We start from the raw sequence: 144,179 nt of genomic DNA on the forward strand, positions 1-144,179 counted from the left end.
ATAGCCATCTTCAGCAGTTGTACATACTCAAAATAGGATAATGATCTCTAGCATTTCAGAAGCCTTTAGAAGAGAGTGGAGGATCAATACTGCTGTTGTTTAGCCAAAGAATAGGATGATATGAGATATGCCATCATAAATATAGATGAAAGACAATATCTAAGGAGAGAGCATAATTTAATGACAGTCATTTCATGCACCTTTTAATGTTAATCTTCTAATAGTCTTGTACCCACACGCTTTACAAACTAATTTATGTAATGCTATTATTAAAACTATGTTCTGTCTCAAATCTTTTAAATGATATTTGTCCTTTTTTTCTTGCTGTGCACATACTGGCTATCTGTCAACTAATTCTCAATACACTCTTATTGAATCTGCAGACATCTACCTAGAGCAGGGGTGGGCAAACTACAGCCCGTGGGCCACATCCGGCCCGTTGGTCTTTTTAATCTTATTTTTATAGGATCACGGCTGACTCTATAGGCAAAAGGGGGAATTGCACATCCTAGGTGTTTGTCTAAGCTAATCTTGTCGTGCCTAATTGCTAATCTGGAGTTTCTGTCTGGCCCAATCTTTCTGAATGGATTACCAAATCTGCATCGCTAAAAGCTGGCCTCCCCGGTTTCTGCTTGGGGCTGGGAGACTGGTGCTGGTTTCTGCCTCCCTTAAGATTTTCCCCCATTTCTCCTTTAGGGGGAATATTCTATCCTGTCATTTTTAATATTCCCCAATATATTTCATTCTCTAGGAGGATGGCTGGGGGCTGACTTTCTACAGCATCAGGCAGGGCCTCTCTTTATACCCTGCTGGTATGCAAAAGGTGGTCTCCACTAGCACCAGTCTGAAAAAAAAAAATTAGTCTAGAAGGGTCCTTATTTCATGCTGGTGCACCTGGGACCTTCTTTCATGTGCTAGGATTTATTTATTTTTTATGAAAGAAAGCCCTGGGCAGGACATGAATGGAGACCCTGACTGACATGGTGAATGGAATAATTGGCTAGTGCATGAACAGAGGCCCTGGGAGGAGGATCAAAGCAAATGGGATGAAAGAATGAATTGCAGGATCCACTGGTTGGCAGAGTAGAGGTAGGCAGGACTGGAAAACAGGAACAGCAGGTGGTAGTGGGCAAGCAGGTGGACAAAAGGGCAAAGATAGAGGGGAGAAATAAGTGGTGAAGAGAGTTCAAGAGAAGGCAGAAGAGGCAGTCCCTGATCTTATCAAATGCATGTTTGAGAACCTCATTTGTGTGGATGGGAGGACGGATGTGCCATCAAGTGAATATTGACTCTTGACAACCACCTGGATTATTCCCTGCAGTTTTCTTGGCAAGATTTCAGAAATGGTTTGTCATTGAGTACTGTACAGTATTAAAAAAGCAAAGAAATCCCACTCTCAAGGGGAGGAAGAGAAAGAAATTTATCAGCTTTACTTCACAACAATTAACATGACAGAAAAATACAGCAGGAAGAGGTAAAAAGGCTTACTCGTTAAAAATAAACCATTAAATCTTCATGAAGATGTGTGGAGGAAGAGTCATATATCTTGAGATTTGACATATAAAATAATCAGATGTGATGCACAAATTTGCTCAGTTGGTAATTTTTTTCCCTGGATGTAGTACTTTAGAATAGTCAATAAATGGCACTGAGATATTAATCTTCTAACTCAAATATGTAAAAGATGGGGGAAGTTGGCAAGGTTTCTCATTCAGATTCAATGAATCCACACTTTACATTTCATTTAGGTCCTGAATAATCCTTTTTTTTAAAAAAAAGATTAAAAATCCCCACATATTTTATGCAAGTGCTCTCATGTTTACACCTTTAAGGGAATTCTTAATTGTAAATAAATCTTTTCCTTTGCTGTTTTCTTCCCAATCATCATGATCTACAGTAAAATCTGTGTAGATGCAATGACATATCATTACCATCTTACACATCATGCAGATATTCAACACATTCTGAAGACATCTCCATTTAGACAGAAAAAAAAATGGAGTATGATGAAGTTATTATGGGTCAGTTTTTGGTTGTGGAGCAAACTAGAAGTGTAATAATGCCAGAATTGGCATGCTGAATCAGATTAAAGGACTCCTGACAGTCTTTCCTCTAGCAGCAATCAACTAGATTCCTAGGCAATGATTGCCATTGATAGCAAGAATGATGCAATCATGAATACAATAAATGGCAATAGGAGATGCCCTGCATTTGATCATAGCTTTGCTGTTTCTTACCAGTGGTTGTCCATCAAAAAGATTTCTTAAATTTATTTAAAAAAACTAGGCCACTTGAACTGTGTGTCTGTGTATAAAAGAAAAAAAAATGAAAACACTTACTTTCTTTAAAAAAGAAAATAGCAATGTAGAACTTTCTAAACATATATAAAGAAAGTTCTTTTTTCAACACATTTTTGTTCCTGCTCTGTGAATATAAGGAAATATTTGAGTGATGAAAAACCAGTTTCTAACTTCATATAAAAGACTTTGGAAAAAATGCTTTAATTTAACATGGATAATCACTGCCTTAAGAGTTGGAACTGTTCTTTAATCTTGTGCTCTATTTATATGGTTGTTTTTATATATAGTATTATAATTTTTGAGATGATATCATTGTTGTTGTTAGTTGCGAAGTTATGTCTGACCCATCGCAATCCCATGGACAACATTTCTCCAGGCCTTCCTGTCCTCTACCATATCCTGGAGTCCATTTAAGCACATGCCTATTGTTTCAGTGATTCCATTCAGCCACCTCATTCTCTGTCGTCCCCTTCTTCTTTTGCCCTCAATCTTTCCCAGCATTAGGCTCTTCTCCAGTGAATCCTTCCGTCTTATTAGGTGGCCAAAGTATTTGAGTTTCATCTTCAGGATCTGGTCTTCTAAAGAGCAGTCAGGGTTGATCTTCTCTAGGACTGACTGGTTTGATCATCTTGCAGTCCAAGGGACTCGCAGGAGTCTTTTCCAGCACTATAGTTCAAAGGCCTCAATTCTTTGGTGCTCAGCTTTTCTTTTGGTCCAAATTTCACAGCCATACATTGCAACTGGGAAAACCATAGCCTTGACTATATGCACTTTTGTTGGCAGGGTGATGTCTCTGCTTTTTAGTATACTGTCTAGGTTTGCCATAGCTTTCTTCTCCAGGTTTTTAATGATGTCATTACTCATTTGTATATTTGAAGCTGTCATAAGGCTAGAGATTTTTCTGATGTTCTTCAATTTAGGTAATGACATTAGTTACAATTGTTATTGAGCCAACCTTCCTTCCTTCCTTTCTTTTTTATTTTACTTGTTAAATTTGTCTGCTCCTCATTTGCAGCAACACAACTCACTTCCTTCCTTCTTTTTAAGTGACTTATATTGCAGATAGAAAAATTATCATACAGCAATTATTCCAATTCTTCTTCCACTGGAAGAAAAAATACTGTTTTCTCCCAATGGAAAAGGAATCATACTCTTCACATTCTCTATTGATCATTCCTTAGCAAATATATTACTTGTGGCCAGCCCCAGTTCCAGTTAATATCATATAGGTTGTTGTTAAAGGGAAAAGTAGGAGGAGGGAGTGTAGCTAAATTTCTATACAAATGGCATGAGAAATTTAATAAATCAGTATTGTGTGTATAATCACTAAGGTATATATTCTTGTTTGAAGCTGCCAATAAATACCCAATAAAAACTTCATTCTGAACATCCAAAGGGCAGGAACCCAAACAATTGTTTATTCTGAGAATAACACAGAATTCATGCACCGAATTAAAAACAAAAAAAAAATCACCATTATAGGAAATATGTAATTGGCAATGATATGAAGTGACAAGGTAAATTTCACTATAGAAAAGTTAATGATTATAGCTTGTTATACAAAGGTTTGAATTCAAAGATAATTGTGAGAGAATGTAGCTCTGTTAAATGATAGGATGTTATAGCAACTGATGGGCACAGAGCTTATGATCATTAAAACAAAATCTAATTAAAGAGGTAATTATGGCATACACTACCTTCTGAACTGTTCCTACTCATGGGAAGAAAGGAGAGAACAACATTTGTTAGACTGTCATTATTTAGCTTTGAAAGGAGCCAAGATTCTTTCTTTATCATGATTGCTTTCACCTTTCTACAATTCAGCCGTACTTTTGGCAATTGGATTCTGGCAGGATCCTTTCAGGAGCATTACATTGATCCAACTTTGCATAAGGAAGGGACTTAAGCTTGTTCTCTGAGCAGTACTGATTCTGCTGAATGTCTGCCTGTGGGGGGAAAGGTACTGAGGGGCTCTGAATTATATCATAAATACAGGCCCCACTAGTTCTGTGCCATTTGTTTGAATCAACCAGGCAAATTTCTGGCATTTGGATCAGCTTATGAACATAATGAGTCAGATCAGAAGCATGATATGCCTGGTTTCACATCACCTTCAGCATCCAAAATGGCAGCTGGATCATTGCCAATTAAGAAGGACAAAGAAACAAGTAGGAGATCAGTTTTTTGTACATTTTTGGCGTATTATTGCAAAAATGTTAAAATGATAGCTACAAAGGTTCTATCAAAGTACCATTAATTGTTTCTTTTTTTTCGCATGGGTACATTTGTGCCTGTATTTTTCATATTCTTGCTAATAAACAAATTGTCATGCCCCTGTTAGAAACTGACTCTGATGCAGAGGAGGAACAGCTGACAGGGAGTGGGAGTGTGGCTCCAGAGGTTGTGTAGGAAACTGGGGAAGGGCACAGGCTGGCTGGGCATTCAGAGGAAGACCCAGGCCCATCCCCTCTTCATTCTAGGGCATGCAGGGAGGAGCAGATAAGGGAGAAATGTGAATGGCATGGTCTATGGGGGAGGAAAGGGCCTTGATCCCCTTCATGGGCTGCAATTGTAAGGACTGTTTAAAAAGATAAACTGCACATGGGCCAGTGCTGGAAGCAAAGTGTGAAAATATTTCTAGTTTGTCAGTTCTTATCTGAGTTCTGGCATCCTTCCAGTGTGTGTATTTCAATATCTGTGGGTGTCTTCAAGCTTTTATTCTGCCTTGTCTCATTAATTGCTTCAGTGTAGTTTGTGTGGGGGAGTTTTTTCTCCAACCAATGATAATTGGACCTTTGAAGCCAAGCTGAAGGAATTAAAGAGACTTCGCCTGTTTTTGTGACTTTGTTGCTTTTGTATCCCACCCTGGGTCATCACATAAATATAGAGAATCTTCTAAAGCTAGTTTTGTACCTATGCAAGATGAGGTATCTGACAACAGCTCTGTTTATGTAACTCCACATTCTTCTACAATCTGTTTTATGTCAAAATCACCTCTTAAATTAACCTCAAATGGCTAGTAAAATATAGCCTGTATTTAAAAGTGACTCTGTCTCCAACTGCTACTCTCTCTCTCTCTCTCTCTCTCTCTCTCTCTCTCTCCTTTGTGAAATAGGTGGGATTTGCTAATTTTATTTTTTTACAAGAAAGTTTATGACACATTCTTTGTAAAGTATGGACACAGTGCAAAAATTTGGGGGCTGGAGTGAGGTAGTGGTTTGAAGGGAATTTTCCTGTACAACAAATAGGACACATATGATATGATTTGCCATTAGAAACACTATATAGGTAGTCCTCAGCTTTCAACTGTTCATTTAGTGACTGTTTACAGTTACAATGGCACTGAAAAAGATGACTTAGGACTGTTCTTCACAGTTTTGACTGTTGTATCTGCACCATCATGAGATCAAAATTTGGATGCTTGGCAACTGGTTCTTAGTTATGATGGTTGCAGTGCCCCAGGGTCATATGATCACCTTTTGCGCAACCAAAGTCAATGAAGAAACAGATTCTTTTTTAAAAAATTTAGTAAATTTTATTTAGTTTTCAAAATTTAAAAACATAAAATAAAACTTTATACATCATTATATCAATGTCAAGACATCTTTTACATTTCCTTATCATCTTTCTATATATACATTTCTTTCATTATACAATTTCAACTTAATATATAAATAAATATAGGAATATAGGAATATAGATATAAGTATTTACATAGTTTCTGATTCTATACCTAATTGCCATTTTTATTTCTTTTTATTCTTAAACCATTCATACCAGGCATCCCAGACATTATAATATATTGGCTCTTCTTTGTCTCTTAATTTCATTGTTAGTAATTTGTTACTAATTTAACAGCTGCAGTGATTCACTTAACAACTGTGGCAAGAAAAGTCGTAAAGTGAGACAAAATTCACTAAGCAACAGAAATTTTGGGCTCAACTGTGGCCATACATTGAGGGATACCTGTACTATTGTTATTAATAGACTAATAGTGTGGAACATTTGCTATCTGGTTTATTCATAGTGGCTATTTTATTTCACTACCCTTTGTATCATAATCAATAGGTAATTTTTGGAATGTTTTGAAGCACAAATAGCTTCTTTCTCACCCCCCCTCTTCTTTCCCTGTTGCAATGAAGAAGGTTTTTTTGTAAGAGAAATATGGTAGCTGAGTTTTCTCTTACTTAAATTAGACTGCATTGTACCTATTATTTATAAATATATTTTATTTCCTATAATTAAGTTCATGAAATAGCTCATTACCAACACAGACATTTTAAAATGTTCACAGCTAATCAGTCTTAATTATCTGTATATTGTAATAATGTGTGTGTATTTTAAAAGGGTTCTTTCATTCTACAGGAAAATAATGCCACTGTAGATACTGGATCACAAAATTATGTTCACCTGAATAATTGCACTGGGGGAAAAAAATCAGCTTTATTGTTCACTTCAGTCATATTGATAAAATAATCTCAATAATTTATTCTGCCATTTTCATAATCTTTCATGCTAAACTCCACATCATTTTGGTATTTCATATTTTCCACTTAACCCTCATTAAAGGTGATAACATTACAGGGAAGGCTGTTACTCCTCCGTGCATTTTTTAAACTAATGAAATTACAATGAAACCAAAGTAGTTCCTCTCTTATTTAATTCAGGTTGCAATATTTATCTTTCCTTTCATTGTGCAGAGTGATAAAATCATAATCATTTCTTCTCATATAGGCTTCAAAATTGAACTAGAATCTACCTTATTGTTTTCCCTCATTCCTGACTATTGTTCAAAACTTTGGTGCCATTTTGTGCAACTCCTAGCTATTCTTATTGTTAAATTTAACACTTTAATTATGATACACAGCTTTAATTTAATTGAAACTCTAATCCACAGTTTCATGGAATTATGTTCCACTGTTTTCACTGGGAGTATACAAGAAATAAATGTAAGAATAGCAACATTTTTTAAATATATATTGAGTGACTTTACTTTCTAAGTAAATTCTAAGTTTTCTTCAACTAATATATTCTTCCTATCCCTTAATATTAGTGAATGTATCATTATTCATTATGCCTTTCTTTCATAATATCAGCCTTCATAAAGGAAGAAAAGCTTTTGTCACAGAGAAAACAGAATGCATTCATTTGTTAGTTTGAACTAAACTTCTTTTTGTAAGCTTCGAGATAGAGCGTGGAATTGAATAACATGGAACTATCTTTATATTATTTCTTGTGTCTGTTTGTAACTTCAGTTGGGTGAAATGATCCACCATTGAACAATAATTTCTGAATGAAAGTACCTCAAATTGGTAATTTACATAATGCCAGGACCTATTATCATTATGGAAATGAAATTTAGGGAAGATGTGACCACTTCAGATATTGTTGCTGCATTAGCACTGCCATGCTGCTACAATCACGTGATCTTAATTTCTAATGTTTCCTGCCAGCTTCCCACAAGCAAAGTGACACCTCTTATGCACTCTTCCTGACCAGTGTGTGCCCATTCCAACCCTCATCACTTCTCTCCTTAACCCCCATTGACCTTTACTAACTGATGCTGCACCTATATGCACCATCTCTGACCTACATGGCACCTCTCATGCAACCCTATGCACACCTCCCAACCTGTGAAACAAGTTCTCCCTCCCCAGTCTGTACCATACCATGCCTCCCATGTAATTCCATGCTACCGTGCATCCTTCCCAACCCATGCTATATCCCCCATTGGGGAAGATATACAGAGGTGCATGGATGGGTGCAAAAGATATCAGGTTGGGAAGGAATGCATAAGATGTGTTATGCAGGTTGGGACGGTGCACAAAAATGAACAACATATGTAGTGTGACTCATGTATGTTGCATGGGGGTACAGATTAGGGAGGCTGTCTGGGGGTGCAAGGGATCTCAAAGATGTGAAGAAAACATAGCAAGTATTGGTGTGGATGCCTAGGAGTGTGAGTGTTAAATAAGGAAATATCTCTGAAACAGAGATATTGTGATCTGACCAACAGATCACAGTTACCTAGTTATTTCCTATCATTAGAAAAGTTGACTTCTTTTAACACAGCCTAAAACTTTCTTGTGTCACCTTGTACTGTCAACCTATATTTGGTTTGTAATGTACAACGATTTTTTTTTCAAGAGAGAGAGACAAGAGATGGAGGGAGGGAGAGGAAGGGAAAGGGAGAGAGAGAGAAAGAATGAGAATGAAAATGAGAATAAAGACACCCAATGATTGCTTTGGGAAAGGAATAAATGGGAGACCAAGGCAGACTGGAATGTCTTAGCTCAGAGAAGACAGAATACTAAAGTGAAACATTTTTTTCCTTTAAGAATTCTCCTCAAATAATAGACAAGTTGGTATGGTCTTTGTAGACAAAACTGCTTCAAGGAATCTGATTTCCCTCTGTGCTTTGTACCTAGTTACAACAATCATCTTCCAAACCTTAGGCTGATTAAATTATAATGATAGTCTTTCTTACTTTACCATTTTAAAGCTTTCCTTTGCTTAAAAAAAAAAGGTTCCCCCGCACCCTGGATCCTTTTGCTCAATTGTCAATTGTCTAGAGAATGTCCAGCTAGGCTCACAACGGATGCTCTTTTCCATCTGGTAGTAGAGAGCTGTCTCCAGAGAAACTGGACCTTACCATTTATCTTGCCAGCCCTTGAACTAACCAGGATGTTTTGCACCTAGGATGATTCTTGTTTCCTTTGTTTGCTTGATAAGCTAGTTTGCTAATTTGGCTGCCTGCTAATGTAACCCTTTGTAGCTTTTCCAACTGGTTTACTTTTAGAAGTATTGGCTGCTGCTGATGGTTCATTACAGTTCTATCCTTCTCACTCCTGATACCATATATCTTCCATCAACTATGCATCTCCATACTCCTTTCCTAACTTCTGATATAGCTTTCTGTGTTTCGCACCAGTACTTTTCAGTGTTATTTTAATCTTTACTGCCATTCTTTCCTGATTCACTCAGTTTGTATTCCTTTATTTCCATTTAAGACCTACTGACTGTTCAGAGCAAGTGCATTTATATTATAAGGTGCTTAGGAAACCTTTCCAACGGCAGGCAATTATTATTATTACTGCTGTTGCTACATCTATATTAATTGTACCAATATATTTCATATCGTGTATGCTGACCTACGTGTTTTTAGTCCCCCTCTTTTAAAACACCTAGGGCAAATACAAGATAATCATAATCTTACGCATCTAAAGACCAAGAGGTGAAGAAGACTGTTCAGTTAAAATTTATCAATGAAACAGAAGCATTTATAATAGTGAGGACAGTAAAAGATAAAATAATTTCACAATAAAAAAATATTACACATTGAAAACTATTAAAATCAAGGTGTGGGGAACAGAAAAGAGATAACAAGGAGTTATCCTTAAGTTAAAAGCACCATCTGGCACAAGTTGAGCTATTTTTTTCCTGGTAATCTTATCTGCTGGACTGAGAATTACTGCCATTGATTTTCAAAGCTTCACCAGGAAGTCTTTTCATTAGTTATTAGTTATTAAGTACAAATGAGAGGAATGTCTTTGGTTCAGAACTACAGGGCTTGAAAAGAGATGAATAAAGTAAAGCTTGTACTGCACACAGTTACATAGCAAGAACTGAACACAGGCTCAAGATGCTGGAATGGAGGGATTCTGCAAATGACCATCAATTTAGTGGCAGATTTAATTATTGGCTCAATAGTCCAAACAGGCTTGTTAAGATCTTCCAAGTTTGATGCTGCTTACCACAATATTTTTCTCCTTATTTTGTATGCATCCTAGGGCAGAGTTTTCAATCTTTTTTATGGCAAACATTTCATAGGCAAACATTTCAGGTTCCAAAACCAGAAGTCCTGTGACATCACAAGTTGCTGGGATCAGGGACGAGAAATGGAGGCTGTTCAAACCAGATGAAATCATGGTAGCATACCTTCAAAACATTTGTGGGACATCCCAAGAGATTGGTGGAGGGAGATTTGTGCTGCTCCAGATAGTATGTACATCTGAACAAATATTACGTTAGCTGAGATATAGAGGAGATAACATTATTTTGTGACACATTATTTTCTAGGAAAGCAATAAAAACTAGGAAATTTAAGGATGAAAAAAGTTTTCACCTTAGGTGAGACATGAATGAATCACAGTATTTAGATTCAATTCATTATAAGTGATATAAGGTAATTTCACAAAACATTTACACGTTGTCTTTTAAAAAAACTCAGTTTGTAAGTAATTACATTATGCTGTGATACATTTAATAGTTCCTCTCTCTAAATGTATTGGAAAACTCTTCAACTCATCCCCAAAGAAGTGAAGTGTTACAGCTTTACTGACTGATAGACAACACTAATCAAAGTCTATCAAGTATGATATACCTGCTGTGTCCAATTTTCTATATGTGGTAGAACAGATTCTCTAATACAATGAAAACTGCTATATTTCCAAGAAATAAGATGTGGTCCACGTAAAAGGTTGCTGAATTTTGCTGACTTTTTTTTTAGTTATACTTTTATGTATTTTATATCTTTTTCTTCTTATTTATCAATGTTTTATTTTACAGGAAGATAGTCATTGTGAGCCTTCTTGGTTTTGGAATAGAATAGAATAAAATAATAAAAACCCCAAAGAAATCCATCTACTTGAAATGTTACCATAGATATTTCTCAGTGTTTGAATCTTTTATCACCAATCCAGTTTTCCTGTGAACTTCACTTCATGCTGGTTAAAAGTAAAACAGTTGTGGATACTTAAAAGAAAATCAAATTTTAAAGAGGTATATATCAATACCTCTCTTCTCTAATTTTGTTTATTCTACATACTGTGTTTGAGCTTCTAGCTTTTCTACTTCTAGCTACAGAATATTTGGGAGCTAAGGGTTAAATTAAATCCGGGGGCTGAGATTTTTACAGTAAAATAATGAATAATATAAAAATAATGAATTGATGCACTGCTGGAGTTATGTAAAAAAAAAAACCACAGGGAAAAGGACACAGGGGAAAGAAAAAAGAAGAGTAATTAAAATATTTCTGTTGGATTTTGAATTACCAACCATCTATTTAAAACGTCAGAGTTATAGCCATTATGCTATTACAGCATTCATGGAAAAGAAGTTCACAGGAAAACTGGATTGGTGATAAAAGATTCAAACACTGAGAAATATCTATGGTAACATTTCAAGTAGATGGATTTCTTTGGGGTTTTTATTATTTTATTCTATTCTACTCCAAAACCAAGAAGGCTCACAATGACTATCTTCCTGTAAGACAGGTTCATTATTTTTTCCTTCCTCCCTTCCTTCCTTCCTTCCTTCCTTCCTTCCTTCCTTCCTTCCTTCTTTCTTTCTTTCTTTCTTTCTTTCTTTCTTTCTTTCTTTCTTTCTTTCTTTCCTTCCTTCCTTCCTTCCTTCCTTCCTTCCTTCCTTCCTTCCTTCCAATAGTGACCCATTTCAAATAAATGTTCATGGGTGATGAACAATCATAAGATAAATTAAACCATTTAAAACAGAATTTTAAAAATACATATAGAAGCCATGATACATTATAACCTATAGATATTAACATTGCCAGGAAATGGGAACCTTTGCATTCTTAGGACCCCAAATCTAGGCTCATAATTAGATCGTTAAAGCCTACCCAAAACAGAACATGATAATTTGTCTCAGCCATCTTGCCATGCCATCTTAAGGCCAACCCCTGCAGCCATCTTACTGTGGCCATTTTGCCATGGCTAACTTGCCATGAGATATCTGGCCAGAGCCAATTTGCCACGGGACAACTCACCATGGGGCAATTCCATGCAGGATCTCAGCTCAATAAATGTTATCTGCCACAGTTTCTTCGACATTATTTCCATTGACAAAAATGGAAATAATATCAAAGAAATAGTGGAGGATAACATTGTGTTGATAGCTAAATGAATGAACCTTATGTTCAAGTAGTTAGATTTAGCTTGAGAATGTGCTGGTCTTTGGCTGTAATAAAGGTTTGATTTGATTTGATTAATGTAAGAAAAGTCATTCCTGTATTTCATTTCATTGATACTTGATAATTTGTTTCTGTCACTAATCTATAAATGATGTCTGTGTCCCATTCATATATAAACACATATGAAAAATATATTACATTATTACTACTTGTGTACTTGAAATTCAGTTTTTTCGCATTAAGAGAAAGAAAGAAAGAAAGAAAGAAAGAAAGAAAGAAAGAAAGAAAGAAAGAAAGAAAGAAAGAAAGAAAGAAAGAAAGAAAGAAAAGAATTTTTTTTCTTGTGCTTTGTTCACAAACACTATCTAGCTGTATTTTAACTATAGATTCAACCTCAACATCAGAGAAGAATTATGATGCTTTACACAAAAGAGCCAGTGTTTTATGAGGAACACCCAAAATAGAAAGCAGTAACCAGTGACATACTATGAGTTTTCAAACCCAAAAACATAAGTGCCTTTTACTGGCAGGAAATTGTTGCTTCTCAAAGCTCTCAAAAGCTCCAAACTCGAAAGGACTACTATTTCCTTTCATCAGATATTTATTAACAATTTTTGTATTCATTTTTTCTAAAGCAAAAGGGTTTGATGCCACAGGTAAGTTTTATTTATTTACTTTTTCCACAGGGTAAAAATAATGTTCATGCCTTTAATTTAAAAGGTTTAAATGAAATTTCTAGAAAGACCAACTCCTTGTTTCTAAAAACATGCTTGCTTACAAGTAATATGTAATTATTTAGAATGTGACTTTAAAATCCAAGAAATGTATTTTTGGCTTAGCATATAAATGTATTGTGTTTTCCAATGCCACTTTCAATGTATAAAACATTGTATTTTACCTTCCTTGTAAGGAACTCAGAAATAAGTCCGTTTTCCACAAATACCATGTTTTGTAGATGTTACCAGTTATCTATTTGTGTATAAAACTCCATGGTTGATAATGGGATGGTAAATACATAATTCTTCTAGAAAGAGGTTACAATGTACAGATATAATTTGGTTATGTAAATTCTGAATATCAATTTCACAGTTCTGATTGCAGACCTCTACATCTTAATTGTGGAATTACAATGCTAATTTACTAAAGATAAGGAATTCCACCTTTATTTCTATTATAGACTTGTTTTTTTTAAGTATAACAGAACAAACATTAATTAAGAGTATCAGAATTAAAGTAGCAATAGTTTTGAATTTATTCATAAAATCATATATTGGCTTGAAGGAAGTTGAACAACAACAATAATTCTCAATATGTATGCAGTATGGCTGAAAAATGTATAATAGATATAAATATAAACTAGACCAGTTGCCTTTGTTTCCATTGCATATACAATTTTGAATAAAAATCTAGTTTCGATTACAATCAAAACACAATTCTGTAAGTTACCTAGCCTGTAATATTATGCACTAAACTATTTTGAGTGGAAATATCTTCAAAGTAGATGTCCATAGAATTTTGCTTTACAAACTGTAATATATTCTCAGTGCAACTGCCTCTGAAACTTGTAAACCGTTCATTGACAACAAAGCTATAACTGGAAAAAATGGTTACACAGAATCATTGTTTTCATGTCAGGTATGAAAATTCTGATCACTGTGTGCAATAAACAAACAAATAGAAGTATGTTTCACTGAATATCTGACAAACAGAACAAGAAATCTACAGAAGAGTCAAATCTGTTTTCTTTAAATATTTTATTCTAGTGTATATTTCATTTCAAGTACATACTTTAATGATAAAACAGTATGATAACACATGTGGAACAACCTCATTGTTCTTTTGTTTAGTGGTTTTGGGTTTAATTGCAATGGCAACACTTCAGTGGAAGTTATGCCGGAAAATATTTTATTGTTTTAAGAGAAAACGTCTGGAGTCAATCATTTTTGTCTTTATCCAGTTTATATGAGTATAAATTTAAACCTGGGCAGGAGCAACAGTGTGTTTTGTTATTTTCTTCTTACAGAATATTTGTCTGTTTTGTTTTTGTTTTTTTAGGGGGAGGGAATAGATGGAAAATAGAAATTTGTTTCTGAAGTAATATAAAGCATTAGAATCAGATCTTAAGCAGTTAAAAATAAACTGTTTTTTTTCCTATCACACAACATATACGCACATACATATACAAACTCACACAGAGAGACTGTTATTATTTATTATCATTTATTATGCCTTATTGTAAAAAAAGTATTATATGTATTTAGTTGAAGTAGCATGTATAATACTTGATAAATGGCTTTATAAATTCCAAGATCGAGCAAGGGCAGATCTACCCTCATAATGAGTCTGTTGTGCTCTTTGTTGAAAGATATTTCACACATGAATGAACAGTTTGCTTTCTCTTCATTTGATGACACATATCCAACTTCCCAAATGCTTATTTACCACTTGGTTATTACACATTAAGTGATGATTTACCCAATTACCCATATAAGGAATAAAATGATCACCAATTTAGACAGTAAATATATTCATGAAGGATGATGTTGTTTGATTGTAAATCTTCCTGGTTTAAATAATAGCAGAATCAATGACAGCATCCTATAAGTTCTGCTTGTTGCTATGATCTTTTGCTTTGCTACAAATTTCTAGGATGCATCTGCTTTGATATTTCATGAAACAAAACCCTGGATTAGATAGATGTTAATTTGATCCAGCAGGAATCTTTCTTTCTTATGTAGATCCCAGAAAAGAAAATTGAGGGCAATAATTTGGGTTACAATAGAAAGAAGTGCTAGGGAAATGTGTAGTGTAGGTTTGTATGTGTCAATCTTCAAGGTAGTTGAGATCATGAAACCAAAATTATGAATCCAAATATTGCTTTTTCTGTAAGGTTACAATAACACAATTTTGCAAGCTGGAAAGTACTTTACTCTTCCTCTGTCTTTGATTTCCAGAAAAAGAGGGAGGTTCTTCTGAAATGTTCTCTGCTCTTCCTTCTCCTTTGGACTCAGATTTCATGTATGAAACTGTTGTCTGGGATGTGGCTCTTCTTCCTGACTCCAAAGGTTATTCTCATGGTTTATTACAGTATGATCTTGTGTCACAATAAGCAAGAATCACTTGAACTTTGTGGTATTTTTGTTACATTACCTGAAATATATCCAATGCATGCTTACAAGGAAGGAAATTGCACTTTATGTAGCCAGTTTATTTTATTTATTACTTTTTATGCCACCCATCTCCTCTATAAGATGACACTGGGTGGCTTACACATATTGTTGAATTATAATTTATTCATGATTCCTAATAAATATGTTAGGATTACAGTTTTGGCTGACTTTCATCTTTACATGGGATGTGTTGTTTATCTGCACTATCACTTTCCTCACTCCTAAGGTATCTATTTTCTTTACAAATAGGAAATGGAACAATCAGCACAGTTTATTTCTGCATGACATTTTACAGAATGATCAGGTATGCCAGCTGTTAATGATAATCTGGCATTTGAATACAAATCTATTGTTATATTAAATAAAATGGGAGGAGGTGGAATAGCTTGTTATACTATTATCTGGATCTAAATTTGACTGGATGCTTCTTTCTTTCTTTCTTTCTTTCTTTCTTTCTTTCTTTCTTTCTTTCTTTCTTTCTTTCTTTCTTTCTTTCTTTCTTTCTTTCTTTCTTTCTTTTTCTTTCTTTCTTTCTCTATAGCACATCAGTCATTTAATACTTTTTTTTCCATATCCCAGTTTGATAAAGCAACAGAAATTTCCAAAAATATGGAGGAGGGAATGAAACCTCCCTCCCCCTCCCCATTATTGGACATCATGGAAAGAGATGCTATGTTAGTCCTGCCATTGTGAGGAACTCCTAGAGATGCAAATACTTTGACAGTTGTTTGAAGGCAGATGGTTATATTTGACAGAGGAAGTAGAGAGGGACAAACAGAAAGGGACAGGAATTTTATCTGAGATGGGTCTCAAAATCAAGATAGCTGAATATTGAGTTGTATTTACTTAAAAGTATCCTCGTGAAGTTTTGGTTCTTTTGGTGATTTCTTTGAAGTCTTATTCAATAAGGAATGCATAATTGTCCATCAGCCCTAGAGCTTTATTTTCCTCTCTTTTTGCTTTCAATTCTAGATTCATTTTCCAAATAAGTTATTGGGCATCATTTTAAAATATTTAAAATATTATCTGCATAGTGTTCATATTATTTGCCAACACTAGCTACTTGATTAATGATTTAGTTCTGTTGATAGATAATGTAGTTATAGATTCTATAGGTAGATAGATAGATAGATAGATAGATAGATAGATAGATAGATAGATAGATAGATAGATAGATAGATGGATGGATGGATGGATGGATGGATGGATGGATGGATGGATGGATGGATGGATGGATGGATGGATGGATGGATGGATGGATGGATGGATGGATGGATGGATAGATAGATAGATAGATAGATAGATAGATAGATAGATAGATAGATAGATAGATAGATAGATGAGGTATCTCCTTTCATAAGTTCAGAGAATGTATATTGTACCAAAACTACATCAACATTCAACTCAATTTAAGCTTATTCTCTCTAAATCTAATACTATTTCAATTGGAGTCCTTTGATGATACTTTATTTTTGTTTAGTCAAGTTTTGCAACCTCCTGCAAAACAGTTGAAATGTTATTTAAGCTTCAACCTTGATTGAAATACAAAAAAAAAAAAAAAAAACCAAGCAAAGTTGTGTATGTCATAATAACATGCTTGCTTATTTATAATGTAGAGGAAGAGATCCATCATACTGTAGTGTTTTGGCCAGAACCCCAAGGGCAACATGTCCTAGAAACAGTAACATGGTTCACTGACCTATCCAGAATGTCAGAGTGAAATGCTTTATTTAATTCACAATAATCAAAAGAACACAGATTTTATTTACAAAGATTAGAAAGGTTAACCAGCATGAATTCTACACTCTACATAATGGTGATGTGGTGTGAACAGCAGAGAAAAGGGTTCTCTTTAAAATGTTTTTAGATAAAACAAGGTTTATAGACCACATGTAGAAAGACCATGAATATAAACTCTTCTATAAATTTAGTGAGTAGACATCTAACATTATTATTTAAGTTGAAGGTGCATTTTAATTAAAAAAAACCACTGCTCATCACTACCCTGCCTTCCCATTAATATGGAGCAATCACTAAAAAAGCATTTTCCCTATGCCTGTCAATTTGACAATTGTATTTAATAAAACTCTGATCAGAGCTTAATCATAATGCTTGAGGATGCTGAAATGAACTTAAGTGGTCCTTGATCCCAAATTATGAAAGGCTGTAAATATATTAAGACCAACAGCTTCAAATGAAAGCAGGCAGCCACTGTAGCTGATATGAAATAGTGAGTTTATGATCCAGAAGCCTGGTCCAATTTGGTCTGGCTCCATGCACTCTGCACCCACTATAGCTTCACCAATGGAGTTTACCAGTGATTTGAAAAGAGTAAATAAAAGTAGGTCAGTTCTACTACCATTTCCATGTACTCAATTCTTTGAGGCTGTTTTATTCAGATCTGTTAATGTTCACCGAAGAGGAACATCCTTCTTCCTTTTAATCTCTTTGCTAATGACAATTCATTATTTTTCTTTGTTTGCTTATTCTGAAGAGGAATAAACCTCCCTTTCTTAGTCAACAGCCTGAACTATACTTTAGAAATCTTTCCTTTTCTTCCTTCTCTTTCCATACAATAATGCCTATTTCTATTTATTTGTCATCAAAGAAGTTGTTCTTCCAAATCTGTTTCGACTTTTCACATCCCCACAAGTTATGCCCAAGAATAGTCACTAGTAAAATAGAGAGAAAAATCCATCATTTCTATTTGTTTTGATCCTTTCCTTTCAACCAGACTACGCTGCATCATGCTCATTTCAACATAGGAGCATAAAATGCTTTTTAAAATGGTGGATTTCATGGTGCACTGATGTGGTTTTCAACAGATTTTCCACTCTGTCATACACTTACTTGTTTATTTGGTTTCCCAAACTGATATTTGCAAACTGAAGCTGAGTTAAGTGACACATCTCTTTAGTATTAAAAGTGAATGGAAGCTATCCCATTGTATCCTTGTTTTATCCTTGCTTTCCAGCTCTTTCTCACAATTCCCGAAATTGAGAATATATTCTGGCTGGATATTCTTGGGAGAAGAATTGGTTAATTACTAAGCACAAAGTAATAACAAATGAAAAAGTACACTAGCATTTTCCAACCTGTCAGAAGAAAATAATAATAGCCATAAACAATCTTATAATTGTCCATTTTGACATTTTTCTTGATAATTTGTCCAATATGAACTAAGTATGTGAGCCAAACAAAAACAAAAACAAATCAAAATGTTAACCTTTTTGAAGTCTGAAATGTTTTTCTGATATAATAATTCTAGAATCTTATATTCTGTATACATGGATCTATTAGGATCCAATCCTTTTAAAAATGACTACATTTGAGAAGGGAAATTAAGAATAATGTTGGAAATAAAACTATACAATAAACTGTAATCCTTTTGACTACTAAGATAAGTAACTGATTAATGTTTGGCTGGAAATTAATGAATGAGCTGACTAGAGTAAAATTTGTTGAAGTTGTTTTTAAAAGGAAGATATGTAAAATAAATAAATATATCATATCCATATTCATAATCACATGGATAAAATTAATCTTCCTCTAGCTGTAGTTTAATTGCCATTTAGACAAAATATCTCAAAACACTAATCCTATATAAATTCCCCTATCTGGAAGTAAATCCACTGAATTCAATTGAACTGATATGTCAATAGGCATGTGTATAGTTGATTCATAAACAGGGCTTTTATTCATTCAATGTATTGTTTCTGACTCAGCTTTATTAAGATAATATTAGCTTCTACTCCAGTATAAATACAAGAAACAAGGTATTTTAAAAAAAATTAAGTTACCGTATTTGCCGGCGTATAAGACGACTTTTTTGCCCCGAAAAACATGCCTCCAAGTGGGGGGGTCGTCTTATACGCCGGTATATCCACTGCCGGCTTTCGGATGCTTGTTGGACGCAGCGAAGGCGCCTCTGGCTTCCCGGATCCCCTGCGTCGCTTCCGCTTCATCCCGCTCGCCTCGCTCCGCCCGAGGCTGCAGCCTTCCTGCTCTTCCCATGGCCCCTGGCACTCTGCCCTGCCGCTGCAGCCCCGGGGATTTCTGGAGGGCGTTTCCGGTGGTGGTGGGGGGGTCGTCTTATACGCCGGGTCGTCTTATACGCCGGCAAATACGGTAAAACCTTTTAGCTCTCTGTTTCAAAACCACTTTCTTTTCTGAAAATAGATTGGGTCCCAGAATAGGGACTGGTCATAAGTGATCTCCTCTTAATTCATAACTTGTTCACTGCATTTTTGAACTAGTGCCATAACATCTGGCAAAAGGTCTTTATTGTCAAACAATTGGGTGCATCTGGTATGACTGATATGATGATTCTCTCCATGTCATGTATCTCAATTGATCCCTCCATCAATCTTGGTTTGTATTATGAAATACTGAATTAGTTGAATCACATTAAAATAACTTCAACTGTATAAAGATTTATACAAACTCCAATTTCTGACAAAATGAAAATATATAAAGTATTTTTGAAGTAATTAGTAGAAGTGGCTTGGCCTGGCACTAACAGCTTCAGATGGCTTTTTCTCCAGATGCAAACCATATCCAAATTCACTAAGCTTTCAACAAGGGTCCATTTTCAGTCTTCCTCTTACAATATTTTATGAATAACCATAATGACATCATACTACAAGAACCTTCCAGAGGTGGTGTTCAGCAGGTTCTGACCAGTTCTGGAGAAATTTTGAGTAGTTTGGAGAATTGGCAAATATCACCTCTGACTGGAGATTTTGCAATATCCTTCCCCTGCCACGCCCACCTAGCCACGCCCACAGAACCAGTAGTAAAAATATTTGAATCCCACCATTGCTGCCTACCTCCCTCTCCTTACATTTGTTTCTTGCCAATAAACTGAATTCAGGAAATAAACTGAATTCAGGAAAAGATTAAAACTTTTTTTTTTTTCTTGAACGCAAAGATAGTTTCATTAAATCTGGTCTGATCCCAATTTCTTTCAATCTTCCCATATTTTTTTTGCCTTAAATAGAGTAAATATAAATGGGTAATTCCTTATTCATAATGTGAAATGATAGAAAAACATTTAGACAGGAAGACTGTGCACTTCTGAATAACCTTAGTTGAAAAATTTCATGGTAGGAAACAATTTTAATAGCAAGCATATAATGCATGTATAAGTAAATCTGAATAAGGATGTAAACCATATTCAGTATCCTGATTAAATCATGAATAATGATAAAGTAGTACCAAGATACAATTGAATTTTGGCTTTCTGCCAGCTTTTAATAACTGTATTAGTACTCAGAAGATGTCTGTGTTGCTAAAACTTCCTGAAGTCAAAATGCCTTGATTTGGAACCAAGGCAATTATAATTGACATTAAAAAATTCCTAATTACCAGCTTAGTATAAAAATTTGTCCAGCTTAAAAACTTCAGCTGTATTGCAGGAATTATTTGGTTAGGAAATGTACTGAGGATACTACTATATGAACATATTATTGCCTAGATCAGGGGTGTCCAACCTTGGCAACTTTAAGACTTGTGGACTTCAACTCCCAGAATTCCTCAGCCAGCGAAGCTGCCTGAGGAATTCTGGGAGTTGAAGTCCACAAGTCTTAAAGTTGCCAAGGTTGGACACCCCTGGCCTAGATAATATAATACTAAATTACTTATCATCTATCCTTTTACTAAGCTTATGTTATTTTTAATCCCTTAAAGTCAAGCTGATAGGCTTCCATTAGGGATTAAATCCTAAAATCAAGCACCCTATACACAAGGTATATTGGCCCAACACCACAGGATCAGAATCAGCAGTATACTTTCACCTAGAAGAAGAAAGACACTCTTCTGTGGATCATAAAGTTCATGTTTTGGACAGGGAAGATAGATAGAGAGGAATTTATTTATCTTGAAGAGGAAAATCCTTAGATTGATGTTCCATCCTAGAGGTGGAGTTCTTGTCTCACAATCAGGAGGTTGTGAATTTGATCCTAGGTAGAGGCAGAGTTTTCTCTCTCTGGGCACAATGAGATTATATCTGCTGAATATAACTCCGCATTGGTGACAGGAAGGGCATCTGGCCAGTAAATACTCAGATTCATTCAGTTGCTCAGATTCCACTCCGCAAGGGATTATGGGGTCATTAAAATATTATAATGATGATGTTGATGATGAAAGAGGAAAATCTTTCCCTCAATAGAGGTGGAGGCCTCAGACACATCTTGAATCTCATTTTTTTAAGGCTGCCCTTGCATCAATCCCCAGAAAGATTAAGACCATTTCAAAAGTCCACCAGGGAGGTTACACTTAATAACCCTAGCCTAACAAGTCTATATAGGTGAAAAAATTAAATTACCCTAGAGGACATATATGAGATCCCCTAAGTTGATTAGTCAAACTGAAGAAGCTATTTGGATAAGCAGCAAAACATTTCAAACCCAAAAGAAAAGCAACTCTAGTTACCATGACTCAACATCCGGACCGACTTGAATTGTTCATTAGAAGCAAATGATGAGTGCAGGTGATTTCCTGTGCTTCGAGACTTTTCTAGTGACCTGGAAGGCAGTGCTAGCACATAGCTGCCATCCTATGAAGTTCAGAGGCAGTCAGAGAATTGAATAAAATTTCTCCCGAGTTATTTTTTTCAGTTGGTTATCCTAAAATAAAGGTAGTCCTTGACTTACAACAGTTCATTTAGAGACTTTCAGTTCATTCAACTTTACAACAACACTGAAAAAAGTGACTTATGACCATTTTTTACACTCACAACCATTGTAGCATCCCCATGGTCAGGTGATCAAAGTTCAGACACTTGGCAACTGACTCATATTTATGAGTTGCAGAGTCCTAGAGTCATGTGATCCAGAGATGGTATTCAGCAGGTTGTGACCAGTTCTGGAGAACCGGTAGTGGAAATTTTGAGTAGTTTGGAGAACTGGCAAATACCACCCCTGACTGGAGATTTCACAGTATCCTTCCCCTGCCATGCCCACCAAGCCACGCCCACAGAACCGATAGTTAAAAAAAAATTTGAATCCCACCACTGATGTGATCACTGTTTGCCTCGTTCTGACAAGCAAAGTCAATGGGGAAGCCAGATTCACTTAACAATGGTGATATAGCTTTTTTAAGAATAACTCATTTCCTTTTCAGTAGCAGTACCATGGATAATGTTCAGATGAGCTGTTGTGACATATTTGTGAAATTGTTTGCACATAGAAAGTCTCCTGTTCATTTAGATACCAGTTGGACAAATTTAATGTGATAATGGAGTTGCCACTGGTCATGTTAGCTGACCTTGATGAAGATTCCTAAAGGAAGTTCCATAAACTCAATCACTTATGGGCCCTGTTATTCCTTCAGGCAACTAGAAAGAGCGTGAATGGATGGATCTGAGAGCTTTTTTGAGGGAGATTGAGGTCAACTCTTTTTTTAAAAAGACATCTCTCATTCCAGCCATCTTCTGCCCTATCTCTAATTGTCACTTTCTGGGAAAAGTTGTTCCCAGTGGAAAAGTGGTGATGATGGCTTTGATCACAAAAATTCCTAAAGGAAGTAAATTATCTGGATCCCTTCCCATCACCCAATCCATCCAGCCATTCTGTCATGTATCAATCATAAGCAATCAAAAATAAAATGACATTTAAAAAGAAAACAAAAAAGTAAAGAAACCCATATGTACATATCCTTCAGTAGAATTCAAGGTCATTTGTTTATGGGTAATGCCAGCTGCTATGCAAAATTTTATCAAATTATGTCTAATAAAACATTTTTTGTTGATAAAAGAATATTACCATAAAATTCATCAGGATGAGCTGGGTCACATGATAATGAAATAAGGATGAAATTCTTCCTGTCATTATAAATCATGTGAAGTGTCATAAAGGATGGGCTCAACAGGATCAGAATCACAGGGACAAGCTTGTCAAATCATGGGCTTTACTAAATCCCCCACCCAAAACAAAATTATTGAGAATAAGAAGTTAAACCTAGTTGTAAAGAGCAAAAGTTAGAATGGTAAAGCAAATGAAGTAAAAATACATAGGTAGCCAGTTGCTGTCTGGGTTGTTCTGGTTGTTCTTTGATGTGCTTGGAGTCCAGAGTAGTTTCATTTTTGTATCCAATGTCTAAAAACATTTCTCTGATATTTTCTTAATCCAGATACATTCTAAAACATGCATAAACTCCATATATTTTATAATAGGCCATATTATGAGAGTTTACCAAATTGCTTGAGACCATGATGACTGAAATTGGCTGATTAGAGCAAGAAGATTGAATCCTGTGGGGAAATAATGCATTTAAGCCAATAATTAAATATTAAAAGGCACACTTTTCCCTCAGTTTTTACTTGTCCAGTCCATGCTATATCTTTAAATGTGTGAAACTCTGCTTTTAGGAACTTGGCATGCATTTCCCCAGCATTTACTTATAATTATGGTAAGGACCTATCTGTAAAGCCATAGAGCAGCTAAGATATGGTAGCAAATTATTTCAGAGTTGTAGGAATGTGTTTTCTGTCTTTCCAACAGAATAATTTTACAACTATTGGAAAGTTTCTTTGAAGACTAGAACCAGAAATTTAATGTGTGCTTTTGATGACAGTGAATCCTGATATATTATCCCACGGTATTTAAAATTCCTTATCTGTACAGTCTCTTGCCCTTCTTTTATCCAGTTCAGCTTCTTTGGTTTATTGGCCAAAGCCATCATTCTGAGGATTGATTATCAGCTAGTTTCCCTGCATTATTGTACTAAGTTTCTGAGAGCTTGTTTAAGGTCAATCAGAGTCAACTAGATAATATCTGTATCATCTCTCTGCAACAAAGGGAGATATTCATATCTGCTATTTTTGGAAAGTGGAGGTTTGAATGGAAAAACAATTGCAAGTAGGTTCATATATTGTTTGAGTAGGGAAAGAACAAAATGCAACTCTAAGGCCATAATATACATTTGATGAGTTTTATATAGTTTTTTTCTCCTAAGAACAGATTTGAAATTAAGGCAAACATTGATTTAAAAACAGAAAGCCACATATATAGACAATTTAAAATTTACCACTATACGGATAATGGGTGTGACATGAAAGCAACAGATTATTCTGGAAGAAGACCTATGTTGGGATTTTTGGTATAGATGTACTTTTTTTTCTTTGTGGTGGGAACTCTTAGGTATCTCAGAAACTTTTGAGTTATTCAACCATGGTATCTCACTGGATAATCTGCAGGATTTATGGTAGTTCCACCCCTATTTTGGTGGACATTCTAAGTAGTTAGAAGGAGAGATGTAGTCAAGTCTGCCTGAGTTAGCCTTTTCTCTCTGCTGTTTAACATTAACATAAGGTTGCTAGGAGAGTTTGTTTACTTTATTGTTTGTTTGTTTGTTTACACAGCTATCCATCTCACATATGTGACTCTGCATGGCTCATGATAATTCTTTGGTTTTTGCACTAGATATCCCTAGGCCAAACCAGAGATGCTCTGAAAATCCTAACCTGATATCTGAGGGTATGAGAGTCTGAATAGGTAGAAGCAAACTCAAATATAATCATAGAAATGTGGAACTGCTATTTGTACAACAATCTATTGACTTAGACATGGTTCTATAATAAGGATGAGGACCTTTCTCTTGAAATAGCAAGTCCACAGCTGAAGTTCCTCCTGGATTAACCTGTATGCAGGAGGCCTTTAACCTGTTGTCACTGGTGCTCCCATTGCAGCCCTAGCTGGAATACAAAGCCCAATATAACACTTACCTTCATCATTATACAATTAAATTATTCTAAAATATTCTACATGGAGTAGAGTGACCCAGAAACTTCATTTGGTACAAAATGCATTGACCTGGTTACTAGCAGGTACAAATCTATACCACAGTGGAATATATATTTTCTCTGCTTCCTTCATTGATTCCAAGAATCATCTTGGAATAAGATTCCAAGTCCTGTTCAAAATGCCAGATTTCACTTACATTACCTGGCTCCAAGGTATTTCAGGTTCCATCCCTCCAAGTACCCAGCCCACATGTGTATGTATAGATAATAGCAAAGAGTCTTTTCCCTGAATCAAATCATAGTGGCCTCCATTTTGTAGAACATCCTATGACTTGAGCTTTACTGGTATTTCGCATGGTAGTAAAGATCATTTTATTTAACCAGCCATTTGGCATGCTTTGTGTGTGTGTGTGTGATTTCTACTGATTTCTATATGGAATACCTTATTATTTATTTATGTTTATATTACTAAGTCTGGGGATAAGTGATTTCTGTATTTTTAATGTTATTACTGCAAACTATACCCCAAACTTGTATGAGATGGGAAATAGCAGGTATTGTAAAATAAGGAGATAAATAATATATAGCTTGATGAATAAGTCAATATCTGTCTGGGTACACATAAAATGCTAGATGGTAAACCAGTGTTTACAAACTAAAGGATATCCCCACCAGATCTTACTTGTCCAAAGTCATCCAACTGGCTTTCATCCTAAGGAAGAACTAGAAGTCAGGTTGTCCCAGTTTCTATGTCTTCAAATATTTGAATGAAACAAATTATGTTTTATTAAATAATTAAAATATAAATATGTTTTCACTATATCCTATTTTGTATGAAGATTGCAAACATACACTCTTCTATCTAGATGTAATTTTCCTGAAGTAAGCTTTTAATATGTTCAAGTGTTATTTGTGTACAAGTGCAATTATTTATAAATTAGTGTAGAGCACGGGTGTCAAACTCAAGGCCTGGGGTCAGATCTGGCCCACGGAGTGCTTAGATCTGGCCCACAGGGCAGCCCTGGAAACAGTGAATGATCATCCCACTGTTTTCAGGGCGTTTCCAATAGGGAACTCCATTTTTGCTGGCAGAAGGCTGCAGGAGGCCATTGCGGCTGAAAACAAGGCCTGGAGGGGCACAAACACAGCCCACCAAGCTCTGTTTTTGCTGGGAGAGCACTCGGGCCACCACAGGTGCCCCGGTCACCAGTAACATCAAGCTGGCCATGATCCTGGCCACACCTACCTCAGCCCCCAAAGTCAAACACAATCATGATGCAGCCCTCAGTGAAATTGATTTTGATATTCCTGGTGTAGAGAAATAAACACTCCCTAATCCGAAACATAACCAAACATGTTAAGGTCCCTTTTCTGAGATTGGGATCTTTGCGGCTCTGATTATTTTTCCAGACATATGATCTATAAACAAAATCCCCCCTTTTTCACTCTACTTTATTGAGGAATATGGATCATGGCAATGAGTTCACCAGCAAATACCTATAAGAATTTCAAGCCTTTAAAGCTGGCATTGAATGATAAATCAAATTATTTTACTGAGGAATTCCTGTTAGCAACAATTGGTTTGTGTGTCTGTGCAAAGATGTGGAGATTTTTTTTGAATGGGAAATTCTATATTTAGGATGCCATGAGAACAATTAGCCAGTGAAACAGCTTGTCATCAGAATTTGTAAGTGCTTCATCACTGGACGTTTTTAAGAAGAGACTGGACAGCCACTTGTTTGAAATGGCATAGAGTCTCCTGCTTGAGCAGGGGGTTGGACTAGATGACCTCCAAGGTCCCTTCCAGCTCTATTCTGATTGATTGAGCTAATTTCAAATCTCACAGGTATTTAGAGAATTAACTATTGTGAATTTTTCAAATGATCTGAGTTATTTAATGTACAATAAGCTTTTTGTTTACTATATGGCATCCAGCACATCACACTTTAAGAGTTTTTGGCAGGATTTTTATTTTAATTACCTTGAAAAGGTAATATTTATAATAGGCTAAACTGAGTTTTAGAAGATATTGTTTTTGGAAATGTTAGACAAATATTTATCCATCAATTATTCAGCTGATATTTGCATTTAAAAATGGTACATAAGATAGTTAACAATGCAGATAAGATAAAATTAAGAGAGGAACTCATCAGTTAAAAATGTACTTTGTCTAACAAACAAATTACTTTAAAATTCAATATCTCGTGGAGCAAGACAAATGAGACTTGGCCAACTGCTGTGATGGAGCAGGAATGCAGTTGGATTTGTTTCCTGTATTTGCTTTAGAATTGTCCTTCTGATAGTGATGGAATATTTAAAAATGGCTTTTCCCAGGCATCCCCAGACAGCTGCATTTGGGAGAAAATGCTATTCTATCAGTGTAATCCAACAGTCTGATTTTTTTTTCAGGTCATAACCAAAGGTTTAATTATGCTCAAAGATGGGATGAAAGCCAATGAAGCTATTGTCACAGTTAAACATCTCTATAAGATGATCAAACAACTGTTCTGTGAATATTCAGCATGCATTTATTCATTTGTTTATTTATTTGCCCCAATCATCAGACTCACTCTAGGCAGCTTACATAGTAGAGTTAAAATATCAGCATAAAGACAATAAAAGAAAAACATTAACCAAATGGAAAAAAATAAATAGAGAGCATCACAAGGATGAAACTCACTTAACTGTAATAAAAAATATAGCTCTTTTATGTGTGAAAAATATCCTTTAATAATTACTGATTAGCATGAAGCATGCTTGGCGTGTATGTTGGTGACAGGTTGAAATATGTTTGCTTAGTTCTCCAATTCCTCAGCGTGCAATGAAAGAATCTGTTTGAATTCTTAACATGAAGTAGGCTATGCATATTCATATTCAGCAACAAATAAAATTCATGGAAATCTGTCAGAAAAACAAATATAGGTAACTCAATTTCTGAAGATACTTTTTTGAGGGGTAAACAAAATAGTTTTCATATGTCACAACCTGGAATCTTATAGTGGGTGATTTAATTTCCAAGTTTAATTTGCACAGTACATGTTCCTAGTCAGTTTTAAGTCAAAACAAGCAAACCTATCACTCACTTCGTCTAGCAAGAAGTATAACTGTATGTTTATTTGTTTATAGCTCTATGTGTATGTTTAGGTGAAGCTGGCAAAATATAGGCAAAGGCAGGGAGAACAGTGAAGAACAGGCAACAAATTATATTATCTCTATATAAAGGAACACAGAACTTTCCAGAAGCATTGAAATTAATACTATGGATAATTAGCAGGGACAATTACTTTAGTTGTTCCAGCTTTAATAATTTTTTTGTATGTAATGGTGGCAGAACATATGTAGAAAGTAGAACACAGATAATCTTCCATCATCAATCCTACACCATTAAAGTAGCAATATATTTCCCTTGGTAGGAAAGAAAAAATGGGATTTATTTTCTTTAGGCTATTTCCTAAATTTGCCTGAATTAATTTCTTGACAGGTCATGGGCTGCATGCATTTGTATCTGATAATTATTGAAATTAATGAAAAAAATCTGTTGGATACAGCAACCTAACTTTTTGAAATACACTTTCACAAAGCAAACCTACTTCCATGTCTAACAACAAGAGTTTAATCTGTATTGGGTTCCATTAAAAATATGCAGAGGGAAGAGTTTTATGTTATATTACTTTGTAAAACCAATGCAAAGCAAAAAGAAACTTATCAAGATATACAAATCAACCGATTTCTAATAAGTATTTATGCAACATAGAATAGAATAGAATAGAATAGAATAGAATAGAATAGAATAGAATAGAATAGAATAGAATAGAATAGAATACTTTTATTGGCCAAGTGTGATTGGACACACAAGGAATTTGTCTTGGTGTAAATACTCTCAGTATACATAAAGAAAAGATACATTCATTAAGAATCAAGAATCATAATGTACAACCCTTAATGATAATCATAGGGTACAATCAACAATCAAATCATACTAGGAAACAGTCAATATAAATCGTAACATGAAGAAGCAGGTGTATCATCTTGTCCTCCTTTGTGCTGACCACAAAAATTAAACAATACTTTTGAAAAGCAATGAAAAGGCTAATTAATTAGTGCTATTGATACAGTAATTATAGGAATAAACTTTATTATTATAATCTGTTCACAGCAATATGAAATCAAGGCTGTCAGTTCTTTAGCTGGTGTTGGCCTTCATGTGCATCAAGTTTTTCCCAAGAACTCAGGATATCGTCATGTATTGGCATAGTATATGTGCAGATCCAAAAAACGCAGCCTTTCATAACTAACAGAAGGAAATTTTGTTTAAGAACCATGGTGGCACAGTAGATAAAATGAAGTATTGCAGGCTAGTTCTGCCAGCTGCTAATAATTCGATTCTCCCCAGCTCCAGGTTGACTCAGCCTTCCATCTTTCCAAGGTTAGTAAAATGTTGACCCAGATTGTTGGCAATATGTTGACTCCAGAGGTGGGATTTAAATTTTTTAACAACCAGTTCTGTGGGCATGGCTTAATTGGTGGGTGTAGCTTGGTGGTCATGTGACTGGGTGGGCGTGGCCAACTTGACATCACTCACATCAAGGGGCACTTCTCCTCGCCTGGCCTCTCATGACAGTGGGGATGCTGCAACAGTCGTAAGTGTGAAAAATGGTCATAAGACACTTTTTTCAGTGTCATTGTAACTTTGAATGGTCACTATATGAACTCTTATAAGTCAAGGATTACCTGTACAAGAATACAAAAAGCTTCTTTGTTTGCAAAAAGCTGCCCTAAATACCAATCATTAGATTAAAAATACCTGCAAGCTGGAGTTACAAATCAGGCAGGGTGCCAGAGCACCTTGAGTAATTAAAATAGTTAAAATACAATGATAACTATCAGCAGCCAACTCTTGCTCATAAAGTGAAACCCTTTAGCAGAGAGGTCATTTAAGCTCTCCAGAAAGAGCACACCCAGGAAAAGCAATCCTTAGTTCCATTTGCACCACTTAAAGATACCAGCTGGTCTCACTCATCTCACAAGATATCCTAAGGAAATAATCCAGATTTAAGGAAAGGTCACGTGCCTCCCAGAAAGGCAGTAAAAAAAGCACTGCCAAACTTACATCCTGCTTCTTGGAAGTACACCCCAAAAGGACAGTGTCATATACCACTAAAGCAGTGAAGGAAGACTCCCCTCCCCAGATAGAAAACATAACCATAAGGCAGGAAAAAATTCAAACACAATACAAATAATTAAATCACAACAGTAGCGGTTGCCTGTTAAACCAATTACCAGAACAAATAGACACAGGAACTAGCCAGATTTGTCAAACCAGTTTCTTTTCAGGAACAGAGAATAATCTTTTTCCTCCCAAAAAAAGCTGAATAGGGAACATTATCCCATCAATAAACACAGGATTAAATGTCACCAAGCACAGAATTAAACTTCACTAAAAACCAGTTTTAGACCAAAACTCAGAAAGGGTATGTAAACTTACGTTTGAATGTCGATCTTTCTAGCTAGCCAAGAAGTATTTCCAGGGGAGTATTTCATCTCAACAGCAGTGCAAAAAGCTTAAAACAACCCTTCCCCTTTAAGAAAGTATCAAGAGAAGAAAAAAAACCTCCTTTGGAGACAGTAAGTCTAGGTATACTGCCAAGAATGTAATAAGGGTGGGGAAAAAACAAAAGGAGATTTCTTCTGACTACAGTTCTCCAAACTGCTTAGAAAGTTAACAAGGGGTTCTATAGAACTGGTCAGAACCAGTAGAATCCCACCCCTGGTTGACTCTGAAAACTGCTTAGAGAGGGTTATAAAGCACTATGAAGCTGTATATAAATTTATGCTATTACTATTTAAGTGAAGATTTTCTAAGTGCCATTCGAGACTTTCTGGTGTGGCATCTAGTGTGCTGATAACCACTGGGACCATCATGGCCAGTTTATACCATAATTTTTAAATTTTGATTTTCAGATGTTGATAGTTGTGATCTTCTCCAATTCTTTGCCTTTTATTCTACTGACTCCTGGTATTGCCATATCAGTTTGTCACCATTTCTTCTTTTTTAACCACAGTTATATCTGGGGTGTTATAGGCCAAGTCTTTATCAACCTGACAGTAAAGTGAGATGCTTATTTTAGAAATGGGACATCATTTCTATACTTATTAAGCTGATAGATATATCAATAGAATGCATCATCAATGTATTAACAAGCTTCTCTTTATAACATTCTGCTCTATACATAGTAAGATAACAATTGAAATTTATTAGGCAAAAGAACTGTTGTCAGAATGGAAGATTAATATATCAGTTAATTTATAGCTGAAAAATTATATATATATATATGTGTGTGTGTGTGTGTGTGTGTGTGTGTGTGTGTGTGTATTTCAAACCTGGACTGATTTTTTTAAAGCATGACACCTGTCTAATTTGCTGGAGGGGGGGAGGAATGACATTATTTCATTCGTGAAGTAGGTGAAAATGATGATATATTGAGTGGTGCTTGTTAGTCAGGTCTGTTATGTTTCTTTTTTTACTGAATTCTGTGAAAGTTGAACTATATGGCATTTGAAAGGTGATGTATAAAATTTGGGGAGGGAGTCTACAATTCTAACCATTCTAAAATCTCAACTAAAATAGTGTTCTGGCTATTTTTCTGATAAATAATATGCATGTTAATAGACACTCCAATGGAAAATTCTATTATCATACAGTATGTGTTCTGAAACTGGTTTCTGTTGTTGTATGCGAAACTCTGGGTGTTTTAGTTGCAGAGTTTAGAGGCTGGGATACTTTTTAAAGGGTCTCGGCCTCTATGTATCTCTTGATAGACAGTCCTTTATTTCAGAAAACTGCCCTTTAGATGTATTTATTTTTCAAAAACTCACTTTTGTAGTTTATTTTGGTCCTTTAACTTTTATTGTGTAAATGCACTTAATGCATAGTCTTTCACATTGGTGAAGAAATATTACTATAAAACGGTCTTTTAAAAATAAAATGTTATTTTACAAAAAATAAATGTAAATACTTTTAACAGAACATGCATTTTTGTAAAAAAAATTCTTGGTTTTAGTTTAGGCCTAGGATCCAAGCAGAAGGATACATGGAGAAAGTTCCTTTTTATTATGGTTTAAGCATTTAGAAGTCTTTTCCCAAACTATAGCAAAATTATATTGCTACAAGAGAAAATTCTAAAGTAAATATTTTAGCTAATCTAGAACTTGGTTTTAATAAAGTGAATGTGACAGTTTTGTATGCAGTCAAACATTAAAGCTTAACCCTAACCCTTTACTGAAAAGTGTATATAAAAATGAAAGGAGAAATGCAAAATAAAGTATAGGATTTTCTTACTAAAAAAAACAAGAGAAAAAACTAGTATTGGCCTACCTGTTGCAACACGAAACATTAGAGTGACATTTCTGTGGGAGTACTTTATAATTTGCCAGGCTGCCTTTTGGCATAGCATAGAATATCTAGGAAATATGTGAAATATTAAGTGTTTCATATTTTGATGAGCCATTTTTGGCATTCTGTAGATTTCCTAGGCATTTTATAAAATGCCTAATTTGATACATTAATGATAACATTCATGTGTGTTTATGTATGTTTTGAATAAGCCAATAATCTTTCTTTTTGCTTTTAAAAGTCTTGATGGTTATTCGTTTTAATTAATATTCCAAAAGCTGGTTTGTTTGTTTTTTTATTTTTTCTTTATTTTTTCTGGAATTCTTTTACAATTGTAACATATATCTTCTGTAAGTCGAAGGTAAAAAAGAATTGTCCAAGTCACTCTTCTGAGTTGAAATCCACGTATCCAAGTCATTCCTCTACTTTAATACCTTTGTGTCCCTTGTAGCTATTAAAATATCAGCTGGTTTCATTTGTCAGTCCCATGTCATATCTTTGTCCATATCATTCCTATAGTCTTACATTTTAAAATCTTTATCCAAAACAGCCTGATTCTCAGATATATTCTCATCTACTTTTTCTTCTAAAGAAATGTTTATAGTAGCAGACATTCTTTAAAGAATGTTGTAAGTACACTGTTGCCAAATAGTCTTGAATTATTTCAGAGTTAAAATATTTCTATATTCTGTATCAATATATTTCTTCTCCTTTAAATGTAATTTTTAATTCTTTCTGATTACCTTTGGTGACCAACCTTCAGGTCTCCTCTTATCATTTTTTTCCCTAATCCATAACATTTTCCCATGGAAAGATTTCTTGTAATTAAATTCAAAATCTTCATATATTTTAATGAGGTTTTAAATAACCCACAGGAAGGAGAGTCATAATTAGTTTCAAAGTCTTATTTCTATTTGCAATTTTCCAAAACCAACTTTTTAGTTCTCCTTTTGTTTTTTTTATATCAAAATAAAATATTTTTCTTTAAGTTCTTAAACTTACATGAAACTTCCTTCACTGAGGATTGAAGGAGAATAACTTAGTGTAATGAAATTTCTCCTTCTGAAGATTCTTAATATCTAAAAAGTGGTTAACAAGCCATTTCCATAAATGATTAAGCAAGCAAGTGGGCAAACCCAGTGTCCATTTGATACAGCCAAACTGCAGCTTAGGGAAGATGATTTTCTCATAGATCCCAGAACTCTGAAATTCACTGGAAGCTACTGTTGGAAGAAATATCCTTCTAGGTTCAGTTCCAAGTGGGGAAAAAGACACTGGATTCATGGAAGTTGCTTGGAAAGAAGGTTTATTGGTGAACAGGATCACATGCCTTGGAGATCCTGTGAACAGGGAAGAGATGCTGAGAGTCCCTGGGTTTTATGCCCTCTCTAAGCTTTGAACTTCCTGGGGCACAGAAAGAGTATCCTGATTGGTTGCTGTCAGGGGTCATACTAGCTTTGTAGGTTGTCTGTGTGCTAAGTTTGGTCGAATCCTGCTGGATGATGCAATCTTCCCAGGTGCCATGTGATGAGATAGGTAATCCTATCATGTCCTGAGGGCCATGTCTTTAATCCCATCAGCCAGGAGCTGAAGTGGGGGACAGGGAGCTGCTTTGCCTTTAAAAACATGTTTCTCCTTTTCTCATCCAGGGAAATATAATATTCTGCCTTTTAACATTTATTTATTTATTTTATTTGTCAATTGCTTACAAGATAATAGGCATAAGAATAAACATGAGTATGAATACAGGAAATAGGTGTGAATAAATTGGGGACAATAGGACAGGGACAGTAGGCACGATTGTGCGCTTATGCACACCCCTTAATATTTCCTAGAATATTTCATTCTTCTAGGAGAGGGGTGAGTTCTAACTTTCTACACTACCGTTTTTATATTTTTGTGGGGATTTTTATAAGGAGCACATGTGAGCAATCTGATTCATTTCTTGATGCAGAGAATTCAGGGAGCCAAGCCATTTACCGACTCCTCTCTACACTGAAGCTGTCAGCTCCATTCACTACAGAGCTATCTTCAGTCTGCCATTGTTTCTCTGGAAGTCTTGCTAGGATAGTATTTCTCAACCTTTGCAATTTTAAAAAGTATAGATTTCATGTTTGACATGTTTGGAATTGGAATATATGCATCTTAAAGTTACCGAGGCTGGAAAACTTTTCACTAAGAGAAAAAAAATACAGAGCTACAAGTTCATATATTCCATTGCAGGACTGATTAAAATTGACAAAAAAGAAAAGAGGGGGAGGGAGGAGGAAAAGACTTGTTGTTTTCTCCTTTAAGTGCTTATACTGTGTGGCTAAACATTTTTTTTTAGAATTGTTGTTAGGTTCCATAACAATAATGTTAAAGCTTAATTATTGGTCAGCTATGATAAAGATGATCTTCCTATCTCTATCTTATCTGTGGGTTTACATGTTTCTGAAAAACCAACGTGGAATCAAGATACTTTTTAAAAGGTGGTTTTCATCAATTTGACAGAAACAATGTTACTTTTTTCTTCTTCCTGCAGATGCATATTGATCGAAAAGGAATGATCAGCATGTATTGTAAGAAATGGATTTCCTTTGCTTTGACCGTCATTCATGTGGGGCCGTGTCTTCCCTGCATGCACAATTGTAATACTAAGGACATGGAACAAGGTTTGATGAGATCTCAGAATGTGAAACATAGGCATGTTCGGAGCTTGCTGGTTGCCCAGGAAGAAATGATGTCAACACTTCCTTTGAAATCAGGCCAGGTATGGTAACTCTTCTGAAAGAAGATTAGCAATAGTCTGGGGTATTGATTAATATCTAGCTGCTTGACTAAGCTTTCCTTTAATCCGGTCTGGTGAGAAAGGTTTTTTTTTTTTGAAATTGTCTCGTGTTATACTGTATATGTAGCAATATACAATGATCTATGAAAGACAGAAGCACAGGAGCATTCATTACTATTTCCCTAAAGGTTCTCATTTAAATGAATCAGGAGCAGTTCTGTATCTGCTTTTATTTAAGCATAGAGCTTCTCTGTATAGAACCTAGATTTGGCCGGGAATCTGGTGGAGTGGCACATTAGGCAGCAAAATCAGTTAGATACCACATTGAGTGATACTGTCAGTGATTATCAACCTGGCTACAAGAGAACAACTCCGGCATGACTGAATATCCATCTGGCAGTAATCGTTTTACTATTTATATTTTGACTTTTTTTAAAAAAATTAAAAGGTGCTATTCTTCTGTAGAGATTCACCAACTGGTTACTGGTATTTTCTCATTGCTGCCAGTCCCTTGTGGTTATTTGGGCTTCTCTTGAGTTGTAGAGCACCAACAAATTTTGGAATGTGAGCTCCATTACCACTAGTAAGGTGTCTTGGAAAATCTACCCCAAGTGTTGGTATTCCTGGTTGGTAAGACAAATTTGTGGAACTGACCAACCCTTTATGTCTTCTAAAAATAAAAATAGTTAATTCATTATCAACATCTGGCCATTGATTTCAACCCTTTTTACCATTGTTGTTCAGTTTTGGTTCTTCATCAGAGTAGACACATAGCACAAGGAATGAGTTACCAGTATTTTAGCTGGATATTTTATTATATTAAGTAGTGGCTAATTTACTCATCATTAATTTTAATGAAGCAGATTAATACTAAATCCTTTTACCAGTAAGGCAGCTCCAGGGCCCTGCATGGTTCATTACTTTAATGTGGCTTTGCCACAAGGAGCAATTATTTTATCCTTCTTAAAATATAGACACTGGTTGCACATTTGCTAATTTTTACTCCAAATTCTTCCTCCTTTTCCCCTCTTTTGTTCCTCCTCTCTTCTTTTGTGTCCTTCTCTACTGCTGGAAAAAGCAAGACCAAACATGTAAACAAAAACAAACCTAATTCTTCTTTTTGATCTTTAGATCTTGCAACCTTTTCTGTAAGGCAACTTTCAAGTTGAATGAATGGCAAAAAGTTTAACCACTAATTAACTGGCGCTAAAATTTAATTGGGCCCAAAGGGTGAAGTACTCAAAATCCATTAATTACTTTTCACAGCTTTTCAAAGCAACCATGGTGGAAGAATGATGACTTATTTCAGAAAGGGCAAAGAGAAACATACATTAAAATGCGTCTATCCATAAACGTGGTAGCCTTTTAGAATGTACTCGTACTATCCGATGGTTTGCCTTTTAAAAAAACCAACAAAAGAGAAAGGGAATTCAAATATGGATTTTTAATCTGAATGCCAAAAAAAGTGATTGCAGAACATTTTGACCCACATAAAGGATACTGTACATAGAAAATGAAGAGTGGCTTTTTCAGTGAATTTCTACAGTGCATTTATAACAATTCTTGATGGTTTCCTTTGAATATGAATAATAGACTAATCCTAACATATCAGACCAATGTTCTATTTATTCTGACAACCTGGTTGGGTGGGGAGGGGAGACTTAACTCAGTATGCCATGTGATTATTATTCACTATGGCACTTGTATGCCTACTAAGAAAAGACAAGTTCCTCACTTGGAATTATTAGAAATGAACTCAAAAATAAAAGTATCCTAAATATACATCTCTAATAAGACTGCATTTCAAATGCTGCATACAATTGTGATCATATATTCAGAAAGCATATGATAGAACTGGAAGAGGGTTGTTGTTTTTTAAAGCAACAAAATTATTACAACTCCTATATAAAAATGGATTACAACTTTGGGTGTTTCTTAACTAGAATCAAGCAAAATAATGGAGAGAAGGTGAAGATAAATAAAATCAAGCATTATACAGAACATGCAAATCCACTGTTACAACTTTCACATGATGAAACAAAGTGTAAGAAAATACGATATGACACAAAACAAGGTTAAACTGCAGGATATGTTGCCATCAAATGTGGTATTAGCAATAGATTGGAATGTTTAAAAGGGAGCTAAATAAATTCATAGATGGTAACTCCAGGTCTGGTATACAGGTGAAACTCGAAAAAATTAGAATATCGTGCAAAAGTTCATTTATTTCCGTAATGCAACTTAAAAGGTGAACCTAATATATGAGATAGACTCATTACATGCAAAGCAACATAGTTCAAGCCGTGATGTGTCATAATTGAGATGATTATGGCTTACAGCTCATGAAAACCCCAAATCCACATTCTCAGAAAAGTAGAATATGGTGAAAAGGTTCAATATTCTAGGCACAAAGTGTCCCACTCTAATCAGCTAATGAAGCCATAATACCTGCAAAGGGTTCCTGAGCCTTTAAATGGTCTCTCAGTCTGGTTCAGTAGGAATCACAATCATGGGAAAGACTGCTGACCTGACAGTTGTGCAGAAAACCATCATTGACACCCTCCATAAGGAGGGAAAGCCTCAAAAGGTAATTGCAAAAGAAGTTGGATGTTCCCAAAGTGCTGTATCAAAGCACATTAATAGAAAGTTATGTGGAAGGAAAAGTGTGGGAGAAAAAGGTGCACAAGCAGCAGGGATGACTGCAGCCTGGAGAGGATTGTCAGGAAAAGGCCATTGAAAAGTGTTGGGGACTTTCACAAGGAATGGACTGAGGCTGGAGTCAGTGCATCAAGAGCCACCACACACACACACAGATCCTGGACATGGGCTTCAAATGTCATATTCCTCTTGTCAAGCTGCTCCTGAACAACAAATAACATTAGAAGCGTCTTACCTGGGCTAAAGAAAAACAGAACTGGTCTGTTGCTCAGTGGTCCAAAGTCCTCTTTTCTGATGAGAGCAACATTTGCATCTCATTTGGAAACCAAGGACCCAGAGTCTGGAGGAAGAATGGAGAGGCACACACTGCAAGATGCTTGAAGTCCAGTGTGAAGTTTCCACAGTCTGTGTTGATTTGGGGAGCCATGTCATCTGCTGGTGTTGGTCCACTGTGCTTCATTAAGTCCAGGGTCAATGCAACCGTCTATCAGGAGATTTTGGAGCACTTCATGCTTCCTTCCACAGACGAGCTTTATGGGGATGCTGACTTCATTTTCCAGCAGGACTTGGCACCTGCCCACACTGCCAAAAGCACCAAAACCTGGTTCAATGACCGCGGGATTACTGTACTTGATTTGCCAGCAAACTCGACTGATCTGAACCCCATAGAGAATCTAGGGGGCATTGCCAAGAGAAAGATGAGAGACATGAGACCGAACAATGCAGAAGAGCTGAAGACCACCACTGAAGCATCCTGGTCTTCCAAAACACCTCAGCAGTGCCACAGGCTGATAGCTTCCATGCCACGCCACATTGAGGCAGTAATTGCTGCAAAAGGGGCCCAAACCAAGTACTGAGTACATATGCATGCTTATACTTTTTAGAGGTCCACTATTGTTCTATGTACAATCCTTGTTTTATTGATTGCATGTAATATTCTTTTTTTGAGATTGTGGATTTGGGGTTTTCATGAGCTGTAAGCCATAATCATCACAATTATGACAAATCATGGCTTGAACTATCTTGCTTTGCATGTCTATCCCATATATTAGTTTCACCTTTTAAGTTGCATTACTGAAATAAATGAACTTTTGCATGATATTCTAATTTTTTGAGTTTCACCTGTAATAACTGTATAATATTTACTTGAATCACTGGTAATAAATTTTGAACACCCAAGATAGAGGACACCTATTGCCTATGAGTTTGTCAAAAAATATAGAATTGGCTACTGCATGATACAGAATGCTGGAGTAAACAGATCTTTGGTTTGGTCCATGAAAGTTCTTTGATCTTCTGCTTCAAAAATCCAGAAGTAGGATCAAGGTAAAAGCTGGATACATATGCAGAGGCCATGTGTGGAAAATTAAAATTAAAATTAAATTATAAGTCGTGTTTGGAGATATTTAGTTCTTTCAGTCCAGAATTCCTGAGATTTGTTGGAAATAGATCAGAAGCAATGTGAGAGTAGAACATGTATCATTTTGCAATGTCCAGACATTGGGACAGAAGTAAAATAGCTTCACTTGGCTAGACAGTAACAGAGATGTATAACTGGATATCTTCCATGATATATAGTATCACCGATTGCCTTCAGGAAATATTTAAAAAGAAGGGAGAGAGAGAGAAAAGCCTTGAATCCTCTTGTTTGTTCTTGTTTGACCTATCATCTCTTGGATTTAGCATTTTTAAAAAATATTTGTCAGCCCAAATGTCATATTCTACAGCTGTTTGTTTTTAAGAATTTTCTTCCTGTGAATCACAAACAAACAAGTTTGGGCAGACAAGCAATGTATCAGTTCACCTGCAACTGAAATGCCAGTTTGTGTGTTAATATGTTCTATTAATATGAATCTAAACCAGTTGTGGGATTCAAATTTTTTTATTACTGGTTCTGTGGGCGTGGCTTGGTGGGCGTGGCAGGGGCAGGATATTGTAAAATCTCCATTCTCACCCCACTCCAGGGGAAGGATACTGCAAAATCTCCATTCTCTCCCAACTCCAGGGGACAAATACTATAAAACCCCCATTCCCTCCACATTCCTGGGGGAAGATTACTGCAAAATCCCATTCCCTCCCTACCCCACTAACCTGCTTTCCAGCTCTGTTCTCCTGTGCAGGGCAACAAAAGAAGACCCAGTCAATCAGCTGGGACTCGGGAGGCAGAGAATAGATGGGGGCGGGGCCAGTCAGAGGTGGTATTTGCCGGTTCTCCGAACTACTGAAACTTTCTGCTACCAGTTCTCCAGAACTGGTCAAAACCTACTGAATACCACCTCTGATCTCAACCTAAAAAGCATTGCTGACCGTGTCTGTCTTTCTCTCTTCCTTTACTTCATTTTGCTTTACTTGGATGATATTTGCAAATCAGCTTATTACTCTCTTTTTTTTTTTTTCAGCTGAAGTCTGACTTAGACAAGCAAGATAATTATCTGAAGGATAACGGTCCACAATTTTTGGATGGGCCTTATGAAGCTACAGTTCCTGAAATGTCTCCAGAAGGTACTTACCTCTTTTATTGATGCTGTGTGGGTGGTACTGATAAAATAAGTATTGCAGTGGCTACAGGAATGTGGTTTTTCTTTTCAAGTATCCAGACTTCACAAGGATTCTTTATTTTAAAGATCTTGTACCCTGAGGTTGGATTTTTCTGGACACACTATTTTTTGGACTTCTACTTTCTGGATATTTCTGCTTTTTTAAAATAAGTATTCAAGAATAGTCTTTGCTGATTTGGTCCAATAAGGACCAGTGAGTGAGTCACCTTCTAGGACCTCCTCCCCCAGCAACCCCCTACCCAAATAAAACTCTTTAGCTTCAATTTCCAGGGCTTGAATTCAGAAAACCCTATATTTTCTGATACTCTAGGCCTGAAAAAGTTAGTTTTCCTCTTTAGAGACTTGTAATCTGGTTTACTTAGCTGTACAAATACCGATAAGAATATAGAGTGAAAAAAGCCTAGTCCATCTCATCTAGCTTCAGCAGTCTTACTGAAAATGGCATAAGACATCTACCAGTAATTTGGATGAGAGTTGCAGTTTTTGTTGTTGTTACCTTTCCAATTTGCACTGGATTCAATTTACAGCTCCATCTTTCTGACTATGTCTTCTCTCTGTTTAATTTTTGCTTCTTATAATTGGCATGGCATTTGGGTACTGTAGATATATCTGAGCACTTTTATGGGGTATTGATCCAGTATAGATCACTCAGTTTCTGACAATTTTCAAGATAATTGATGCTATAATGAAGAGGAGGAAGAATGAAAAGCAACATCTTATACTTAAAGTGCATTCATTTCAGTTCTTTTTCAGATGCTGTTACATCTACAACACAAACAACCAATTTAGTTCCAGGAGATGTTGATTTATTTACTGCCCAGATTTCTATGCCAAGAAACAATTACAATAGATTTTTTAAAAAAATAAATAAATTGGGGGGAAATCAAGACAATAACAGAAAGCAAGCCAAACCAAATAACTAACAAAATCACAATGGAATATGAACATTTAACTACCTTCTGAAAGGTCTGCATGGAAATTACTAATCTAACCTCAGAGGTGAAGCTGCTTCCTGACAGGAAGACCACAACATAAAATATTTAAAATATAAAAAAATTAGAACACATGTATTTGGCCAAGTGTTATTAGATACACAAGGAATTTATCTCTGGTGCAGAAGCTCTCAGTGTACAATATGGATTAGATCAGGGTGGGATTCTACCAGTTCGCACCCATTTGCTAGAACCGGTTGTTAACATTTTGAGCAGTTTGGAGAACTGGTTGTTAGAAGAAATTACTGGCCTAATCCAGTAAGTAAGGCAGGAAGGAAACATTCTGGTGTTGCTTACAGAAACTGTTAACCTTTATTACATTCTTGGCAGGAGTAGATTTCCTGTCTCAGGAACTTCTCTGGAGTTTTTTTCCCCTCCTTTGCTGGTACTTTGCTTATGTGGAGTGACCATTCAAAGTTACAATGGCACTGAAAAAAGTGACTTATGACCATTTTTCACACTTACAACTATTACAGCATCCCCACAGTCATGAGAGGCCAGGCGAGGAGATGCGTGCCTCGATGTGAGTGATATTGAGTTGGCCACACCCAGTCAATAACATGACCACCAAGCCATGTCCACCCAGTCACATGACTACCAAGCCATGCCCACCAACTAAGCCATGCCCACAGAACTAGTTGTTAAAAAATTTGAATCCCACCCTTGATATATACCGAATGTGGACAAAGGGAACAAGAGGAATACAATCAACTCAGAACTGTCAGGAAAGCAAAAGTTCAGAATAAAGATAGCAGATAAGCAAAAAATCATCAATATATATATTTTTTGGAAAGGTTTGTAAAGAATTACTGTACCAACTATTCAGTAAAGAAGGCAAAATGCAAACACATAACATAACAACTTTTGTCGTCCCATCCCTCCCCAAACAAGAGCCCTGTGTTCTATAGAAAATCAGAAGCATCTCTTCTCAAAAAGAACAAAAAGACAGGGAAATTTTCCTTTGAAGAAACAGTCTCAAAGGTAACTCAGGGACAAGACATGTGATATCCAGCATTTTTAACTAAGCACCAGTTGACAATCACAAAGGTGTTACTTTTCCAAGTTCTCCCGTCATTAGTCTGTAGGCGATAGGATCTGGGGCCGGTGGGTTGGGTAATGGTTGCAGGGACCCACAATGGGTTGCCAGAGAAATTTTTAGCAAACACCAAGTCGCCTACCTTGAATTCGCGGCACTTCCCGCTAGACCCGAAGGGTTTTTCTGGTGAATAAGAAGGATGTAGACGGTCGAGGTGGGAGCAAAATTTTCGTCCCATTAACAGTTCGGCAGGCATTTTATTCGTGATGCTGTGTGGGGTGATGTGTTGAAGAAGCAGGATCCGGTTCAGCTTATCATCAATGTCTCCAGAATCCATTTTTTGTAGTGTTTTTTTGACGAATTGTACCATTCGCTCCGCCCTTCCGTTGGCCACAGGGTGTGCCGGCGAGGTTAGCGCATGGCGGATGCCCCGGTCTGCTAGGTACTGTTCAAAAAGCAGAGCAGTGAACTGGGGCCCTTTATCCGAAACTAAAACGTCTGGTAGTCCATGCGTTGCGAACAATTTGTTCAGTTTGTTAATGACTGACTCAGTTGTGGTTGTCTTCATTTTATGTATTTCTAGCCAGTTGGAATAGGCATCTACTGTTAATAGAAAAGTGTGTCCTTTGGTGGGTCCCGCAAAATCAATGTGGATGCGGGACCACGGACCCCGAGGGGTTTCCCACTTGGTTGGTGTCGCTTTAGGTGGGGCGTTGCTGACGTCTTGGCACTTCCGGCACGTGGTTACCCAGGCTTCGATTTGTTTGTCGATGCCCGGCCACCACGCGTAGCTCCGTGCGAGCGCCTTCATACGCACAATGCCCGGATGTCCATCGTGCAGTACTTCTAAAACTGTTTGTTGTAGCCTCTCTGGGACAACGACTCTATCTCCCCAGAGAATGCAGCCCTTCTGGGAGAAAAGTTCTGTCTGCCGGTTTTTGAATGGCACGAAGTTGTCGTGGAGTTGGTCGAGTGGCCATCCTCGTTCGACACAGCTGAGAACTCGTGCTAAGACAGGATCCCGCTTAGTCTCGATGGCGATGTCTCTTGCCGTGAGTGGCGGCAAGTGTAAGCGTTTCAATTTGGAGTGTTGTGAGGGTTGGAGCTGGGTCGTTGACGGTTTCCGGAAGTGGGGAACGGCTTAAAGCGTCAGCGTGGGGAATGGCTTTCCCCGGGCGATGTTGCAGTAGATAATTGTAGGCAGCTAGGAACTCTGACCAGTGAGTCATTCTTGGCGATAATATATAGGGGGTTGGTTTGTCTCCCGCTATAATACCAAGCAATGGCTTGTGATCCGTAATTATAGTAAATGGTCGTCCATACACATATTCATGAAAACGCTTTACAGATGATACAACAGCAAGAGCCTCTTTATCTAGTTGGCTATAGTTCCTTTCGGCCCTTGATAATGTACGTGAGAAAAACGCAATAGGTGCTTCATTTCCGTTTGGTAATACATGACTTAAAACTGCTCCTACTCCAAACGGTGAAGCGTCACATGTAATAGTCAAAGGTAAAGTCTCATTATACTGCATTAATACAGCGTCGGAAGTTAGTAAGTCTTTCACTTGTTGGAAAGCGCGTTCCTCTCGATGTCCCCAGACCCAGGTTGCTCCTTTGTCGAGAAGTCTGTGTAGGGGCTCAGCTACGGTCGCCTTCTGGGGCAAAAAGATGTTGTAAAAGTTAATGAGCCCCAGGAAGGCTTGGAGGTCTGTTCTATTCTTAGGTGTCAGGGCTTTTTTTATTGCTTTAAGCTTGTTATCAGAGGGATGGATTCCTTGACTATCGAGAAGGTATCCAAGGAACTCCACCCTTTCAGTACACTGTTGACATTTATTTTTTTTAACCTTGAGGCCGGCGTCTTTGAATTTTTGGAGAACCATTCTTAGACGCCTTTCTAAAACTTCTCTATTCGGGGCGGCAATTAACACATCATCAAAATATGGCACGACTCCTTTTATGCCTTGTAAAAGTCTCTCCATCAGGCTTTGAAAAATTCCGGGGGCTACACTCACTCCGAATTGGAGTCTATTGCACTTAAAGGCGCCTCTGTGCGTAACGATAGTTTGTGCTTCTGCAGTTTCCGCATCTACGGGTAACTGTTGGTATGCCTGCGCTAGATCCAATTTGGCAAATATTTTCCCGCCACCCAGGGAGTGGAGAAGATGTTGAACCACCGGCACCGGGTAAGCACTCTGTTGAAGTGCGTGGTTCAAAGTGTCCCGGTAATCCCCACAAATTCTTAACGACCCATCCAGTTTGATGGGTGTTACTATTGGGGTTTCCCAACGGGCGTGGTCAGTTGGTTCTAAAACACCCTGGGCTATTAATTTATCGAGCTGCTCGTCGATCTTTGGTTTGAGTGCAAACGGCACCCGACGAGGCTTAAGGCGGATGGGAGTTACTTCGGGATTAAGGCTAAACGATATTGGGGTCCCCTTGTACTTGCCTAGCTCTTCTGAAAAAACGTCCTGGAATTCTTGGACGAGAGACTCCTCCCAGTTGTCGCTCTCGGCTCGGTGAACGCCGGCTACCTCTATCCCGAGCGGGGCGAACCATTGTAGGCCTAACAAACTAGGCCGGTCGCGATCGACGACGGTCAGTGGTAGTGATGCAGTACGATTTTTGAAGAAGATTTGGACTAGGCTGGAGCCGACGACTGGAATTCTGTTGCCCTGGTAATCTTTGAGTATGATTCTTTGGGGGCTGAGATCCTGGCGATGGATGGAAGGGATTAGCTGTTTGAGAGTCTTCCAGGAAACCATCGATAGGGACGACCCTGAGTTGACTTCCATCACGCAAGGTTGGTTCTCGATGGTGACCCTTACTCAGATCTTTCTTGCATCTAAGGATGAAGCATGGCCGATAGTAATGGTTTGGTGTGTTCTCGTCTCGTTGAAGTGGCAGGTGTTTTATTTCTGTAGGAGTGGTTGTTCCATTGGTGGTTCAGGTGATCCCGGCTCACAGGACGATTCCCTGTGGTCTGGCGGTAGTTATTCTCCCTCTGGATTGAGCTGGGTCCTTGCTTGCTTTTACAGACCTTTGCGATGTGGCCTCTTTTCCCACAGGAACGGCAGAGCACGTCGAGGAATTTGCAATCTGATCACGGGTGGTTTGCTCCACAACCAGCGCATTGGCGTGGTAATCTTTGGGTTCATTGTTCTCGTTGGTCACGTTCGGACCGGAGCCGGTTGACCTCTTCTTCTTCACTCTCTGATGTGGATTCGAGGTCCTCATGGTGTGCCATCATTAAGGGCCTCTCTGGATGAGGCGAGGTATCATTCGCGAGTTTACGGAGCGGTGCGTTGCTGTGGCGCATTCGGCCGGCCGACTTCCTGGTTGCTTCTGCTGCAGTAGCGTCTGTGATGGCATCGGCAAGATCGATGTCCCCCTTTGCCATGATCTTGCTCTGCACTGTGTTGTCATCTAATCCCAGAACTATGCGGTCTCACAAAGCTTCCTCGAGGTTTGAAAACCCACAGAGGCCACCCAGGTTCCGGAGGTCAGCGATGAAATCTGCAATGTTCTCGCCTTTCCATTGGTCCCTCTGGTAAAATTCTGTTCTTCGAACCAGTGTTGGCACGGCGGGTGCATAGTGGGCTCGTAGGATGGGCGCGAGGGTGTCCCAATCCATTGACTTCACCTCAGCCGGTTTGGCAAGTGCTTTCGCCATTTTAAAAACGGCAGGCCCACAATGGGTTAGAAATATTGCTCGCTTCTTGCCGGTCGTAGCGTCTTTTAAGTTGTTGGTCTCCAGAAACATCTGGAACCGATCCATATACGAGTCCCAGTCTTCGTTAGCCGGGTCAAATGGAGCGGGTGGTATGGCACCGCCGGACATCTTGCCGTTGTTGGTGCTTCTTCAGCCACGTGCTCTGTTCGTTGCTCTGTAGTGCTCAGTCAGCTCTGATGTCTCCGCATCCCATCCTCGTTGCCAGTGTTAAGTTCTGAGCATGGGCGCAAGGAATGGAGACGAGTCTGTGAACAGTGAACTTCAACTCTTTATTAATGATCAGGAACAGAACAAAACCCTGGGCAGCAACAGCTCTTTTATAGGGCTGGCTGCTGTCCCATTAACCAATGACTTCCATTGAAACGTTTAAATTGTACCCAATGAGAGACGTTCCGCTAATAGCCAATCAGATTGCTCCGTAAGGACCAATCCCAACTTGCTATTCACGGACCAATCAAAAGTGCAGGATTACGAGCCTGCTTTTCTATTAAGGTTGTTAAACTTTATTAAATACATTTATGTTAGTTCATAACAATCCAGGTCACGGTTGTCAAAAGATGCTTTTTTTTTAGAAGGCAACTGAACTTTCTTTCTTTCGGTTTTTTCTTTGAAGATGTTTTGTTTCTCATCCAAGAAGCTTGGATTCTTTTGTTTTTCCAGGCTTTCCAGGAAGCTTGAAAAAACCCATTCTTTTTAATGGTCTCTTCAGAGGCACCTCCGTTATATTTTCAGCAACTGTCTCAACTGTTAAAATGATTTAATTCAAGATGGCACACTGACTTGCAAAATCAAGTCACTGGGTCTCAGTGAAGCTGACATGAACACAATTCAGCTGGCTGCTTTCCTTTGGCAGGGGCCTGCATATGTAAAGGACAGATAGAAGCTGCTTGCATCTAGAATGAAGCAATGTGCCTCTACTGATCTAATGCTTTGAAGGGGCAGGGGGATATTTCAGTCTGGAGTGCCATTTAGTAGCACATTTCAATTAAAGCTTCATCAAATTGGAGTGCATCTTCCAATTAACATAACTAATTAACTAGGTATCCCCGTGACTGAAGCTGAATTAAGAGTTTACACTGTTCTTCTAATAAAATGCACACACCTGGCATGCTGTTTATTTTTATTATTACATTTATATCCTGTTGCAATCATGAAAGAATCCCAAGATATGTGACTCACAAGGTAAATAGTAATAAAACATTCAACAGTAAAAGAAAAAGCATATAATAAATGCAATGAAGACCAGCACTTAGTAGAGCAGCCATTAATATCCCAGAAAAATAATGTGATGCATGTATATCTGCAAAGGTAAGAATCATGTAAGCAATGGTGTTCCCTATGATATTCTATGGAAACAAAAGTTGGATTTTGAAGAATAAGAATGAGTATTGATACTTTTGGATTTTGATGTTGGTGAGGACTTCTGAGAATACTATGGACAAACAAATAAACTGAATTAATCAACACAGAGTTCTCTCTCAAAGCAGATGACCAGGCTCAAATTATCCTACAAACTAAATATTATGGGAAGACCTAACCCTCTGAAGAAGGCTTTAATATTGAGAAAGGCAGAAGGAAAGTGAAGAAGAGAATGACCAGCAGTAAAGTGGATGGACTCAGTTACAGTGGCTATGACTACACAATTGGAAGACTCAAAAGATCATGTTAGGGACAGATTATTATGGAGAAAATCTATGTATGTGGTTTTTAACAGTCAACAGTGACTTCATGGTACACAATCTGTCTATTAAATGATTAAAACATCTATAGTTTGGTTAAAATGAGAAACATATACATATATAAAACATAACCAGCTCCAGTAGCCAACTATGTATGTGTGTGTGTGTGTTTGTTTATGTATGTATGTATGTATGTATGTATGTATGTATGTATGTGGGCATGTATGAATGTATATGCATTTATTTGTAAAAATTATTGGCTGCCCATCTTGCCTCAAGGTAACTCTGAGTGGCTTACAATCTATAAAGTCATGTCCATTTTTCAGCTGTTCATTTTATTTATTTATTAATCAAATTTATATGGTACCCATCTCATGAACATGACTCTAGAAAGCATGCAACAATCCAATAAAACAATAAACAATAATTTACTGTTATAAATAAATAAAGCAATAATTAGCTGAATATTATATAATATTGATTATTTTAAAAGATTAAAAACTAAAAGCCGAACTCAAATATGAAAAGAAAATAATAGGTGGAGGGTTGTTAATAATAGTGGAGCCACCTCATGAGTTCACCCATTCCTGGGAAGACCAGGCCTGCTGATATAGGCGGTCTTAAAAGACCTTTGAAATGATGACATTGTAAACTGTTCTGACAGCGTTGTAAAGCATTATGGAGTGGTATATAAGTCTAAGTGCTATTACTATTACTAATATGATCCTGAAAGTAACCTACTGCCAAATCATAAAGGGCTTTATGGGTTAAACATTTTATTAATGTAAGCAATATGGGCTCTGCAGCATGGGTTGTCTGTAACACATTATGGAAGTTGTTATTTTAAAGAATGCTTGGAGATTTTCTAATGGTTTAATAGCTATCACTTTTCCTATCAACTTTTTTACAGATAATATCTTAGTTTTTTTACCAGAAAATAAAAATCCTTTGAGGCTCTCCTGATGAATTTATAGGTAAAAAAAATATCCAGGAACATATGGAAGAATGTGATACTCCAAGCCTTAGCAAATGCTGTAGGTCTTATTTTACCTGACATGGAGGTTGATTTGTATTTAAATTTAAAACCTGGGTGAGAAATGAGTTGGATATGAGTTTTTCTCATAGCAAGCTGAGAAAAAAAAGAGAATGCTTGGGAATATTTTTTTTCATGGGTATAATCTCCCCAAAGGGCCTTGGGATAGCATCAGATTTAGATCTAGGAGACAGACAATTCCCAAGTAGAGATGAAATTGTCTTCGGTAGATGGATTGTAGTATCTGTTCTTCAGTAGAAAATGCTCATTCCAGACCTCAAAGGTATGAAAAGCTATCAGAATCCTGTTGAGGATCATAGGTGCATTACTTGTATGGAATTTCTTTCATTCTTTCAAGCCATACCACAGGCATTAAATTAGGAACTGATGCACTGCAATTGCTTTTTTTTTTTCTGACCAGAATCTTCTATTATTATCTTTTCACTCTACTGCAACTGGAAAATTAAAAGAATAGAGCAGCTCACATACATACATGTGAGCATGTATACTTTCAAAAGCAGAAAGTATTTAAAAAAAACCTATTCATGCATAAATAATATAGGGAAGAAAGAAAAACCAAGCCTTAGCGGCTTGACTATTTTGTATTATTATTTTTTCTTCCTTTTACTGATTTATAAAATGTATAACACATTCAAGCTGGAGTGCAATAAAACACAATTTTAAACAAGCCAAACTAAGGAATGATTGGGATTTTTTTAAAAAAAAAATGGCCAATAAATTTTAATAGCATATTAAAATTATTGACAACATCAGTTTAAGTTGTTTAACATGAATTCCATTCATCAGGTTTACTACTTTCATGGAGAATAATAGTAAATCTGAATGTAATTCAAGTATCTTCACTAATTTATTTATTGCAATGGGTCTCCAATTACAGATATATTCTGCTTTCCCATTTATGATTAATTGCCATGTTTTATTGCTATTCTTAAAATAAAACTTGGCTCAAAAGGAGATGTGTTCTCAGTAAGATTTCATTTAAAATAATTTTCCTACCATGCAAATAAAACAATATGATTTAGGGAAATGTGAGTAGGATTAGACCAGACTTGGGGGAGGTTTTTTTTTCCAACTTTGGCAACTTTAAAACTTGTGGACTTCAATTTCCAGAATTCTCCAGCCAACCATGCTGGGAGTTGAAGTTCTCAAGTCTTAAAATTGCCAAGTTTAGACTGTACTATACTGTTTAACATAGTGACATGAAAGACATGAAAGTAGGATATAGCATAGATAGGGAAGCAGAATCCATCATGAATTCCATCTCAAACATGTGTCTTAAAAAGGCTTAACTGGAGCTGGTGTCTTATATTCAGTTATCTGAAAAGGTGCTCTGCCCTCTATAGGTATTATAATAAAGGGCAGTTCTTTATTTCAGAAAACTGTCCTTTATTTTTCAGTCACTTTTGACCTGGGCAAGTGTTCTGGTTATTTAACTTTTACTATACTGTTGTGGAGCGGCGGAATAACTGAGGTGAACATGGAGCAAACTTCAGCTTTTTACTTTATTGTAACAATAAAGGATTGCCGCGGCTGCTGTGCTAACAAGGCAGCCAGCTGGCGGACAACAGCTGATGCCGTTTGACAGCTCCCTTTTATAGCCAGCTGTCAAACGGCATCAGCCAATAGGAATGGTCCATGTTCCCACTGGAAACACGGACCGGAGTGGAGACTTCAGCTCAGTCTTTTCTGAATGCAACACTCCTTTGCCCCAGAATGGAGCATGCATAGTCCTTTAGGTAACTTGGGCGCTTGTGCAGGCGGCCAGATCTTCTAGGCTCTGATGGAGCTGCTGCTAGATGGAACTTTTCTGCTTGTCGGGCATTTTGTGGCACCGACAAAACTGGCATCTTGGCTTCAGGCGGCTCTGGGTGAGGGACTGATGACTGTTCAGGTAGGCTTGCGTCACTGTCAGGTTCTCAGGAAGTTTCTTCAGGCGCTGGTGGCTTCTCTGCCGCAGGAACGTCCTGAGGGCCATCTGCAGACGAACTCCAACGCCTTCTAAGTTGATCGATATGGCGGCGCCAAATGTGCCCGTCTTGCAGTTGGAGCCTGTAAGACTTAGGACCAGATACTGCCACAATCCTCCCAGGCATCCACAAAGGGTGCCCCGCATAGTTCCTGGCATAGACCTGGTCACTCTCAACAAACTCCCTTGTCTGGTTATTTGATCCTAGGAGCATGACTGGGGCGTAATATGGATAGAGTCTGTCTAAAGTAGTCCTCAGATGTCTACCCATGAGAAGTTCAGCTGGAGACCTATTAGTGGTGGCACAGGGAGTCGTGTGCTGGGTTAGAAGATACTTAGTGAGCCTAGAGTGCCAATCTATGGGCCCAAGCCTTTCCAGGACCTTCTTAGCAGATCTGACTGCCCTTTCAGCCAGACCATTACTGGCAGGGTGGAAAGGAGCTGTAAGTGTGTGCCTGATTCCCAGGTTAGCTAGGAAGACCTCAAATTCACAGGAAGTAAACTGGGGACCGTTATCAGACACGATGGTGTCAGGGAGGCCATGGGTAGCGAATATCCTTGATAAAGCCTTAGTGACAGCTTCTAAAGTTGTGGTGGTCATCAAGGTCAGCTCTACCCATTTAGAAAAAGAATCAACCATCACCAGGAATGTACGCCCATGAAAAGGGCCAGCCAGATCAATATGCACCTAGGACCATGGGGTCCCAGAATCTTCCCACATGCCTGGAGTGGGTGTTGGTGGAGCAGGTCTGGTAGCTTGGCATGGCTGACAAGCATTCACCCAACTTGTAATCTGAGCATCCATGCCCGGCCACCATACATAACTGTGAGCTAGGGCCTTCATCCTGACAATGCCGGGATGCCCTTCATGCAGGACTTTTAAAACTGTGGCTTGCAACTTGGAAGGGATAACTACCCTAGTTCCCCAGAGTAAACAGCCTTGCAAAGAAGACAATTCTTGCTGGTGAGTTTTGAAGGACACGAATTCAGGGGCATAAGGAACTGCAGGCCACCCCCTTCCCACCCAGTCAAGGACTTGGGCGATTACCTTGTCCCTGGCAGAATGGGCAGTGATGGGAAGGTTGAGATCATTGATCAGGAACACAGCATTAGTTGGTGCAGGATCCTCAACAGGAACAGGCAGGGAGCAACGGCTAAGGGCATCTGCATGGCAGAGACTTTTGCCAGCTCGATGAACCAGTGTATAGGAATAGGCAGCCAGAAATAAAGTCCACCTGGTCATTCTTGGAGACAAAATCTAAGGAGTTTGTCTATCGCCTGACAGAAGACCTAACAGAGACTTATGATCCGTAACTAACTCGAAATGGTGTCCATATAGAAACTCATGGAATTTTTTGACAGAAGCAACTGCAGCCAAAGCCTCCTTGTTAATTTGGCTGTAGTTGCGCTCAGCTGGGGAAAAAGTTCTGGAAAAAAAAGGCAATGGTGCCTCAGAACCATTAGGCACTCTATGACTTAAAACGGCTCCTATGCCAAAAGGTGAAGCATCTGCTACTAAAACTAAAGGTAAATGTTCATTAAATTGGATCAGAACAGCATTGGATGTAAGCAATGATTTGACTGCATGGAAAGCATGGGCTTCCTTTGGTCCCTAATACCAGGAGGATTGCTTGTCCAAGAGTCTATGCAGAGGTTCTGCAATGGAAGCCTTATGTGGCAAAAATGAAGCATAGAAGTTAAGAAGTCCTAAAAAAGCCTGGAGCTCGGTTTTGTTAGTTGGTGTGGGTGCCTCGGGAATAGCACTTACTTTGGATTCGATTGGGTGAATACCAGAGGCATCAATTCTGTATCTGAAAAATTCGACCTGTGGGGTGGCAATAGTGCATTTCTCTTTTTTTAACCTAAGACCATACTTTCTGAAACAATCGAGGACTCCTTTGACTCTTTGCAGTAACTGAGGCTGGTGCAGATATTAAAATGTCATCGAAATAAGGGATTACGCCAGGTAATCCTCAAAGTAATCTTTCCATTAATGATTGGAAAATTCCTGGGGCCACACTTACGCCAAATTGGAGGCGCCTACATTTAAAAGCGCATCTGTGCGTTACAATAGTTTGTAGTTCAGCAGCTGTGTCATCAACAGGGAACTGTTGATAGGCCTGTGACATGTCTAATTTCGCGAAAATGGTTCCTGGCTCAAAAGAATGCAGAAGGTGCTGGATAAATGGGACTGGATAAGCACTGATTTGTAAATATTTATTCAAAGAGCTCTTGTAATCTGCACAGATTCTTAAGCTACCATCTTTCTTCAGGGGTGTCACTATTGGGGTTTCCCATTTTACGAAGTCCACAGGCTTTAATATACCCTGTTTAATTAATTTGTCAAGCTCCATGTCTAGGTTGGGGCGGATTGCAAAAGGTACCCTTCGAGGCTTTAAACAGATTGGTACTGCCAGAGGGTCCAAGTTGAAAGATATTGGGGTTCCCGAGTAACAGCCCAGGCCCTCGCTGAACACATCAGCATAGTCATTAAATAAGGCGACCACTTCAGCTTTTGCAATAGAGTGGATTCTGCTTATATGGAGGCCAAGGGCAGGGAACCAGTCTAACCCCAACAGGCTTGGAAGGGCACCATCCACTAAAGGCAAGTGACCTTTAAAATTTTGAAATTGAATAAAAAACTTTCCTTTTCCGATGACTGGGATGGTTCTGCCTTGGTAGTCATGTAGGGTTAATTCGCATCCTTGAAGCCTCTTCTTAGCCATTCTGGGAAGCAGTTGTTTCAAGGTGCTCCATGAGATGATGGACAGTGCTGAGCCTGTGTCAATCTCCATCCTGCAAGGTTTCCCTTCTATAGAAACAAAACACTGATTTTGTTAGAGCCTTTGTTAGTCAGCTTGGCTTGATAGCAGGTGAAACAGTCTTCAATTTGTTTTTGGAAATGCTGTGTTGTCTGAGGCTTTTGGGCAAAAGTCTTTCCTGCCTGACAGATCCTGGCTAAATGACCCTTTCTCTGGCATTTTAGACAAATGGCATTCCTGAACTTGCAGGATGCCCTGAGGTGGTTTCCCCCACAGCTTAGACAAATGGTCTGAGATCGTGGAGGTTGATTGGGGATTGACCCGTTTTCCCTTTGACTGGTTTTCGGCTGCCTGAGGTGATTTACATCACTAGCCTCTTCATAGCCTTCTTCTGTGGGGGCTTCATCGTAATGGATGGCTGACCTGCTCTGGCTAATTGGATTTCCCTGAATTTCTGCTGCTGAAAGTGCTGACAATTCAGCAGCTTGAGACTCTTCAGTTGCTAATTTAAGGGTTAAATCCCCTTTAGCCAAGAGACACCTTTGTAGCCTTAAATCCCTGACTCCACAAACTAGTTGGTCTAATAACATGTCCTCCAGATAGTCTCTAAACCCACAGTGCAAGGCAGGTGTTCATAGGGCAGCCATGTACCCTCTAATAGTCTCTCCCTCAGCCTGAATCCATCTTGTAAAAACACGATGCCTGGCAATTCGGGATGGCTTAGGGAAATAGTGGTTAGAAAGAATTTCCTGCAATTCTTCCCATGGAACAGTCTTAATTGAATGCGGAGCCAATAATACTGTAGCAGTGTCAAACACTGGCTCCGCAAAAAATTAAAAAGTAGAACTTTTTCCTATGGTCGGAAATGTCAGATAGGTCTATGGCATCTAGGAAACAGTCAAATCAGTTTCTGTAGGACTCCCATGTTTCTGCTGTTGGTGTGAAAGGCGGGAGTGCAGGGTTCGAAGTCATCTCGACTCAGCGGTGCCGGATCTTCTGAGGAAAGTTGAAATTCACGCTCGCGAATAGTGACAGTAAGCTCTTAAAGTGACATACAGCTTGGTAGTGGCTTCGGCTCTTTTTGTAGTGACTTCGCTCAGCGATTCTTTGCTCGGTTGCCTCTTATATGTATCCCACCCTCATCTCCAGTGTTGTAGAGTGGTGGAATAACTGAGGCGAACGCAGAGCAAACTTCAGCTTTTTACTTTATTGTAACAATAAAGGGTTGCCGCAGCTGCCGCTCTAACAAGGCAGCCAGCTGGTGGACAACAGCTGATGCCATTTGACAGCTCCCTTTTAAAGCCAGCTGTCAAATGGCATCAGCCAATAGGAACGGTCTGTGTTCCCGCTGGAAACATGGATCGGAGTGGAGACTTCAGCTCAGTCTTTTCTGAACGCAACATATACAATGGTACACTTAATACCCAGTCTTCTACATTAATGTGGAAAAAATGAGAAATTGAATTGTCTTTTTAACATAAAGTTACATTTACTGTTTCATTTTAAGTATTCTTATTAGAAAATGTTTTTCATCTAAAGTTTTTGTTTTTTGGGGGGTGTGTGTTGCTTTTAAATATTCTTTTTAAAGCAAACTTATAAATATAAAACAATTATTATAAACAATGAACAACATGCTTATCTGTATGAACATCTTTCCGATTTGCCCCCATTTTAGCTTTGTCCTTTATATTTTCCAAGAAAATATGGACATCGTATCTATAGGCAATGTTTCTAAATGGATTTATTTATCTGCCTAGGTGCAGATGGCACAGCTTTGCCTCAGTCCACCAAATGATATGAACCTCTTCAATGTGTTTTATGTCTCCTCAAAGCTCCAGAGAGACTCATGCACCAAAATGTATTCCAGTTTCTTTCCATATTTTATTGGAAGCTTCTTCTGGCTGCTGGAATTGTCAGAGAAGACAGAGCAAATGTCATGAAGAAGCACATTATTTTACTTGTAGAACCAAGGGTGGCACGTTGATTTGTGAAGCAGCTTTAAAGCTTGTTATATTCCAATTATCATTGTATCCCTGACATTGTTCAGTTTTTATGACCATAATGCCCCTCATTTCTCACAGAAATGCTAAACTATAAAACATAAAATAGTTACAAAGAAACTCCATCTTACTGCCATGGACAGCCAAAATCAGTTTCCTTATCCATTCAAATGTGAGATTCAATAAAGGTCAGGTGTTGTAACATCTGTACAACAGTAAACAAATGGATAAAATTAAGATAGCCCTTAATTTCAAATAAAGAAAGATTCTACTTTCTCCTCACTCATGAAATAGGACCCCTACCAAGGATTTCAGCAAGTGAGTGCCACTTTTGTAGATCATGTTTCATATCCTAAAGGAATTTTTAGAACCAAGATGTGATCTTGATGAGAATTTTTTATTATTATTATTATTATTATTATTATTATTATTATTATTATTATTATTATTATTATTATTAAAACAAAAGGGATATTGACCTTTTCTTACTTTAGTCTAAGAAAGGATATAAAGGTCTAATATTATAGAATAAAAAGAAATGTAACAAAATATCATAACTGAAGGGTGCAAGTCTCTATCCAAAAATCAATATTCTCATAACAGCTGGATTTTTCATCCAATGTTTTCTCAGGTACCTCAGTCATTCAGGTGACGGCAACATACCCAACAGGTGTTCGTCTGATTTATAGTATTCTGCCAGAACAGCCCTATTTTTCTGTGGAACCAACTTCAGGTATTGTTTCTCTTCTAACTTAAGTAGCACCAATAAATCACCGAAGTATATTGTATTCTCTAATTTTTATCAGATTCATTTTTATGATTAGTTCACAAAACAAATAAATGAGATTTAATTCAGTAAGATTATTTGTTTATTTGTTTATGTATTTATTATCTATTTGATTTATGTATTACCCATCTCATCTAGAAAATCAGAAAGCCATATGTACAATATTATTTACTGAATCAAGGGCTTGAACTATCATGATCTAGTTTCAATCTAACAATCTTGCTTGGGTAAAAAAATGTATACTATCACAACATTTTGACTTTCCTCCCTTACTTAATAAATTATAAGACTGAATATAGATTGTATGATTTCTTTCTCCATGCAGAAGTATAAGTTTACTATAAAACAAAATATCCTATACTGTAAGTTTGAAATTTGGTCTCGAACAAAGAGTTAGGTTGATAAATACCATCCAGATCCTTTTAAAATGCAAAGGTATTTGGAATGGTAGTATGAGGCCATGACATTTCAAAATAATAGTGCAGAATGCAAATTAGAGCTAGCAAGAAATGGAGGTGCTGGGGAATTTACATTTGTGGAAAGAGTATAATGTTTGGAACTCTGCATCTTAGAAGCTACAGTAAATGAGGACAGAGTTGTACAAAAAAGTGAATATGCCAGGTTTTTCTTCCTTGTTTAGTATTAGAATTCAAATAAACTGCAATGAACCTGAATGGGAAAAAATTAGGTCATACAAAAAGGGGGAAAATCAGGGAGCAAAGAGTTAACTAAAATGTCAAAAATATGGCAATTGTTTGGATAAAGCTATTGAGAATAACACTATTAATAATGATCATTATCATATTTAGTGATTGATAATTTTAATTTATGTATAAAATTAATATAGCCACCCCAATTTGACTATATTTACTATTTGCTATTACATCACATCTGGTTTGCCACTGGAGAGAAGCAAATTGTACTAGTTGTGTTTTTGGTTTAATCCACAATGACTATTCTCTCTTTAAAAAAAAGATTATAATTGCAATAGTAAAAACTGATGCAAACCAAAAGAAAAAAGAAATCAGAAGAATGAAAAAAAATTGTTTAGAGTAAAGGGAAAAAATAAATACATAAAGAAGTAACTCCAACCAGAAGTATAAACAAAATTTGTAACTTTTTACCTTATTAAAGGTTACCAGAAAAAAACCCAGTATATTTTAACCTTGATCAAATAATCTAACTTTCTATTCCTCCTTTTTATTTCTAAAAGTTTTAATCTTTAGTCCAATTCAAATAATGTCAGAGAATTTGATTTATTGTTACTTCTTTTTTTATTCCTTCTCATGATTCATCCAAGTTTTGACAAATTTCTTTTATAAATCCAGTATAAAAGAATTATCCAGACCAAGCTCTTGGTTTATTGTTTGTCACAAAATGGATGTCCTCTGCTCCTTCTGCGTTTTATAGGTGTGGTTAGAACAGCCTATCCAGGAGACAGAGAAACCCAGGATAAGTATTTTGTTGTTATCAAAGCTACAGTCAAACAAATTGGTGGACCTTCAGGAACAACAACAGTGACTATTAATCTTTCTGATGTTAATGACAATCCTCCTCGTTTTCAGCATAGTAAGTTGAATGTATTTTCATCATTTTTTACCATTTGAATACCCATGCAATTAAATATTGTATTCCTAGTATGTTAACAGTAATTGAAAGCTAGTATTACACTGTGCCTACATTTAATAATTATTATGTATGAACTTGATTTCCCTCATCAAGGAACCTTAAGGAAATTTGTTTTGTCATTGAATTCTTAGTACTGGTATATAAACAGTATGTATCAATTATTTCTGGAATAATTTTTAATACAATAAATATAATCATATCATATTTTATTTCCATAATCATTTGTCTTCAAGAAAAAACTGATGGTAGTTAGACCAAGAAATAGAAAAAGAAGAAGTTAAAGTGCTCTGGGACTTTAAAATACAAATAGACACGTACCTGCCACATAATCACAGACGTAACAACTGTCAGTAAGAAAGGCAAAAAAAAAGTCTGGATATGGACATGGCAGTCTCTGGACAGCAGAATAGCAAGAAAGAGTTCAAGAAAATAACAGAATACAAAGGCATGAAAATACAGGCAGATATAAGCATTTGTAGCAAAAGAAAGTGAAGATAGTAGTAATAGTGAAAGTGCCTTGGATACATCTGGAGCACCATCTGAACACCAGCACCATTGACAACATCACCATCAGTGAATTGCAAAAGGCAGCTTTCTTGGAACAGCTTACATCCTGCAACAGTACCTTTAACACCATCAAACAACAGCACCTGTCTATTCCAGGTCCTTGGGAAGAATTTCACAGGTGGATAAAAATGCCAAATCTAGTCTCAACATTTGGCTGACTGTGCAATCAACCATAATAATAATAAATGGACAAGGAAGTTAGGAAGATATTTTTTTTATCTTTGTCTAGGACAAGCAGAGCTGTCACTAATTTAACATTCATTGTATCCATAGGCATTGTTAGTGCTACATTTTTTATTTATGCACTGGAATATATTTAAGGATGACACCTTTACATTATATTCATATTTCAAATGAATCAATATAATCAATACAAACTATAAATGCTAAACATTGCCATTAAAACCAATAGTAAAGCAGTTAAGAATACAGTTTAAGGAAAAACAAGATGATTTAGAGATCTTTTCTGATGAGAACAATGACCTGAAGATGCTTCTAAGCTCAAAATATATTGGATATATATTGGATAATATATAACTGTCCTTTCATACATTTCCTAAACTTGTACTTGCCAATCTCTCTTACAATAACTGGGAAGGATCTCTACTGGCAACTAAGCTTGCTACAAGTAAAAGTACCTCACCCAACATTTCAAGTTTAAATTAGCACTGGGATTGAGAAAGCAGCTGTATGTTGTTCTACCTGAAATTTCTTAATCATTTTTAAAAGAAGTTTAGATAAAATAGATCATGGCAGTTCACCCTAACACCAGAATATAAATAAAATGTGTCTTTCCCAGGTAGCATCCACATGGTGTTTCAGCCTTGTTAAAACAAAAAGTATATCATCTGAGTTTTCCCCACTTCATATAAAACACACCGGTTCCATAGAAGGGATCCAAGATTGATTGACTGATTATTTATTTAAAAGATTTACATGGCTGTGCATCTTAAGCAAATCTGGAGGGCTCAAAACAATAACCAGTTACCAATTAGTGACAATAAAACCAATAAATAAAACCATCATAAAACAGTAAAACAATAAAAGAGAATAGATTGTAGTAAGAGGACCCAGATTGTTGGGGCAATATGCTGACTCTGTAAAATACTTAGAGAGGGCTGTAAAGCACTGTGAAATGGTATATCAGTCTAAGTGCTATTGTTATTGCTATTTGTTTGCCATCATCTATCTCTAAAAACTTTTAAAATTCCATCGGAGTTGAGTATGTAGTAAATTTAAATAAATAAACCATAACAATTTGCCTCTAACTTTAATTTACTAAATGCCAGTTATTTTATGCTAATGCTGCACCAAGTTGTCATGTAAAAAAAGTCTTGGAAGCTCACAATTTTTTAAAAATAAGTAATTATTATACTACTGGAAGAAATTATTTTCCTCTCTGCTTCATCTTTAAAGCTATCTCTTTTTCTGTCTTCTTGAATGATTATCACACAACTACTCAGGTTTGGCTATATGACATACATATATAACATATAATGAAGTACTGAAATAAGAGTTATCTAAGGACAAAAATCCTAGGAAGATGAAGTAGTGAAGTGATAAACCAATAGGGAGTAACATGGAAAACAAAGCAGTTCCTAACAATCCAACAGATTTTTAATTTAGGAAAATGAAAATACCCCTTGCCTTAAAACAGAGATAGGAGCTCAAATTTGTAGTGTTAGTTTCCAAGCTAACACCATAAACTTACCCAGACATGACTCAGTAACAAGAACAGTGATGTTACATAAATTTCTTTAAATGGTGGCTCCCAGTTATCCACAAAATTCTATCTTGAAATTAAGTTTTTAAAAAAGGCAACAAAATCAAATAATGCTACATAACAAAGTAACTAACTAAAGGGTAGGGGGAAGAGACTCTGTTCTTTATTATGGGTAAATTTATTATGGGTAAATTTATAAGGTAATTTGAAATAAACACTTCAGAAGAATCTTGATTTGCATATGTAAGAGCAGAATACTTTTACGTGATAAAACCTTACTGTAGTTGCTTTAATGTATTTGTTTTTATTTTTCTTTTAATACATATATTGGGCTTTGCGGTTGTTATTTATGTATTTATTACTAGTTGCTCTGAATGAAGGAGACACATCAAAAGACCAGTACTTTCATTTCCCAATTAGGAAAAGAAAATAGAGAAAAAAGAATTGGATAAAAGCAAGGGGAGAAAGGGCTTTTGAGGGCATATCATGTTCTGGTAGCAGAAGCATAACCAATGTGATTGATGTATGAAGAAAGCTTCCAGGGGAGGGGGAGGAGAGAAGAGGGGGAGGAGTGAATGAAAAAAGGTGACAATAATATGGATATAACAAAAATAAAAGATGGCTGAATTTTCTTTATTTTATCTGCTTTGGAAAGTGGATTTTTGAATTGATCAGTATTCAAATTTAAGAACTTTGATATATTTTGATGTTCTACTGTTTGCTGGTGTTATTCTAATTATAAACAAGGATATAAATGTGTCAGGTTAAAAGGAAAAACTTCAGACACAAGAGATTTAGCAGTTCTATATTGCAATACTTAAAAAAACCTTCTATACAGCTACTTCTTTTGAAATTCAAGAATGGTTAAATTAAACAGTCAAAAGCTATTATTAAAGACAATGAGCTAATAGCACAAAGAAATATTTGTTACAACAAATCTTTACATAACAATGTGATTCTCAGAAAGGATCACGATTTACATTTTGTTGCTGTCAAATGAACAATGAACGTTTAATCAGGCTTGTACTGATAATTGCCTTTTCTTTAAGAGCGCTATGAAATGAATGTATCCGAGGCAGCTCCCGTGGGCACCATCCTTGGCAAAATCATGGCAAATGACAGTGACATAGGAGACAATGCAGCTATGGATTATATAATAGAAGAAGATAACCCACATATCATTTGTATCATTACTAAGAATGACACCCAGGAAGGAATTGTCATATTGAACAAGGTGAGATGTGATTTGTTACATAAGAAACAGGGAAACAGGCAAAATCAAACAGCTTTACACATTATATGGTTGGATGGGAAGAAGTTGTAATAAATATAAAAGCCATTCTGTCATCTTTTCCAACATTTTGTCCTACATTAGCACAATCAATATAACATATTCATAAAATGGGCAGTTTACTTGTTGCATACCTGGAAACAAACAGTGTTAATCATTCTTGACTGAGAAAGTTAAATATTCTGCGTTAAACTCTAGTGACTTCAGATTGTCTCAAGAAATGTGTTCTTTTGGCTTACCTTGTAATAACTCTTTCGAGCAGTCCTTATTAAGTCTAATTTTGTTCTGCAGGCTAAACTACTTACATCCAATGTTGCTTTTAAAATTCCAGTCTGGTTTGTAGTGGTTTGGCAATGAAGCTGGTTTGGTGCTGAGACTATGGTTTTTTCAAGCTATGATCAGTCAGTCCTGGCATCTCGACCTTCTAATCTGTATAAGAAAGACAAGCCTTAATGGATAGCCTGTATTGATCGGATCTCCCAGAGTCTACCTTTGTTGCTTTTAGGGACTGTTTTCTTCTCAATAGCCCCCATTCTTTTTCTTTGCTTTCCAAAATGTTTTCACGCATGCATGCTTTTACACTCCCTTCATATATTCTATAGTGTTCCTACTCAGTACTCACCTTACTATATCAAACCAAAAGACACAGATTATTCCTTCATTCCACTCTAGGCCCATAGAAATTGCAGGAAACAGAGAACTGATGGTCCAGGTTCTTAGAAGTAAAGAAATAGCATTCATTGCAATTGTGTAACTTCCTTCCAACATACCTGTGTTGCTACTGAAATACTATAAAAAGTTGTGGTATAGTGGACACAGAATGAGTGGAAATTAAATGGATGCCATGTAGGAAGTTCAAGGATGGGCAAAGATATGCTGGAAAAAAGAGCAAGAAACAATGAGCAAGAGTACCAACAGTAATTTTTACAGACCACCATTTCATCAGCTGGAAGAAAGGTAAATGAAATCAGCACAGAACATGGGTGTCGAACTCAATCACATCACATGACATCACATGATGTATTGTGACCTCTTTTACCTTTGCTTAGCTGGGGTGAGCATGGCCTGCACCTGACACATCCAGCCCGCAGGCTGCTATTTGACACTCCTGGCACAGAACATAATGACCCAAATGAGCAGCCCAGGATGAAATGGCGGTAAAGGGCAGCAATCAATGCTTCTTCTGTTTTTATGGAGAATCATAACTGTTCATTGCAAAGACTATGTGTTCTGCTATCTCTCCCCCGCCCCAGAAGGGATCTAGGACAACTTGCTGCAATCATCTCACCATGGCCATCTTACTGTAGCCAACTCACTGTGGCCCACTTGCTGTGAGAGAACTCCCTACCAGACAAGTCACACAGCAAAACTCAATGTAATAAATGTTATCTGCCACTGTTTCTTCTACGTTATTTCCATTTTTTGTCAATGGAAATAACGTTGAGGAAACAGTGGCAGATAACATTTATTGCGGTGAGTTATCCTACACGGAATTTTCCTGCAGCAAGTTATCCACAGTGAGTTGGCTGTTGCGAGATGGCCACACTGAGATAACCATACTGTGTTGGCCACAGAGAGATGGCCGCAGAAAGTTGGCTGTGGCAAGATGGCCTCCGAAAGTTGGCCATGGTGAGATGGCCATGGTGAGATGGCTGTGGCAAATTGTTTCATTCCATTCCAGAAGTGATCCCTCTCTCCACAATTCTGTTTCTTCCTTATCTCCCCATGTTTCCTAGCTGGGAAACATTGGAGGGATTTGTTCATGATGTTTCTCTTTCTCTTGGATAGAAAACCCAGGGAAAGTGTAGATCACTGGACAGGAGGAAACACCACATCATAACTTATACTACCAAAATCAACTAATAAGAAAGCTAACTGTAAAAAAAGTGCACTCATGAGGATTACACTAACATTTTCTTCCCCTAAGGGGAGAAAAATGAAATAGATAGCATGCTATTTTGAAAACATTCCCTATGAAACCGAAGCAATGTTTCTCAATTACCTGCTTATTGTTAATTTCTCAGTATTGGATTTTCTTCTTCTTTTTTACAGACAGTTGATTATGAAAGCCAAAGGGCATACAAAATCAAAGTGAAAGGGATAAACAGGCATGTTGAAAAACGGTTCCTTGAAAAAGACACTAAGTTTGAAGATGAAACGATTCTCAGGATCATAGTGAAGGATACTGATGAACCTCCAGTTTTTGTATTAGAGGAATTCTTCATGGAGGTTGCTGAAGACAACTTGAAAGGCTCATTGGTGGGAACTGTGAGTGCCAGAGATCCAGATGATATTGACAGTCCAATCAGGTACACCCCAAATCTTAAGATATGCCTGGATATAGATATGGCTGGACATAATATTATTATATGGTTTTTAGTGCCATTGACGATTACTCCCCAAGATCATTGGTGTAGGCCTGAACATTGCACATGTAGTTATTTTATTGGAATGGAGGTTGTAGATAAATCTTCTGCTTGCACTGTATCCCTTGCATCATGGGATTCAGGAAAAAAAGAAAGAAACTTTCATAAAGTTTCTGGCTCTGAGAGGTAGGGAAGTCTGTGAAGCCTGTGAAAATAAATCTATCGGTTTTGTTCTCCTGGTTCCAAGGGTTTTCTGTCCTTTATGTTTAATGGAAGTGGTAGTTGTTCTTTTGCCTTTCTCCTCTTAGTATTTCTTTTTTTCCCTTTGACATTGTTTCAAAGCAGCCACAATAAAAATGTACTGCCGTAGCCCAACTTAGTTGCCAGTGTGAGTCACTTCACAAGTGGCACTTCACTGTCTCTTTTTAATCGAGTCCTTCATCTGCTGGGAGCCTGTCTGTGAAAGAGGAATGAATAATGCATTTTACATTTGCTTCACTCTAATACAGGTATGAACATATTTCAGCACATAAAAAGAGGGGCTTTGATCTTGGCAGCAGTGAATTTTAAATGTTTATCACTGTTCATTTTTCATGATTTCTGAATAGCCAAAGCACACATATCCATATTCATGGCTACACAATTCTGTTTTCTTGACTGACAATAGTTTATACATCCTTCTTTATGGAGGATTTTTTTGTATTCCAGGTCTCAGAAACTCACTCTTCTTTTTTCTTCTCTTTTTAAAAATCTTTCATGTGCAGATATTCTATTGCCCACCGCAAGAATGTAAAGGAGTTTTTCAGTATCGATGCCCACAATGGAACAATTAGTATAACTGAACATCTGGACCGAGAGAAACAGATTTGGCACAACCTAACTGTTACTGCTATAGAATCAAGTGAGTAGGAGATTTAAGGTACCTGTCCCAAAAGTGCATTATGCAGGGGCATCTGCGGGAAAGGATGTCAAAAAGTCAAGATGGCAGCTCTGATGGTGAAATCCAGGCCCATCTTGCTATGATGCCTGTAAAAAAGGACTAGAACTTGGCTCATGCATTTACCATCATCAACTTGACTTATTTAACTACCCTTGCAGATGTCTCTGATACCACTATCATTTTGTAGCAATTATTTTCCAAAAGGTCCATCTTTTGAGGTTGAGAATTCTTGTTTCTTTGTTGCTTGTTTCAAAAGGTAACACTAAGGAAAGGGATGCGTCTGTTGGGGTTAAATCTAAAATTTTAATTTATTTGATCAAATAGCACTTTTGAAAGGGAAAAAAAATGTAATACAGGTAGGTCTTCAACGTACGACCACAATTGATCCCAGAATTTATGGGGTGGGAATTAGTTCAGTGACTTTTGCCCCCATTTTATAACTTTTCTTGCCACATTTGTTAAGTGAATCGCTGCAGTTGTTAAATTAGTAACACGGTTACTAATTTAAGTTTGCTTGTCAGAAGGTGGCAAAAGGAGATCACATGACCCCAGGAATACGGCAACCGTCACAAATATGAACCAGTTGTCAAGCATCCAAATGTAAATCCCATGACCATATGCACGCTGCAACGGTCATTCGTGTAGAAAATGGTCATCAGTCATTTTTTCAGTGACATTATAACTTTGAATGGTCACTAAATGAATGGTTGTACGTCGAGGACTACCTGTACAATAGAAATAATTAATATTTTCGGGTACACTGCAAGGATATAAAATTGTTCTCTTGATATAGGAGTTCATATTAGTCAATGGTTAATTTCACAGACTTCTTTATTAGTTTATGAATTAATAAAGTTAATTTCACTTTATTCTTTATTAGTGGTATGAAATTACCCAGCATTTAACTGAACTCCAGTCAGGAAATTAATTCTGAAACGGAGGGCATATTCAGTTAGACTTCTATATAGCCCTATCCCTTTTGATATTCTGAAAGGTTCTTAAGATCTGGTTACGTGACCAGGCTTGGATCTCGTATGAACTTGAGACATGTCTAGATATCATACTTGTTGAGGGAGATATTTTTATATCCTTCAGTTATGGGTTATGTTTTTTTAAGATATCTATAGGGTTTTTTTTATAGTTGTATTTTTCCTTTTCATTTTCTTGCTTTTTATCTATTGTTATGCACTCTCCTTGGGTGAGATGAGTGGATAGTAAATTTGATTAACAAATAAATATAGTTGGAATTGAAAAGCATTGGCTATATATAGTTCTCCTGTTGGGTTATCTTAAATTCCAACGCAAGCTGCAAGTTGCCTAATCTGTGAATTTGTTTGTAAGCCACCTTGCCTTTCAGACATTATTTCTTGTGTGTGTTTTTTTAAATACTTTGTTTAGTTCAGTCTCTGCTAAATTCTTAGTTCCTCATAATAAAAAGGTAAATGCAAATCATAAAGGGACAGTTTTGTTTATCTTAAGATTGGTTCTTCAAGAGGACAAGCCTATGGTTTTTCATTAAAAGAATAATGCAGACAAACACTTCAGCTAAATAAAAGGAGAAATCATTTCCATTTTTTTTTTCAGAATCCTAGCTGAGTGAATACAGCATTTTAAATGTACTAAAATAGTGGATTTTATATGCACAATGTCAAGGCATTATGTGACTGTTTTCATTCATATTCTTAGATTTTTGCTTTTTTAAAATCACAAAAACATAGCAAAAGAAGTTTAATGATAAAATATTATTAATAATTATTTTAAGAAATCAAAACTATCTAACTATAATTCTAATTATTTATTTAAATGAGCACTTACATCTTACTATGCTGATGAATGTGCACAGTTCCAAAGAGGTAAACAATTAAGGTAACAAAAAAAACCTATTTAAAAAAAAATAGAAAAAAAGATAAAAGTAATTCCAAAGGTGCTTTTTTTTTTTTTTCAAATGGCAGCTGGACTTAATTTTTGATCTGAAGACGTTTCAATTCTCATCCAAGAAGCTTCTTCAATTTTGAACAAGCCACAATTTTGAATACTTTCTTGCAGTAAGAAAGGCCTATTTTCCAGGTCTTAACTCCGCTGAATTCTGTTGAATATATATATCAGAGCAAATTGTACCATATTGTGCTTTAATTCACTTAAGTAATTAAGGAAAAAGTGTGGCTTTATACATTTGTCTAGCTTACAGCTCACAAATCATCTTGATAATTTAAATATAGGGCAATTCACTGTTATATAGTGCTTTTCTGAATGCCTTAAGCAAAGACCCATCTGTGCAAAAGGATTTGAATTTAACATATATTCACTCAATTATTTACAAAACGTTATTATTTTATTTTATTTTTATTTTATTTGGTTTGTCAATTGCTTAAAAGATAATAGGTATAAGTAAAAACATAGTTATGAATACATGGATACATATAAGAAAAATAAAAGAAACAATAGGACAGGGACAGTAGGCATGTTGGTGCGCTTATGCACGCCCCCTAACAGACCTCTTAGGTCTTCCTTCCTTCCTTCCTTCCTTCCTTCCTTCCTTCCTTCCTTCCTTCCTTCCTTCCTTCCTTCCTTCCTTTTATTTTTAAACTCATAAAGGAATATGAACTTCATTTGCTGTTTAATTTTTATAAGCTATATTATATCAATAAGCAAATACTTAATGTGCCTGAATTAATATTTGTGGTTGTTCATTACATCTTTTATTAATTATTTCTGATATCACCATTATTGAAGATTCTTTATGACATGATATACAAAAAAATAACTTGCAAAACACTTTACTGGTTTTATTGTTATTATTTTATTGTGTGATATATTAATGTGGAATATAGTTGTATATAATACTTTGTATTAAAATCTAAACTGAAGATCACAATGTTCCTTAGAAACAATTTTTGAAGAGACAGAGAGAGAGAATTTTTAACAGTAGAGAAAAAGCTGTTGACTTTCCATTCTGTTGTGTTTTTTATTTTTGTTTTCTTGTGATTTAGTAAACCCAAAACAAATGTCAGAAGTAAATGTTTATATTAAAGTTCTTGATGCAAATGAATATGCGCCAGAATTTGCAGAAAACTATGAGACTTATGTGTGTGAGAATTCAAGAGCTGGACAGGTAAGACTAACATTACTTTGTAAAAAGCATTAAAATTCTCCTGAGATCTGCCAGTGTTTCTTTCTTCTACTTCAGGGGTGTCAAACTCATGTCATCATGGCAGCATCATATGACATATTGTGATTTTTTTTCCCTTTGCTAAACCAGGCATGGGCATATCCAGCATGTGACACATCCGGCCAAGTGGGCCAAGAGTTGACAGCCCTGTTCTAGTTGTAGGAAATCTTGTAAGAATTTTGTTCATGCATGCATCTGGAGTAAACTCTTTCAGCTACCACTGACAACTTATCTAGTTATAACATTATTCTTTTTTTCTTCTACATCAGAAATTCAAAGAGAGGCTTTGTCCTGACATCAAGTTTCTTGCATCTTCATAACCATATATTGTTCTGTTTGCCTTTACAAAATGGTTGTGTGCTGGGATTAAAAATGAACTGTTACCTACAAAAAAAGAAGGGGATTTTATCCTCTGCTTAGCTTTCCTTTACCTCTCTCTATGCTTTATCCTTCACTGTTATAAAGTGAGCATAGACCTGAAAATATATTTTTAAATAAAATAAAACAGTATTTGAGCTCCAAGAGATGATCCAATCTGCATTGTCATCTTTCTACAATTTAGGGTTACTGAATCATTTCCTGCCATTTTAATGTCAACCACTTGCAATGCTGGCTTAGCTGTTGATATAAATTTTAGCTTCTTTGGGCAGTTCTAAGAGCAAAGTTCTGTTTAATGATGGGACTGAATTTGATCTCTCATAAGGAGCAAATGTATGTGCAGAATAATCTCAATTCCACTGAGTTTTAGTTTTCATTTCCTGACCAAAACTGTGCACCAACTGGCTAAGACATCGATCCTCCCCTGTAGCCATAATTTGATTAGTTCTTAGTTCTACACAAGACTAATAAACCTGAGGAATAGAGGTGCTCTTCAAATCTTAAGAAACTTAAGAATCAAAACAATGCATCATTCCCTATTCCACTTGAAATATTAAATTATATAACTTGGGCAATAGAAATCTTATTATTATTATTTTTTGGTGTATTGTTGCCTCCATCAAAGCTTTATTTCTATGTATCTGTGTCCTCAATTGATACAATCATAGCATCATCATTATTATTTTTGGTCTTTTAATGACCCCATAATCCCTTGCATCGGGGTGGAGTCGAGGCAAATGAATGGAGCTGAGTGTTTACTGGCTGGATGCCCTTCCTGTTGCCAGAGTTCTCAACAGAACTCTCATTGTGCCCAGAGAGAAAAATATCTGCCGCTATATAGGGTCGAATTCACAGCCTCCTGATTGTGAAGCAAGAGCTCCACCTCTAGGCCACTGCACCACTCATAATCATACTATCATATGATTGAGAAAAATTATTTCATTTTTTTTTTAACTAGGTTTACTTGAGAGATTCTGATAGTGTCAAAACAAGAATATGTGTATTGTCATACCATTCAATTATATGATAATGCAACTGGACCATGAAGTCTGACATATGAATAATCATCATGATAACATGATGAACACATGTTGATCTCTACATTGTGAATTTTATAAGCATGCAATGCCATTGTCTAACTCAGGGGTGTGAAACTCGCGGCCCATGCGCCAGATGCATCATGCGCTGGCCACACTGATGCCCAATTTAGTGAAGGGAAAAAAGTCATGATATGTCATGTGATGAGGCCATGACGATGTGAGTTTGACACCCCTGGTCTAACTGGAGCATGCTGACTATGAAGGAAGATTTTCTTGCTATTTTAGACTCCTTCAAAAAAAAAAAAATACCTATGAAGCCAGTAACTGTATGCATAGTTGAGCAAGAATATCACCTGTTTTGTGTAAATAGATGAATCTCCCCATGAGCCCAAGATTTTAATTTTAACCACAAATTCCAATATATATCTTCAAGATAGGATGGGACAATATGGAACAATATATGTGTGGTATACATACATCTATGACTGACATTAGCAAGAACAGAGCAAAAAAGGATAAGATTATTGCTATAGCAATATGAGCAAAACAACACTTTTTTGTGTATGCATGTAATCTTGATGAATGTGCAAAGTGCTAGAGTCTAGACCTTCAGTGGTTTTGACAAAACTGCTAAATTGCCTTTCACTTTCTACTGCTGTTCTATTGCATGAATTGATGAAGAACGGTTAAGGGGAGTAAACAACTATACATTTCCTTCCTACAATTTTCTTGCCCCATGTTAAAAGTCAAAGGAGAAGATAGGAGATCAGTATTCCAAATCATTTTCTACAATTTGATCACTGTCCTGGAAGATACAGAACTCTAGTAAAGTGTTTCTCGACATTAGCAAGTTTTTGGACATCAACTCCCATAATTCCCCAGCCACTCATCTTAATATTCTCAAGATTCAAAAACATTGTTCTACTGTATCAAACAATAATCATAAACACAATTTTTGGGAAAGTAGAATCTACAGAGGGGAAAAAAGTCACAGAACAGATTGTCAATTACATTGCATGTGATGTTTGAAGAACTGAGCCAGATATCATAATATGAATATAAAATCTTGATATGGAATAGCTGAAGATAAACTTTAGTATCAAAACTCACCTGGGATTAAAAGAATTTTGTAGATGCACTAAGTTGATTTATGATAGCTCTGCATTGAAGGCATAAATCTTTTGCTGTCAGGGATAGGTGGCCAGGAACTAGCTACACTAATTAAACTTTGTAATTGCCCTTGGTTTTTTGTTCCTTGTATCAAAAAGAAGAAAAGTTAATATATTTCTGTTAAAGGAGATGGAAAGATGCCCTTTGGATGTCATAGCATGAGGAACATGAAGCACCAAGCAGTCACACTTCTTATTCCATTGCTTAATGTCACACCTGAAATAATAGGGCAGGTAGGTCACCACATCTGCAGAAGGGCTTCAGTTTGCAGATAAATTCTATTGCCTTCAAAAAATGCTTCCTTTCCAACAAGTATGCCAGAATGGCAGCAATTTATCAAACAATATAAACGGGGACCAAATTGATCTAAGGTATTACAAAGGAAAGAATTGGACTCTGTTAGAATTATGATGACCTGCAACTATACAGAAAAAAGGATTGGAATGTTCTGCTTCAAATCTCTCAGTAGGAAAATAATGTGAAAAGCAAAAGCTTGAAAATATTTCCTGTTTAGCTATTGTAGCAGGAAGAAGTACCATTGACTTTCCTAGAACTGATTTTTAAAGGCATATTGCAATTTTTTTTTGTATTAATGTTGCCTCCAATTATGTTTCTGCTCATAATAGAATTAGAATATACAGACCACTATAAAACTAGCCCATGTTAGTTTTACATTGTTCTTTATTGGACAGTATATTGCTTAAAAATGAAAAAAGTTACAAAATGTATTTTATATTGACATATGTTTACCCAATATATATTATTTTGTACATATTTTTGTACCAAAAAAATCACATTTACCCATCATTTGTGCATTTTCTACAAAAATGGGAAAACTGTTTTCCCAAATCACTTGAAAAACATTCTGGTGGCTAATGTTATGCCTTGCAGATATAATTTTTATTTGTTCAAATGCAAGAATAAGATCCATCTGAACACAAAACATTGAATTTATCTGTGTCTTTCCACATTTGTACATATTTATTTTGACACAAATCCCTGTAATTTGATGATCATCTGCGGATTGAATTTAATATGGCAATTTGCTCAATTTAATGTATTGTGAAGTGGGTGAAAGTGTGCACTTTCAGTCAGAAATGGTAAAACAACACTTATTTACCTAGCACTTAACATAAATCAGCAATTATAATAAAAATGAGGCCTGTTGTCTTGACATAAACTCCCCTTCAAAAAATATCCTAAATATTATAAACAATAACAGTTTAAGTCAAATGTTTTAATATATAAAATGGTGTTTTCTGAATAAATGAAAGCCATGTTGTAGGTTCACTTTGTTGTCCTCTCTTCCACATATATACAGTAAATAGCTTTCTTCCCCTGAGTTACTGAGGGGAGAACATATAGGAAAAATGCAATTATGCAATAAAAATGACTTGAATAAACACAATATTAAAATGCATAAAAGTCTATGAAAGAACTATCAGAACAATTTTTGGAATGTGTATAGAATCTCTAGAGCTGGAACAAGTCAAACTTCCAAAATCAAATACTATTATAGAAAGCACCCCATTCATCCAGTACAGTAAGCTTTACTCCATGTTCACTGAAGAGCGTCATCAATCTCATCAGTCCAAAGGACACTGTCTGAATTAAGTTGTTTTCCTACCCCTAGTACAAAAGGAAGATATGGTCTTAGCAGCCACCTAAAACCTAGCCATAATCTATAATATAGTGAGCTTCATCATCTCCTAAACAATGTGCTGCTTGGGAGTTACAATCTGAGGGAGGGTTTGAACATCACAGATTCTTTTCCATTTATTACAGTTTTGTTATAGTTTCATATATGCACATCTCTATATATTAATCCATCATCATCATCTTTTACCATGCGACGCCCAACTAGGAAGGTGAAGCTCTCGCTCCCGGACCACTATCTCCCTATAAAGCCATCACCTGCACCAGAAACCACTTTTAAAGCTGCTGTTACACCAGTAACCGTGAGTAAACCTGAGTCCAAAAACAAGCCCAAAACGCTAGATTCTGAAGCTGTGGAGCCCAAATATTCCTGCTAACAGATCCGGAGCCCTCCTCTCCTTCCCCAGAGAAGTGAAGCCCTTTCCTTCACTCGGAGCCTGCCCGGAGTGCTAACAACCTACCTTCATTTAAATCCCTCACACAGCTGATAGAAGTTATCTTCCATGCCAGACAATGCATTTCCTTTAATATCCCCCACGCAGTTTTCACCGCCACATCGGTCAGCTGGCAGAAAAAAAAAAGAGGGAGGAAAAGCCCTGAGGCTCTTAGTAGCCAAAAGTCACCCTGGACGGCAGAGGAATGCTTTTGAGACTGACTCAAGAAAACCTCTCCATCCGAACTAAAAGAGACTTAGCATGGCTAAATCAAAGCTGTGACAAGTAAAAAAGAAAGGAAAGATCTTGTAACAGCGTGCTTAATCTTGGTAAAAATCACTCCAATTTCTGCAGTGGAATTTTCCTTGGAAAGTGGGACTCTAAGGAGGAAAATAGCTGCGATTAACGATCTGGAGTTACTGTCAGATTTAGTTAAAAGTAAAGGACAGATTGGATTGGTTAACCCAAATTTCTGGACTGTATTTTTACTACTACTCAACTTGAAGAGCTTTAAGAAACTATTGCAAAACAATCTTATTCAGAGACATATTGATTGTAGTCAAAGTGTTTAATTCAGCAAGTTTTACTCTATTTCAAAAACCCTTTGAACATCGTGTTACAACCTTTTGTTTACAGAGTAATAGCAATCTGCTATTACAAAGAGCAATAAATTCCTCTCATTCAGTCAACTACAGCTGCTAGTAAAACAATTAACCCTTTCCTTGCAGACTCTTAATACTACCTCATTACTTTAATCAAACACTGATTAATTCATTACCTCAAAACTTACAACTTTTCTACCTCATCACCTATATCAACGATTAGATAATCAATTTCTATAAAATATTTTATTAATGGTTTAATTGATTTATTGTTTTAATTGATTAGTGTGATTAGAGTGTTTAGTGCAAATAGTGTGATTACTGACTAGTTTAAAAGATCAAGATTCATGTAATTTAATTGAATAGTAAAACCAATGATTTAGTGAATTTAAATGAACAGTGTGATTAATGATTAGTGTAATTAATTGATTAGTGATTAGAGTAATTAATTGATTAGGCTGATTGTTGCTCAGGAATATTATCTGACTAGAGAGATTACTGCAATTGATTGATTGGTGTGATATTGGCTATATAGATTACCCAAAATTGTTCCTTTAATTAATTCAATCAACGTACTATCTTAACAAACCTACCATGCCAAAAAGAAAATCCAATGCCAAACCACAACCTAAAGAAGATAATCCCACCAATGAACCACAAGACTCCTGCACATGCCTTAAATGCTACAAAAATCTAAAGGATAATGAAAACTCCATCAAATGTTCTCTGTGTAAAAATACGCTCATCATGACTGCTTGGGATTAACCAAGCAATTTATTCAATACCTGGAATCATCCAATGAGTTTCCATATCTCTGCAAACCATGGCAAACCCAAACTGGAACTGTTGAAAGAGTTGATACCATTGAAACCACTGAAACATCCCTTAACACCATAGTAGCATCCCTGGATGCCGTAAAAAAAGAATATCCAACCTTGAAAAAAAGACACAACGCAAAACCTGAACATCCAATAGCTACTAACCACATCTCTACCCAACAACCACAACCCAATCCAAAACCCAATCCACAAATAAACATAACCCAGACAAATATTGATATTCCAATCCTCATCAGAGAAGCTGTTGAGCGTGAACGGAAACGTCCAAACGCCATCTTATTTGGTCTAGAGGACATCAATGACAATGATGACATCACAACTGTCCGAAACATCATCAGTGATTATCAAGCATCAACCATCTCCGCTGATGAAATACTTGACATTTCCGCATTGGCCGAGAGCTCAAAAACAGAGACGGCTCTGTGGCCCCACGCTTGTGCAGGGTCATTTGCAAAAATGAATCAAGCAAACGTAAATTCATTTACACTATAAATTCACTCGCCAAAACCAACACCAACCATAAGAACCTCCGTTGTCGCCTGACCTAACCATACAGCAACGTGCCGCTCCGTGTATTCCGCACTGAACTCAAAAAACGTCTAGACAATGGAGAGAAGGACCTGTACATTGACTACCATGCTGACTGTATCAAAAGTAAGCCACACAACCCGCAACTCAGCTTTAACCCTCAACCACAACCCTACCTCTCAACCGATCCACCATCACCCAAGACTAGGCATGCATGCCCCTAACTACCTCAATTCCAACTACTGCTGGCCTTAAATGCAAACTACTCAATGCAAGAAGCCTCGTGAATAAAATACCTGAATTTTTCCTCCTACTAAATATGGCTAAATTCGACATTATATTTGTCTGTGAAACATGGCTCAATGCATCTCTCCTGACTCCATTACCACAGTAAGAGACTATCATGTTTACCGATCAGATCGTGAAATTCGTAGAGGAGGTGGTGTTGCTATCTTCTATAAAAAGTCCTTACATCTAAAAATATCCAAGTTACCCAGGAGCTTGCTCTTCCCGAGACCATCATCTGTGAACTATCCTTAAATATCACAATTCGATTCTTACTATGTTACAGAGCACCTGATTATGACATCGAACATGTAAACAAGCTAAATACATTACTAACATGGGCTGCATCCTGCCCATACCCTTTATCTTTCTTGGCGATTTCAATCTACCTCATATTGACTGGACCCTAAATGATTGTACAACTGAAATCATACACACAACCTTCTACAATGCTATTACAAATCTGGGACTGGAACAACTAGTAACCAACAACACTAGACTAAACAACTGCCTCGATCTCATCTTTCTGCAATAGTTTGAATTTAATTTATGGAATACAAACTAAAGAACCCTTTTCCAGCAGTGACCACAATATGATTGACTTTTTTTCTCAACATCGCCCACACAAAAATCACCACAATGATGTAATCCCCAATTGTAACTTCAAAAAGGCAACTATGATCTTATAGACAACGATCTCTCATCCCTTGATTGGCAATCTCTATTCACTGGATGCAATACTGTTGAAGACCATTACAACATATTTTTTCTTGAAGTCAAAGAGTCATCAAACTATATGTACCAACAACAACTCCCAAAACAAAACAAAAAGCAGATTACCCATAACAATAAGGAAACTTCAATCCAAAAAGAGATCACTCTGGCAGAAAAACAAATCTGGTCACGTTGCCAATTTCAAAAGCCGATACAAAAATTTATGCCACCAGATAAAGACCGAATGCATCAATTATCACATTAAACAAGAGAAAACCTTCTAAGCACCAATTCCACCCGTGCTTTTTACAATTTTGTAAACAACAAACTAAAGACTCAAGGTCTATCCCACCCTTGATAGGACCTGATGGTAAAGACTGCAACGACGACACCATTAAAGCCAACATCTTAAAACACATTCTTCTGCTCAGTATTTGTAAACAGCAATGGATCATGCCCAGTATTTCCTAGCTGTACCACAAATAACAACAATGATCTAATACATATCGATTTTACAGAAGACAATGTTGAAAAAGCACTACGCAATCTAAAACCATCTCTATCTATTGGACCGGATGGAATATGTGCCTACTTCTTAAAAAAGCTATCCACTGCCATAGCCAAACCTCTAAGCATAATCTTTGAAAAATCTTTCAGGACCAGCTCCTTGCCTAACCTATGGTCACAAGCCACAGTCATTCCCATCTTCAAAAAGGGAGACCCAAGCCTAGTTGAAAATTATAGACCAATCTCCTTATGCTGCGTCACCTGTAAAGTCATGGAATCAATTATTAACCAATCCATCATCCTCCACTTAGAGACAAACAACCTACTCTCCAATAAACAATTTGGTTTCAGAAAAAACTATCCTGTAATCTGCAACTCTTACACTGCAAAAACATATGGACGACACAACTTGACCAGGGCAAAGCAATAGACGCAATCTACATAGACTTCTGTAAAGCCTTTGATTCAGTGGTACACGACAAACTACTCCTAAAAATAAAATCCTATGGTATCTCTGGAAAACTGAATAACTGGATAGAAGCATTCCTGGCAAACAGACAACAAATGGTCAAAATTGGGAGCGTCCTATCAAATTCTGTACCTGTCAATAGTGGTGTCCCCAAGGCAGTGTTCTAGGACCAACTCTCTTCATACTCTACATAAATGACCTCTGTGATCATATTAAGAGCAATTGCATTCTTTTCGCTGATGATGTAAAGCTGTTCAATACCACAGACAATACTGCTACCCTACAAAAGATCTTGACTATGTATCAGAATGGTCAAACAAATGGCAACTTCAAATCTCAACAAATAAATGCTCTGTCTTACATATTGGCAAAAAAATCAGAAAATAAAATACAAGCTGAATAGTCAAGATCTTGTTGATGACCCAATCTCTGTAAAGGACCTTGGAATACTCACCTCTAATGATCTAAGTGCTAGAGCCCACTGCAACTACATAGCCAAAAAGGCATTAAGAGTTGTTAACCTAATCCTACGTAGCTTTTTCTCTGGTAATATCACACTACTAATCAGAGCATACAAAACATTTGCTAGACCAATACTCGAATACAGTTCATCAGTCTGGAACCCACATTACGTATCTGATATTAGCACAATTGAGAAAGTCCAGAAATATTTCACAAGAGTTCTCCACTCCTCTACTCGTTGTAGAATACCTTATGCCACCAGACTTGAAATTCTAGAACTAGAAAACCTTGAATTATGCCGTCTTCGGTCTGATTTAAGCATGGTATATAAAATCATACATTGCAATGTCCTACCCGTCAATGAATACTTCAGCTTCAACCATAACAACACAAGAGCACACAATAGATACAAACTCAAAGTTAACCGCACCAAACTTGATTGCAGGAAATACGACTTCAGCAATAGAGTGGTCAATGTCTGGAATACTCTACCCGACTCTGTAGTTTCTTCCCCAAACCCCAAAAACTTTAACCTTAGACTGTCTACTATTGACCTCACCCTTTCCTAAGAGGTCTGTAGGGGCGTGCATAAGCGCACCAACGTGCCTACCGTCCCTGTCCTATTGTTTCTCTTATTCTTCTTTTATTTTTCTTATATGTACCCATTTCATGTATTCACAACTATGTATACACTTATACTTATTATCTTGTAAACAATTGGCAAATCAAATAAATAAATAAAATAAAATAAAAAAATAAAATAAAATAAAATAAAATAAAATAAAATAAAATAAAATAATAAAATAATAAAATAAAATAAAATAAAATAAAATAAAATAAAATAAAATAATAAAATAAAAATAAAATAAAATAAATAAAATAAATAAACCCCATAATCCTTTGTGGGGTGGAATCTGGGCAACTGAATGGAGCTGAGCACTTACTGGCTCGATGCCCTTCCTGTCACCAATGTGGAGCTATACTCAGCAGATGTATTCTCAAAGTGCCCAGAGAGAGAAATATCTGCCTTTACCTAGGATCGAACTCACAGCCTCCTGATTGTGAAGTGAGAGCTCCACCTCTAAGCCACCACACTACACATATATTAATCCATCATTGATTACAATATGCTTTGTTTTTTCGTGCATTCATACTCTCTGATCAAAGAGGGCTGTTTCTCACCCAACAATGGATTTATGATGCATTTTGGTAACATCCTTGTCAATTTCAGTTGTTTGTTGTACTTGCATGCAAAACCCCTTTAGCTTTGAGATTCCATCACCTTACTGAATCAAGTGCCCAGACAGATGTATTTATTTTGGAAGTAGAAATAGAACATCCTTGGAAAAAACTTCTTTCTCTTCTGGCATTTAAAAACAATTCTGATCACATATTTTTAAAATGTGGTTCTTTCATCATTCTCCTAAGAAGAATGCATGATGCATCTATTTGCTCTTTGCCATGGTAGATATTAAAGATAGGCCAATCACCCTGTCCAAACTCTTTTCCAAACTTGTAAGAACTGATATTGGGGGGACAATTTCTCCAAATTTGTCTGAGGATATCAATGCTAAAAAAGCCTTATCATAGCTTTCCACCATGATAAGTTCCTTTAGGATTTACTGGAAGTGTGAGAAGAATAGAGGCTGATGTAAACTGATGGAAAGACAAGGACAAAATAAAGGACAACAGATACAGAGCCATCTCCTTGCTAAATCAGTGCAAAATTCTACTCTAACCATAAAGTGTTCCCAAATTTCTCTACTCTCTCAAAACAATTTTGAATCCAAATTGCCTTTTATCAGATTGAATGACAACATGTAGAAATAGATGCGGGAAAATGTCTCTAGCCGGCATCAGTAGGAATAGCCTTCCCTGAGTGTTAAATTACTATTGCAAGCACACAATCCATTTAAGCAAATGTGAGGCAGGTACCCAGTTGTCTTTTTCACTGCCTTGTTGATAATTTCAGTTTTCAGATTAATGAGGCTTGATACAACACAGTTCTTAGCAATTAGATTACAATCAATAAGCCAACTGCAGATGCTGGGTTTTCAAAATATAGTCTAACTATATTACTTTTGCATTCTAAACCTTGATCCAAACATAATTAGTGCACTACAGTTGTTTTTTTTAAACTTCAGTCTATCCAATCATTTGCTACATTTAAGTAATTAATCTAAGACCAAACTGAACACAATGTGGAATATTCAAGACTATAGACCAGTTCAGTCTGCAAAGTGAGGACTTAACCTTCTCTCATCACCAATTTCCCGACTCAAACCCAGTGGTGTCATTATTTATTCAGTGTCATTAGCTACTTAGAATTAGAAAATAGACAATTTCCTTTTTTCTTCTTATATTGCCAGTAGAAGCTTTAAATCTGGGGAAAGATGCAAGGAAATCCAGCTGTTTACTAAGCAATTCCCTCCTCCTTTGGCTGTTAGATGCCAAATTAGGAGCATGGAAAGCTGCCAATGGTCCATCTAATCCTAGGTAGTTAATGGCTGGCAGCTGTTTTCCAAGGTTGCCGGGAAGAGTTTTTTTTTTTCCCCAGCTCAGTTTGGAGATGCCAGAAATTGAATCTGGGGTGTTTTGCATGGAAATCACATATTCAGCCAGTAAACTATGGCTCCACTTCTGCTTTAAGAAATTAAGAACGTGCTGAAAATATCTTACTTTGATGATCGTTCCACTTTTAATTCAACCACAACATCAGAATTCATATTTTTAGTAATGTTTTGATTTTGCTGAATTCTGCCCCAAATGTTTTATGTATGCGCATGCATATCAAATAGACAAATAAATACTCAGTGCATATTTTAATTTATGCATCTTGCTTTATGAGATGAAGCTTTCCTAGGATCAGTTAAGATAAAGGAGATAAAACAGTTGAATGCCTGCCATTTACTGTCTATAACTAGCACATATTAGCACATCTACTACCTAATTGTTTAACCCTGAGAAATTGGTGTTTGTTTCTCAGTGTATGGGGTAGGGTACTTGCTGATATAGGAATATATCAAAGGAAGAAAAAGTATGGAAAACATACACCAACCATAAAACCTATATTGTGTGTAAAACGTTTCTTTTATCACATCTTTAAAATTAAAGATGCTAAATATGATCTTAAAAGTCGGTCACCTTAGCATAATGGATGAAAACTAATCAAGAAGAGAAGCAACCTCGAAGTAAGGGTAATTTTTCTGACATTTAAAACAATTAATATTTGGAATGACTTGTCTCTAGAAGTTGTGGGTGCTCCAGCACTGGAAGTTTTTAAGAAGAGATTGGACAATCTCTTATGTGAAGTGATATAGGGTTGGACTAGAAACCTCCAAGGTCCTTTCCAATTCTGTTATTCATGCAACTATATAGCAACAGGAAATGCTCCTTAGAAAGTCATGACAGAAATGCTGAGATAGGGAACTGTCACCAATTGCAATCCTGTTAAACTGAATGAACAATTTCATTCATACAGTAGCCGAATTGAAATGTGCTGATTCAGCCCCAAGGCACAATATAACATACCAATACTTAAATGCCTGGTTCCAAAGCACGTGTTTCCATGCATGATGGGTGAACTAAATGTATGTCACTGACCAGTGTTTTTTGTTTTTTTTTTACTACCAGTTGATGCAAATGAATATGCTTTTTTACTACCAGTTCTGTGGGCGTAGCTTGGTGAACGTGGCAGGGGAAGGATACTGTAAAATCTCCAGTCAGAGGTGGTATTTGCTGGTTCTCCGAACTACTCAAAATTTTCACTACCAGTTCTCCAGAATTGGTCAGAACCTGCTGAATACCACCTCTGTCACTGACTAATAGAATGTTTCTTTTATGTCAGGCATAACAAGAAATGTGCACTTCTTAAATGCTATAGGACATGATATAAAAGTCAAGGTATTGCTTCTTTTTAAGTAAAAAAGTGTGGAAACAATTTTAAAACATTAATGGAAATATGCATACGTTATTATTAAATTAGATTTTCTAATGCTAAGATGGTTCGTTATTAAGGGGTACTTTATAAAATTGAATTAAAATAGGAAATTAGTGTTTTCAAAATAGTGTATGAGGCAGTAAACAACTTCTACTGACAATAGTAACAAAAAAAATTCTGAAATGGGTTATTATGGAAATTGTAACATGATATAGTTAGAAATGTGAAATTTATCCCTTTTTTTAATGCAAACATGCTAATTTTTATTTTTCTTAGAAATGGCAATTTTGTTTGATATGTTTGTCATTGGGGATTATTTTCTTTGAAAACACAACTGAGCATTCCCATATTCAATCTGTTACAATCTCAAAGAATCAACAATTCAGCACATGAACCTGTCACAATCTTTGAGTCACAGCTACCATAATACATCACTTAAGTGATGCCAATGAGATTTTGCACAGGGAAGAAATAGGTATTGAAGGATGTGTTCAAACATAGAAAGTTGTACTTTTCATCTTGAAAAACAAAGGGTAGAATACTTTATTCATTCCCTTTTCCTGTCCCTCTTTGTTGCTTATGGAAACATTAGTTAACCTTTGCATTGCTATTCTAAGAGTAATTTGCATTACCTCAAGAATTTAGTGCTTATCTTCTTCCAATCAATATAAAATCAAATGGCATAATTGTAGGACATTTAAAAAAAAAAAACACCCCTAAAAAGATTGAATTAAATAATGTCAGTTTGTAGCAGCAGTTACAAACATTTCCTGCCCTTTGGAGACAAGCACAATTGTAACATTGTTAATTGAATAGAATATATTGCCTGCAGTTGTGACCCATTGCATTAAAAGCCAAGCAATAATCTTTGGCACTAAACACGTTGTGTATTGATTTTTGTTTCCAGCTCATCCAAACAATCAGTGCAGTAGATAAAGATGATGCTATGGAAAACCATAATTTTTCATTCTATTTGATGGAAGAGAGCAAAAACAGTTCCAGTTTTGAACTTGAAGATAATGAAAGTAGGTATTAAAAGCAGTTTTGAGATGTTTGAATTCACTTCTTTTTCATTATTAGATTAGAAACAGAAACTTTTATATCAAAGGAGTGTTTCACTTACTTTGAAAAATGGCCTCCAAAGGCACCCATCACTCTGGGTTTTCCCCTGTGTTGTCATCAGCAACTGCCATGGCTAAAGAATCACAGGCTGAGATACATCTTCTCAAAGAAAAAAAAAGTCCAACTGTCTTTTGGAAAACACTTTTGGGGCAACTATCACCTGGATATTTGAGAATACAGTCCCATTAAAGATCCCTTCTCCATGCACTTTATCTTGAAAACTTATTTTTGCTGTGTGCCTGTTACACGAATTGTCATTGAGTAGTCTACTGTTTCTGGCAGCCTCTCTTTGCCATTTATTTGGTCATCCTGAACAGTGTTACAGTCTTGCTCTTGTTCTTCAGCTGTATTCCCTGCCGGGTGGCACGGCATCAACTAAGTACCCTACTCAGCTGTTTCCAAGGGGCTTGTTTCCATTTCCTTTGTGCCTCCTTCATTACATGTAATACATGGGCCTAATCTATCTCCAGATTATGAGGCCTTTGGAAAGTCTGACAACTGACAGCCTCTCTTCCTCTTTACATTTGGGAGTCACTATTGCCATGCAGGTGTTCTTGGCAGTGACACTGCTGCTGGCTGTGGACATCCTTGTAGCTATCCTTATCTTGAACACTGTTTTGTCTCACAGTGAGTATGGCTGTTGTGGTGGTCCATAGGAGATGTGGGGTGCCTTAGTGGACGCCTTTTGTTAATAATGGTAATAATGTTAATAATAAAGGCATTTTGCTAATAAACCTCAATGTTTAAATGAGACATTTAAAAATGGCATTCAAGAGTCCAGTGATCTATTTTGAGAGATTGTTCATATCATAGTAAATCCTCACTACCTAAAATAATTATCCAGAAGCTAGAAGGTCATCAGAGGTGCTATGCATTTACAAGCTGACTTGAGTTATTGGAAGCTTTGGTTGGGAAATATTGTGAAGCGTGATTGATAGCAAAAACAGACAACCACAGAAAAAATTATCCAGGGAAGAATTAGAGGTGACAAGAGAAAGTACCAGATCTCCCAATAATTTTCCCCTGGTTTGTTATAACCAGCATTTTATCTTTTATTCCCCAAATTTATTTCCACTATTTTCTCTAAGCTCTAGGTCATCTCTACTATAAAGTCATAAACTCTGTTCAGTTTTGTTATCCATTGCTTTAAAGTATAAGATTGTAATCCCCCGAGGAATTCCTAGCAAAGAAATATTATCTGTTTTCTCCTGTGTTGTTGGTTTTTTGGAAAAAAACAGAGGCCAAGTCTTTGTGACTGGGTCATATATGACTTAAGATGGGTATACAATCTCTGGCTTTCTAAACAGCATTTATTATTAGGCTTATTTTTTTCAGTAGGCAAGAGTGCAGATAAGTCAGTGATAGTAAAGTTAGAACATACAGTTTTCCTACAACACATTAAGAAGCTTACATTATCCATGGGCTGAAGTAATAATCACTAGTATAAATAACTTCACTTGATCTGAAGTCAACTACAGCCCCCCCAAAAAAATATTTTTGTGATCCTTTGTACTTTCCTGTGCTAGACATAATCCTTTTGTTCATCCTTGTTCTATTTTTTTTTATTTTTCTGCCTTTTGACATTGTCTATTTTTTTCTGCTTGCTCTTCTCCAGAGATAGCTTTCCCCCAGAGTTAAGGAATGTTTTCTGAAAAGGAATTTTGGGTATTGGTGAACCAGACTACTGATTTGCAACATATGGATATTATTTTCATAATCTTTGATACGTTGTATATGAGCAGCTGACAGAAAATATAACTTTCATCACTATTATAATTTTGATTATTAAATTATCATCTATGAAATACCCTATTAACTTATTTACCAATTACAACTCAATACTATCTGTTATATCAAATATATAAAAAAAGAGTTGTGCTCTGTTACATTTGCTTTCTTTTTATAGGAGAAAAAATCTACACAAGAATGGCTGAAAATAGGGTGCTTGGTAGGACCTCCAAAAAGTTATTGAGATATATTTGGCATCATTGAAAAATATAATTGATTGGCTCTTTTTTTAAGAGCTATTTTATAAATCTGTAGTTCAGGTTCTTCTTTTAAAATGCATAGAAACCTATCTGAAAGGTTCATAGTTGGTTTCTAAATATGGCAAATTTTCATAGTAAAGACCTTCCTATTATCTGATAAAGCTGCCAAATGCTGAGTGGTATTAGAAAAGAATATAGAAAAGTGTACAGAAAACCAAAGAAGCTGGGTTTAAAATGAAGCAAAGGTGTAACATTAATAAATGCTTAAACTACATTTGCTAAAATGAAATGAAGGAGAAAGAAATGAAATTCATAGGTATATAACTTTTTTAGTTCTTTTTATTGTCGTCATCATGGGGATGACTTTTCTGTGCTAGAGTGATATGCAGCATTCATATGAATCTTGAAAACTGAGAAAGAATAATGTAGGTGTTATATATTTGCATACTTACCTATTATAGGTTGGTCAGTGGTGGCGGAAGATTTGAAGAGCCGTCATTGGCCATGAGCCATGAGCAGCCGGCTATAAAAAAGGCTGCCGCGGTTTCTTCGCATGCAATTACTAGAAAGAAAATAAAAAGGAAAAAAGGTCTCGAGTCTCTTTTCCCACAACACAACACTGGCGATGAAGGTGGGATAGTGAGACAAAGGAGCCCAGTTGTGCACGTGGCAATGAGGACCGAGTGAGACGAAATGGCCGGGAACAACTCGCCACCCGCACCATTCAACCCAACAACCAACCAAAGACTGGGAATCCTACATCGACCGATTCCTCATGTTTCTAGAAGGGAGTGATCTCCAAGGAATATCTGAAAATAGGAAGAGAGCCGTCTTCCTCACCCACTGTGGTCCCACAGTATTCAAAATGGCAAAGGCATTGGCAGCACCCAATGATGTAAAGACGATGGCGTGGACGGACTTAGATAAATTACTGCGAGCCCACTATGCACCAACCGTTTCATGCCTCATCAAAAGACACGAATTTTATCGGCGCGACCAAAAGGAAGACAAGAGCATCGGAGATTTTGTTGCAGCACTAAGAGACATTGGCGGAGCATGCAAATTCCTAAACATGGATGAGGCCATGAGGGACCGCGTGGATTAAAGGACCTTACACTACAGGGTCAACTACTAACAAGACCTAAGATAACATTGAAGGAGGCAATAGAAGAAGCCACCGCAGCAGAAGCCACACAGAAATCGACAGCCACCATGTGACAAATGAATAAATTACCAAAGGAAACCCAAAAAGACACTAGTCAAACACACAATAAGACACCAGAAGGAACAAAAAAAACCACCACCACAACACACCACAAGGATATCGAATCCCTATCAGAAGAGGAAGAGAAATCAACTCCAGTCGGAAAAAGGTAGACGGGAGCGAAATGAAAGAAAGTCAGAATTCCGTTGTGCCGGGTGCGGAGGAAACCATCCACATTCCAAATGTTGTTTCTTCGATGCTATTTGCAGGTACTGTGAATGGCGGGGACACATAGCTAGGGCATGCCAAACTAAAAATAACTATCACCCTAGACAAAGAAGGAATACCCCCCCGCCCCCAGAGAGAGGGAAAAGCAAATAGGGAGCCGTTGGAGTCAAGAAAACAGAAACAAGCGATGGAAAGAAGCAAACAGAAAAGAGGAAACACATCAAACAATAACCATTGGGCACTCAAACTCAATCAATGCAAAAAAGGTACATGTGCAAGTCACCATAGAAGGCCAGCCATGCGAGATGGAGGTGGACTCAGGCTTGTATTTATCAATGGTATCGTGGAATACCCTAAAAAGACTAATACCTGATATAAACAAGGGAGAGCTCGAAATACAAAAACTCACACTAAAGGACTACCAGGGAAACAGAATTCCTGTAGTAGGTACTGGACATTTCAAAGTTGAATTCAAAAAACACACTAAAGTCCTTCCATTAACCATAGTTGACCGGGATCGACCCAGCCTACTGGGACTCGAATGGTTTGCACCATTAGGAATTGGAGTAACCGGAATAAACAGCATTACTGAGACAGACTGGGAAGAGAACCTGATGAAAGAATTCCAGGACATCTTCAATGGAAAACTGGGCAAGTACCAAGGGTCCCCTATCTCATTTAATTTAAATCCAAATGTAGCCCCTATAAGACTAAAGGCGAGGCGAGTTCCTTTCGCGTTAAAACCAAAAATTGATGAACAATTAGATAAACTTATCGCACAGGGGGTATTAGAACCAATAGACCACGCAAGGTGGGAAACCCCAATTGTTACCCCTATTAAACCAGATGGGTCAGTACGTAACTGCGGGGACTACAAAGCAACCCTTAACCACACGCTACAGCAAAGCGCATACCCAGTTCCAGTGGTACAGCACCTATTACATTCTTTGGGGGGAGGTAAAATCTTCGCAAAATTGGACCTTGTGCAAGCCTACCAACAATTACCAGTTGACCCAGAAACAGCAGAAGCACAAACAATTGTGACACACAGGGGAGCATTCAAATGCAACAGACTGCAATTCGGAGTTAGCGTGGCCCCAGGGGTATTCCAGAGTTTAATGGAACGCCTATTGCAAGGAATAAAGGGGGTGGTACTATACTTTGACAATGTATTAGTATCAGCCAAGGACAAAGAACAACTGAAAGACCGCCTAAGAGAGGTCTTTAAAAAGTTTAAAGAGGCGGGACTTAAAGTAAAAAAAGAGAAGTGCCAATTAGCCACCGACAAAGTCGAATTTCTGGGATACCTCATAGACAAAGAAGGGATCCACCCCACTGAAAACAAAATCAGAGCAATAAAGGAAGCTCCCAGACCCAAAAATAAAACAGACTTGCAAGCCTTTTTGGGACTTATTAATTTTTACAATGTATTCTTGCCACAGAAAGCAACGATAGCGGAACCACTACACAGGTTGCTTAATAAGAAAGCTACCTGGACCTGGGGGTGACGAGAAGAAACAGCATTCCAGGAAATAAAAAACTTACTTACATCAGACTGTTTGCTAATACAATACAGTGAAACCCTTCCAATAACATTAACATGTGATGCGTCACCATTCGGCATTGTTGCCATACTCAGCCACGTATTACCAGATGGAAGAGAAGCACCTATCGCATTCTATTCAAAAACTCTATCTAAACCAGAGCGGAATTACAGCCAACTAGACAGAGAGGCATTGGCCGCAATAACAGGAATAAAACGTTTCCACAAGTATATCTATGGCAGACCTTTTTCACTTGTCACAGACCATAAACCTCTTCTAGGAATCCTCGCAGGAAACAAAGCTACACCTAACATACTGTCACTGCAGATGACGAGGTGGTCGGAATTCCTAGCTGCCTATAACTACAATTTGATCTACCGACCAGGAAAGAACATAACACACGCTGACGCCCTGAGCCGTTCCCCCCTACCCGACTTAGACGATGATTCTGCACCAACCACATCAACCCTTCAAATAGAGACGATGGCAAACATACCAATTACAGCAACAGACATTGCTATGGAAACCGCAAGGGACAAAAACCTGGTGTGGATTTTAAATTGGATAAGGAAAGGGTGGCCAGAGACTGCAAGTGATAAGACTGTTAAACCATTTCAGAATAGACAAACGGAACTATCGATCTTAAAGGGATTTTTACTATGGGGGGATAGGGTGATCATACCGGACATATTAAGGAAACGAATACTTGAATTATTGCATGAGGGTCACCCGGGTACTGTCAGAATGAAGTCCCTGGCACAATGCAACAGTAGGGGATACCAATTTTTTAAAAATGAAGGAAAAATCTAAGTCAAAGAGCTGATAAAAATTGCAGCAAAGCAGATAACTAAAGATAGCCTGAAGAGGCTTAGAAGAACTATTTCTAATTCAGCTAAAGTATGCATTGCTCATAGTTACTTTGCTAATTATATGAATGTTCTGTCTAACTGAATAAATCAATAAAGCTAACTTCTGGAAAGTTCATGGAGGTGTAAATAAGAAGTGACTTGTTCACTTTTGGATTTATTAAAATGTTCTATAACAAAATATGGTATCCTGAATCCCACACCTATCATATTTAATATAATTTCTTAAAGGACTATTGATATTATATGGGTAAAATGTGTATTTTGTAATTTATATCTAGCCCTGATTTGGGCTTTTAGTTAATATACACCTCAAGAATAAACACACCAGTAAATCCTCTAAGTTACTGTTCGATTATTAACTGTGCTGTCAATGGTGGCACCCTACATAAAGGCATTTCATTACTCATAACTTATGTACAGTACATGCTCAAATATCACTTCACAGTGGTGCAGCAATATTATGATTTATCAAGGCACTTCATGTTGTTTTGGGGCCTCCTTCATCATGTCTAGAAGCCAAATGAGGCAGACAAAGTTATGGAAAAGGAACGGACGATTCACTTTGTTCTTTAGAAGCAGAACACAATTGTGTTGTTGAACAAAGCAGCTTTGAAGGAATATTTTGCTCTAAGCACTGTCTTTGAAAGTCTGCACAGCTTTATTAGTGTTATGCCATTCCATAAGTTACTCCAGCTACTAATAAATACATATAATATTCAAGTCCAGTTTAAAGCATTTTCAAAAGCGTATTTTTAAAACAGTAATAAAACATAACATTTTAAGCTCAGGGGTTCAGGATAAGCAAAGATATCATCTATTTAAAAATGTCTGCATGAAATTCTATGTATTCATAAAAAACAATGGTGACACCAATGACAGTGTCAGGAATTGTGGAAAATGATGCAATAGTGGCAAAAAGAAATATTTTATGCAACAACTCCCTCTTTCCAGAGAAAGCGAAGAACTATTACATACTGCAGAATTAAAAGTCAGGTTTTTGTTTCATTTTAATTTTTGACTATCATTATATTGGTAGAATTTACTAGAATACAAATTTGCATTTTTTTAAAAAATTCATATTGAACAGTTTGCACTGAAACTGATTTGTTCATAAATAGGTTTGTTTTTGTTTTTCATTATTATTTTACAGATAACACTGCCAGGATCCTTACTACAAGAAGTCGGTTCCATCATTCTGAACAATTTCTTTATCCCTTGCCCATACTAATTGTGGACAATGGAATCCCTGCTCTCACTGGCACCAGCACTTTAACGGTCACTGTGTGTGATTGTAATGAAGAAGTTAGCCTTTTGTCCTGTAGATACAGAGCATTCCTGATTTCAATGGGGATTAGTGTACAAGCTTTAGTAGCTATTGTGGCTTGCCTACTCATATTAGGTAATTTTTTTCTTCCATTTTATGCAAAATACATCTCTGCTACCTTTTCATTGATTAGAACAGGGGTGTTAAACTCAAGGCCTACAGGCCAGATCCGGCCTGTGGGGTGCTTAAATCTGGCCCATGGGAATAGCAAAGGACCAGCCCGTAGTACCTCTGGCAGGCAAAACGTGGTGTGGAAGACCACATGTTTCCCTGAGTCCCATTTTCATCCTGGAGCACTTTGCCGGCCAAAATGGGGCATGGGGGGTACTGCAGGAGGCCATCCAGGCTGAAAATGGGGCACGGGGGGCTGCACAATGACCTTGGTTTGATTTTCTGAATGTGACCTCTTCGTTCATCTCTTCCCCAAGCTAACTCATAATGTTCACACTGTCCAGTTCATTAAAGCTCATTTCAGTGGACACCAGGGGCTGGTCAGAAGGGGAAAAAAGAAATGGAAAGTCAATTTTAACCTCCTCTGTTCTACAGAAGGATATCTAACTTCAACATAATGTATCAATTATGCTTAGACATTTTCATCAGTCACACTATTTAATCTAAACATGTTTGCACATTATCAATTGACACCTAAAAATATGACCTTATTCCACCAGACACAATTTAACTAACCACATAGCTGGCTAGGATTTGCATGTTTATTCTTTGTAGACTTTTCAAATATTTTTTTTTTCTGTTTTGTTTGCTTGCTTGGCAGTATTTGTTTTAGCAGTTGTGGCTTTGAAGCACCAAACAAAGCCAGCAGCATTTCACGAGAAAGGAGAAATATTCAGAGAGAATATTTTCAAGTATGATGATGAAGGAGGTGGAGAACAGGACACTGAAGCTTTTGATATTTCTGCACTGAGACCACAAACTGTTATGCGACAACACAAGCCACGAAGAAATATTACAACAGAAATCCAGAGCCTTTACAGGCAATCTCTTCAAGTTGGTCCTGAAAGTGCAATATTCCGGGAATTCATTAATCAAAAGCTAGAAGAAGCCAATTGTGATCCAGATGTTCCTCCTTATGATTCCCTCCAGATATTTGCTTTTGAAGGAACAGGTTCATTGGCTGGGTCCCTTAGTTCATTGGAATCAAACTCAGAGGGATCACTTATGGATGACCATGATGATTACCTTGTTGAACTAAGACCGCAAGTCAAAAGTTCAGGAAGCATGAATAACTACAGTTCAGCAGAATGGTGAAGTGCTAAGAAGTGAAGTGCTAATATCAAAAGAGTGGGAAAGAATTGGAGGGGTGATTAGGATAATATGAAAAAAATCAGAAGACAGAGAAATTGATGGCTCCGCCAAGCACTCTTCAACTCAGCAAAAATCTTATTGCTGACACATCATTTTCTAATACACACTATCACAATTGAAAAAAAATATGTCAGCACAAAGAGTGTATGCTACTCTCATATTATCTTTTGGATCTTAGCAGGCACAGGGATGTTTTATTTTGCAAAAGCCATATTGAAATCATGAGCAGAAACTGTATTTTCTAAGAAAGTTTTCAGCAAAAGAAAGACACTAGAGTGCAGAATTTTAATTTTTGAACTTTTTACAAAACTGTAAATATATTGACCAGTTTAATTATCATCATAGTAAAATAATATATGCACACACACTTTGTTTTAAAATATAAATGCAATATATGAAATTATATATGAATGAATTTAGAAACATGAAAAATAATGTGGGTGGAGGAAGATCAAAATAATATGTATTTTCCATTATCCCCAAATCAAACCTCCTATACTTTCCTACAGTTGTCTTAAGTTCCACAGTTTTTTTTCCAGATAAATTAACCAGTTTACTATTACACATAACTTAGCACTTGATTGTTGCTTATGTATCTATATATTCTTTAGAATATAAATTATTTTATTTTTCTAAAACACAGTAGAATAAAAGCATGGCTTGTTAATAAATGTGGAATCACTGTACTGGAATTAGAGATTGAACAGTTGCAAGATATTATTTGAAGTTGTGATTCAAGAATCAGGTAAAAGAAGTTATTCAAGTTTCAATATTTGATTAAATTTTAAAACGTTGACCATGGAATATTATGGGAAAATATTTGTGACTGCTACTCTTGGGGAAATGGGATGAAAATAGCAAAAATGACTATAGGATATTAACCAAAGTGTTACTTACAAAGCTTCAAGAAATCCATCACAATCAAATTTTAAAATATTCTCTGTATTTCTTTTAAGGCAGGAATAGGTTTAGAGAAAAAAAAGACTAAACCAATCTTTAGATTTTCAGCAAATTGCCTACAGTGAACTGTACCAAACCACTGCAGAAAATATAAGAAAAAAAGAAAGAAAGAAAGAAAGAAAGAAAGAAAGAAAGAAAGAAAGAAAGAAAGAAAGAAAGAAAGAAAGAAAGAAAGAAAGAAAGAAAGAAAGAAAGAAAGAAAGAAAGCTTTTGTTAAAGATTAAAGAGTTTACCCACTGGACTTAGAACCTACTAGTTTATTGGCTTGCCTTATTGTCAAGGTTAGCCACACTTGTTTATGGAACAATTTAAAAGCATGTGTGAGAAGCAAGTGCATTAAGACTTCTTTGTATATAATACAATGCTATATAAAGGAATACTCTATTATACACAATAGACTAAAAACCAAGCATATATCTAAGAGTCATTTATTTGCTGAACATACAAAAAGAAAAAGAAAAACAGACTTTTTGTCCTGTTTAATATTTTGAAGGGATGGTGGGAAGAATGCAAAAGAATATAAGGGAAACTGAAAGAATAGAGATTGCCTTACCATTCAAATAGAGTTATTTGGTAGTTAATGAATGATATGAATTTGAGGAAGAGGTGATAAAACACACAGAGAGAGCTAAGTATGCAAAATAAATTCAAAGATGTCTCTTCTTTTGTCCTTCCAGGCAGACCTATATATAAAAAAACCTAACTGAAAAGTAAGAAACAAATAACAAAATAATATTCTCCCAAGTATTCTGATAAGCAGTGTTGATGAAGGAGATCAAACCCAATGGCTGATACCAGTATTGGATCCCATTACCTTATTCATGAGGTCATTCTGCAACAATGTTTAAGCATGGAACATATGGTGATTCCCGAATCTTCTTTGAACTCTGAAACAATTTGAATCATCTGATTTAGTTCAATGTCTCAGAGACATTTGATTTGAAGGGATAATTTGATAGAATCTGATGAGCTTGAAGATCCTTTCAAAGCTTTGCAAAACCTTAATAGTCAAGTTGTATTCACAGTTGTTAGTTTTCAAAATTCATTTAGAAATTTATTGATTTCTCACTGGCAGAAATCTGAAAAAGTTAAAATCGAGCAATTTCAACAATAAATTCATTTTAATTGCACTAAACAGCTTGTGTTACAGTATATAAAAACAAAGGCTATTCATATCTACTCTAGCTCTTCTCTTCTTAAAAAATGATTGACTTCCCAGTCAGTTATTTTATTTTTATTATACAATATAAAATTAGCTTCAGCAATCATTTTTATTATCGGAATATTAAACATCTTTTAAAATGCTGACATAAAATTTGATGTATAAAATTAGTTAATATGCTAATACAAGGCATCAATGTTAATCTAGCTCTTTAGGAAACGATCCCATCCATTACATCTCTCCAACATTAAATGTTTCTATTGTATTGTTTGTTTGCACAGTTTCTAGACAGAATAAAATTGGCTTCAAACTATTATTCTCTGTTATTATATCTCTAATTGAGTTTGGGAAATTGAAAAAGTTCCAGTGCATTCAAACAAATCCAGTGAGAAAAACTTTGTACATCTTGATTTACCTTGTTTTTGTTAAGTGTTTGTTTCATAGCCACAGCATCATGTAATAAATGGAACAACTCCAAAATCTAAAACTGGCATTCTAATAAGGGAAGTCAACCAACCTTTCCCCCCCTTCCTCCAATTAAAAGGTAAGTGATGCAACAATGGAAAAACAAATGTGCAACTCTTCTGATTCTGTTGGAAGTGTCAAATCATGCTTCAGTCATGGAATTCTTTTGGACTGGCAGGAGAATTGGTTGAGAAGCATGATGTAGCTCTTTCCCAAGATGTCAGTTCCAGCTGGTGGGGAAGGGCAAGATTAAACATTTGGGCATTTTGTTTAGGGTATTGCAGGGCTCAGTCCTTTCCAACTTACATAAAGCCACTTAAAAAGGCCACCTATTGTGTAGTGGGTTTCAGTAGGCAAGAACCAGACCAGCATAGCTGCAACAGCATTTATTGACTCAAAACTGGAACTGAGAAACTGCAGGAAAATGCCTGTAATTTATCCTCTGGGCCCACAGGGTCTTAACCAATGCTTGAAAAACCCACCCCAGCATAAAGTTCAAAGTTTTCCTCCAAAACAGCTGGAGCTAACAGTGAGGGTCATCTAAAGTTACTTTCACTTTAGCAGATTTAACAGTTAGGGTCATCTAAAGGTTAGTTTCATTTTAGCAGGCCTTACTCGACTACATTCAATACATAACATTACCCATTACCTTGCAATAAGATATTATTAATATTGTACAAATGATGTGGTCCTAGCTCTGCACAAGAGCTGTTAGGGATTGGATGTGGAAAAACAGACTTAGGTTTAATCCCAGAAAGTTGGAGCTGCTGAGAACTTGGAAACCTTCTGATTCCAAAAATCATCTTGCTTTGAATGGGTTATTATATTCTACAAATGCAGGTAGCCTGAAAGTTGGGGTTTCTGTAGAGATCATGGTATTGGTTTAAAAGCAAGGGGATAATATGGGGCAACAAACCATTTTCACAATTATACTTTTTTTTCTGTTACTTGTGACCAAGAGTCTTTATTCATGATCATTCACTCCTTTGTCATTTTATATCTGGATTATTGAATGTTGATCTACATGGGTCTAGGTAATGAGTCATAAATCAGTCAGGTAAGTGTAACAGATGGTATAGAAATTTGATAAATAAATTTGAAGGCTGGTTTAGCAGGCAACAGCTGAAATATAATAGCATCCCTTGGTTCATTTAATGGAAGTTGGATGGTTGTTGTCAGCATCTAGGTGAGATTCAAAATACTGGCCATCAGCTTAAAAAAAAAAAAAGCAATGGATAACTCTGAATTTGCCTTTTCTGGCACAAATCTACACATACAGCAAGATCAGGGAGAAAAGGTTTGTATAGGGTCTCACCACTGTAGGACCATCTGCAGGGTTCCTGGAACTGATGCTTCTCAGGAATGTCTCCCTCATCTGGGAAAACCCTTCTTAAGTTAAAATATGGCTCTTTATGAGGTTATTTAGGGTTGAAATAAATTAAACTACCATGATTGTTATTGTTGATCTGTGATGCTTTAGTTCTCATTCTGTATTTGTTTGTTGTGAGCCACTCAAAGCCTGTGCATTGCAGAGGATAAAATCCAATGTAAGTAAACAAATATTGTTACACAAAAGCAATATATAAGAGAAATCACAGTTTTACTGAAAACCTCTATATTGATACATCCAAAGTTTATCCAATGATTTATTGTTCAGGGTTCATCTGAATATTACACATTTAGAAACCATCAATTACTTTTGTCCAAATCCCTAAAGCATTTAGCACAGCATAGCATAGCACAGCATAGCATAGCATAGCATAGCATAGAATAACAGAATTGGGAGGGACCTTGGAGATCTTCTAGTCCAACCCACTGCTTAGGCAAGAAACCCTACACCACTTCAGACAAATGGTTGTCCAAGCTCTTCTTAAAAACTTCCAGTGTTGGAGCATTCACAACTTCTGGAGGCAAGTTGTTCCACTGATTAATTGTTCTAAGTGTCAGGAAATTTCTCCTTAGTCCTAAATTGCATCTCTCCTTGATTAGTTTCCACCCATGCCCTGCCCTCAGGTGCTTTGGATAATAGCTTGACTCCCTCTTCTTTGTGGCAGCCCCTGAGAGGGCACTTTGACCTAAATGTAAGGCAGCTAAGATGGTAAACAGACCTTTTTCAATTATTTATCTTATAAAGCTTCTGTGATAAATAAAACGGAGTCCTTCTCTAGAATATTTATCTCTTTAGCTTTTAATAGCTCTTGAAAAGAACATTTCTATTTGGATTGTGGCATAGTGAAAAATAATTAGGTTTCCCTTGCCTGTACCATAGCTCTGGTCTCACTTTTTCTTCCCTCTTTCAAGGATATATCTACTTAAGGATCTCAATCAAATAGAATAGAGCTGGAAGGGAACTTGGAGGTCTTCTAGTCCAACTTTCTTATCAAACAGGAGACCCTATACCATTTCTGACAAGTGGCTGTCCAGTCTTTTCTTAAAAACCTCCAGTAATGAAGCACCTACAACTTCTGAAGGCAAGCTGATCCACTGGTTAGTTGTCCTCACTGTTAGGAAGTTTCTTCTTAATTCCAGGTTGCTTCTGTCCTTGATGGGTTTTCATCTACTGTTTCTTGTCTTGCTTTCTCATGCTTTGGAAAATAACCCCCTCTTCTTTGTGGCAGCCCCTCAAATACTAGAATACTGCTATCATGTCATCCCTAGTTCTTTTTTTTTTCTTCATATATTTTAGTCTTCAGGCCTTTAATCATCCTAGTTGCTCTTCTGTGCAAATCTCTTTTGGTACTTAGACAAAAAGTTTTCAGTCATCAAAGTCACTATTGCTTAATACCTGTATTAAGATATTAGAAGGCTAGAATCAATGAGGCCTTTGCATATATGACCAAATGAGCCTTGGTGATGCAGTGGTTAGAGTGCTGTACTGCAGGCCGTTTCTGATGACAATCGGCTGCCTGCAATTTGGCAGTTCAAATCCCACCAGGCTCAAGGTTGACTCAGCCTCTATCCTTCTGAGGTGGATAAAATGAGGACCCAGATTGATGGGAGCAATATGCTGACTCTGTAAACCACTTAGAGAGGGCAGTAAAGCACTATAAAGCAGTATATAAGTCTAAGTGCTATTGCTATATGGATCACCCACCCACTCTCTTTCTGGTCTGTGTCACATACTTTGTATGCTTGTATATTTATACACGTTTTCTGTCCTGTTTTTGTTAAACTTTTATTTTTTAAAAAAATATACAGTATTAAAATCTATTTTTAATACAGAAGTTATAATAGTTATAATAGAGAAATTTTTGCACAGAATCATGAAGATCAGACTTGTAGCTAAGCAAGCCCTTGCTGATTTTATCTATCTAGCTCTAGAACTGTTATTAAAATAGAATCCCACAATATCAGATTGAAATAATATTGTCTGAAATCTGTGGTAATGAAAAATAACCACAGATTTCAAAGGAAATTAACTGGACTTCTATAAGAGCAAATTAAAGGGGATCACCATAGTCTGATTCTGGAAATGTTCTTCTTAGTTTATTGGCTGAACTGGAGCCAATTACAGATATCATACATCTCATAGGTTAAGATTCAATGGAGGTGCAGCATCATGACAATGCTACAAATTAATTTTGTAGACTTAATGATTAGATGGACATTGCATTTTTCCTGAGATTTGTGTTAACTCAACCAAGAATAATAAGTAGACAAAACAAATAGACAAAATATATTATTTCTTGCTCCATTTAAGTTTTTCTCCCACTCTTAGCATATTTCAAGTGTCTTGCAATTTCTGGCATCTGTAGAAACAATAGATAGGTTTGTCAAGGTACCAGAATAATGTCATTCAAAAATGCAAAACCCAAACTCTAGATGCACCAAAATCTACAGGAACTTGATTTCTTCAGAGTAACATCAACTTGGCAAATTAATACAATCCTTTCCTGCCATGAAAGTAGCTTTTCTGGCCCAAGGACATTTGATGAGATAGTGAAGTCCTACCCTTAATAGAATCTCCATTAAAATTTGCAGAACAATAAGCATAACAATGATTGTAATGCAAGGTCTTCAATTTGGCGTATGCCACTGCCTGTCTTATTATATATAGTTTGACTTTTGAACATCTGTTGTTCCATAGCTATAAAGGAAAAAATGGCCTTTGACAAACTCTACCAAGGCAAAACAGAATTCAATTTTTTTTCAACTATAATAATGTTCTGAATAAGGAGATCAACAGCATTTTAATATTTCTCAGTGATCGTTATATGTTACAATGCCTTGGGCAGAAGAGAAAAGTTATAAAATGTAATATAAATGTTAGACTGAATATATAGAATGCCAAAATTCTTTTGGAGAAGTATATATGTCTTAAAACAATCCCTACAATTTATCCATGTGCAAGAAAAAAAACCAGTAAATCTTTAGATTCAACAACAATAAAAATAAAAAAGTTCTTTTAACTCATAAAATTACAGGATTAAAAACTTGTGAAAGGTTGTCAATGGTTCTATGCCATTTGTCTGTCTTTGGGACTAGACATCATATAACTCAATCACATAATCACAGTAGGTTGTAGTGTTTAGCCAGTCTTAATCTCTCAAAACTAAACAGTGACTTGATTAGAATTTGGACAGGAAGCTATCCAGTAATCTCAGAGCCCTACAGACTGATTTTTTTTTTAAGATCCTGAAAGATGCAGTGGCATAATTCTGCACTGTGGCCAAGAAAAGAACATAGACTTCCAATTCAAGGATTCTAGAGCAAGCAGATTTGGATCCTTTCCAGTCAAAATTGAGACTGGTCATGGGAGAGAAACAACACTGATTGTTCTGTTAGATCAGGGCTGTCAGACTCCCTGCCTGTGGGCCGGATGTGTCACCCACTGGCCAAGCCCACTCTCAATTTAGCAGAAAGGGAAAAAGTCCTGATATGTCACGTGACACTGCTGTGATGATGTGAGTTTGACACCCTTGTGTTAGATTATCTTTCTTGGGACCTGTCTGGAAAAAGGACACTTATTTTTATCCTCTTAGACCTTTTAATGACATTTGGTATCACTGACAATGGTATTCTTTTGTCCATCTATGGTGGTTGGAAATTGGGTTCATCATTTTTTAAAACCCTCAATCAGTAGGTCCAGCTAATGGCGCTTGAGATAGTGGTAATTGAGGGGTCCTTGGTGCTCTCTGAACTTGGTTGTTTTCTTGCAGACATTACCCAAATGACGATGTTAGAGATGTTAGAGGTGTCAGAGAGCATCTAAGACCCACCATTTCAAACCTGAGCTATAAATATTCCCCTTTATTGGTGGTGGTAATTGAACCCTTGGTAGGTTCACAGTAGAAACATATCAACATTTGATTATTTACAGTAGGACTTTTAAGTTTGTAAGACTGAAGAAGAAATTGAATGACAAAGAACAATTCAATAACTCCTATTATACATTGTAATAAGATTTTTTTTTTTCCAAAATGAGTGACAGCAAATTGCCCAAAATGAAAAATAGTAACTATCTCTAATGTTGGATGAGTCAGATCATATATGAGTTACAAAATATCTTGATTAAGGGACCAGGAACATTTAGTATTTTCTGAGAATACAAAAAGAAGCTTGTGATATTCAGCCACAAACCATTACCACAGAACAAGCTGCAATTTCATGAACACTGGATGGACTGTTTTATTTTTCAAGCAAACAAACAAAAAAAGTCAACTGAATGTAAGTCAAGTCCAGATAATCCTGGAAAATTGTTATGGAGTGTTGTAAGCATTAGTTGGCAACTTGTGGTTTTCCAATTGTTCTGAAATCAAACCCAACAGGGCTGGTGATCGAAGATAATCCTGTCATTCAATGACACGTGGAGGTTGCCCACTGTTGTGCATTGTGGAGAAACCTACTTATATTAGATCTCAAAGATGATTGCTCGCATACTGTATCCTCACAATTGAAGTCAATTTATCAGTTGTGTGTGTGAAAGAATAACCTCAACATTACTGGGACAGAAATGTTATATATAGAGAGAGAAATCTAGTGAAGGCTACAAAGCAGGCACCTGATTTTTGCAACATATTATGCAGTGACCAAATTTTTACTTCCCAACTGATTCAGTTTGGCACCTTTATATTATTTTATAGTTAAGGTTATATCAGAAATATCCTTGATGACATACTCAGATATCCAAATGCATTCCAAAATAAATATTTTGAAGGAGAAATGCATTTAAGAATGCATATTCCAAAAGTGTGTGTGTGTGTGTGTGTGTGTGTGTGTGTATACACAAACACACACATATACATACATACATATGTGTGTGTGTGTGTGTTTGTGTGTGTGTATCAGTTTGAAAAAATCCAGTTGTTTTTCTATATTTTTAAATTTAAAAAGTAACAAAAGTGATATTAAAAAGGAACTTGTACCAGAAAAGGAAATACAGTATATTTTATTGTGCTTTAACATCACTAAAGAAGATACAACATCTGTTCTGGGATTCAATGAGAAATGGCTTCAATACCATTAAATATTGACAAAGCAATAGTTTTACTGTTCTAAAGAGTAACCGAAGAAATACAATAAGGCAGCAAGGAATAAAGCTTTCCCCACTCTTTTTTCACATTTAAAGAATGAAAAAAAAAAGAATGGGGAAAAATCTGTAATCTATAAATTGGTTACAGCAATTATTAGTAGTAATATGTATACTTCTCCAACTGCATCCTTTTCATCTACCCAGGTTCTGTTGATGGATACATAATGAATATCTGCAGAATATCTAAATTGTAGACTGAACTGTTGAAGACAGCACAAAGGTTTCCTTTTAGAATGCATTTCATATGTGAGGTTGTTAAGGTATGGTGAGAGCAGTGACCTTTGTAGACTGAGAACTGAGAAGTTGACTAGTAAATTACAGAATACTCTCCAATACTAGTACTCTCCAAAAGAACTTGCTGAAGTTTATTTCCCCTAGTCCCCTGAGTATCCAGGGATTTTTTTTTTTTAAAAAAAAAAACACTCTTTGGAGCCTAAGCAGTCTATACTAAGAAGTCAAGCTAATGTTCAAAATCAAACATCTCACCAAAGAAGTTAATTGTTCTGACAGTAGCAATGTGAAGCTTGGTCTTCTTTGTCACCAAAAGTCTCAGGAACTGTTCTGTCTTAGCTGTTGCATTGTGTAGCTTGTGCAGGCTCTACCAGGTTCCTCTTCTGTAAGTTTCTCTTTGTTACCTTATGCAATCTCCCTTCTTTTTAGATTAGCCCCTACTGGACAAAATCCTGATATATCAGGTTTCTACTTCATATTCTGATTAACTTTTCAGTAGCAGTTACATAAGGCTTTTCATAAAAAAAAAATATTTTAACAAAATTATGTCTGAGGAATCCTTCAGCTGAAAAGATTGTGATTCCTGGATTTTCCTTAAAATTGATTCATATTTTTCTGAATGCCAATACATTTGCTAATTTAAAAATAGAGGAAGAAATCCTACTTAATACTGATTCATCGTAATTCTAGGCAATATTTGCAAATACCTTCATAAAGTTCCATTTACTAGATTTCCAAGGACAGTTTCTGTTTCCTAGTACTTGATAAGCCATTACCTTATTAATATTGCTGTTCTAAGCTTATTTAATTTCTATGTAGGTAACTTCTTTAATGCAATCATTATTAATATTACATAGCATAAACTAATTAAATTCATTACTGAATTCTATAATGGGGATGAGAGCTCTCTAGATACTATTGCATTATAATTTTAATCAGTGCTAGTTAGTATGGTATGATACTGTAGGATACTGAGGGACACTCATGGTTAACTGAAGTTGTTAGCCTGTGTTATATCCACATATCTGGGAATGAAGCTCCTTTAACCAGAAGGAAGGTAGGAAAGAAGGAAGGAATAAAATATTAAAATATAGCAATAGCACTTAGACAGACTTTACAGCCCTCTCTAAGCAGTTTACAGAGTCAGCATATTATTTGGGTCCTCATTTTATTCACTTTGGAAGGGTGGAAGGCTGAGTCAACCTTGAGCCTGGTGAGATTCGATCTGCCAAATTGCAGACAGCTGGCTGCAGCAGAAGTAGCTTGCAGTACTGCACTCTAACCACTGTGCCACCGAGGCTCTTATATACTGATTCATAGTGCTTTACTGAGTTTACTCGGCTATCTAGGTGGTTTACAGAGTCAGCATATTGCTCCCACCAATCTGGCTCCTCATTTTACCAACCTTGAAAAAATGGAAAGCTTAGTCAAGTTGGAAAACTTGAGTGGGCCAGAATCGAACTGGCAGTGGGCAGAATTAGCCTGCAATACTGCATTCTAACCACTGTGCCACCACAGCTCTTTAATAGGTATAGCTAACATGCTGACCTAGTGGGAAGGATTAAATAATAATAAAGTCACCCAGATGGGTTTATCAAAAATATTCTAACATCATGCTGTAATTTCTACTATGACTGTCATTTTCTTGTCTTGAAATATAATAGACCCAAAGTTACAGAAATTGTGGTTCTGTTTTTGCTCAGGGCTGCCAATGCTTTGTTGGGAGCTCAGGGTATGCTCATTTTACTTAATAAATTCATGTTGTATTTTCAGAGAAATTTGGTTGTTCTAACTGAGCCAGGTTTTGGCCGGAGCAGTATATTATTGAACTGCATTTTTAAGCTTATGGTTAATGTACATAATCTCTCTCTCTCTCTCTCTCTCTCTCTCTTATATAGATAGATAGATAGATAGATAGATAGATAGATAGATAGATAGATAGATAGATAGATAGATAGATAGATAGATCTTTGGTTATTCGGGTTTTCTCCCACATAAGATTGGAAGTATCTAGGCAACGTTTCAATGAAGTCTCATTCATCATCTTCAGGCTTCTGTCTTCAGCTCTGTGCTTCTCAGAGTGATGTGAGCTTGCAGCTGCTTCTTCCTTTTAACTGCTAGTGGGGGTGTGACTTGATTGGGTGGGGGCTTGGCTGTGTTCTGATTGGGTGGGGATGTGTTCTCATTGGTTGGGGGTTTGGCTGTGTTCTGATTGGTTGGGGGGTTGGCCATGTTCTGATTGGCTGGAGGTGTGTTCTGTTCAGGTGGGGGCTTGGTTGTGCTCAGGTTGGTCTTAGTTACTGGGGGATTTGAGCTGGTGAGCTGTGATCTTGCTGTTTGGCTTCGAGTTCGTGGTCGTGCTGCATCTTCATGGTGGGGGTCAGTTCGCTTCATGTATGGCTCAGAGGGGTTTGAAGTGGGTAGTGATGCAGCTGCAGTGCGGCTTCTGGTCTGTGGTCGTGTCTCATCTTCTGTGTGGGTGTGAGTCTGCTTTTTACGTGGAAGTGTGGTGGTAGCATCTTGTGTGGCCCTCGTGGGTGTGGGTCTGGTGTCATTCATCATGTTAGGTACTCGTCTGTTCATGAGGGCGGGTTTCCAAATGGCTGGTAAGCGGGAGGTGTCATCTCTTTTATTCATGCTGTGTGGGCATTTTTCTATCTCTATGGCTTCTCTGATTATTTTTGTTGAAGTGTTCGATTTTGGCGATAGTTCTGGTATTTTTAAAGTCAATCTCATGTCCTGTGGCTTTGAGGTGTTGGACCAGGGAAGAGGTCAGTTCTTCTTTTTTGATTGAGTTCTTATGTTCTTCAACGCATGCACTTATTCTTCTGTTAGTTTGTCCAATGTATGTGGTGGGACAGGCGGTGCAAGGGATTTTGTATACTCCTTGGTTTTCTAACTCGATTTTGTCTTTAGGGTTTCTTAGGATGGTGGATATTTTTCTGTTTGTGCAGAATGCTGTTTTAATGTTGTGTTTTTGGAGGATCTTGCTGATTTTGTCTGTAGTGCCTTTTATATATGGGAGGAGGGCTTTTCTTGTTCTCTGTCTTGGATTTTGGTTGGGGTTTCTTTTTGGATTAGGTGGGTAATCTTCTTTCTTTGGAATCCATTGGCTGTTAGTACGTTGGTGAGAGTGTTTAGTTCGGTTTTTAGGTGTTGTTCATCAGCTAAGCATTTTGTTCTGGAGATGAGTGTCTCAGCTACGGAATTGATCTGTGCTGGGTGGTGGTGTGAGAGTGCATGTAGATAGTGGTTTGTATGTGTTTTCTTCTGGTAGATGGTGTGTCCTAGGGAGCCATTGGTTTTTTTGTATACCAAGACATCTAGGAAGGGAAGTTGATTGTTAGCTTCTGTTTCCATGGTGAATTGTATGTTGAGGTGTGTGAGGAAGTTGTTCAGTTTTTCTTTCCCGTGTGGCCAGATTATGAAGGTGTCATCTACGTATCTGAGCCAGAGTTTGGGTTTGTGATCATATTTTTCTAGAGCTTGTGTTTCAAAGTGTTCCATGTAGAGGTTTGCGATGACAGGTGAGAGGGGTGATCCCATGGGCGCTCCTTCTATTTGTTTGTATTTTTGTCCATTGTAGGTGAAGTATGTATTGGATAGACAGTGGTTGGTCAGATCTAGGATGTGCTGGGGGGGGTTGTATTTGTTTTGGATGGCTGTCAAGGCTTCTTTTATTGGCACTTGGGTGAAGAGGGATATGACATCGAAGCTCACTAGTAGGTCGCTGGGTTGTAAGTTTTGTTTCTTTATGATCTCGATGAACTGGAATGAGTTTCTTACATGTGAGTTGATGGATTCTGCATAGGGCTGTAGTTGTTTGGCGAGAAATTTGGCTAGGTTTTGTAGAGGTGAGCCTATGGAGCTGACTATTGGTCTAAGTGAAGTTCCTTCTTTGTGTATCTTGGGGAGACTATAAAGCTTCGGGCATCTGGATTATTTCTCTCTGGGTATGATTCTTTGCTGGATTTCTTCACTGATGGGGGAAGCTTTTATTTTGGATCTGGTGGTTTTTTCTAAGTAGGTGGTGGGGTCTGTCTTTAGGGGTTTGTATGTGGGGTCTAGGAGTAGGTTGGTTAACTTGGTTTGGTAGTCAGATGTGTTCATAACCACTGTCGCGTTGCCCTTGTCTGCTGGTAGGATTATTATGCTGGTGTCTTCTTTCAGGTTACGTAGTGCAGTTTGTTCTTCTTTGGATAAGTTGCTTTTGGGTGGTTTGCTAGTGCAGAGGATGTTGGTGATTTCGAGTCTGATTCTATTAGCATCATCAGGGTTGGTTTTGGTCAGGCTAGTTTCAACTCCGCATATGATGGTTTCTGTGGGGATGTGTTTGGGAGCGACAGCAAAGTTGAATCCTTTTGAAAGGACCTTGGTTTCGGCTTCGGTGAGGATCTTGTCTGAGATGTTGTGCACTGTTTGTTTCATGTGTGGCTGTGAGGGGGGAGGAGTTGGTTTCTGGCGTTGTTGTAGTTTTCTGAGTTTGTTGGTGTGTGTGTCTGTCTTGAGGGTGGTCTGTGTTTCGGTTCTCCATACAGCGAGTTGTTTGGATTTGTCCCAAAGTAAGGGGTAAATCTTGTTGCTGAGTCTGAGGTGAAGTGTGAGGAGATCTTTGTTGATTTGGTCTAGGAGAAATCTTTTTGAGTGAAGTTCATTTCTAATTAGGGCCAATTCTGTTCTTTTTAGGATGCGTTTGGTGGCTGCTGTGTTGGTGTGGAATTTCAATTGGAAGCTTGTGGGAATTAAATTTCAGAACACAGCCAAGCCCCCACCCAATCAAGTCACACCCCCACTAGCAGTTAAAAGGAAGAAGCAGCTGCAAGCTCACATTACTCTGAGAAGCACAGAGCTGAAGACAGAAGCCTGAAGATGATGAATGAGACTTCATTGAAACGTTGCCTAAATACTTCCAATCTTACGCGGGAGAAAACCCGAATAACCAAAGATCCACATATATACATATACATATACATATACATATACATATACATATACATATACATATACACATACATACATACATACATACATACATACATACATACATACATACATACATATATATATATATATATATATATATATATATATATATATATATATATATATATATATATCATTCAGCTTTGTTCGGGTATTTTCCCACGTCATAGTAGTGGTGTTTTTAAAGTTGTAGCAACGTTTCAGCAGAATCTCATCTGCCATCATCAGGCTTCTGTATAATGTTCGTCTATACAGAAGCCTGATGGCGCAGATGAACTCTGGCGAAATGCTACACTTTAAAAGCACCACTACTATGATGTGAAAATACCAATCAGTCTCCATCTCAATCATGTAATACAGCGAAAACTTAAGAATATATATATATATATATATATATATATATATGGATCTTTGGTTATTCGGGTTTTCTCAGCGTAAGATTCAAAGTATCTGAGGCAACGTTTCGATGAAGTCTCATTCATCATCTTCAGGCTTGCTTCTTGACTCTGTGCTTCTCAGAGTGATGTGAGCTTTCAGCTGCTTCTTCCTTCTAACTGCCAGTGGGGGTGTGACTTGACTGGGTGGGGGCTTGGCTGCGATTCTGATTGGGTGGGGTGTGTTCTCATTGGTTGGAGGCTTGGCTGTGTTCTGATTGGTTGGGGGCTGGCCGTGTTCTGATTGGCTGGAGCGTGCTCTGTTCAGGTGGGGGCTTGGCTGTGCTCAGGCTAGTCCCAGCTGCTGGGGATTTGAGCTGGTGAGCTGTGATCTTGCTGTTTGGCTTCGAGTTCGTGGTGGTGCCACATCTTCATGGTGGGGGGTCAGTTAAGCGCTTCTGTATGGCTCAGATGGGTTTGAAAGTGGGTAGTGATGCAGCTGCAGTGCGGCTTCTGGTCTGTGGTCGTGTCTCATCTTCTGTGTGGGTGTGAGTCTGATTTTACGTGGAAGTGTGGTGGTGGCATCTTGTGTGGCCCTCGTGGGTGTGGGTCTGGTGTCATTCATCATGTTGGGTACTCGTCTGTTCATGAGGGCGGGTTTCCAAATGGCTGGTAGCGGGAGGTGTCATCTCTTTTATTCATGCTGTGGGGCGTTTTTCTATCTCTATGGCTTCTCTGATTATTCTGCTGCTGAAGTGTTCAGTTTCAGCAGCAGAATAATCAGAAACCATGAAGATAAAGGACACCTCCATGCCATCAAGTTTGACACCGCCTCATGCTCAGCAACATGATGAAACTGACAACTTCCATGAGAACTGACTGCGTGGGACCAGGCGTGACTACCATCCACTTCAAGAATCTGCACATACCTTCACAGCATCTGGCAATGCACCATGAACTTGCCAAGCCCCCACCTGAACAGAGCACGCCCAGCCAATCAGAACACGGCCAGCCCCCAACCAATCAGAACACAGCCAAGCCTCCAACCAATGAGAACACACCCCACCCAATCAGAACGCAGCCAAGCCCCCACCCAGTCAAGTCACACCCCACTGGCAGTTAGAAGGAAGAAGCAGCTGAAAAGCTCACATCACTCTGAGAAGCACAGAGCCGAAGAAGCAAGCCTGAAGATGATGAATGAGACTTCATCGAAACGTTGCCTGATACTTTGAATCTTACGCGGGAGAAAACCGAATAACCAAAGATCCACATACAAATACCATGCGAGAACCTCAGAAAACACACATATATATATATATATATATATATATATATATATATATATATATATATATATATATATATATATATATATATATATATATATATATATATATATATATATATATAAAAGGTTTCTTCAGGTATTTTCCAAAAACATAAGAAAACTTCTATATCTATATCATCTATCTCTATCTCTATCTCTATCTCTATCTATCTATCTATCTATCTATCTATCTAAATACAAATATATGGTATGTTTTACTAGAATTCTTAGCTTTACTTGGAAATCTACCATGCAAGTACAGCAAAAATCAAGGAAATGAACAAGATAGATAGATAAATCTGTAAGAAATTCATTTTAAAAGAGCTAGGATCAAGTTGAGCCAAATTAAAAAAAGGTGGATTAATTGCATCAAGGTCCATTATCAGAAAACATTTGTGAATTTTCATATATTTTAGGAAATCATCAATCATTTCTGTCCTCTTGGGGGAAAGAAACAGGAAAATTTGTTTTCAGAACTGAGACAGCAAAGCCAAACATCTTCAAGGTTAAATGGTATATAGAATGTAAATCTTGAGCAGAAGTTTTCTGGCACTTTTATGCATTAGTTGCAATGACTACTGAATGTTAAATGGGCTGCATATAAAAGAATATGCCATGATTCCAGAACATAAAGATATTGAAACATCAAATGTAAGAGACATTTTATATGTCGTGAGATGACCAAAGTACATTGCAGACATAATTAAAATCTTTTCCCCCCAGTCTTTTCTTACTACATATTTGTTTCTTTGACCCACATTAACCTTGACTATTACAATACTATAGTAAGTTAAATTCATTATTTTTACTCACATAAAAAACCAGCAGACAATGGCTTTGTATTATTGTTTTTATCCCTCCTTCCTCCTTCTCCCTTTGCTTTTTTTTTTTAAATAAAGGCAGATCCATCATTTCACTGATTGTCCAATCATCTGAAGTAGAAGATATCTCTTCAGCTTCCAAGTATCCCAAACAACTGTGGGCTTTTAGAGACGGGGAATGAAAGCTTTATCTGAGTGAAATCTCAGATAAGTTAAACATTGTGAAATGGTAGTTTCACAACTACATCAGCAGTTCAAGCTTCATTAAAAGAGTTTTCAGTACGGCATTTACCTAAAAAGGAGGCCTCCTTCTGGGATGTAGAAAAGCTTCAAAGATATTTTGAGACAATGGTTTCAAATTCCAGATTGTTTAGTGCCATGAAACTTTAGTCATAGAAGCACATTGAATAAATCTGGGACAGATTCTGACTCAATGTACAATCACAGCTGAGCCCAAAATTTATGTTGCTTAGTGAGAAATATGTTAAGTGAGTCTTGCCCCATTTTAGTCCCAAAAATGCTTTTTCAAGAGGCAACTGGATTTTCTGGTTAAATCTTTGAAGTCATTTCGCTTCTCATTCAAGAAACTTCTTCAGCTCAAGAAGAGGCTTCTTGGATGAGAAGTGAAACATCTTCAAAGAAAAAACAGAAAGTCCAGTTGCCTCTTGAAAAAGCACCTTTGGGGCAACCATCACTGGATGACCAAGAATCTCCATAACCATTAGTCCCATGTTACAACTTTTCTTGCCACATTTGTTAAATAAATCCTTGCAGTTGTTAAGATTAGTAACATGGTTGTTAAGTGAATCTCCATTGACTTTGCTTATCAGAAGGTTGCAAAAGGGTATCACATGACCCCAAGACATTGCAACCATCATAAATGTGGGTCAACATAGGAATGTAAATCATATGACTATGGGGATGCTGCAATGGTCACAAGTGTGGAAAATAGTCATAAGTCACTTTTGTGATGTCCCAGGGTGGGATATAAAATAAACACAGTCACAGAAAACAGGTGAAGCTCCTTTTATTCCTTCACTTTGCTTCCAAGCTCCAAGTATCCTTGACTGGAGACAAAGAACTCCTGCACAAGCAATTACCAGAAGGAGAAAAATGCCGTTTAAATTATAAAGAGTAAAAAAACAACACAAACCAGGCAAGATAAGGGCTGGAGGACATCCACAGATAACAGAACACACACTGTGAAGGACGCCAAACTCAGAGAAGAACCATAAACTAGAGATATTTCCACACTTTGTTTCCAGCACTTGCCAGTACGCATGTCTGTCTTCTTATCCTATTGTCACAGCTGCAGCCCATGAAGAGGATCAAGGCCCTCTCCTCCCGAGTAGACTACGTTTCTCCCTTATCCTCTCCTCCCTGCGTGCCCTAAGATGGAGAGGGGATGGGCCTCCTCTGACTGCCCAGCTGGCCTCTGCCCTTCCCCAGCCTCCTCCACAACCTCCAGAGCCACACTTCCACTCCCTGTCAGCTGTTCCTCCTCTCTCTCAGAGTCAGTCTCCACCAGGGGCATAACACTTTTTTCAGTGCCATTGTAACTTCAAACAGCCATCAAGCAAACGGTTGTAAGTTGAGGACTATATAATCCAACCTAGTCTACAGACTTGGGAGGAAAAAATAGAAGGATAGGGGGAAAAAAATCAAATGCCAGTGTGTTGACACTATCCTGAGTTATAGTGGTCTTTGAATATTAACTTCCCCATGCTTTTTAAGCATTATGACATGAAGTCATTTCCCTTTGGCTGTTCTCTTTCTGTTTCTGTTGTTTTAAAAGCATCCATTCTTGTTGATTAACTGTAAGTATGCATACATAACCTTGAACATTCTTTCCAAACGCTCTATTTATTCTTAATTTGCTGCAGTAGCGCTCTAGATACCTTTCAAACAACCTACATTTCTTGCATACAGCTTCATTTCTCTTACAATTTTTTCCTATTGCAGAAGTTTATTTGAATGAAATTGCCAGCGGAATAATTACCCTATAAATGATTCATCCCATATAGGTATTTAGTGGCAGCATACAAGTTTAATAAAATTATTGTTGCGATTGATGACACAATTAGCCAGATATTTAGATTGGACTTGGCATTTTTATTTACCTATCAAGTCCTTCCCAAGGACCTTGAATAGACAGATGTTGTTTGAAGTTACTAAAGGTATCATTGCAAGAAGTAAGCTGTTACAAATAAAGCTGCCCTCTGCAATTGACTGGAGCTGATTTTGTTGATATATTATTATTGGTACTATGTTTTCTTCAACTTCTATCTGCAGTTCTTTGTATTTTGTGATTTTCTTGAGTTCTTTTTCCTGTCCTCTGCTGTCTCCCAGGTACTGCAATGTCTATTATCTAATTTTTTTTGTCTTATCAACAGTTAAGTCTGTAGTGTTCTGTGGAAGATGCTTGTCTGCTTGAATTCTAAACTCCCAGAGCACTTTAACTTCTTCATTTTCTATTACTTTGCCTATTTTGTGGTCCCACCAGTTTTTTCTTGCAGGCAAATGATATTTCTTGCAACTACTCCAATGCAGCTTTGTTGCTAATTTTGCCACACTGTTATTTGTAATCAGTTTGTCTTGCAGCAACTTAACTAGGTGGTACATTGTTTCTTCAATTACTTTGCAAAGGTGGTATTTGAAAAGGTGGCATTATTATTGTTAAGACAATGGTCACTGCTAGTGTTTTGATAGGGAAAAAGGTCATACACTGCTTTGACACAAGTATGTAAGTTACAGAATTTATGCAATGATGTCATCATATACATACTGTTATTTCACATATACCATAGGTGTCTATCATATAGTATCAAGCATTATACTGTGAATGCTAAATTGCTGTTTATCAACCTGCACTTAAAATTATGTTTAGCTCTGCTCTGGAAATCTTAGTTAATATGCCAAACTATATAGTGCAGATAATTCTGAAAAAAAAATATGGTTCTCAATTGCTTCCCCCAGTGGAGGAAACATGGTTAATAAAGGGAAAAATAAGAAGCAAGTAGATAGCCTTGAATAAATCTCCTGAAGTAAATGCTCAGTAGCTTATGAGTTGACACTACTACTTTAGTCCTAAACTGGTCAGAATTGGTCCTTATTTAAAGACAATGGTAGGATGTCCATATGGAATGCAGGTGCTATAAATCTGCTAGAAAAACAATGTGTAACCAGTATAATCATCAAGACAAAATGTAACCATGCATAAAAAGAATATTACTTAAATGAATATGTGTATTGAAAGTATATGTCTTATCTATACCTATTTTCAGACTTGCAAGATGCTGTCGAGATAGCTGTACAATAAAGTGACATTAACTCATCTGGTCATGATTCCTATCTGGTTTACCTGGCAAGATCAGCATCAATCTTGCAGGTCTCAAATCACAGTTTTTCCTACCTCTCCTTTACAGTTCTTGCACTGATGAAAAGAGAGTGATAAAAATAGTTTCTTTTAATCTGTAAGTAGATATGTATAATGTTATGATTTTGTTTGAAGCAGTAAAAAAAAGCTATGAAGAACATTTGAAGACGGAATTCACAGAATGTATCGGTGCAGACTAAATACCCCTCCTTCATCGAGTTCTCTGGAAAGGTCAGCCCAGTTGCTCTGAGGTCTACAAACATATGTTATACATTTCACTTTTCTAGCAGTCCCAGCAAAACTCTGCCTCTGTACACATTAAGAAGTACAGAGAACTCTAGGAAACTCTAGTAGCAGCCATACAGAGGATAGCTGTTTCAATGCCCCCTTTAAGGAGGAGCATTTTGACTGCAACAATACTCAGTATAAGGCAACCCTGCAAATATTGTTTTAGTCTTTCTAAAAAAAGGGGGGGAGTCCTTTATTGCCCCCAAAGTCAGTAACTGAGTTTTCAGCAACAGAGTAGGAATTCACTACATGTGCAAAAGGATTAAATATAACAAAAAAATGTGGTATACATTTTCTCTAGGTGTTTAAAGAAAATAGTAATCAATTTAATTTATTAAATTTTCATAGCTGCCCATCTCATTAAATTCTGGGCAGCTTACAAAATCCAGGAAACCAGAAAACCAATTAATAGCAATTGCACTTAGACTTATATACTGCTTCATAGTGCTTTACAGCCTTCTCTAAGCAGTTTACAGAGTCAGCATATTGCCCTCAACAATTTTGGGTCCTTATTTTACCCACCTCAGAAGGATGGAAGACCAAGCCAACCTTGAGCCTGGTGGGATTTCAGGCAGCTGACAGTCAGCAGAAGTGGCCTGCAATACAGCACTCTGACCACTGCGCCACCAAGGTTCATTAACACAATTACATGTGCATAGTAGTAACAGTTCTACCACAAATTTTCTCTTATATACCACTGATCTAAAAAGGAGGAGGAGAAGGAGGAGGAGGAGGAGGAGGAGGGGGAGGAGGAAGAGGAAGAGAAATGTCTACATAAAGATATGACTGCTGAAAATTCATTATTTTCAAAATGTCATAATTGTAACAGCAAAAGCTATTGCTAAATGTGAATGTCTTTCAATTTATTATACTTTCTTTCTGAACTGGCACTACCAACACATATTAGTTAATGTCAGGTAATTTACTGCTTCTTTGTCATTTTTTATTTTTGTCAAATGTCATGTCTTTACTTTTCCCTTTATCAGAAGCAGGCCTGTGTTAATTTCTTCCCTATTCTTTCTCTCATTTTCTCATTCCCCTACGTTGGATTTCTGCTTCTCTCCCCACTTAGAATGATTAAGCCAAAACATTTGTATTATATGTATACCTCAAGCTCACATAATAATATTTTTCTCTAAATTGATCTCTGTTGCATATTAATTGCCACTTGAGGAATGGAAAAATATGTCATAGAAATTCATTTACCTTGCTTCTTTTATATGAGAACAACTTTTGCTTTGTTCTGTGACACCGTATTGCGAGAAGTTATAGTGTAAACTTCCCATTATGCAAGTTATTTTTCAATAGTGACAGAGAAAATATAATTTGGGTTACATGGAATTCTTGTAGAATCATGAGTGCTAGTTTCATTTCATAGTATACCAGAAAAATATCACTCAGATATCTAGTCCAGAGGTTCAGTTCCTGCTTTTCCAAATTCCATGAATGGTTAAAATGAGAATAGCAGTTTCTTAGAAGAAATTGGGAGCAGAACACGTTACATTCAGTACAAATAGACAGCCTGGTTCAAAGTGAATCAGGAATTTCACAGAGAAAGATGTGAACAATATTGCGTGACTGTTCAGTTGGTAAATTTTTTAGTCCATCCTGTAGTCATCTTTCCAAATGTGTTCTAGAGCAAACCTTTCTTCAGCCGAGTCCTTATGTCATTGCTTTCATCTTATCATCAGCCCACAAATGATATAGCTAAGTCATTTTCAGCTACTCTGGTTTTAAAATGCTTTTTTTCTTAATTTGGCTTCAATGGAAGTGATAGATGACAGAGGGAGTCTGAGGTCAATTGGCTACTTAAGGCTACTGCAGTTATCTCTCCCCCCTGGAGTTCTAGGACTTTCCCCAACCTACAGGTAGAAAAGGCAGGATACAGATAACTGCTCAAAGCCTACCAAACAAGCTGACCAGCACCTGGAGGAACAACACTGCCAAATAGGAGACCCAGTTCTGCCCAAAATCAGAATTACCAAAACAATTCTGTTGGAGGGCAGATCCATGTGAAGGAATTGCATAAAACCAATTTGCACCTATTCTCTAGAACTGGTTGTTAACATTCTAAGCAGTTTGGAGAACCGGTTGTTAGAATAAATTACTGGCCTAATCCTGTAAGGAAGGCAGGAAGGAAACATTCTGGTGTTGCTTACAGAAACTGCCTCTCCATTAACCTTTATTACATTCTTGTCAGAACTAGACTTCCTGTCTCAGGAACTTCTCTGGAGTTTTTTTCTCCTCCTTTTCTGGTACTTTGCTTTTGTGCAGTGACCATTCAAAGTTACAATGGCACTGAAAAAAGTGACTTATGACCATTTTTCACACTTACAACTGTTGCAGCATCCCCACAGTCACGAGAGGCCAGGCGAGGAGATGCATGCCTCGATGTGAGTGATATTGAGTTGGCCACTCCCAGCCAATAACATGACCACCAAGCCACGTCCACCCAGTCACATGACCACAAAGCCACGCACACCACCTAAGCCACACCCACAGAACTGGTTGTTAAAACTTTTGAATCCCACCCCTGCATAAAACCTCCACAAACAAACAAACAACAAATAAACAAACAAACAAACAGGAAAATCTCTCCAATTTTTCTCTGTTATTTGCCTTGAAGATCAGCTGCCCAGATGATTTATTTCAATCTGTGCTTCCACAAGTCTACTGGCCTTCACTGGTTACACCCACAGCCTGCATGCATGAAAGATAGTATTTTGACAAATTGCTAAAGATGTGATTAAATGCTGCAGATGGTTTCCCAATAGCTAGTTAGCAAAACTTGAAGGTTTAACCAATGGCTTCATTTAATATATCTTATTCCAAAGCAGAATAGCAACTTCTGGTAGGATAGGGATCAAGTGGGTTCTGGAATTTTGTGTTTGGTAGTTTTTTTTATCAGCAAAAGGCAGAGTAAAAATAATTTTAATTGAGCCCTGGGAAACATCCTGAATGAATTCAGGATGGAAATGCCAGATAGAGGGAGACATAGGAAGAGGGAGGAAGATATCAAAATTCAATAGATAAAGCAAAATTATTTTCATGTCACCTTCATGTGTTATTTTCATGTGCATTTGAAATACCTTGTAAGTCAAAGATGCCAAATTCAAATGTTGAACATTCCAGATATTAGCAGTTGATTTGCTGGGACTAATATAGTATTTCATTAGCATTCTGTAGGGCCACAAGTTTCTTTCTCCCAAGTAGGACAGCCAACTTTTGGCAAAATTGCAGGATGGTGATACAAAACAATTAATCTGGAACTGCAACTGCAATCACTGTTAAGAATTCAATGTCGATAGCATATAAAGAAAATTTGTATAAGATGTTTTACAAGTGGCATTTCCCCCCGACAAGAATAGCAAGAATGTTCAAGAATAAATCCGAAAAATGTTGGAAATGTCATCAGACACCTGGCTCATATTACCATATGTGGTGGACTTGTGCGGATGCTAAAAAATACTGGACTAAAATCCACATGTGGTTGGAAAAAAATGACAAAAAAACATATAGACTTGAAACTAGAGATATTTTTATTGGGAATTTTACCTGAAATATATAGTAAAGACTTGAAATATCTGATTGTAAATGTATTAACAGTGGCTAGGATTGTATTTACCAAAAACTGGAAAAATGAGAAAACACCATCACAGGAGGAAATCATTAAGAAAATATTGGAATGTGCTGAAATGAGTAGATTGACATTTGAAATTAGAGAACAAGAGGATAAACAATTTTATAAAATTTGGGATCTATTCTATCAATGGTTAGACAATAAAATACAGTAATGAAATATGTAGACTTTTAGAAAATAATAAATATATAAAGATGTACTTCTTTCTTATTATATCTACAAAATGATTTTAGGATAGATTTGGGATGATAATATGAACTGTTATGAAACAAACTAAGTAAATTATGATCATCTTGTAAAACATGAATGAATGAAAATATAGTCAAATGATTGATTAATAATGATACTAAGGTATTTAATTTTTGATTGAAAATACGACATTATATGCAATATAATTGTAATTGAAGACTACGAAATGGAAGTACAAAACAATTTGTAAACCAGCCGGCACACTGTATGTACATATATGGAAGATGGCTTGATGTTTTTATGTTTTGTTTGTTTATGTTTGTTTTTAAAAACTAATCAAAACTTAAATAAAAAAAATGAAAAAAAAAATAAAAACAAAAAAGAAATAAAAAAATAAAAAAAAAGAATTCTTTTTGTAGCAGACAGGTCTGAATACCACTTGAGAGATAGTTTCTACCTTTGAGAAAAAGAGATGAAATGGGAGGGGGATACAGGAAGAATTTTAGTAATGTCACCTTACCCTATCCCGATCACTCTTGGCTTCCAGTACTGTAAAATAAAAAGCGAAGCCTATAGCAATGTTAAGTCACTCTGAATCATTAAAAAAATTCAAAATTATTTTTAGCTTGCCACTCTGGACATAGGAACATGCCGCATTTATTTTAGGAGGCATAATTAGGAAAAGTGCAGTCAAATGACAGAGAGAAGTTGCCAGATGCTAGAAATAGAAGATTATGTATGTAGTTCTTATTACATTGGTTTTTTTTATAAATGAAATGACACTGTGGGGACCATAGAAAATTATCTCGTTTCTTCTTTAAATAAATATTATCTCACTTCTCTCTTTTTTTGTGTATGTTAAGTATCAGTGTTAACTTTTCCAGAAAGCTATTGTTTTTCTATCTATACATAATTAGAGCCAGTGTGTGTGAATTTGGCAATTTCAGTATCGCTTAGCTTCTGTTTCCAAGTTTAGGTTCATTCTGTCTTGTTCCTGTCTCACTGTAAGAACACTGTTAAGGTTTGGACTGAGATTTCTATGCATTTAATGGGTATTTCTCATCATATACACATTTCTGACATCTCTTTGGGACTTATACATTCATTTAACTATGACATCTCTTTAACACATTTCATTATTGGGCGACATTATGCAACAAATAAATGAATAAATGAAGCACATATAAGATTATGCTGTCTGAGAACTTCTGAAATAAGAAATGAGAAATAGGGATTCTTCATTTATAAGCATTAATATCATTCATTTATTATTATTATTTAAGTAGTCATGATATTTATTTATTAATTTGTCAAATTTACATATTCCTATGTATGGCCGATATATAAATGAAGTAGAAGGAACAGCAGTAAGGAAAAGTTTAAGTCCCACAATATAGTATTTCATTACTATAATCATATATTGTCTAGTAACAAATTATTACACGGTTTGGGTAGGACAGATCTAAGGGCATTTACTCAGAAATGAGCTCCACTTATTTATCGTAACTTTTTTTCTGTATATATAGCATTATGTCAGCGTTTTGTTTGTTACTCTCTGTGGAGAACGGTGGTTTAATAATAGCATCTCTTTAAAACATTAAATAAGTAATAGGAATTGGAGTTTGGGAATTCTTTGGATGTCTTATTGCTAATTATCCAGTGCTTTGGCCATAGGCATTCATTTCAGCCTCGACATGGACAAAATATGCATTGTGATGACACAATACAGCTTGGAAAGTTAGTAGATTCTGTAAACGAAGCTTTACATTGCTTCCAAATTGTGACTAGCTTTGGGGTTATCCTGCAGATGAATCTTAACTTGACAGGAACTTTTAAGGCCCAAATAATTGGCTCTTTATCTTAATTTTCTTTTTCAGACAGTTCTACTTATTGCAATGTACCATCTGTTTTTATATCCAGTACAGAAATTTTGGCACTTTGCTGCATGGCAAATTTGTTTTGTTTTATAAGCTAGCCTTTTTTTCTTTCTAAATGCAAGTTAGCAATCAGAATAATATTTTCTTCCCCAAAATTCTGCATTTACTTCTTTTTCTGAATATAAAGTAATTTTCCATCATATTGGACCACTAAAATTATAGAGAGGATTATATTTCTTAGCCTATTGAAAGTTTATTATCAGTTGGTGTCCTATTGTTTCAGTTGATAGAAATTTCAGATTTCAAAGCAGAAAATGAATAAACAGTATTCCACACCCAGCTCACCCTAGCCAGTATAGCAATCTGTCAATTATACAGTGTAATCCAAAATATTTTGGTCTGCCAACTTGATTTGATTTGATTCTTTCATGAGAGAACCAATTTGTGGCAATACTAAGGATAATATGGATGAGTGTGCCAGATACCTATGGACATTTTATATGAGCGTGCATCTGCTTTCACTCGAAAAATTATCCTCCCTGTGTCCAATGCAAAACAAGCATATGTGACACATTTTCAATGTTGCAATTACTCAGACAATAATAGCTGATTTCTTAAATTCAGTAATGTAGTACATGAATTTTTCCCCATGTGAAAAATGAAGAGTTTTTTTTTTTCTTTATGTAATGGGACAAAATATGAGGACATTTGAAAATTGGATTTCCAGTATCTAAAGGCCATCTTTCACTTACATGAACTGTGTAAGCTGAATTTAATAAAACGTCTCTCTGCTACTTCTATTTATTTATGGAATTTAGCTCTCAAGGTAGCCATTTCTGAGTATCTCTGCATGTGTTCAACTTGTTACTTCACTATATTACATATTGACCTTCAGCAGGAGAGAAATGGCTAGGTGAATTTACTTACTTATTATATTTTTGTACCATCACACTCAGAGGGACCAGGGCAGTGTGCAGTCAAAACCAAATCTTGATATAACACCAGTAATAAACAATAATACCTTAAAGTGGCTAACCTTTCATAAATCTCTATAACTATCAGTGATAAGAAGCATGAAGATGACATATAGTCTTATGGACAGTTCATTTTTAAAGGGTTTTCATATGGTCAGAAGCAAGGGAACCATCCAGATTTCTGATGACAAAGTTCCATAGCATCGGTGCCATTGCTGAGACATAGAAACCCCATTAGAGAAGAATCCATCAGCAACTGATATGTGATATGTGTATGGTTGATGGGTAAGATCCATTTATTTATTTATTTATTTGATTTGCCAATTGTTTACAAGATAATAAGTATAAGTGTATACATAGTTGTGAATACATGAAATGGGTACATATAAGAAAAATAAAAGAAGAATAAGAGAAACAATAGGACAGGGATGGTAGGCACGTTGGTGCGCTTATGCACGCCCCCTACAGACCTCTTAGGAAAGGGGTGAGGTCAATAGTAGACAGTCTAAGGTTAAAGTTTTTGGGGTTTGGGAAGAAACTACAGAGTCAGGTAGAATATTCCAGACATTGACCACTCTATTGCTGAAGTCGTATTTCCTGCAATCAAGTTTGGTGCGGTTAACTTTGAGTTTGTATCTATTGTGTGCTCTTGTGTTGTTATGGTTGAAGCTGAAGTATTCATTGACAGGTAGGACATTGCAATGTATGATTTTATATACCATGCTTACTGGATGACAAGTAATATTATGCACTAAAGATTAAATCAGAACTTTGAATTGCACTTGAAAGCTTATTGGAAGCGGATGTGGGCTCCACAGCATCAGTATTAAAAACATGCAGAAGTTTTTACCTGCCAGTAAGCATTTTAAACCACTGCAGCTTCTGAAGTGTAACCACAAATAGCTTCTTGTTGACCACATTGTGGTAATTTAACCAGGAGATAATATGATTATTGGTCACAAGTCCTTTTTTTTTTCAGAATTAACTTAATCTTTTTTTTCTAAAACATTGTAAACGGCAACATTAATAGAATTCCCTGGACTGGCTAACTTTAAGCTAATTTAAGATCTCTATCCCCTGTGGGCACACCAATCGCAGAAGAGAACAGATTGCATTTTAACAGCTACATAGTTTATTAATTCAAATTTCCAATAATTTCCTTCTTAATATATTTCTCAATTCCAGCCAAACTACTTAGAGATTTTCACAGCTGTTCAACACTGCCTTCTTACTTAGATAAACAGAGTTTCTATTACTTACATAGTAACCAAAAAGATGCCCCACTGCTCCTTAATCCCAGATACATTTACACAATCAAAACATGAAAGGAAAAGGAAAAGCTATAGAAATAAAGCCAAACAAAACTGAATCAAACTGAACTAAACAAAAACTGAATTAATTAGTTAATTTATTTCTCTTTTATTATACCACTGAGCAGAATAATGCACTGATTGACCAAATATGGGAATGTTTATTACTTTATATCCTTTTGGGAGAGAGTTAGTGGAAAATATTTTCTCCTGATCTTTGGAACATTCTCTTCAAATACTGGTCTTCCATAATGCCTTGATTCATCAAAATCAGTAGTTTGGCTATTGATCACTGGATCTCATTTCCTCCAGCCATGTTCTGACTACTAATGATTCAATATCACTAACTTAGAATTATTCTGTTTGTTCCTATTCATCCTGCCATGATTTTTCTCATTGGTCATGTTTTGCTATGAATGATTCAGTCCAACATGAATTTTCATTTAAGTGACAAGTAATTGTGCAATCATTGAATATGTTTACAATGGTTGTTTTTAGTTCAGACATGGAAATTCTTAGGATTAGTGAAGTTCTGTATGTTTTTTCTGTATTTAGTCTCACAGTTGTCACTATATCATTCAAACTTTTCTACAGTGATAAGCCTGTAGTTTGGAGGCTTTTGATGTATTGATTTTCTATTATGTAAATCCATTTATAGAAATTTAGCACTGATGAAAACTAAACTACATCCTGCCAATATGTCCTTAGGAAGGTAAATTTGCCATCATCTGATTTTTGAATTGCTGGCTACACTTACAAAAAGTGTGGGTGTGGAATCTCTCTAGTGAAACTGGCTACTAAACATTCCTTATATTTTTCAAATTTATAAGTATTTACAGCAGTAAGCAAAAGAAGGAACAAGGATATCCTAGCAGGAAGCACACATGATTGTTTTTCCTCCAATTATTCTTTCTGCAGTAATTCTTTCTGCAATACCTGATTAATATTGGCATATTGTTCTGTTTTTATGGAAATCTGTGGGTGATTGTTATCTATCCTTGCTTCCCTTATATTTCTCTTTCCCCGGTAACTCCCCAGTGTTTCGGAATACTTGCATTTGTAATTTTTTAAAGGAAATTTTCCATTAAAATATTTTTCAAGTAATAACCATTGGTCAAATCTTGTATTTCTAAACAAAATGTTCCCCAGTAACTTTAATCTTTGCAAATACTTACAGGTTATTTTCTTTGGATTTTGCTGCTCCATATGGCCTTTATTCCATACTAACCTATCTGAAGATAAAGCAACCTCATCTTTAGGAATATCTAAAGGGCTGAGAAAAGGGCGATTCAAAGCGACCAGTCAATCATTGCCTTGGATGATGGGATCAAATGTATTTCAGGCAATTCATATATCTGTTTAGCTGTGGGGAAAATAAAGCTAATGTGGTATTTCAAGCATGCTGTCTAAGGAATTCTGGGAACTGAAGTCCACAGATCTTAAGGTTGGTAATTTTAAAAACACTGTGTTTAACACAATGCTGAATTGTAAGAAAATCAGATCAGAATGTGGTTTCAGATAAATTTTGGACTGGGCATTCATGAAAGTATCCTTTATTGAGAGAAATGATCTATGAAGTAAGTTGAAAAATCTGAATCCATCATAGCATGTATATTGCTTTCAACAGAACACCTCTCTATTGCTATTCTGGAAGAAAAAGGAAACAATATTTTGTAGACAGGATTATTTTGTTAGATATCATTACAATCCCCACATAATTTAAAAAAAAAATGGTTGAATTTGGGTTATTTCACATGTGGCTTGTTTCATATTATTTATCCACATTCAATCTATAGTAAAAAAAAATTGGCTCATTATTTGGGCCATATCTTTTACAAAAATATTTTTTTTCCTACTGAAAAATAACTTGGGGAAATATGTATACTTGAAAATTTCATGCAGAAACGTATATAACAGAAACTATTATAAAAATTATACAAATAGCCCTGCAAACTTTTTCTGCAGGATACAAAAAATACAGGGCCAAAAAAGATCAAAAGATTAGCTATGATAAAATGAATATAATAATCAATTCCTAATCTAAGCTTGTTAATCGTGGCCTAAGCATGCCACTTGTGTCGTGTTTCTTTCAGTTAAATTTCCTCTACCTTTGCAACCTACAACAACAGATTTATTAAATAGTTTATGAAACTTTACTGCATACTGTATATATATATAAAAAAAACTATTGTACTGCTATAGTTAAGAGTACATGATGAACACATTAGTCCTCTAGTTCAGCATTATATGATTTGTTTGTACCAAGAAAATTGGGTTTATTTCATTTCCCTCCAGATTTCCTTGAAATGAAAATCTGTTAATTCCTTCAATTTTTTTTACTGTATAGGGCTGAATTGTAGACTAAACAAGAATGTATAATACTTCTTTGACAAACACTACCATTCTCCAAGGTAAAAAAAAATAAGTAGAAAACCAAGTTTATTTAAAGGGAAAAAGGGCCTTTTTCATTGCAATGTGGAATTGTAATCCAGTTGTCAGAGCTCATTCTATATTTTCTTAAAATAACAAACCCACAAACCCTAGAACTATTGCTGGTGACTTTTACATTTGGCGCGCTTAGAAGAAGAGGCGGAGGCAGCATAAAGCTCTAACAGGCTTTATTGTTAACTTGTAACTCAGCTGCGGCTAGCCACGGCTCGTGGCAGCAGCTGAGAGAGAGAGACAGCTGATTCCGTTTGATAGCTCCTTTTATACCGGTCCAGCCAATCAGGGACTTTCCCAGCTCCTGCTTAAACAGCGGACCGGAGTGAGGACTTGCTGGCTGTAACACTCCTTCCCCCTGGCTCTGTGCAAGCGTAATCGCTCAGATGGGCGGGGCAACACCTCACTCACTCTGAGCTCCTTAGTTCTTCCGGAGGCTGCAATGTGGAAGGACCTGCTGCCAGGCTGGCATTCTCCCCTCGGGGTGGTGTCGGCTCTCTTCTCCGGGCATTCTCGGCTGGCTGTGGAAGGTCTTCTGGTGTCACTGGAACCTCTCCAAATGCTGGCGAGTGGTCTCTGGTTGGTGTCGTGGCTTCCCCAGGTACGTCTTCCACGAGAGATCGCTGGTCGGGAGTCAGTTGGCTATGGGCCTCGGTTTTGCCCCATTTGTAGTCTGTGGCTTCGGTTTCCCTCTGGGCTGGACCTGTTGGGGCACTTCAATGGCTTCTTAGTTGGTCCACATGTTGGCATCATAACTGTCCATCCGACAACCTGACCCTGTAGGATTTGGTGCCTGTTTTTTGCTCAACCCACCCGGGCAACCATAAGGGATTCCCTGCATAATTTCGGGAGTAGATCAGGTCCCCAGGCCCAAAATTCCCTTGTCTTGCTAGACGAGTTGAGGGGCGCCCTGGGGGCCTAATAAGGGTGCAGCCTGTCTACGGTTGTATGGAGTCTCCTTCCCATTAATAGTTCGGCAGGGGAGAAGTTGGTGGCTGCACTTGGGGTGGTGTGTTGGCTAAGTAGGCTACCCTGGCAGACCAGTCCCATTCCGTCATCCTTCCCAGGAAGTCTTTTGCAGATCTTATAGCTCATTCTGCAAGGCCATTGGAGGCTGGATGAAACAGGGAAACTAGGGCATGTCTGATTCCTCTTTGGGCCAGGAACAATTCAAAGGGGGATGAGGTGAATTGGGGCCCATTATGAGAGACCAGGGTGTCAGGGTACCCATGGGAAGTGAAAATCTTGTCTAAAGCTCTGCTTACAGCATCTGAAGTGGCTGATTGGAGGAGAACCAGCTCTACCCACTTTGAAAACGCATCTACCACAATTAGGAAGTTTTTCCCTTGCATGGGACCTGCCAGGTCCACGTGTACTCTAGACCATGGTATTTTGGTATCTTCCCATTCCCCAGAAAAGGCAGCTGGTGGGGCAGGCCTGGACATCTGGCAGATGGAGCAATTCTGAACTTTATTGGTGACTGCCTCATCCAGACCCGGCCACCACACATAGCTCCTGGCCAGAGACTTCATCCAGTTGATCCCTGGGTGACCCTCATGCAGAACTTCAATAATGCATGGTCTTAGTAGTTTGGGAATAATTACTCGGGGACCCCACAATAAACACCCTTTTAGCATGCTCAGTTCGGTTTGGCATGTTTTGAAAGGGCGGAATTCTACTATAGTAGAATTCTATAGTTTTCCTGGGCCACCCCCTTCACACCCAGTCCATGACTTTAGACAGTTGTACATCTCTGCTGGTGGTGTAGGCAATGTCATCAGCTGTCAGAGGCAAACGCAGATCTTCCAGCAGAAACACAGAGGCAGAAGGGGCAGGATCAGTGGCCAGAAGGGGCAAAGGATACCTGCTAAGGGCATCAGCATGAGCTACATCCTTGCCAGGCCTGTAAATCAATCAATATAGCTGTAAGCAGCTAGAAAGATTGTCCATCGCATCATTCTAGGGGAGATGATTTGTGGGCTGGGCTTGTCCCCTGCCAGGATGCCTAACAAAGGCTGGTGGTCTGTGATGAGCTCAAATTGGTGTCCATAGAGGTATTCGTGGAACCTTTTTGACTGAGGCCACAGCAGCCAATGCCTCTTTATCTATTTGACTGTAGTTGCGCTCAGCCTTTGAGAGAGTCCTAGAAAAATAAGCTATGGGGGCTTCCTGGCCATTAGGTAACTTATGACCTAGAACTGCCCCAATTCCATAAAGGGAAGCATCACAAACTAGGATAAGGGGAAGAGCATTGCTAAACTGAATGAGGACCTTTGGTTGAGGTAAGGAGGGATTTCACTGCAGAGAAAGATGCCTGTTCCTTGGATCCCCAATGCCACTGCGTCTTAGAGTCTAATAGCCTGTGCAAAGGCTCTGCTAAAGTGGCAGGAAGGAGCTGTAGAAATTTAGAAGTCCTAAAAAGGCTTGCAAATCAGTCTTGTTCTGAAGAACCGGGGCCTCCTGGATGGCCCATACTTTGGATTCTATAGGGTGAATTCCCTTGTGATCAATATGATATCCATGGAAATCTATCTGTGAAACTGCAAAGATGCATTTTTTCCTGTTCAATTTTAGCCCAGCCTGTTTAAAACACTGGAGAACTTTTTGTAATCTGTGCAAATGGTCCTGTGGGTTGTCAGCAGCAATGTGGATGTCATCGACATATGGAATGACACCCTGGATATTGTATAACAAACGTTCCATAATGGATTGGAATATGCCAGGGGCGACGCTGACACCGAATTGTAAATGCTTACATTTTAAAGCACCCCTATGTGAAATGATTGTTTGGGCCTCAGCAGTCTCATTGTCCACTGGGAATTGCTGGTATGCTTGAGTCATATCCAGCTTGGTAAAAATGGAGCTTTTTCCCAGGGAATGGAGCAGGTGCTGAATGATAGGGACAGGATAAGCATTTGGTTGGAGACCCTTGTTTATCGTGGACTTGTAGTCTGAACAAATTCTTATGGAGCCATCTTTTTTTTAAAGGTATTACAATGGGAGTTTCCCATTTAGAAAAATCAATTGGTTCCAAAACCCTTTGCGAAATCAATTTGACAAGCTGGACATTCACCTTAGCACGTAATGCCAATGGCACTCTGCGAGGTTTGAGGCGTATAGGCGCAACATTAGGATCCAAGTTAAGGGAAATAGGAGTGCCATTGTAGCAGCCCAGTTTGTCATTGAAAACTTCTGAATAGTCAGCAAGAAGTTGCTGCACGTTGTGGGGGGTAATAGCATGTACTCCAGTTACTTGGAGGCCCAGGGAACGGAACCAGTCCAATCCTAGTAAGCTAGGTAAGTCCCCAGTTACAATAACTAGTGGAAGGTGACCCTGAAAATTGTTGTATTGAATATGGAACTTGCCTGTTCCGAGGACAGGAATGGACTGTCCTTGGTAGTCTTTCAGTGTCAGATTGCAGGGGCTCAGCTGATCTTTGTGGAAGTCTGGTATCAGGTTCTGTAGAATCTTCCATGAGATGAGGGATAGAGATGATCCAGTGTCTACCTCCATCTGACAGGAGTTGCCTTCTAAGAGATCAACATTAATTTTATTAACATTAAAAGAATAAGTTAGTGACTCAGCTCTTGGGAATGCCTTGTTGATGGCATAGCATTCCTCTTTGGATTTGAGGTTTCTAGGTTGTCTGAGATGTTGAGATGGCAGGATTGTGGTTTTAGGTGCCTGGCAGATTCTAGCTATGTGGCCTTTCCTCTGGCACTTTAGGCAGACAGCGTTTCGGAAACGGCAAGTGGCTCTCAGATGGCTTCCTCCACAGCTGAGGCAAATCAGCTGTGGTGTAAGTTGTTTCTTGTTGGCAAGAAAACTTTTTCTCTGCATCGACTGGGGTGCTTGGAGGCGATTGATTGCTTCTTCCTCTTCGAAGTCATCATCTTCGCCATAGGTGTCTTTGTAGTGGACCGCAGTGCTGGGTTTTACCCCGAGAAAGCTGCTTGTTTTTTGTATTTCAGCCATGGATAAGTTGGATAGTTCAGCAGCTTGGGCTTCTTCGATGGCTTGCTTCAAGGTGAGGTCAACTTTAGCCAGCAGCCGTCATTGAAGTCGAAGGTCTCTCACCCCTCAGATGAGTTGGTCCAGCAGCATATCGTCTAGATGATCTCAGAAACCACATTGCAGGGCAGCTGAACGAAGAGCTGCCATGTATTCACTTACGGACTCGCCTTCTGCTTGGCTTCTTCTCCTGAATGCATGGTGGTGGGCGATATGCGATGCTTTGGGGCATAGTGGTTACCGAGCACCTCTTGTAGTTCTTCCCAGGGGACAGCCTTGACTGTCTGAGGAGTCAGCAGCACAGTGGCGGTGTCAAAAATGGTGGCCCCACAGAAACTTGGGAAATAGGCTTTCTTCCTGTTAGGAGGGATGTCAGAAAAGTTTGTGGCGTCCATGATGCATTCGAACCTATTGATGTACAATGTCCACATATTGGAGGTTGGCCAAAAAGGTGGAAAATTTGGCGGCACCGCCATCTCTTCGTTCAATAGTGACTGCTCTAGTGATAGCTCTTAGTGACAGCTCTTTTGATGACAGCTCTTTGTGACAGCTCTTTTTGAAGTGACTTCAGCTGTGTGGTGTTCTCTCTTTTGCCTCAGGAATTGCCTCAGTTCATCAGCATCCCATCCTCATCACCAGTTTTATATTTGGCGCACTTAGAAGAAGAGGCGGAGGCAGCATAAAGCTCTAACAGGCTTTATTGTTAACTTTTAACTCAGCTGCGGCTAGCCGCGGCTCGCGGTAGCAGCTGAGAGAGAGAGAGAGACAGCTGATTCCGTTTGACAGCTTCTTTTATACCGGAGCTGTCAAATGGTCCAGCCAATCAGGGACTTTCCTGACTCCCGCTTAAACAACGGACTGGAGTGAGGACTTGCTGGCCGTAACAGTGACGGTTTGGCTTTGCCCAGTATCTTGGATAAATTATCCCCAGATAAAATGAGCCAAGGTGGCGCAGTGGTTAGCGGCTGCCTGCAATTTGGCAATTCAAATCTTCATCAGGCTCAAGGTTGACTCAGCCTTCCATCCTTCCAAGGTGGGTAAAATGAGGACTAAAATTGTTGGGGGCAATAGGCTAACTCTGTAACGCTTAGAGAGGGCTGTAAAGCACTGTAAAGTGGTATATAAGTCTAAGTGCTATTGCTAAAATGTAAGCTTATTACTTTGAATTAATAAAATGATGTCCTCAAATGGGAAAATAGGTAAGGCTACTTAGTGACTCCATATACTGTATTTCAAGTGTGAGTGTGGCTTCAAGGCAGTGATGATTCCTCGTGTTTGCTTGAACTGGTCCCTGCAGTTTTCTTGGCAAGTTTTTCAGAAACAGTTTGCCATTGCCTGCTTCCTAAGTCTGACAGAGCTCAAGATCACCAAGTTGACTTGGTATCTAAAGTGGGACTGATTTCAGAGACTCTAGTTTTTAGCCTCATGCCTTAACTGGCTTTCCAAATAATAGATATCAAATTTTAAGTAGAATTAAGTGCTTGAGGTCAAAAAGATCTGATTAGCATAACCCCCAGTTTATTTCAAATCACACAAAAAATGTAAACTACCAGTTTAAAGAAGAGTAAAAATATCTAGTTATGTCTGTTTTAACGAAAAGAAGGACTAAGGGTGACATGATAGTGATGTTTCAGTATCTCAGAGGTTGCCACAAAGAAGAGGGATTCAAGCATGTAAGGTAAGACAAGAAGCAATGGATGGAGACTAGTTAAGGAGAGAAGCAACCTAGAACTAAGGAGAAATTTTCTGATGGTTAGAACAATTAATCAGTGGATTTATTATCTATTGTTTTAAGGTAATTTTTTAATTTTTCTAAAGGCTGCATACTTTAGCATTTTCTGTTAGTTTGCTTTTTATGGAGGCCCCTTGCATATTTTGTTTAAAAATTAAATGTAAACAATAATATCAGGAATTTTCTGTAAATACTGTTTAATTTTTCCCTCATCAAGATCCTCCTGTTTATATAGTTGTCCATAAAAGTCTCGGATAATTGCCTTTTTCTCCTTATTACCATAACACATTTGGCCTTGATCATCTATTAACTGTAATATTTTCCTTGATTCTTTCTTCTTTCTCAGTTTATATGCTAACCATCTACCTGGCCTATTTGCATCTTCAAAATAGTTCTGTTTAGCACTTCTGATTTTTTGTGCCAGTTCTTCTTTCTCTACCTGGCCCATTTTATGTTTGATTATGTCCATTTTAAGTTTAATATCTTTTTTCTGTGGCATTTTCTGTAATTCTTTTTCCAGTTTTTTGTAGTCATCTTCTAGAGCTTTAATAGTTTGCCTCTTCCTAGTGTTCTTTTTCTTTGTATAGTCTATTATTAATCCTCTCGCATATGCCTTCATTGTATCCCCAACATTCTGTATTGAAGTATCTTCTTTTTATTTTCACTAAAGAAGAAGGTCAATTCTTTTCCATCCATTGTGTGAAGTCTTTTTTCCTTTAAAATAGTATTATTTAATATCCATCTAGATCTTCTTTTTGTCCTTTCCATTTAATTGTCATTGGATTATGGTCTGCCCTTGTACTTGTTTCAATATTTGTTTCTTGAATATTAGATATTAATTCTGTTGAGATCCAAATCTTATCTATTCTGGACCATGATAAATGTCTATTTGAATAAAAAGTATACTGTTGAGTTTTAACATTTCTTTCTCTCCATATATCTTTTAAATTTAATTCATCTATCATTTTGAAAAAGGATTTAGGGAGAGTCTTTCTATTTTGTCTTGATGCTGTCGCTGTGTAGTCCAATTTATTATCTACAATTCCATTGAAATCTCCCATCATAACTATGTTAATATAGTCCAGTTCGATTGTTTTCATATGTAACTTTTTATAAAATTCTTCTTGTTTATCATTCGGGGCATAAATTGCAACCAGGAGTGTTTTTGTGTTATTATCCACTATTTCAACCATTAAAAGTCTTCCATCTTCATCAGTATAAATCGTATATGGCTGGAATAGTTTCTTTAATGTACAAGACCACTCCTCTTTTGTTACAATGAGTCAAAGAAGTAAAAGTTTTCCCTAATTTTGGTCGTACCAATAATTGTTGATGTTGTTTTTTAATGTGTACTTCTTGTAAGCAGATTATGTCAAATTTTAATTTCTCTAATTTAGGAAAAATTTTCTTCTTTTAGTAGCTGAATTCAGTCCATTTATATTCATAGAAATCAATTTTTTTCCTCCATGATTATGTTTTGTATTTGGGTCTAACAGCTCTCATAGATCTTACTTCACGTTGTTCTTTGGTCTCCACTTGTCCACCTACTGTGGCTTCCATGTGTTGGACTAGTGAGGAAGTGTGTTCCAGCTTTTTGACTGCATTTTTGTGTTCATCCAGGTGGGTGCTTATTCTTCTATTGGTCTGTCCAATGTATGTGGCCGGGCATGATGCACAGGGGACTTCGTATATGTCTTGGTTTTCCAGGTCAATTTTGTCTTTGGGGTTTCTGAGGATGGCTGCTATTTTTCTAACTAAATTAAAGCCTAACTAAATTAAATACAGATGAAGCTGATAAAATAAGACACCAAGTTACCAACATCCTATGCACAAGCAAACCACCCAAAAGCAACTTGCAGCAAAATGAAATTAAAGCGCTACAAACCCTGAAAAGAGACAGCAGCATAATCATCCTCCCAGCAGATAAAGGGAATGCCACTGTAGTAATGGACAGAAAAGACTATGAAACAAAATTGACAGACACCACATCAAGACTGCCTTCAAAACAGACAGAAAAATAGCAGCCATCCTCAGAAACCCCAAAGACAAAATTGACCTGGAAAACCAAGGCATATACGAAGTCCCCTGTGCATCATGCCCGGCCACATACATTGGACAGACCAATAGAAGAATAAGCACCCGCCTGGATGAACACAAAAATGCAGTCAAAAAGCTGGAACACACTTCCTCACTAGTCCAACACATGGAAGCCACAGGTCATAGCATCAACTTCAATGGTACCAAAACCCTGGCCACTATAGAAAACCCTAGCCACAGAATCATCAGAGAAGCCATAGAGATTGAAAAAGACCAGAAAGCATGAATAGAAGAGATGATTCCACCAGGCTGTCAATCATTTGGAAGCCTGCACTCACAAACAAAAAAATCTCCACACCACAAGCCAGGCAAACACCTGGGCACAAACAAATCCCCCTGATACCTCCAGCTCAAACACATCCCAACCAGGCACCCAGATGAAATCCAGCTTCCTAACTAATGATAGCCGTCCATTTACCCGAAGCCAAGCTGCACTAAAGGCCTCCAATAAAGTAACACAATGCTGCCAGCCAATCAAGATAGAAAAAGAGCCAAAAACAGACAGAAGATATTAGAGACACCAATCAAGCAGAACACAGCAAACTCCGAGACCAATAAACACAGACCAAGACTCCCAACCAATCAGGATGAAGAAAAAACCATTCTGGCACAGCAATAGGCTGCCCCAAATTTAAATCTGAAACCACTGTAAAAGTCTGGCTCACAGACGGACACAATACAGAAGCCTGATGATGGCAGATGAGATTCTGCTGAAACGTTGCTACAACTTTAAAAGCACCACTACTATGACGTGGGAAAATACCGAACAAAGCTGAAGGCCATACATACATACATACATACATACATACATACATACATACATACATATATATATATATATATATATATATATATATATATATATATATATATTATATATATATCTTTGGTTATTCGGTTTTTCTCCGTAAGATTGAAGTATTTAGGCCAACGTTTGATGAAGTCTCATTCATCATCTTCAGGCTTGTCTTCCGCTCTGTGCTTCTCAGACTGAGAAGCACAGAGCGGAAGACACAAGCCTGAAGATGATGAATGAGACTTTATCGGCGTTGCCTAGATACTTCCAATCTTACGTGGGAGAAAACCCGAATAACCAAAGATCCACATACAAATACCCATGAGAACCTCAGAATATATATATATATATATATATATATATATATATATATATATATATATATATATGTATGTATGTATGTATGTATGTATGTATGTATATATATATATATATATATATATATATATATATATATATATATATATATATATATATATATATATATATATGTATGTATATGTGTATATATATATATATATATATATATATATATATATATATATATATATATATATATATATATATATATATAAAAAGAATTACTAAAGGGAGCCTCTGTTCTAAAAAATATAAGCAGTCAAAAAGGAGAAAAGAAAATAAGTAAATATAAGAAAGTCTGGTTACAATTACTAAGTCGCAATAGAAGTTCAGTTAAGAAAAAAAAAGTAAAAGTAAAAAGCCAAGCCTCACTTTGACATTTCTCTTTAAAAAATCGCCACTAGGTCAATTTTGTCAAGTTTTGTCAGAAATCTTACAGGTTTCTTCTCATTCTAGAGTGTCCTTAAGTCCCAAATATTAAAAAAAAAAAAAAAAAAGTCCTCACCAGCCGATACACTTTCTCTTTCTGTCTCTTCCTTCCGGAGCTGTCCCAGCTTCAGCAGCTTATGGCTGCCTCTCCGCCGATGGTAAAGGGGCTTCTCCCAGATCAACCAGGGACTTTGCGATGTCCCTGGGATCAACAGGATGCGCCCCTTACTATCACCGACTCTACGGGACGGTTTAGGTCCGTCAGGACCGACCAGGGGCGAAGATATCAGCTGCGATCTCGGAGCCCCGAGATTGAAGCTGTATCGCGGCGACATGGCTCCGCCTTTACAAAATGCTAACCTACCCAAGATACATGAAGAGACTGAAAAAATGTTAGAAAGTATTATAACAATGATGGAACTAACCGAACCTTTCAACAGACAGAATAATGGGAAAGCACCAGGTCCAGACGGGCTTCCGGCAGAATTTTATAAAACACTAATAGAATCGTTGAGCATTCCACTGCTAGAAGTCATGAACGAAGTTATGTTAAATAAGAAAATACCTAAAACATGGTCAGAAGCTTATATCACACTTATTCCAAAAGAAGGGGCCGATCCATTACAAATTAAGAACTACAGACCTATTTCCTTATTGAATGCAGACTATAAAATCTTTGCCTCAATTTTGGCAGAAAGGCTAAAAAAATACTTAAATAATTTTATTCATCCTGATCAGAATGGATTCTTACCAAAGAGACAAATTAAAAACAATATGAGGGTAATTCTGGACACTTTGGAATATTATGAGGCGCATCCTGAAAAGCAAATGGCTTTGATATTCCTAGATGCCCAAAAGGCATTTGATAATGTGAATTGGAGATTTATGTTATTATTACTGGAACAGATGGGCTTTGCCAGAAAATTTATCCAAGCAATAGAAGCCATATACTATATGCAAATGGCAAAAGTAATGATAGAGGGAGAATTTACAGACTCTATTAATATAAGAAAAGGCACAAGACAAGGATGCCCATTATCACCTTTGCTATTTGTACTGACTTTGGAAGTGTTGAATAGAAATATTAGAGAGGACCTAATATATAAAAGGAATGAAAATCACAAAGGAGGAATTTAAATTGCAAGCCTTTGCGGACGATCTGGTTTTCATTCTGGAAGATCCTCTAGAGACAGCTTTAAAACTATTGGAAAAGATAGAGACGTATGGTGAGATGGCTGGTTTGAAAATAAATAAAGATAAAACAAAGATCCTGACAAAGAACATGTTATTAAGGCAAAGAGAAGAACTGGCAGACTTATTGAAAATCCAAGTTACGAACAAGGTTAAATATTTGGGGATACATTTGACATCAAGATGTACTACATTGAAAGAGAATAACTATATTAAGCTTAAACAGCAGATAGCATCTGATCTGAAGAAATGGGAAAATCTACAATTGTCATTGATAGGTAGAATTTCAACAATCAAGATGAATATTTTACCCAGAATTTTATATTTGTTCCAAACAATACCAATTAGGCTTGGCAAAGATTATTTTGAAGAATTAAATAAAATTGTGTTGAAGTATATATGGCAAGGTAAGAAAGCGAGAATAAAATTAAAACTTTTACAAGACGCTAGAACTAGAGGAGGATTTGGCCTTCCTAATTGGGAGTTGTATTACCAAGCTGCAAATTTAATGTGGGTCAAAGAATGGATAACATTAAGAAAGTCTAGATTGTTGACATTAGAAGGACATGATTTATTATTGGGCTGGCATGCTTTTCTGTGGTATAAGGGAACTAAATCGCAGGGTTATTTTAGAAGACATTATATACGGGAGTCTTTATGGTTGAATTGGGAGAAAATTAAGAGACAATGTTATTTGAAAATCCCAGTTTGGTTATCAACTATTGAAGCTTTTTCTTATCCTATAACATATAAGAAGGAACAAACAGTTAGATATGGGGAAATATTGGATGAAAAGGGTGAACTTAAAACGATGCAAAATCTAGAAGAACAAGGTATAAAGATGAATTGGTTTTCATATGCACAAATACACTCAAGGTATCTTAAAGATTCTAAAACAGAGGGATTTTATGATAAATTGACTGACCTAGATAGGATTTTGACAGGTACTGATGAAAAAGTGATTAAAAAATTATATAGTTATTTGCTGGAAATTAAATTAGAGGAAGAACAAGTTAAAGAAACAATGATTGCTTGGGGGAAGAATTTTGGATATGGGATTGATTTAGAGAAATGGCAAAAATTGTGGTCTCAAAATTATAAAATGACAATGTCAACAGCATATAAAGAAAATTTGTATAAGATGTTTTACAGGTGGCACTTTCCCCTGACAAGAATAGCAAGAATGTTCAAGAATAAATCTGAAAAGTGCTGGAAATGTCATCAGATACCTGGCTCATATTACCATATGTGGTGGACTTGTGAGGACGCTAGAAAATATTGGACTAGAATTCGCATATGGTTGGAAAAAATGACAAAGAAACATATAGATTTGAAACCAGAGATTTTTTTATTGGGAATCTTACCTGATACATATAATAAAAATTTGAAGTATTTGATTGTAAATGTATTAACAGCGGCTAGGATTGTATTTGCTAAAAATTGGAAGAGTGAGAAAATACCATCAGAGGAAGAAATTATTAAGAAAATATTGGAATGTGCTGAAATGAGTAGATTGACATTTGAAATTAGAGAACAAGAAGATAAACAATTCTATGAAGTTTGGGACCTTTTTTTATCAATGGCTAGATAGTAAAACATAATAATAGAATATTTAGAAACTAAGGAAATAATGAATATAAACTTTTTTTTTCTTTGATAGTATCTTTATAAAATCTTATTAAGATAGACTTGGTATGACTTTATGATTTGCTATAAAATAAATTAAGTAAACTATAGTTATCTCATTAAAGTATGAATTAATAAAATTGTAGTCAAATGATTGTTTAATAATGATATCAGGTTATATAATTGTTGATTGATAATATGAGCTATTATGCAATACAACTACAATGGAGACTATGAAATGGATGCACAAAGAAAAGTGGTGAACCAACCGATACACTGTCTGTAAATTCATGAAGGAGGATGATGTTTTTATGTTTTATGTCTTATATTTTATGTGTTTTTGTTCGTTGTTAAAATCAATAAAACTTTTTTAAAAAAAAAAAAAAATCAGGAATTTTCTGACTATTGAACTCATTAAATGCTTATACTGATTCACCAAATAATTCCTGCAGTATGTCACCTTCTATTTCTATGAGCCTTTTTAAAAACAAAACAAAAACAAAATCATATTCCAGCACATAGAACTCTTTCTATAGGATACTTTTTAAGTTTCTCCTCATTTTAAAAGTTTGGCAAAAGAAGTCAAATAATAACTTATTTTCTGTTTTTTGATGAACATGAATTTTCCTACCTCATGTTTACAATGCAGGAAAACATTTTTAACCCTGTGTAACAACAAGGGAACAAAACATTTTGGAAAGGGAGTATTTTTTCCCCAGTTGGTATAATTTACTTGAGCCAATATTATTTCTTTGTTTTCCTGTTATCTAACTTTTCTCCAGGGGTGGCATCTGTCTTCTTTACCTAGTGTACATGTCTTTATCTGTGATAGGGGTTTTAAAGGGGCTGTTTATACAACAAACCCTTCACACCAATCATAAATCTCCAATATAAATTAAACATGCTTAGGATAGCATTATTTGTTCAACTACTTTCTTCAGGCAGCTTATAAAACAATGTTACACTAGTTCCAAAATCTTTTTCAAGTGGCAATGAAAAAATAAACATGAACACTGCAGGTCAAGGGCTTTAATGTGATTGAAAAGTTAGTTATAAAACTGAATTCCCAAAGGGTTTTATATTGTGGGGACAGTATTATGATACTTGAATTGCAATAAGAGTCTAAGAATTTAATTGTTTTGATATTTCAAGAAGTGACTGAAAAGAAAAATACTTAAACTGTTGAGGTCTGGAGTTGCAGAGAAGAGAAATAATAAATCAGTGATAACTTAGGGAATAAATGTAAGTAGTCAATAGTCCTTGACTAAACAACACTACTAAATAATAGATGCTAAAAGAAAGTATGTGACTTTTCATAAATCTTTTACTGTGGGTTATTTGTTAATACACAATTTGCCAAAATTAATTCAGATTGCCAGAGGGATATTGAATAATATATAGCATAGTCATTTGTGTTATTTTTAACATATTTTACCTACGTAATCAGAAATGTTTTAATTATTTCTTTTTTATTTTGAGCAAGCATGTTTTAGTTCTAAATAAATTGGTAAATACAATCATATTTTTTCTTATGAAATGCAAAAAAAAAAAAACTGAAAAGGGGTAAACACTAATCTGTTCATACCAATATGAGAACATGTGTTTATTTACAAGTAATTGGTACAAGAATGAGTTCAATTGTCATACCAAAAGCTAATTAGCAATTATAGCTTTCTTCATGTGGGTGTTTTCTAGAATGTGTTGGACTGAAGTTCATACTATCCCCAACTAGCACAGCTGGTAAGTGCCAGATGGTAAAAGTCTAAGTTGAGTGATATATTTATCAATAGATGTTCACTTTGAGAGAAAAAAAAGATAATTCTAAAGATACATCTTTCACAATAACCAATTACCAGTTTGTTTATTCCTTTCGGTAAATACTAATTAGTTCTACCTGAAAGTCACTTCAAATGTTTTTATTATTGTTTATATTTTTCTTTATTATTATTACTGTTTGATTTATTATTAAGAGTTTTTGGTAATTTGCAACTATAAGTACCACTGAGATTATTCTAAACTATAATTAGGTAACGAAATGTTTCTTGAAAGGAAAAAATCCTCCTCTTCTTCAGTCTGGGAAGAAATGCTTGGGTATATACAGTAGGTAGTCCTTGATGTGCAACCATTCATTTAACAGAATAACAGAATAACAGGGTTGGAAGGGACCTTGGAGGTCTTCTAGTCCAAACCTTGCTCAGGCAGGAAACCCTATGCCATTTCAGAGAAATGGTTGTCCTATCTCTTCTTAAAATTTCCAATGTGGGGTGCTTTGCAGAATAGGTTGACCGCCTCTTCTTTGTGACAGCCCCACAGGGTTTAGGGATATAGTCTTTGCATGTATAACTTAACAGTATCATGGTGACATTATTGCGATCAGAGTTCTTGACAACTAGTTTGCACTTAGAACAATTGCAGCTCCTGCAATCGTGTTTCTATTTGTGACCTTTTCAGTCAACTTCCAACAAGTGAATGGAGAAAGTGGCAGCAAAAGTTGCAGTCACATAATGTTTCATTTAATAACCATACCCCTTAACAATGAATTTTGCAGTCCCAATTCTGGCTGTAAGTCAAGGACAACCTGTAGTTCCCTTTCTAGAAGAAGTTACCTTAGAATACTCTTAATTTTTTAAAGTTTATCAGAGGAGAAAGCAGCTAAGAATAATGCACAATGAAAGAGCATGGAAAAAAACCCCGTTCTTCTGAGTTTGTGTAGAGAACCCAAACTAAGTCCATCTTGTGGTTGCTTAATTCTTCGCAACTTTCTGCAAAATTTTGAGAGGGAGGGGAGAGATGCTACATATTTGTTTTATATGAGTTGTTTCTACAAAAAGAGTTAAAGCTTTTTATTATAGCAGGATAACCATTGATCTAATCCTCCTTATATTTAGTGTCAGAACATTCAGCTCCATTTTATGCATTATCATATATTCAACGTGGAACAGTTCCTTTATATTAAACCAATAAAAATGATGGCAATTTATATTTCAGTCATATATTCAGTCAAAATGGGTCATACTCAGAAACATTTTGTAAAGATAGTGTGTTCTACATGGAAATGTTTTTCAAGGTATGTGGATGTCCCTGCTACCTTACTATGCTAAATGATCCACAGGAAGCAGTAGCAAAAAAAGTTTCTTGGAAGTAATTTTCAAGATTAAACTTTTCTTTTGCTTCCTTGTTCTGAGCATACTCAAGATTTTGTCACTTCCAGAAGCTGACAAAACAATACTTCACAAATAATTATAATTGCTTTCTATGTTCCAGAACACTTACTTTTTAAAGCTTAATCTACAAAAGCTTGTTCAGAAAACATAAAATCTAATGTCATCAGTGTTTCTTTCTTTCCTGTCAAAGATAAAGTTCAAAGCTCTTAAAGTAATTGTAATACGGGGCACTGAAAGCCATACTAAAAATGTCAGCAGAATTTTTGATATCTCTTCTGAAAATGCATAAGCAAATTCAAACCTGTTTAAATAAGCAAAATACTTTGTACTTTTGTGATTTAACATAACCTGTTCACTATTATATTATAAATACATTATAAAATGTATTTGAAATATTCCACTTAATAAGCCACAATAACAAAACAAAAAAATGCAGAAATATTCGAAATTTGGAAAGTCAAATTTCAAAATACAGTTTGAGGCTTACATGATTAAAAATCATTTCACATAGGACACCATATGTCACAATTGATAAGTCAAGGTTATATATATATGTATGGTATTCAGCTTTGTTCGGGTATTTTCCCACGTCATTATAGTTGTGCTTTTAAAGTCGTAGCGACGTTTCGGCAGAATGCCACCAAAAAACCCCAACTATGGCTAAGATACATCGATGACACATTTGTTATTTGGCCTCATGGAAAAGAAAACCTAAACAATTTCCTAAGACACCTAAACAGCACACATCCAAAAATCAAATTCACCATGAAAACGGAAACAAACGAACAACTACCATTCCTAGATGTACTAATCTACAAAAAAAGAGAAGGCACACTAGGACACACCATATACCAGAAGAAAACACACACCAACCGCTACCTCAACCCCCAATCCCACCACCACCCAGAACAGATAAACTCCGTGGCCAAAACACTAATCGCCAGAACCAAACGCCTGGCAGACAAGACACACATAAAGACTGAACTATGCACCCTGACTAAAGTACTGACAGCTAACGGCTTCCAAAAAAGCAAAATCACCGGCTTGATCCACAAAAACACACTGAGACATGATGGAGACCTAGGAGATGAACAGACCTATGGAAGAGCTGTTCTGCCCTACATAAGAGGTACTACAGACAAAATCAGTAATATACTACACAGGTATCACATCAAGACTGCCTTCAAAACAGACAGAAATATAGCAGGCATCCTAAGAAACCCCAAAGATAAAATTGACCTGGAAAACCAAGGCATATATGAAGTCCCCTGCGCATCATGCCCTGCCACATACATTGGACAGACCAATAGAAGAATAAGACCTGGATGAACACAAAAATGCAGTCAAAAAGCTGGAACACACTTCCTCACTAGTCCAACACATGAAAGCCACAGGTCATATCATCGACTTCAATGGCACCAAAACCCTAGCCACTATAGAAAACCCCAGCCACAGAATTATCAGAGAAGCCATAGAGATTGAAAAAAGACCTGAAAGCATAATTAGAAGAGATGACTCCACCAGACTGTCAATTATCTGGAAGCCTGCACTCACAAACAAAAAATATCCACACCACAAGCCAAGCAAACACCTGGGCACAAACAGATCCCTCTTATACCTCCAGCTCAAACACACCCCAACTAGGCACCCAGATGAAACCTAGCTTCCAAATAAATGATAGCCGTCCATTTACTTGAAGCCAAGCCGCACCAAAAGCCTCCAATAAGGCAACACAATGTTGCCAGCCAATCAAGACAAAAAAATACTAAAAAACAGACAGAAGATATTAGAAACACCAATCAAGCAGAACACAGCAAACTCCAAGACCAATAAACACAGACCAAGACTCCCAACCAATCAGGATGAAGAAAAACCATTCTAACACAGCAGTAGGCTAGCACCAAATTTAAAACAGAAATGGCTGTGAAAGCCTGACTCACATACGAACACAATACAGAAGCCTGATGATGGCAAATGAAATTCTGCTGAAACATCGCTACAACTTTAAAAGCACAACTATAATAACTTGGGATAATACCCGAACAAAGCTGAATACCATACACATAGATACCCACGAAAACTTAAGAAAAAAAAATGGGATTCTACAGGTTCGCATCTATTTGATAGAACTGGTTGTTAACATTCTAAGCAGTTCGGAGAACCAGTTGTTAGAAGAAATTACTGGCCTAAATCTGTAAGGAAGGCAGGAAGGAAACATTCTGGTGTTGTTTACAGAAACTGCCTCTCCGTTAACCCTTATTATATTCTTGGCAGAACTAGACTTCCTGTCTCAGGAACTTATCTGGAGTTTGTGTGGAGTGACCATTTAAAGTTACAATGGCACTGAAAAAAGTGATTTATGACCATTTTTCACACTTATGACTGTTGCAGCATCCCCACAGTCATGAGAGGCCAGGCGAGGAGATGCATGCCTCGATGTGAGTGATATTGAGTTGGCCACACCGAGCCAATAACATGACCATCAAGCCATTTCCACCACCTAAGCCACACCCACAGAACCAGTTGTTAAAATTTTTGAATCCCACCCCTGTATATGTATGTATGTATGTATGTATGTATGTATGTATGTATGTATGTGTGTGTGTGTGTGTGTGTGTGTGTGTGTGTGTATATATATATATATATATATATATATATATATATATATATATATATATATATATATATATATATATATATATATATATATATATATATATATATATATATATATTTTCTGAGGTTCTCATATATTTGTATGTGGATCTTTGGTTATTCAGGTTTTCTCCCGTAAGATTCAAAGTATCTAGGCAACGTTTCGATGAAGTCTCATTCATCATCTTCAGGCTTGCTTCTTCGGCTCTGTGCTTCTCAGAGTGATGTGAGCTTTCAGCTGCTTCTTCCTTCTAACTGCCAGTGGGGGTGTGACTTGACTGGGTGGGGGGCTTGGCTGCGTTCCGATTGGGTGGGGTGTGTTCTCATTGGTTGGAGGCTTGGCTGTGTTCTGATTGGTTGGGGGCTGTCCGTGTTCTGATTGGCTGGAGGCGTGCTCTGTTCAGGTGGGGGCTTGGCCGTGCTCAGGCTAGTCCCAGCTGCTGGGGATTTGAGCTGGTGAGCTGGGATCTTGCTGTTTGGCTTTGAGTTCGTGGTCGCCACATCTTCATGGTGGGGTCAGTTCGCCTTCATGTATGGCTCAGATGGGTTTGAAGTGGGTAGTGATGCAGCTGCAGTGGCTTCTGGTCTGTGGTCGTGTCTCATCTTCTGTGTGGGTGTGAGTCTGATTTTACGTGGAAGTGTGGTGGTGGCATCTTGTGTGGCCCTGTGGGTGTGGGTATGGTGTCATTCATCATGTTGGGTATGTCTGTTCATGAGGGCGGGTTTCCAAATGGCTGGTAAGCGGAGGTGTCATCTCTTTTATTCATGCTGTGTTGGGCGTTTTTCTATCTCTAAGGCTTCTCTGATTATTCTGCTGCTGAAGTGTTCAATTTTGGCGATAGTTCTGGTATTTTTAAAGTCAATCTCATGTCCTGTGGCTTTGAGGTGTTGGACCAGGAAGAGGTTGGTTCTTCTTTTGATTGAGTTCTGATGTTCTTCAACGCGTGCACTTATTCTTCTGTTAGTTTGTCCAATGTATGTGGTGAGGCAGGCAGTGCAAGGATTTCATATACCCTGGTTTTCTAACTCGATTTTGTCTTTATTCTGTAGATGCTGTATATCATATTAAACATATATATATATATATATATATATATATATATATATATATATATATATATATATATATATATATATACACACACACATACATATACATATACATATATCATTCTGTATACATGTCATATTATTCAGCTTTGTTCAGGTATTTTCCCATGTCATTATAGTTGTGCTTTTAAAGTTGTAGCAGCGTTTCCAGGCAGAATCTCATCTGCCATCATCATCAGGCTTCTGTATTGTGTTTGTCTGTTCACAGAAACGGACGAACACAATGAGAGCGAACACACACAGACGAACACAATAGAGAAGCCTGGTGATGGCAGATGAGATTCTGCCGAAATGCTGCTACAACTTTAAAAGCACAACTATAATGACGTGGGAAAATACCCGAACAAAGCTGAATACCATATTTATAGATATAGATATAGATGTTGTGGCCCCGATTCCCGAGCCTATGCTGTCAGAGGAAGAAGACCTGGAAGATGAGGAGGAGGAACTGGGAATGCCTTCCTCCCCAGGACCTTCCTCTCTGGCAATGCCTTCCTCCCTGATAATGCCTCAGGTTTCATCAGACAACCGAGAGGAACAGCCTGAGATTAATCAGGAGGAAGGCATATCGGAACAGCCCCTGACAGGGAGTAAAGAGGAAGAGTGTTGGCTTGATCCTAAGCAGTGTCATAAGGAGAAACGTGAACAGCAATGTAGGAAGCGTGGGAGGGTCAGAGAGTGAGCTGAGTCATTGAGCCACACCCCACAGGGGATAAAAGTGGGTGTGTTTTCAGCTGGAACTTTGTACGGGACAAAGTTTAATCTTACTTCAGATTTTCTTTGTGAATGATTTTTGTGGACTGCCTTGTAATTTTCTGTGAGTAGATTTTTATTTGTTATCAATTCGGACTTGGCAGGCAAAGCATGTTGGAATGCCAAGGATATTATCAGTTCCAAAGAATTAACTCTGTGAAGTCTGAGCCAGCTTGCCTGCCTGTGTTTGTGTGAGTTTGTATTCTTTCATCTTTCAGGAAAGAGGAAAAGTGAGACAGAACATATAGATATAGAAATAGAAATAGATATAGATATAGATATAGATATAGATATAGATATAGATATAGATATAGATATAGATATAGATATAGATATGGTATAATATACATGTTATGTATATCTATCTATAAACATACACATGCACACACATGTATCATGGATTTCTTTATAGTTGAAATAACAGAATCCAACAAAATGAAAACTGTCACAGCAGATATAAGCAGGAATACATAGGCTTAAGTTGAATTCCCTGTTCTCCAATCCAAAAGGTATACAAAAATATTTCTTCATTTATAAATGTGTGATTTATCTAAAACCTCAATCCTAGTGATTCTTGATATTAAAGCTAACAAATAATATAAACTTAACATATGGTAATTAGAATGGACAAAGTATTTTGAAAGAATTTGTGAACAAAAGATATGTGCTTTGAAAAGATCCACAGAATGGATGGGAATGAAGTTATCTGACAAAGATCATAACAAGGTGATAGCATACTGAAACACGTAAGCATACACAAATGTCTGTTCCTGCCACAATTGAAGATTAGAAGCAAATATAATTTTCCTCATATCTACTTTGCATTAGAACGGAGAATAAATAGCAACCCTGAAACCAACAGGACAATAAGTGGTTGAAAAACAGTTATGGTTTCAAATGTTAGTAGGCCATCTGTCAACAAAATGAGACAAATTTGCATTAGTCTATGTACAGTTTTCTTCTAGAATGTCCATTTTTAACAGCTTTCTCTTTTGTAAACTCTCTTTAATATATGCACTTTGTATTCAGTTTTCCTTAATAAATTAATTTCTATAGACAACTTTTGTATGTTGAAGTGAAAATTGCAATATTCAGAGTGGCACACAATTTAAAACTGTTCTAATCAGCAAATCAAAGTATGCATACATAAATTAGCTTAAAATGTGCACCAAATGAAACTTTCCCATTTTCAGATTGAATCTGCTGGTTCTATCATTTATTTCAGAGAACTGGCAAGAACACTGAACTGAAAGGAGTTTCATCTAATAAGCAACTTCAAATTCTGATTTGAATATTGGAAAACATCCATGGAAGAATGTTTGTAAAGAAATCACCTTCACCTCTTGGAAATAAAAAAGATACAATGGATTCTTGAATATTTTTTGAACAGAGAAAAAATATACATATATTCAGTGTCTACAATCATTTAAATGTATATTTGGAATTCAGTCTCATATTGGGCATATTTTCAAATTTAATATAGACATTTGCTGAGTAGTCCTAATTCAAATCAGATCAGATAATTGTTCTTCACATGTATCTGAACCTTAATATTTTAGTTTAGGTTTGGACAAGTGAATTATGGACTGCAGAGCTTTCTCCTGAATACATATTGCACTGATAGTTCAAACTAACTCAGCATGACAACTTTAGTTTTTTAACTTGACTATATTTCAGAATGGCCAATTTACTTGGATTGTATGACCTCAAAGAAAGAGTGAACTCACACTGAGATGCTACTCAGATAAATATATAGAGGGCAGGGTATCCTGCCTATAAACCATCACAACATTTTGAAAAATCACTTTGATATCTGACAGAGAGCCAATGGTGCTCCCTCCAGATACTTTCACCATGCTGAGGATACTTAATGTGAGCAAAATTTTCAAAACAGCATATTGTTCAATTGAAATTCTATATGGACTTTTCTGCCTTTCCTCCAAACATTTATAAAATAAAGCACAAAGATAGCAAAATGTAAGGATAAAAACTCAGAAAATTGATCCTGTTTTCTGACTGAATAGTCATTGGCTCCAACTAATAATCTAAATCAATAATATTCTTTGGTCCTTTGCTATCTACTAATTTTTGTTTATAAACAAAATCAGTATGGATCAAAACTTGGGCAGGGGAGAGAACTTAACAGAGAGATAAAAGATATATTTTATGGAAATCAAAACATGAATGTTTTTTCTGGAAAAGGGCATCCAGAAATCCAACCCATTGGGAGAATTGTCTTTTAACATGCTCATTCTATCAGAATAATCCCATTAGGATACAATTTACACTGGAGAATGAGTCCAATGAGAGGAGGATTTGTAATTGCACTGATTAGATACTGAAAGAAGATATGGGCTTCAATAAGTTCAACAACATTTACACTTGATTGTCAAAGGATAATTCTCCATTATAAAGTCTTTCCCTCTGGTTCCTATAGTACTTAATATCAATGATCAGATGA

The 144,179-nt window shown here is 36.9% G+C and overlaps 1 protein-coding gene across 1 annotated transcript; it reads left to right on the forward strand.

The window, feature by feature from the left end:
- Positions 1–12,738: 12,738 nt before the first annotated feature.
- Positions 12,739–92,196, forward strand: LOC113414865 (cadherin-19-like). Its single transcript, XM_026671973.2, has 12 exons — positions 12,739–12,887; positions 35,061–35,288; positions 40,364–40,466; positions 56,376–56,477; positions 57,942–58,100; positions 61,500–61,684; positions 63,794–64,050; positions 64,872–65,008; positions 68,038–68,159; positions 82,148–82,265; positions 89,346–89,594; positions 90,292–92,196. Exons 1-12 carry the CDS (start codon positions 12,879–12,881, stop codon positions 90,783–90,785), a joined length of 2,163 nt encoding a protein of 720 aa, XP_026527758.2. The 5' UTR covers positions 12,739–12,878; the 3' UTR covers positions 90,786–92,196.
- Positions 92,197–144,179: the final 51,983 nt, after the last annotated feature.

Source organism: Notechis scutatus, chromosome 3 (assembly GCF_049901735.1).
Source record: "Notechis scutatus isolate UNSWTSFEM ecotype Mainland chromosome 3, rNotScu1.2, whole genome shotgun sequence".
NCBI lineage: Eukaryota > Metazoa > Chordata > Lepidosauria > Squamata > Elapidae > Notechis > Notechis scutatus.

What these genes read in the sequence shown, in the direction of transcription:
- LOC113414865 (XM_026671973.2), top strand. An exon ending in TTCCTTTGAAATCAGGCCAG is followed by an intron (nt 35,289 to 40,363) that starts GTATGGTAACTC and finishes TTTTTTTTTCAG; the next exon opens with CTGAAGTCTGACTTAGACAA. An exon ending in GATATTGACAGTCCAATCAG is followed by an intron (nt 64,051 to 64,871) that starts GTACACCCCAAA and finishes TTTCATGTGCAG; the next exon opens with ATATTCTATTGCCCACCGCA.